The sequence below is a fragment of the Leuresthes tenuis genome, unplaced genomic scaffold, assembly GCF_036924035.1.
Source record: "Leuresthes tenuis unplaced genomic scaffold, fLeuTen1.0.hap1 SCAF_15, whole genome shotgun sequence".
Taxonomy (NCBI): Eukaryota; Metazoa; Chordata; class Actinopteri; order Atheriniformes; family Atherinopsidae; genus Leuresthes; species Leuresthes tenuis.
The window spans coordinates 20,369,736-20,473,187 of NW_027325369.1; the positions used below are offsets into that span (position 1 = coordinate 20,369,736).

General features: G+C 40.1%; 5 protein-coding genes across 11 annotated transcripts; 1 reads left to right on the plus strand and 4 right to left on the minus strand.

The window, feature by feature from the left end:
* Positions 1–3,400: 3,400 nt before the first annotated feature.
* LOC140269815 (ribosomal protein S6 kinase alpha-1-like) lies at positions 3,401–5,956 on the minus strand. The gene is made up of 4 exons (XM_072364798.1): positions 5,862–5,956; positions 5,651–5,768; positions 5,410–5,547; positions 3,401–3,619 (listed from the first exon to the last, which is right to left on the minus strand). The coding sequence occupies exons 1-4, from the start codon at positions 5,954–5,956 to the stop codon at positions 3,401–3,403; spliced, it is 570 nt and encodes a 189-aa protein (XP_072220899.1).
* Positions 5,957–6,628: 672 nt separating this feature from the next.
* On the minus strand, positions 6,629–49,904 carry LOC140269903 (ribosomal protein S6 kinase alpha-1). Of its 4 annotated transcripts, XM_072364924.1 has the most exons (22): positions 49,244–49,904; positions 41,290–41,334; positions 17,596–17,712; positions 17,339–17,420; positions 15,633–15,713; positions 15,419–15,498; positions 15,109–15,215; positions 14,766–14,803; positions 14,276–14,418; positions 14,043–14,113; positions 13,853–13,941; positions 13,676–13,740; positions 13,465–13,567; positions 13,173–13,303; positions 11,744–11,869; positions 11,477–11,566; positions 11,214–11,372; positions 10,298–10,459; positions 10,079–10,155; positions 9,868–9,985; positions 9,627–9,764; positions 6,629–8,495 (listed from the first exon to the last, which is right to left on the minus strand). In XM_072364924.1, the coding sequence occupies exons 1-22, from the start codon at positions 49,304–49,306 to the stop codon at positions 8,373–8,375; spliced, it is 2,208 nt and encodes a 735-aa protein (XP_072221025.1). In that variant the 5' UTR covers positions 49,307–49,904; the 3' UTR covers positions 6,629–8,372. The 4 variants fall into 4 exon arrangements, with proteins under 4 accessions (XP_072221025.1, XP_072221026.1, XP_072221024.1 ...); XM_072364925.1 differs by lacking the exons at positions 41,290–41,334; positions 49,244–49,904 and adding an exon at positions 20,334–20,415; XM_072364923.1 differs by lacking the exons at positions 41,290–41,334; positions 49,244–49,904 and adding an exon at positions 19,002–19,581 and having other exon boundaries at positions 11,744–11,866.
* A 4,978-nt stretch (positions 49,905–54,882) lies between these two features.
* On the plus strand, positions 54,883–78,793 carry cnksr1 (connector enhancer of kinase suppressor of Ras 1). Of its 3 annotated transcripts, XM_072364970.1 has the most exons (22): positions 54,883–55,073; positions 55,236–55,354; positions 56,377–56,534; positions 58,748–58,950; positions 59,217–59,301; positions 66,787–66,828; positions 66,957–67,076; positions 69,046–69,105; positions 70,069–70,137; positions 70,233–70,358; positions 71,148–71,263; positions 72,465–72,610; positions 73,519–73,646; positions 73,759–73,792; positions 74,303–74,478; positions 74,603–74,676; positions 74,971–75,042; positions 75,356–75,426; positions 75,798–75,887; positions 75,967–76,053; positions 76,305–76,486; positions 76,872–78,793. In XM_072364970.1, the coding sequence occupies exons 2-22, from the start codon at positions 55,303–55,305 to the stop codon at positions 77,307–77,309; spliced, it is 2,529 nt and encodes an 842-aa protein (XP_072221071.1). In that variant the 5' UTR covers positions 54,883–55,073; positions 55,236–55,302; the 3' UTR covers positions 77,310–78,793. The 3 variants fall into 3 exon arrangements, with proteins under 3 accessions (XP_072221071.1, XP_072221073.1, XP_072221072.1); XM_072364972.1 differs by lacking the exon at positions 54,883–55,073 and having other exon boundaries at positions 55,145–55,354; positions 75,798–75,859; positions 75,963–76,053; XM_072364971.1 differs by lacking the exon at positions 54,883–55,073 and having other exon boundaries at positions 55,145–55,354; positions 71,151–71,263.
* A 397-nt stretch (positions 78,794–79,190) lies between these two features.
* Positions 79,191–83,386, minus strand: cldn23l (claudin 23-like). 2 transcript variants are annotated; one of them, XM_072365406.1, is made up of 3 exons: positions 83,109–83,386; positions 81,111–81,234; positions 79,191–81,000 (listed from the first exon to the last, which is right to left on the minus strand). In XM_072365406.1, exon 3 carries the CDS (start codon positions 80,791–80,793, stop codon positions 80,041–80,043), a length of 753 nt encoding a protein of 250 aa, XP_072221507.1. In that variant the 5' UTR covers positions 80,794–81,000; positions 81,111–81,234; positions 83,109–83,386; the 3' UTR covers positions 79,191–80,040. The 2 variants fall into 2 exon arrangements, with proteins under 2 accessions (XP_072221507.1, XP_072221506.1); XM_072365405.1 differs by having other exon boundaries at positions 81,104–81,234.
* Positions 83,387–84,827: 1,441 nt separating this feature from the next.
* grhl3 (grainyhead-like transcription factor 3) lies at positions 84,828–93,172 on the minus strand. The gene is made up of 15 exons (XM_072364927.1): positions 93,029–93,172; positions 91,392–91,566; positions 91,219–91,283; positions 90,159–90,429; positions 89,828–90,067; positions 89,106–89,217; positions 88,856–88,950; positions 88,230–88,388; positions 88,063–88,138; positions 87,852–87,973; positions 86,987–87,012; positions 86,792–86,877; positions 86,601–86,686; positions 86,360–86,424; positions 84,828–85,112 (listed from the first exon to the last, which is right to left on the minus strand). Exons 1-15 carry the CDS (start codon positions 93,043–93,045, stop codon positions 84,995–84,997), a joined length of 1,713 nt encoding a protein of 570 aa, XP_072221028.1. The 5' UTR covers positions 93,046–93,172; the 3' UTR covers positions 84,828–84,994.
* Between the last annotated feature and the right edge of the window lie 10,280 nt (positions 93,173–103,452).

A 103,452-nucleotide genomic window follows, 5' to 3' on the forward strand; every position in this document is an offset into this window, starting at 1 on the left:
GTTTGAGCCATTAAATGAGAGATTCAAGCTTTCTAACTTAGAGCGCTCTATGGGATCAAATAAGGGTCAGAAAGATATTTAAGTTTTAAAATATTTTGTGTAATATGTATGTGTAAAACTTAAACCTGACAGACACACACATTTCCCACCTTCATGTACAGCCCTGAAGTTACAAGTTTACAAAACTAAAGTTACAAGTACGAATTCTGACCCATTTTCACTCCTGAGTAAGGTGACCAGACGTCCCGTTTTGGGTGACCTGTCCCCGGTCAAAGCTGTCCCCGAAAACGTCCCCGATTTTGACACTGAATGGGGGGAAATGCGCGCAGACTCAAAGTAACACCAGTTACTATGGTAGCCATTTAACACATCGCCAGAGAAGACGTCATATGAACAACAACAACAACAATCTAGATGCGACGAAAAGGAAAGAAAAGGAAACCAGCGGCCGCGATAAATGGTATGTTGTGTATTGACTTATTTATTTTTGACAGGGGTTTTTTTTGGCAGATTTTTCACCTCTGCATTGAAAATGTCCCCGATTTTCATTTCACAAATCTGGTCACCTTACTTTTATTTGATGTGTATATCACTGTACAACGCTGCACATTTACATGTAGATTAGCCTGCCTAGTAAGACAAGATGATTAGAGATTGATATAAAACACCTGTTTTAATAGTACATCAAAAGGCCTTCTTACCACAGTCTCCCATACCATACAACGGTGCACATTACATGTTACAGTATGCTTGTTAATGGCAGCAGTTATCTTGTAAGCAGTTATGAATTATCTCCGTTGTGTGTCAAGAGGTAGTGAAGAGTATTAGGCCAATACTCACCTCAATAATGTTACTTAGGCTATCATGTTTCTCATTTTTAGTTTTCTAGATTATACTGATCTATCTGCTTTTTTTCAGGCTATGTTTTCCCCTTACTGTGGACAAGATCTTGGAACAATTTACATGTTCTGTGGCTCATGTGGCTCTAATGTGCATTTTTTGGCAGAATATGCAGACAACAGTAAGTGGACTCATATCCAGTTTGTTAATAACATTGATGTACCGTAAATTCCGGACGACAAGCCGCTACTTTTTTTCCCAGGCTTTGAGCACCGTGGCTATTGTACGTTTTTTTCTCTTTTTTTTTCATGCCGCCAAAAACATTTTGCCTCATAACATTAGACCAATTAAAATGAACGAATAGTTCACAGTGGTCCAATGAAATTGTACGATAAATCAAACACACTTACACTACTAAATTATTGTAAATCGGTCATTTGTACTCACCCTCAACATGGAAAACAAACGAAGAAATGCATATGATGCAGTGGGTGACGAAGTTCTGAGGCTGTTCATTTCATTAACTGAAGAAGATGACTTTAGTGCGCAGGAGGAAGATGAAGAAGGCGATCAATGACTTTTCCTGGTAGGCTACTGTCTTTTTCTTATTCTTACCAACCATGTTACAGGCACTGTTTGAAAAAAAAAAAAAAGCATTTACGCCGTATTTGTGCGTTACCGATAGGTGTTAAAGTTGAAACCATCTGTGTTGCAGGCACTATTCGGGAAAAAAAGCATTTACGCCATATTTGTGCATTACTTATTGGTATTTAAGTTAAAACCATCGATGTTACAGGCACTGTTTGAAAAAAAAAAAAAGCATTTACGCCATATTTGTGTGTTACTGATCGGTGTTTAAGTTAAAACTATTGATGTTACAGGCACTGTTCAGAAAAAAAAGCATTTGCAGCATGTATTTGTTTATGTTACCATACGCATTAAACTAAAAGTTTAAAAATCCTCACATGTAACTTCTTTCTGTGTAAATATCTATTCAAATGTGGACACCCGCGGCTTATAATCCGGTGCGGTTTATACAAGCACGAAATGGATTTTCTTTTCAAAATGAGAGGGAGCGGCTTATATTCAGGTGCACGCTATTGTCCGGAATTTACGGTAGTTCACACCACACCTTTATGTAAAATGCATTATATTTGACTTTTAACAGCTTGTGTTGTGTAATAAAGTTACAGTGCAAGCTAACCAAATCTTGAGCTGTGTGTCGTTGAGGTGCATTGTGAGTTTCACTGCCATATGGGTAGAAAATTTGGCGTTTATGCAGGTTCTGATGTTAAAGGACTTCCACAGTCCATCAGAGGCAAAGTATGATAATTCTAATAAAATTCAATCTCTGCCTTTATCCCACTCAATGTTTGTCAGGATCCGCATCAGATGACATTCTCCATAGGCAAAGTGGTGTAACGCAGCCAATGACCTGGGAGACCTGTGTGGAACTTTATATGACATTGAAGAACATGGCTGATTTGTAACAGAACTGAAAATACAGGTAATAACTGTTGAACTTTAGACACTAAAGGTCAACCTAACAGTTTGTTATACAATAAAAAAATAAATGAGTACAGTCCAAAACCAGGTGAATTTTCTATTCCGAAGTCCATGTCCTTTGCAAACTCTTCATAAGTCATTGACAGTGGAATTTCCATTGTGTTTGCACAGGTTCTGCTGCATGGGAAGCGAGACTTCCTTTGAAACACCAATTTTGGTCTTGGGTTAATCCCAGATGGGGGCAGAGAACTGAGTCCTATGGCGAACATCAGGATGTCAGCCAGGGAAAGTCCTGTTTTTTTATCTGGAAAAAAAAACATTATAAAGTTAAAATGTGTTTTAGTAAATCTGTCATTCATAAAAGATGAGAGAAATGGGAACAATTGTATGACATGCTATTGTAATAAACCTTCTGTATCGAGGAGATAGTCTCTCCAGAATGCTAGTACTCTGGTTTCCTCTTGGCATCTTGTAGTGCCTTGTTTACTGAGATGAACCTCAAAAAGGTTATCCAGTGTTGTGGATGTCAGCTGTTCCACACTTGAGCACATAAATGCCTTGAATGTGGATGCATGCTGCTCCAAAATGACTCACATTAAGTGCTGAAAGCCCATCCTTGAACCTACAAAATATTCAGAGAGAAAAAATACTGTAAAATGGCAAGAAAAATATCAGTATCAGAGAAGACTGGTAACATTAAAGGGGTATTTCAACAGTTTCGTAAATTGGCCTCATGCTACAATCCCTATAGTCATATGAATAGGTGCATTACCTTCTATTATCAGTGCCTGTTATGGCAATAGGTCAATTTGCCAAAATGTTGAACAATCACTTTAAGCACACTAATTACTTAATACAATTAACTTTATGTAAAAGTCTTAAAAAATTTAATGAATTAATATGTGAAAATAAAGCACATTACCATTACCTGCGTCCCCTGCAGGTTTGGAACACGATCCAAAATGATTTTTCGTTTGACAATCGTGTCTTGGTTTGCAGATCGTTTCTCTATTTGCAGCACGTTTGATGGTGATGCATGTGTCTGTTTTTTTTTTCATTTGCACCACTTTGCTCGTTTTGTACCTCGTTTAGACTTGTGTTTGAGTTTGTGATTTTGCATCGTTTCTGTACTTGAAGCTGTTTTCTCGAGCTGAGACATATTGAGCAGTTGCCTTCCGTTTGACCCTTGTCGGCCACCGTAGTAGTAATCCACTATGGATCCTGATTCAAGTAGCAGTGCAGTAGAAGCGCTCTGATTGCTATGTGGAACCACCTGGACAAAGATGAATTAAAATCAACATGTGGTCAGCTGACATTCTTTTAAGAAATTAGTTTTTTTTTGTTATCAGAAGTACAGCCTGCAGTACAGTGACTTTCAAATAGATTAAACCTCTCTTACCATACCAGACATACAAATCGAACTTCGAAACATAGTACTTCACAAAAAAAAAGAAAAGAAAAGAAAGAAGCTATTTTCTAATTTGATCACATCCTTCGTCATAGCCTTGACGCTTCAACACCTGCAAGTCCGATATCATTACACATATTAGTTTAATGTTTAAGAAGTAATGTCTCAAATCGACAACAGCTGAGGTTTTTAGTTCAATTTGAGACAATCTCTACCCTCTCAATTGCAGTAACGCACGTTGGGATGTTCCCTCTCGGTGTTGAAATATAAATGTTTTCATTCCCATTCTAACTTGACATAGAACTTAAGTTGCTCAACAACTGAAATTTAAAAAAAAAAAAAAGTTTATTTAGCTGTCATCAGGCTTAGAATGAGAATCAGTTTTTATTTTATTCAGGTTTGTGCAGGATAGGAACCTATCCCAGTGCATTAAAAAAAACGCCATTTTCAACAATTGATAATTGCCTTTGTAATATTTTCAATTAAAAATGCTTTTAATGCAAAAGGAAATCATTTAGTTACAATCTGATAAGTTTACATTTTTACACATAATCCAACTTGTATTTGCAGTAGATTTGTATAATGTCTTCTGTGGAGCTTTCTGGTGATTAACACGGAGGATCAAATAAAAAGACGCTATTGCCTGCAGTAGGGAAAAAGAGGGATCCATTATTAATGTGAAAATACAGTATTTGAGCCTCTTCGGGATGAATTTTAAGCCCTTTGAAATGTGAGTTTCTTTGTGGAACTTGATTACCCCCATAGAAAGCATAACTTATGAAAAAAGAATGCAAACAGCTCATCATAGCAACTTAATTTTTAATATTGTAAGATATAAAAATCTTCTTCTTTATCATACAATAACATCTTACCATCATACCATTAATCAAAGAAGAGAGAGTTTTGCCAACAAACAAGAATTATAACTTTGATCCCTTTTGAGGTAAGACAGCTGGTTCACAGATTATTTAGCCACACAGGTCTTTCCTTCTAAAGATGCACAGAATCGTCTGGATTTCATGCGTTTCCCATGCAAGACATTCTGCCTCACCTGTAGGCCTAGGCACTGAGCTGAAAGCAGGACCTACCCCGTGAAGCAACTTACGATGAGACACATTTTGTCTTCTTTAGAAGATCTCAAATTCAGTGTCACTAAAGTGTAAACAAGTGAAGTTAACAGAACTAAAAATATCAATGGAAGTAAAAGATACTCCACGATGAGGGCAGATCTGTATGAGCTGGTATGAGGCATTTGTGCCGATATGGTGCGTTTCTTTTTTATGAAACGTGGTGCTGTGGATTATGACCAAATATCTCCAATTTAGTTTATATAAAACACATTTCAAAAAGGTGTCCCACACTCTGGCAGGTGTATGCATCCAAATTTATTGATCGCCATTTCGGCCTCAGGGGCTTCTTCAAAATAAATACTAACAGTTTATTATATCACGTGTTGTTCACTCATTCACATGACTGCGTATAATCATAATCTCAGTTTGATCTGGCAGCACTTCAAATCAGAACTCATCTTAGAACCAGTCATTTGAAGTGTTAAAATTTACATTGCCATTTAAAATAAATCTATATTCATTTAAGGCATAATCTATTCTGAGTTGATAAACACCATATCTAAAGAATGTACTTAGTTTTGTTACCTTGACCAGTTTGGGGTCCTGGTGTGGGAGCTGGCTGTTGGGTAGTTTGTCTCTCTGGACAATCCAGGGGTGTTTGAGAACCTGCTTAGCAGTTAGTCTCTGGTGGGGGTCTACATGAAGCATCTTTGACACAAGGTCCTAGAAGTAGTATGAAATGAAAGTAATTACTTACAAGAAAGACACCAAAACCCATCTATAAGGAATTTAAGCAAATGAGCCGTCAGACAGATCTGGAGCGTACTTTTGCAGCATCCGACACGGTGTCCCAGTTGCCTCCAGTTAGACTGAAGTGACCGCTTCCTATTCTGCTCAGGATCTCATTTGGAGTATCCTCAGGTCCGTTGGCAAACGGAGTAAAACTGGCGGGAGAAAAGTAGACAACAGAGTGAATACAGAGTGCAACAAGAAAGAAACTATATGTGCGTCAAAGACACTTAAGTGTTGCTATTCACCCAGCCAGCATGGTGTACAGCAAGACACCCAGACTCCAGATGTCACATCCTTCGTCATAGCCTTGACGCTTCAACACCTGCAAGTCCGATATCATTACACATATTAGTTTAATGTTTAAGAAGTAATGTCTCAAATCGACAACAGCTGAGGTTTTTAGTTCAATTTGAGACAATCTCTACCCTCTCAATTGCAGTAACGCACGTTGGGATGTTCCCTCTCGGTGTTGAAATATAAATGTTTTCATTCCCATTCTAACTTGACACAGAACTTAAGTTGCTCAACAACTGAAATTTAAAAAAAAATATATATATTTAGCTGTCATCAGGCTTAGAATGAGAATCCGTTTTTATTTTATTCAGGTTTGTGCAGGATAGGAACCTATCCCAGTGCATTAAAAAAAAACGTCATTTTCAACAATTGATAATTGCCTTTGTAATATTTTCAATTAAAAAATGCTTTTAATGCAAAAGGAAATCATTTAGTTACAATCTGATAAGTTTACATTTTTACACATAATCCAACTTGTATTTGCAGTAGATTTGTATAATGTCTTCTGTGGAGCTTTCTGGTGATTAACATGGAGGATCAAATAAAAAGACGCTATTGACTGCAGTAGGGAAAAAGAGGGATCCATTATTAATGTGAAAATACAGTATTTGAGCCTCTTCGGGATGAATTTTAAGCCCTTTGAAATGCGAGTTTCTTTGTGGAACTTGATTACCCCCATAGAAAGCATAACTTATGAAAAAAGAATGCAAACAGCTCATCATAGCAACTTAATTTTTAATATTGTAAGATATAAAAATCTTCTTCTTTATCATACAATAACATCTTACCATCATACCATTAATCAAAGAAGAGAGAGTTTTGCCAACAAACAAGAATTATAACTTTGATCCCTTTTGAGGTAAGACAGCTGGTTCACAGATTATTTAGCCACACAGGTCTTTCCTTCTAAAGATGCACAGAATCGTCTGGATTTCATGCGTTTCCCATGCAAGACATTCTGCCTCACCTGTAGGCCTAGGCACTGAGCTGAAAGCAGGACCTACCCCGTGAAGCAACTTACGATGAGACACATTTTGTCTTCTTTAGAAGATCTCAAATTCAGTGTCACTAAAGTGTAAACAAGTGAAGTTAACAGAACTAAAAATATCAATGGAAGTAAAGATACGCCACGATGAGGGCAGATCTGTATGAGATTACCAACCAGTGATTTGACAGAAGTTGCATTTGAAAGCTCAGATCATCTAAGACAGCAGTCAGCCCCTGCCATTCTTTTATACATCAGAAGAAGAGACGTGTACGGCAACAAGTCCATAGGCTATGATCTGCTCAGCATGTCTTTCACTATATTTAATTCACCACTTTCTTTGGACAAAAAGAAAAGAAAAGGAAAAAAATCTACAACAAAAGCAGCAAACACAAGAAACAGCTCTCAATATGCATTATCCAAGAAACACAATGGAAAAAAACTGAGAAAACACAAAAACAAAGCAAATCGCCAAATTTCAACATGCCACATCGTTCCTCGGGCAGGTTTTCTTTCACAGAAAGCCACCTATTTTACTAATTTTTGTAGTAATAAAAAATAATAGACATCTCCAATGTTTGCCAGCAGATTGACCAAGCAGAGAAAAAGGGAGCGCAGCAACACAAGGAAGCCACATGACATCATCACATCACCAAACAATGCACGACTCTGCAGCATCCCGCAAGACAGTACAGACACACACTGCAAGTCATGCAACTGACACACACACGCACACACACACATGCGCTCTCCATAAAACCAAATACAAGTTTAGATTGACATTAACCAAAACATCAGCATTTGACATTTCCCAGAGTCAACATATTCTGGTTGTACCAAAGCCAAAGAGGCATTTATGGCAGAAATGTTTAATATTTAGATCAATAATACTCTTTGAAAAACATTTAACAGCAGTTGGACAGTACTGTGGTTATGTGCTGTCAGCACAAGTTGATTTGGCAGCACAACCGGTAATATAAAGCTCATCAACTCTACAAAAAGAACAGGAAGACAGATGGCAAAACAGGCAGACGGACAGGCGTGCAGTGAGAACCAATTACAGCAATGATCAGGAGAGAAAACTTTCATTGTCACTATCAAAAACATGGCTGTTTCGACTCTGTTCCAGGTCATGCACACACACACACTCACACATCATACACCCACACAGTACTAATACGTCTGTCAAAAACCAAAACCCCTCGTTTCTTTTCTTTATGCCCTTATTGCTCCCATCCATCCTCATGATCTTTTGCTGGTCCAAGTAGACTGGCTAACAGCTGCTGATGATGAGCCACACAAGGAGAATGATAGCAAGAAAAAGATGTTAAAGGATGCTGGCAGGACCACAGTCAGTGTTCCTTGGCTGGTTTCTAGTGGGTGGACACTACATCCACGAGCAAGCTGACTGAGTGGTTTGGAGCCAGGAGGTGTGGTTTGATCAGACTCCAGAGAGCTGATTGGCTGTTCCGAGTCTCTACAGGGAGGTGGAGGGCAGCTTCTTCACACGCCTCTGAGCAAGGAAGGAACTCTCAATGGGCTTGAGCTCTGGAGTGGGTTGGGAGTTCTTCAGAGCAGAGTAGGTGGCTGCCATTGCACCCTGCATACAAACAGCAGTGTTAATGTAGCCCAAATACACAAAAACTGGGTATGAAATTTCAAAGACACCATGATCATTCTGAACCATTTTTGGAGCTATTCAAGTATTTTATCTATATTTTTTTTAATCCCAGAGTTTTTTTTTTGTTTGTTTGTTCATTTATTTATTTATTTTAATGGGATGAGGACTTCCCCAAAGTTCCCCCAACAGTTTTAAGAGAGGCTCTGAGAATAGAAGTGAAGCACAATTACAGCAAACTAAAATATTGCTCGAGAAAGATAAATTCTGTACGTACTTGATGTGGTCTGAACTGATGATAAACAGCTAAGATTTGACAAGTTTGGCTTCATAAAACTAGATAAATAAACACTAAATACACTGCATGATCAGCAATAACTTGAAGCAGTCCTTTTCTGAATACTATTATCCGACTCTCACGTTGTTGTATAGGCTTTTTAAAGGTCGCTTCTTTCAAACGTTGCTGCAGTTCATTGAGGTTTGCAGACATTTGTTTATGCATACGTGCATGTGTATAGCGTTAAAAGAATGTTGGTTTGGTTAAATAGCCCAGTTTGAAGTGCAGCTGCAGTGCATGTAACCATGCTGATTGACTGCAGGGTGCCCAGTTCTTGCGGCTGCAAAACAAGCCTAAATGATCACCCCTCCACCACAGTGCTGACAGCTGGTATGAGGCATTTGTGCCGATATGGTGCGTTTCTTTTTTATGAAACGTGGTGCTGTGGATTATGACCAAATATCTCCAATTTAGTTTATATAAAACACATTTCAAAAAGGTGTCCCACACTCTGGCAGGTGTATGCATCCAAATTTATTGATCGCCATTTCGGCCTCAGGGGCTTCTTCAAAATAAATACTAACAGTTTATTATATCACGTGTTGTTCACCCGTTCACATGACTGTGTATAATCATAATCTCCCAGAGTTGAAGGTGAACTAAGGGGGGGATTCAGTCAGTTTGATCTGGCAGCACTTCAAATCAGAACTCATCTTATTGTCATTTGAAGTGTTCAAATTTACATTGCCATTTAAAATAAATCTATATTCATTTAAGGCATAATCTATTCTGAGTTGATAAACACCATATCTAAAGAATGTACTTAGTTTTGTTACCTTGACCAGTTTGGGGTCCTGGTGTGGGAGCTGGCTGTTGGGTAGTTTGTCTCTCTGGACGATCCAGGGGTGTTTGAGAACCTGCTTAGCAGTTAGTCTCTGGTGGGGGTCTACATGAAGCATCTTTGACACAAGGTCCTAGAAGTAGTATGAAATGAAAGTAATTACTTACAAGAAAGACACCAAAACCCATCTATAAGGAATTTAAGCAAATGAGCCGTCAGACAGATCTGGAGCGTACTTTTGCAGCATCCGACACGGTGTCCCAGTTGCCTCCAGTTAGACTGAAGTGACCGCTTCCTATTCTGCTCAGGATCTCATTTGGAGTATCCTCAGGTCCGTTGGCAAACGGAGTAAAACTGGCGGGAGAAAAGTAGACAACAGAGTGAATACAGAGTGCAACAAGAAAGAAACTATATGTGCATCAAAGACACTTAAGTGTTGCTATTCACCCAGCCAGCATGGTGTACAGCAAGACACCCAGACTCCAGATGTCACATCCTTCGTCATAGCCTTGACGCTTCAACACCTGCAAGTCCGATATCATTACACATATTAGTTTAATGTTTAAGACGTAATGTTTCAAGTCGACAACAGCTGAGGTTTTTAGTTAAATTTGAGACAATCTCTACCCTCTCAAGTATGACTGTGACTCTATGTGAGCTGCTCACCTCAGGTGCTACAAAGTTGGCAGTATAACACGGGGTCATCAGCAGACCATTGTTGGCGCGCAACTGCTTTGCAAATCCAAAGTCACAGATCCTGATGGACTCGGGATTTCCTGACTCGTCAACATAGAGAATGTTGCTGGGCTTCAGGTCTCTGTGCACCACCTGATGAAAACAAGAGGATACAGGGAGGGGGGAATAAAACGAGAACAAAGCAAGAGGGGAGTGACTGTAGATGAAAGGAGATTAAATAAAAAAAAATCCACAATATTACAGAATATGAGCAAAAGAGCTTCAGATGATTTTTGCATATCCTTAAGGACGATTTTTCAAAAGATCTAATCAAGATTACATGAGATGTAATGATACTGGGACGCTAAATGCTTTGGTTTCTGTTATAGCTGAATCCGGCTGCAAAGTGCCTTCAAATTTACCATAAAGCACAGACAGCAGTGACATCTGTGATGTGACAGGGTTGATCTCACCTTGCCAACAGACCCGATGCGGCTTCAAAACAAAACATTTTTCTCCTGCACAGTTGTTGTTTTTTTTTTCCTCAGAGAATTTCTGAGAGTTTTTTAACAAATTTGTTAATTGAAAAAATTTCGACTCAAGAATATCTTTTGGCTTTTAAGCCGGAAGCTTTTTAGAGTCAGGAAAAAGGCATGAAAGCAGGAACGACATGCAGATAAGCTATATGGGCACCCAATGTGTGTCTTTCTTGTTGCAGATTTACAGCTTTATCAGTTTTACAAGTTATTGTTCATGTGAGAAAGTATCGTTGAAATTGGAAACTGCTTTTACAGAAAAATTGGGCATCCGAATGGGATGTGCAGAAAATGAATTATCATCTTCAACCTGAGTAATGAAGACAGGTATAAGTAGTGTAACAACAGGCTGTGTGCTAATTGCCCCTCACCCCTTGTGAGTGGAGGTACTCTGCAGTCTTTGTGATGGTGTGAAGCACGGCGCTGGCCTCTCGCTCCGAAAAGAACTTTTGCTTGAGGATCCGATCCAGCAGCTCTCCTCCGCGCATCAGTTCCGTCACCAGGAACACCTGCTTACCGTTGTCATACACCTGGGACAGAAACAAGGTTCCACCAACAGTGAGGCTTATTCTTTCTAATGCCCAAGGTAAAAAAACAAAAAAACAGCTTGATTTAAGTGTGCGTTTAGACTCACATCCTTCAGTGTTATGATGTTGGGGTGCTGTCCATATCTGAGTAGAATCTCAATCTCCTCGGAGGGGTCCGTGCTTGTTTTGTCAATCATCTGTCAGTCACAAAAAAACCCAACAGGACTCATTTTGCTCTTGCTTCACTCTAGACACAAACTCAACAATAAAAGTGGATTTAAAAAAATTCTAAAGATTATCAATCGGTTTTTGAGCTAATCAAACAAATTCAGCTTGATACTGTTCGAACTATAACCATTTCCCATGTGCCATACCTTGACAGCATATTCAGTGTTGGTGGCTTTGTGGATGCACCGTTTACAGACAGAGAAAGAGCCCATGCCAATGTCCTCCTTCAGTACGTAGCCGTCGCTAAACAGCAGGTTCTTTCCATGCAACTGCTGCAGAGAAAGAGAGGATAAGGGAAGAGTGACGGAGGTGTGACAGACTGACAGAACTGACAAGGTTGGAGGACGCTGACGGTTTTTGGGAAGAAGCTCAATCTATTTACGGGAACACTTTTTCTCTGTCGAACTGTCACTCTCAATCTGCCACACGCAGCTCATTGCTGCTCCTGTCAGGCACAAAACCCAATCTGAAGCCATGTAACCTTTACTGAACCATTTCATTCTCTAATGCTCCAGTCTGGCTTGCACTTTACAAACTGTGTGTGTCTTTCTTCCCTTCTTCTTCTTCTGTTACCATGGTTCCTACACACTTTCACAGACTCTAGCTTCTGGATTTTCTGTTAGATTTTGACAGCTGGCGAGATGGCTAATGTGAAAAATAAATTGCTTAAAATCCAGCTGTTAACAGACACCTTCCGCCTGTGTTCAGGATATCCACTCGTTCACTATACAGTCCACTGCAGAGAATATAATCGGCCATTTTGCAGTGCTTTTTCAAATCTAGATTTCATCCACCACAAATCATTAAGTGGTAGACTGAATGTAGTGTAAAGAGACTGCAGGCTCCGTCGATCAACACAAACCCTAATGTACGGTGTCATTAACAGCTTAGGTGCTAACGTCAGGAGCTAATTAATGTAATTTCATTTGATACATTTATTTATTTTGCTGAGCGTAATATTCCTCACCCCCGCAGTGCCTAACCTTCACTGCATGAACAGCCGGACTTTAAACATTATCCTTACAACACAAACTGAACCATTTTTGGTGTGCTGATATGACATTCAAAGCATTATTCTAGTGCATTTGTCTGCTTTGTTCTGTAAATAAGTTCAGTAAATACTCTGATAGCATAGTTGGTTTGCAGTTCCAGTTGTGCTTGAATAGGTTGATACAGTGTGCTGTAAATCAAGTTATGGGCGCACAGATGAGACAAAATCTTGTTTTCTCTCATTGTGATGGGGGGGATATGTCAGTGTTGATGTGTACTGCTCATTAGGGAAATGTTAAAGCTCTGGTGGAGAGGCTTCTGGTGTTTCAGGAGACAGACTCGGTTACAAATACACAGTTTATACTTGTGTAGCAGTTTATAAAAATTCAATAATTCAATTTTGAATAAATCTGAGTGTGCTGAAGCAAAAAGTTTGACCACAATGTCTGTCTGCTCAGAGCAGTGAAAAGTGCTTTGCTTGTATGATCAAATGTCTTGCGGAAATGTGCCTTTGTACAGGTTTTTTTTGCCTTTTTTGCTATAGCCCCTCATTCTGCATCTATAAAAAGATAACCAACAGCCCACCTGGACCACTGGGTGTGGTGGGGGCTTCACAGGCTCCACTGATCCTTCGTCCTCCAACATAGTTGATGCGACAAAACTGAAGCCTCTGAATAGCTGATGAGCTCCGGCACTGGGAGGCACACCCGGGGAGTCTGTAAGAAAACTCAACTATTAGAAACATGCTTACCAGAGTCCATGTTGAAAAAAGTTGGTGGAATAAACACTTTAAACCACATTCTTTTCAGCAGATAGGAAACACGTGAAGCCAGTTATCAGAACAGCATCAGGTGACCTTTCAGTTTTGATCTCTTACCTTTTGGTGTGCGAGAAGTGAATTCGGAGTCAAAGTAGAAGGTGTCGTCCGGACGCGCTACAGCTGGTTTGAAAGGGGGCTTTATTTCTTTTCGGAAGAGTTTCTGAAAAAAAAAGAGATTTATTCACTACATAAAGTTGATGTTTTGTACATCATCAGTTCTTTTTCAACCTATGCACAATTGAAATGTGCTCAACAGTCAGACACTCACATTCCAGTCTATAGTGGAGTAGAAACCTTGCCGCTTAATCTCCTCTGCACCGTCAGCACCTGATCCTATAAGCAAAACATCAACAGCCTATCAAGCGGAGCATTATTATCGCTCCCTCTGAAACTGTGACAGATATTCTGCCGTTGGTAAAAGTCGTGCTCTTGAGCTGAAACTAACCCAGTCTGTTGGCAGGGTTCCTCTTGAACAAAGCCCGGAGCAGAGACTGAGCCTCTGCACTAAGGAACTGAGGCATTCCTAGACGTGCCCTGCAGTGAGAGACAGACGGGATGCGACTTTGAATTATTGCACCCAAGGCACTTTTAATAGTGGCAGAATGTGACTGTTTTTGGAAACAGATGGTACTCACTTCAGAATGAGATTCATAGTTTCTTTGCGGTCCTTCCCTTGAAATGGCAGCGCCCCTGTCAACATCTCAAACTAGGAGGGAGAACAAACAGTCAACTCAGCTTGATACATGTACGCAGTTGGATAGTTATAGTTACAAGGCTCTGAATAAAAGAGGACCTGAAATAGTTGCAAATGAACATTTGTGACCCAGCATGAAAAAAAATCTATAGCCGTTTCTTCCCCCCTCCTTACCATTAGTACCCCATATGACCACCAGTCGGCACTGTGGGTGTGTCCCTGCCTGTTCACTACCTCCGGGGCCATGTACTCCACAGTACCGCAGAAGGAATAAGCTTTCTTCTCATGATCGATTGCTTCTTTACACAAACCAAAATCTGGAAAGCACACCACCGGACATGTAAAAACATTATTAATGTGCAGCACGAATCTGTTGTTTTCATCTTCAGCAGTTAATCTTTGTCTGCAGAAGCCTCATTGGTGAGTCTCTAAACCTCCTGAGGTCACCTTTGGTTCAATGGAGGCGGGACACAGGGATGTTGATAAGTATAATAATTAACTCAAGGAACATATACAGGTCCATATGCAGATATCTGGAGTGAGCAAGATAAGGCTGTCAAGGAGCAATGAAGGTCAGCAAGTTACGAGAGGAAAGCTATTGTGTCTGTGTGTATAGGTATTCGCCAGGTAGATTGGGATGTAAAGAAAGGAGCAGGAGACTCACCTGTGAGTTTGATATGTCCCTCTTCATCCAAGAGAATACTGAAAGGAAACAGTGCCCAAAGTCAAAATAAAAACATCAAATGCTGCAAGTGTAGAACAGACTTCACTTTATCGGACATTCCTTCGCTCTGCTGTAACCTGGGTTATCACTTGGAAAACATAATAATAACCTTTATAATAATAATAATAACCTATGCTTTAAAGGGCACCTCTACTGACTTTTTGATCAGCAGCTGCACTATAGAGTCATACTGCGTCTGTTGTGCTCTTCCTGTCTATGCCACAAGATCCGGGAGCTTATGACGGTAAAAATGTAATGTCATTGCATGTTAATTTGTGCTTACTTTTCAGGTTTGAGGTCCCTGTAAATGATGCCAAGGCTATGAAGGTGGTCCAGTCCTAACGCCAGCTCAGCTAGATAAAACTTCACGTCTTCCTCTGTGAACATCACCTAAGAGGCGTTGAGACATGCACAGAGAGGTAGTGAGACACAAGAAAAAAAGAGAATAAGAATAAATAATACCGCAAGAATTAAGCGGTGGAGGAAATTAAGACAAATATTTTCCAATTAGTAAAACAACTGACTTTACTTTGGACTAAGTACGATCTGATCTCAGCCCAGCAAAACACTGTAATTTAGAGAATTGCTCTCACCTCTTTAGACAGTCTAGTGAAGAGATCTCCCCCTCTGAGAAAGTCCAGGATCAAGTACAACTTCCCTTCAGTTTGGAACGCTAAAAAAAAAGCATTTCATTTAAATCAAATTCAGCAGTAAATCAGAAGATATGAGTGCAGTTTCTGAAATTTAAAGATCCAAAAGTATTGACAGCAAATAATGTCTAAGCTCGGGAGCATCAGGTTGACTCACCATAGTGCAGCTTGACAACAAACGGGTGGTTGACGTCTGCGAGGATGTCTCTCTCCATCTTGGTTCTCACACGATCTCTCACTGAAGGATGAACAAGATAAATGAGAGTTCAGACACCTTTAAGGCGTAATGTTCTACGAGTGATGAGCCCCCTCTAAAGCTTTCCATTGGAGACAAATTCAACCTTATAAAGGTAGTCTGACAAATACTTAATTTGTGTCTTCACTGAGTAATAAAACTGAACAGCCTCAAAAAACATAATGCAATGCACAGATGTGGTAATTAATGCAAGTAAAAGAAATGTATTGATAAGATGTGAATCCAAAAGTTTTCTTTGCAAATCCAAAGGTTTTACAGATGACTTTCTGCTACGTACAAAACCCTGACCCAGAATCAGGTCGCCTGCAAGGGATCCAGCACCAGGTTCTCCAACTAGATTATAACTGGCTTGAATTGGCCTGCATCTTTGAGGTGGCCTGTGATTTTTAGCACTATATAAATAAAACTACACTGAACTAATAGGCAGTATCTATGCTGAGAGATGCGTCTCTGCTGGTCTTTCTCAACAGGAATGAGTGCTTGGGAACATCCACAGTTAAACAAAAGAGGGAGTCTGTGGAGAAGACAGAACGGGAGTGGAGAGGACAGAAAATCAATACGCAGGTTGTGTCTAAACACGCCATCAGTACCATCTTAAACGTGGTTTGAATGTGAGGTTTGTTATGGTGCACGTAGATTTTACCTGTCCTAAATTTTCAGAGCAGATCCTGTCAACAAAATTCTGCTCAAACAGCATCTCAGATTTTCATGTGAACTATTGGTTCAACATAGAAACTTACAGATTTAAAAACAAACATTATTTTGAGTGCAGAATTTATAATTTTGCTTTGAAAATCAATTCCTGAGTGCAAATGTATTATTACTATAGTCAAGCACAAGTAAATTTAAGGGGCAAAAAAAAAAAAAAGAAAGAAAAATGAATAAAAAAAACTCCAAAAAACAGTTGCCTGGACAATAAATGATCAATTCAACATATACTGTTGATTTGCACATTCACAACAACACTTAGAGAGACCGTGAGAACAAATCGGATGTTTATCATGGCAATGAGATCACACCACCTGTGCACAAAGATGTGAAAAACCCACTGAAAGCCAGAGTGGTCTTTGCTCTCATATCTGTGTGTGTGTGTCGCTGGCAGGAAAGGAAACGCCCTCTTACTTGAAACCGAGGCTACAACTGTATCAAAAATACTGACATCAGAAAAAAGAAAAACAAATCTATTTGTTGTGCCACCCTCGAAGGAAAAGTAATAAGTCAATATTCTGGTCGACCCATTACCCATAACCCTAACATAAATATATATTTTCAGAGATCTTTAAAGATCAAAATAAGAAAAAAAACAACAAGCCTTAACATTTAAAGGTTAAATTCCAGCAAATATGTGAATAGCTTGAACAGGAGATCAATCGTTATGGCACCAAAGCAGAGACAATCTAATTCCTACAAACAAGAAGGAACTTCCGTCGTTTATTAACTTCTGTCACTGACTAAATGTGTTAGATCTGCTGCAGAGCAACTACCCTAAAACCGGCTTCTAAAACAGGCTTGTAGGGTGGAGAGCAGAAGGAATATTTGCACAGCAAGAGTCTGTGATACTGTCCCACCACAGTAGCATGATCCAAGCATGTTGCAGGTATCTGTACCTTTGAGAGTGGCCTTCTTGAGGACCTTCATGGCATAGAGCTGGTTAGCATCTGGAGGAGTCACCTTTCGCACGAGAAACACCTGCAAAAAAATACAGAAATAAATAAATTCAAGTGAAATCACAAGCACACACCAAAGGAGAGCCAATCAAAGTTCAAGAACACAGCTGCAGCTGAGTGACAGAATGAGGTAGCAAAGGAGGAAGAGAAAAAGAAATATGCATCGTCAGACAAAGACAGAGTGTATGCATTGTTACCTTGCCAAAGGATCCCTGTCCCAAAACCTTGAGCAGTTCAAACTGAGAGGCGTCAGCCTTCTCTGAGCCCTCTTTGACCACATGAGTGATGTTGATCTCCTTGATGTCTCCATCTTCCTAAAATAAATAATTAAATAAAATGCAAGAATATAATAAACCATTTGGCAATCATAAAACAGAATGATAAAAAAAAAGGCTGGAAAAGTGATGGAAGTGAGACTCAAACTGTCAGATGAGTTGTCGTGTAAATAGGGCAGCTTTGAGTGAGAGAGTCTCCTGCTGTAAATAGCGCTGTATCAAATTAAAACTCTTGAGAAAGAGGAAGCAAAGCGAAAGGAGAAATGTGTGTGCAAGTGTGATTACAACCAGTGGGTTCTCATCAATGCACTGTTGTATTTTTGTGTTTCTGAAAAGTATTACGATTGCAAAGTACAAAACTATAACGGTAAAACGCCTTCTCAAAAAAGGAGCCGTTGTGGTTAACCGTTCCCTTTTGTTGACACACTTGCTGTGTCTGTGGGACTTTTTAAAAACACAATCCTCACAGGGTGGAACCCTGCTGGTGCTGCCAGCTACAACACACAATCACCCACTGCTGACCTCCTGACACTCCTGACACAGCCTCACCCACAACTCATCAACAGAAAGTCATCAAAGCATCAACAACATGAAATGTCCTTTTTTTTCTTTCAGTTATTCCCCCCCACCATCATTTCCCTGGGCCACCATTTTCAATGTGGCAGCTTAGCTGGGGAGGAAGTACTTTTTGCACTTCTACCTGTGAGACTCAGAACTAGTTACAGGTTTTGACTTCCACACAAGACCTGATACGTTGTAAACTGTGACCATACACACAAAATACTGGACAAAACATTCAAAATAAGTGGTTGATTATCAGCAGAAGTGGCAATACAGGATCCTTTTAGGCCCTGAGGGGAAACTTGTGATGTATTTCATAAACCCAATAAGTGAATATGCAAGTCGTTAATGAATTAGTTTATCTACATATAGAAAACTCTTTTCTGAATAACCATTCAGATCGTTATTAATATTTCAATCGTCAAAAAATAGAAAAGGCATTTTCAACAACATTTTAGCTTAAAAAAAGCTTAAAAAAAGAAAGAACAGTGCAGAGAAGCCACAGACCACTACAGTCTGGAATGGAACTCTTTCTGACAACAGGAAACCAGAGTTGGTTGAGCATGCAAGCTTTTAGTTGCACCTCGTTTCTGAGATAAACTAAAGATAACAACACACATAAAGCCTCCCCTGCACTTATTAGAGACACTAAATCTCATCTCTTTGCTTGGCAATTTAAAAACTGCACCGACAACAACACAAACAGCTCTGCAGAGACTGTACGCTCAAGCTTATCAAGATGGCAACATGAGGAGGAATCACTTTACCGTCCACTGGTTCCCTGGTTCAGGTGAACAGCCATTGCCAGTGCTGTTGCCCGTCTCAGCTGTGGATATGCAGCCGTTACAGTGAGCAGGGCTGCCAGCCAGGGATTTGTTCTTTCTGAACAGGTAGAGGAACAGCATGCGGCTCAGGCTGAACTTTCTTTTGTCCTTCTCCATCTCAGAACTTCTCGAACCGTTTACTCATCCCACCCACATCCATAACAAGGCAAACACGGCACTAATCATGTCAAACTTCATCTCATCTCGGAACAAGTACACTTCAGACTTTTTTGTGCACTCGTGGTTTTTTTTTTTGTTTTGTTCTGCAGGCTGCAAGCAAGTTTGGAAAAAATATCTCAGTCTATTCCCTTTACTTTTCTTTAGCAGGGACCTCCTGCTGTAAATCTTAGTAACGCTTCTTTTTCTCTTCCATTATATCTCCTGGTCTTCTCCTCACTCCCTCTGTCTGGCTGTGTTGGTCTGATTAGAGCTGTGTCCTCACCAACTTGCTACAGATGAAGTGAGCTGGAACTAAAGCGAGTAGGAAGGAAGAGCCTGCTCATATTCTCACAGTCCTGCACTCAGCTTGTAGCACCTAAGCACATCTGTGACTAAGAGAGAGAGAGAGACAGATATCACCAGAAACAGTTTAAAAAAAACAAAAACAAGAATGAGGCTGATGGAAACAAAACAAGAAGAAAAGAGAGAAAGAGGTGCAAACAAGTCTCTATGTTAATATAAATTTAAAACCAAGCAAAATATAGTTTTATGAATGTTTTAAATGATTTCCCAGAGTGAAAACCAAACTCTTTGCCACTTCCCTTTACCCATACCTCAACAGAGAGGGGAGGGCAGACTGCTGGCATACCTGTAAAGATTCAGATGATTCGCTCGCTGCCTGGACAGTAGAGATTTTCCTGTTGACGATCAGACGCACTCCTCCCTTCCATCACATTAAAGTCCAGTCTCATCTGCTCTTTTAAAACATGTCCTGCCTGCCCTATTGCGGCCTCATGCGGCCCCTTTTTCTCTGTCCTACATCGCTCTCTTTATTTCTCCTACTACAATAAATACCCCGTTGACCGGAGAGAAAAAGCCATTGAGTCAACTTCTCTCTTGACCAAATGGCAGCAGAACTGAGCTATAATGGACCTGCATTGCAGTCTATGCTCTGAAAAGCTGAATGCTTCACATTTTTGTGATTGGTGGAGTCAATTTCCAGAGGGCAAAGAGACAAAAAATACACAAGTGTGTGTTCAGTCTGAAGTGGATGAAAAGTAGCAGTAATGTTGACGGATGACTAATAGAAAGCAACTGGGAAAGTTGAGAGCTTACCTGGTCTTTAATATTGGCAAATTCCCTCTCTATCCAGGTGATGCGAGAGTCGTTCTATAGGAGGTGATTGAATGGAGCAGTTAACAGAAGTTTCCGGGAACATTGATACTAAGGTTCCCTTTTTAATTTTAATTTTTTTTTATTTTTTATATAGCTGTATTAGACACAAATGCACAAAAATCCTTGCACAAACAAAGACACACACACAAAGACACACACACGCACATAAGGGGATACGAAGAGGGCAAGACGGTGAGGATTGCAACATTAGTGACAGGAAACTTCTCTTGCCTCCTAGTTTTCACTTCCTCTTTTCTTAAGCCCATCACACTTCCTTCCTGTTCGATAACTTCAACATGCTAGCAGCGGGGGAGCCGAATTTCCCAGAATTATGGCAGAGATCTCACAAAGAGACTTAGAAATTGAGCCAACATATCAGATTGTTCACACATTCAAGTGTTTTGAATATGCAGCAAATGTAAGTTATGTTAAATGTCTGTTAAGCTGAAATAGCTCCGATGGTGTTGCTCAGCAGTTTAATTCTCATTGTGTCGATAAGACTATTTCGCACAATGATGTATAGTATAGTCGAAAACAAAGTGTTTTTCCTGAATCATCACTATCTTGTATGGCGATTGCACTTTTCAGAGTTTCAGATGACTTTTTATGATAAAGAGGTGGAAGTTCTTTTAATTTTACAGCTGAGAAATTTGCAAACCTCATACTAAAAAACCCTCTCCTCTCTTCCTAAAATATCACACCAAACACACAGCTGCTTCAAGCTGCAGGCAAGCCCCCAGCAAACCCATCATTCTGGCACCACCCCCACACATTTACAGGCACACACTTCACCTCGAGTAAGAGGTTATTGACAAGCACATGTAAAAATATAAAGAAATCCATTTATGAAAAAAAATCTGCCACTTGCCATTGTTGTGCGGGCTTTGGTGCGAAATATGAGCCTCCACATGTCTGGGTCCAGTTATTTCCATGTCACTGATGCTGTTACAGTCTTACAAATACACAGTTTCTATGTCAGTTAGCTAACCCTTTCTGTGTGCAATACCACATGAGATACAATCTACATGTGTGCGCACGCACGCACGTCAAAATGAGAAGTCAAGAAAAACAAGCATGAGCAACAGACCGATTTGTTCGAAATTGCTGCGATGGGAAGAGGTTCCAAAGCAGCAGGAAGTGACCCTTAGGAAGCATTTTTTTATACAGGGAAAATGAAAGCAAAAGATGTGATAGAGTAGTTCAAACACACAAAGAGAAATGCCTTGCATATAGAGGAACTCTGCATTACAAGCCCACAAAGAAGATTAGGAAACTGACTTCAAGGTTGTCTGTGGAGATGACAAATCTGTCTGTTTGCGGTTTGCTTTGGCATCGCATCTGGGTAAGTTCCAACTAACCCTCAACAACAGACAAGGCTCTTAAAAAAAAAAAAAGAAAAAACTCTTCCTCTGTGAAATCAAAGCAAATTAACCAAGAATATCTGTGCCAAGCTGAAATTGCATTTGAGTCAACAGCTGCACCTTAATAATTCATTGTTCTTTCTTTGTCTGCTACAAAGCAGATGTATCATGTAACAAAGGCAGGGACGGTGTAATGCTCTTTGGTAAACACAAGGGGCCAGTGCAAGTCTACAGCCAGTCCGATGGCCGGTGCCTCAACGAAGAATTTTATAAGACGTGAGCTTTAGCCAAGTAAGGGCATGCTCACATTGCTAGCTGATGCCTCATATAAATCCTGGTATTGGCTCTGACATCAGTTACAGAGGGACATATAAAATGGTACAGAAAGAGTATGTGGGTTGTGATGCAGGATGGAGTTTAAGCCCTGCAGCGGCCATGTCTAGCTCAAGTTTTTCAAAAATGAAAAGGCAGAAACTGCTAGATTTGTTGACAAGGTTTAGAGGGGAGTTAGGAGAAAAAATAAAAACTGGATGTGGTTAACGTCAGCCGACAGAGGAAAGCACAGACTAGAGCATGACCCTGAGAGAAGTTCATTCAAGCTGTGAGTAACCGTATCTGAGAAGCACACGACAATTACAGTTAGTCTCTGTGCTTTTCTCTGGTGCTTCTCCTCCTTCCTGGAAAGTGGAGCAGGAGCACCTGCATTTTTTCAAATGCATGACAGCCCCGAATGCTGTAACAGAGAGGGACTGCTGGGAAAAAGAAGGTGGGCATGACAAGTGTATATGGATGGGGCAGAGCAGTCTAAACATTCATCCAGCCAACCGTGGTTCAGTCCCATTACTGTGAAAACAAGTGTCTGCAGGAGCACACACACACAGTAAATTACACAAGAAGCATAATCTACATAATTAAAACAGAGACTGAAAATACTGCAGGCTGCATAAATACAATTTGAAGAAACATTTTCCACTTAAAATAACAAAAATAGCACTTAAGCTTAGGCCTTAAGCTGGAGCTGCAAATTTATTACTGGTTTATCTCTTAGCAACACACTTGATTTAGTCTTCCACTGATGATACATTTTCTTTTTTAAAAATCAATTAATTAGTCTTTCTATATTTAAAACTTCTAAATAAATATAGAAAACTATCCATTAGGTCTTTAAATTGCATATTTTTTGACAAACAAAGGCTTTCAGTTTACGGAGTTGCAAAACAGAAAAAAAAAAGTGCAAACCATGCCAACAGAGGATGAAAGAAGTGACAAAAATTCATAAGAGTTTAAAGTAACGGGGATTCAATAATAATAAAATGACTTAAAAAAAAAAATGACCAAAGAACAAATCTTTGAATTTGAATGATCATCTTCCTCCTAAGTGAAAGCTATTAATCTTATTCAATTCTTTTGGGTTCCCCTTCCAGACATGTTTAAGGAAGTGATAATAATACTGGTTGTTAATTTAACTGTTAGAATGGGTCTCGGAGCACATCTGCTCCACTTCCCTCATAGATTAAGTTGGGATCCGGAGCGCTCCAACCACCACTGCTCCTTGTGCACTAACACGGAACCTGCTGTCCTCATCAAAGTCTTAATTGTTCCACTGAAACCATTAATTCATCTCGAGAGAAAGCAGTGGAGAAATTCAAACAGACACCAAGAGGAATTCTATCAGTAGTTTATTTCTTTACGTTTCATTGCTTGGTCATAACTGACCGTGGCTAGCCAGTTGTTGGTAGTACACCATCTTTCTTGCGTCTGCAGCTCAAAACCTGCAGAATTGTAGCTGGTTTAACTCAGTTTCTATGTAATAGGTTTAGTTCTTACTACATGGTCGACACTCTCCCAGAGACTTCTAGTGATAACACTGTAAGGTGACTGGTCCAGGCAGCATAAGCATACGCCAATACATAGAGTCTAGAAAATCCCTGTGAAAAAACACACTTTTTACATTAGCCTTATGAAGATGTAACACAGGGAAGGCTTTTTTCAACCACTATGACTTGTCCACAGGTTGCTGGCCTGCTATTATGTCTCTTTGGCATTCCTACTGGCAGTACAAATCCCCACACAAAGGAAGCCTTTGAACATACACAGATCACCATTTACCCTCAGGGAGTTTGTGCAAAAGTTTGGTGGAAAAGCTCTAAATTTCCCATTCTGCTGTGCCCTCCTCTATGACACTTTTGAATGATTCATAGTTTGAAATAAAAAAAAAAAAAAAAAAACTGGATTGTCTCATGCTGGGCTTTTATAAAACCGTCTAAAACAAATTGCGTTAGCTCCTCTCTGTTTGGCTGCATACTTGATCATGGTGCAGAGTTAACACAGTGCCTTACTAGACAAGAGTTATCAGATTTATTTTTTTTCAACGTTTACATTGTTCACGATGACATAATGAAGATAAATTAAGTCTAATTAAGCAATTACTTAGGAATTTCAAGACTTCCAAAAGAGGTTTGTGTTTTTGTGCATGGGTCTACACAGGAGAGTCCTGACAGGTGCCCATATCTGTCAGGTGGGACAAAGGAATGTCTCCCTCTGTTTGAATCAGCCTGAAAGTACCCCCCTACTAATATTTAAGGTGTGGAACCAAAGAGTGGCACAAAATTACAGAGGGCAGGATAAAGTTGTTAATTAAACCATTTTCACTCTCATTCACTGAGCTTTTTTATTTCTTTGATTAAAAGTCCTGCAACACACTTCCTTTCACTTCCCCCCAAATCTCTCCATCTGTTCTTTCATTTCGTCCTCTCCTCTGGCCATTTAGTTCTCTCTGGTTCTCTTATTGCCCTCGAGCAACACCTGCTGTGACAGAGAGAGGGGAAGCGAAGCTGGCAGAGGGAGTGTTGCAGATGGACATCCTCTTCCAATGAAATCATGCAGCTCAGTAGTGAGCAAGCGGTTTGAGAACAGATCTCAAAGAAGATACAAATGGAGAAAAATGAGGTTCAGGTTCAAGGTGGCAGACTTTCCCAAAGGCTTACAAAGAGCACACGAGTACCAGCCTATCAAATACTTACAGTCTTAATCCCCAACTGCTTAATGTGATTATCTCTGTCTTTGCCAGTGTGACTGCTGTTATTCAACAGAAAGATGGAAGACTAGAGTTTCAATCACTGCGTAGCATTCAGAAAAATAGGAATAGGAATAGTTTTCTAAAGAGGATTACAAAATGAAGGACACAATCGAGGGGGTTTGCAACTGTCAAAATGTTCTGACTTGTTGGAGGGCACCTCTGAAGTTTACATCCATTCTCTGGCAAACCATACCGTCAGTCCAATCTGCTCACACAGCATAACCCATACGCACTTCTATACATTTGCAGTCAAAATGTAATTTTGATACACTGAACAAAAGGGCATCACTGAGTGACAACAGCAAATGCTTGGCATCTCAACGGTCACAGGTGTAACTAACCACATCAACAAGAGGAGGGAGGATGTAACAGGAAGTGTTTCAGAAGTAACACAGGATTAGCACTGGAGCTACAGGAAATCCTGAGTTGGTATCTGTAATAATAATAGCAGCAGCAAGAATGGCAGTAAGATGATAGGCAGTTCAGCGCTGGGCCAGATGACATGAGGCCTAATGGCCTTGTGTAATGTCTATCTACAGTAGCAGCCATGGGGAATAAAAAGAGAGAAAAAAAAAGAGGAGAACAGAAATAGCAGGGAGGAGTAAGAGAGAACAAAAGAGGATAAATGGGAGAGATGGATGAGATAAATAGAAGAAAGAGAGGATGCTGGGAATATACACAATGAGGTCATCAGAGTTAAAGCTAAGCAGGCTGACTGCAGTGGAAATGTGCAGCACTCCACAGCCTGTGACAGCAGCATCCAGGAAAAGCGAGAGAAACACCTGCATTTACAGAGTTCAACCCCTACACACACACACATTATAAGATCACCTGAGCTGAACCCTGTCCACTCTCATAGCTCTAACTCTGCACAGCAGCCAAATCTCAGTCAGTATTTTCTCTTCCTCTGTCTCCCCTTACTTTATTGAAAAGCTTTTTAAAAAATCTGTTAACAGGTTTGTTTAATTAAAATGTGAGACACTCCAATTTTCCTTTCTCCGGGTGGTCTATTTAAGAACTGGACACAAGGTCAATATACTTTTTCCATTTCAAAATTCCAAAGCTTTCAAGACATTTTTCAGATATCTCAGTCCTTTCTCAGACATCAAGATCACCCTTTTATCACACAGTCATGAGGCTAATGACTAGCCTCCTTCTTTAGGAACCATGATAAACCACAGATTGTGGTTAAAAGATGGATTGCTTGTCTATTTTGTCAGAATGAACCCATCTAAACTAAAGAGAGCTCACTCTACTGCAGGTTAGGCACTGACTGCTCATAAGTCCTTCACACAGCCCCACTTCAAAAACACCAAAACATCCATTTTAATGGGAACTATTTAATTGTATGTTAAAATATACCTCTTACTATTAAAGAACTCTTCAAAACAGGTTATAGGACCTCATCCCACTCTAACTCAACAAATCCCTGAATAAAGTGCTTCAGGTTAATAAAAAGAGAGTTCTGTAGAAATAAAATCCAACTGGAAATGATCTGCACTATATTCAACTTTAACAGTCCCCAAGTACAGAGAGGGCGATGCCATTTGACGAGCTCAGAGGATGGCTCATTTGGATGAAAATGTGTTAGAAGCTAATGGTCTCCCTTACAAAACCTGCAAAGAGACGTCTTTTACCGTAAATAATATTTCACATATCAATTATTGATCTGCAAAAAATGTAATGTGCAAACATGTGCAGTGGTTAAGCACCTCAATGTAAGTGTTACAACTCAACAGTGGCATTAAAAACATTAGCAGATGAAAGAACGTACACGGTTGAAAACGATATTGAAATATGACGATTCTAGTTGGTTTCATCCTGCAGTGCTGAAAAAGGAGGGAAGCGTTTCGAACAAACGTGCAGAAAAATTGCAGCCAATTCAAATCGACACAGTGATGTAACAGTTATGTAACATATGTATGTGACGGGTCCACTGGTGTATCGACTGCCCCAGAACAAGCTGGAAACAAAATCATGATATCATTTTTTGCCTGGATTAAACTTTAGGAACCTTTAAAAATAGCAGTTTCCCTTAACGCCAGCTGAGTTAGATCAACAGCAGCTTGACCGATTGTGTGATGAAAATGTGACTGAAATAAATAATTGGATAGTTATTTGGATGCAAAAAGTGAATCATTTTATTTCTCGATTTTCATTTTTGCAAAGTTTCTGCTACTGCTAAACTGAGCGGGGAAATAAAGGAGTTCCCAAGAATGACTGAATAAAGATAATATTAACCAACAGTTTAAAGTTGATGATAAAGCGTTAGTGGTTCAATGAGGTGACACCAGATCAAAAGAAGTACAGTACCGGTATAGGAATGCTGCACGGCATCAGTTCGGATCTGTGGTTTTACTGACTTTACTGAAATATGTAGTTCTAAGCAAAACGCTGTATTTCCTGCATATGACACAGCTGTCATGGTAACGCAGGCTAAAGGTTACATGCTCTTGGGTGCAACACTTGAAAACTGCTGAGAATATGAAACGTAGCGAAAGGAAAATGAGGAATTCAAGGCCAACCAAAAACCAACAGAATTAGGGGGAAAAAAAAGTGCAGCCGAGGTTTTGTTAAAGCTGACAGAATAAACACCATAAGAATCCATATTAATGCAAACCATATAAAGGATGAGAGGGAAGCGTGAAACTATGGCAACTGTGTTTTCTGTCTCTCTGCCTCCCAGCCAAGAGGTGGTACAAGAGTCAAGGCCTTTTTTAAGATAATGCTTCCAGGTAACATTTGCCAACCTCCATCATCACAAATAGAGCACTTATGTAGCTTTGCACATTTGTGCAATATGATGCCAACCCTCTTCTTCACTTCGTCCATGCTGCATGACAAGGGATTTTCCAGTTTATTAAAGAAGTAACACATTATGATGCCCTTTAATGGTTGGCAATGTAGCTTGTGACTCTAATATGAGAGACTTTTCAGAGTACACAGACTTATCCATATTACAATGCGCTCACACAAGCATCCACTGGATGATTAATGGGTCTGACTCTCTGTCAAGGCTTCTCCTCTGTGTGCTCGTGCCGGTGTGTAACAGAGAGAAACGAGGTCTGTGATGTGCGAGTGTGTATGCGCTTTAATCCAGATAGATATATGAATGAAAATCCCCGCGATTTGACCCACGAGGATTTATGAGAATCCTCTGTTGGTACCGTCTGCTCTAATGTGTATATGCATTATGATAAACCTCTTTGCTCCTGGCAGCACAAGTTACAAAGGGAGCTTAGCGACGCTGAGGGCACAGTAGCCATGACAACTAGGCCAATAGCAAATAAGAATGAATAGGGGGGGGGGGATTAAGAGAATAGATGGATGGTTGTATCAAGCGTCTGTGGGACATCTGGGTCAAGTCCAGCAGGTTTTTAAAACATTTTTTTTATAAATCCATCATATCATTCACATGGATAGATGGGAGAAGTAACATGAGCAAACAGACGATAAACCTCCAGGTTAAGTTTACCTGTAGAGAGAACAAAGGCGAGTTTTATCCGAGTTTGTTTCTTTCAGAGGTTACAGACGGACACTCCAATCCAACTACTTCAGTTTGGGACCTGCAGTAGTATTCTGAAGTAACATTAACAAGGGTGACATTTACTACTGATAATAGAGGCTTAAAGGCTGAGAATCCCTGATTTAGTCAATCAGTTTAACTGTTGACTGTTATCTACCCGTCTGATTGTCTAACAACTTGTATTCTTACCTCATTAGTTACGTGATTAGAGGTGAACAGGTTCATTGATCTGGCCAATTAATTAGAGGCGTAGTCTGGGCTCGAAGCAGTGGTGGAGAGGGTCCATCATATATAAAAAGTAATTAAGGTTGTTTCCAAAATGTTTTTTTTTTTTTTAAATTTAAAAAAAAAAAAATTTCAGTAAGTTCTTTTTTGAAGGAAAAAAAAAAAACAGATTCGAAATGCATCTGGGAAGTCTAAAAGTTGTCTATCAAGGTGGAGACAGGATAACCAAACAAACATTCCTTATGTGCATGAATATGTATTGTTTCAATGTATTTTCATCCAATAGAGGATAGAGGAGTGGGGGGGGACTGAATCAAAGCACCGCAGGACGCCATCATTGTCTGGGAAACTGGGAAAAATACATTCATTACAAAAGTGCAACATTCGTCGACTATCTGCTGTGAATAGTGACTGGTGGTGGATGAGGAAAGGTTTTACTTGCAAGTGCGGAGCAAAGATAGAGATATAAGTTCTGAAACTCGTGTTACCGTATTTGAAGGTGCTAAATCAAGTGAAGATCAAACCTACCCGTCTGTAACAACAGATCAAATTTAAAAGCAAAAATCATTTTCAAGCGTAGTCTTCAAGTCTAGAAATGCAAATGAATTCTGAAAGTACAATGCTTTTGTCTCAGCTTTTACGCAGCCAACTAAAGCCAAACTAAGCCAACTCATATTTATCTAATTGTTAACCAATCACCATCTGACCCACAGCTGTAGAAGTAGGTTTCCACAGGGTTTGACCTCTCTCTATGATATTAGCAATGGACTTATATTTTCAGACTTGCAGAACTCATCTGTACTTAAAGATATGATCTGATCCGTATACATAGATTAAGTTTGTCCTTGTGTTCCTTTTCAGTCAATCACATATGGTGAAACAAGCTACAAAACATGTTTATATCTTAACTTGATGCAGTGGCAGTCTTAATTTCCAGTTCACTCCTTAACCGACAAATTACAATATTACAGCTTTCAGCAGACAGTTTGTAACCAGCCGTGAAGGACTAAGACAGCAGGTTAAAATGTCTATTAGTCACGCTACTTTTCAGCTACTAGTCCTTGACAAATATTTCCACATGTGCTGTTTGAAACGATGCGGCGTTTACTCCAAACAGAAAGCAGCTGAACAGATGCTGAGTTAACCTATGGATTTTTCCTGTAATCTTGGCTAATACATCTGCAATCAGCTTCGATTGCTGTGAGAAAGTTCTCTTCGTGTCTCTGTTTGCATTCATCAACTGTGCAGTTGCAGTTCACTTGGCTTTTTAAATTTTCCTCCACCTGCAGCACTATCCACCACATACTCCGTCTTCTCCAGTCCATCAGGACCATTTTATCTTCTATTAGTTAAGGCTCTACTTCCAGTTTCTACTACGATTTCTTTCAACCTATCAATTAATTACTCTTTGCTCCTTCTTATACCAACAAAACGTGAGCATTAGTTTCGTACATTGTATACTTTAGACAGTGTATATGAAATGAAGGGTCACTATTAAAGGGCTGTTTTATTTGTAAATGATGAGCTTGATAAGGCTGGTTGTAAGATAGTATCATCATTACACTGGGCGCCAGATAACTTCTGCTCTGCCTTAAGCCAAATTTCCAAATGAAGTCAAAGATTGTTTATTTGTGACAGCTGTAACCAGAGAGTAATTGCATTTTTTTTCTGCTCCAAGCTACAATTATCTATCAGCCTTAAAAAAAAAAAAAAAAAAAAAGAATAACCTGAACCTGTCTGCTCGTAGGCTACCTGTTACAGCTGATAGAAATTATAGCCAAGACTATGACTTCAGAAAACTTCTCCAAGCATGGATCTTTCACAACAACTTTTTGCTGCTAAATCAATTCTTTAAAATGATCCCAAAACCCTCCCCCCAAAAAAACCTTGTGATTGAGAGATAAAAATGTTTAACAACATCTCATGGAAGCAGAGTAGTGAGATCAGCTATATAGCTGATGGCCAAGAGGAGGGAGAAGTTATATTGCTTACAAATGGGCCCAAAGATTTAGAGCCCCTTCTTTCAAAGAGGCAGGCTGGATAATTGGACCATAAACCATATATCCAAGACTGTGTATGTTTGTGTGTGTGTGTGTGTGTGTGTGTGTGTGTGTGTGTGTACGCATGCATGTTTGTTTTTTTCAGCATCCCAAGCCACCTAAACTGCTGCTACCACTAGCATCAGTTTTGCTGACGACAAACTCCAATAGAAGGATACCTGCTTGACAGACACGCATGCTACTAGCTGGAGAGAAAGTGCATTAGATTGTCATACATGCACGGAGGTACACACACATACACATGCATTCATATAATAAAACCCCACGCACCCCTCCTGGGCCCACAGAGGCAATCTTAACAAGGTTCGTTAGCTACTGCAAAGAATAAGGGGCCATTTTAATTTGTGTTAAACCCTTCTGGAGAGCCTCAATTAACCCGCCGCATAAACACAACTCTGACTCACTCTGTCGATAAGACGGAAATGATGGTGTGTGTGTGTGTGTGTTTGCATTTTTTGTCTGTGTGAACCTGCAGGTGTGCAAGTCTCGGTAATAGATTTTTCTTATTGTAGCTGAAAGATTGCGCCTGAAGGTTTGTGTGCGTCAGTACGAAGTCCAACTTGCGTAAAGAAGCTGATTTGCCATTCAATGATTTTGTTACCTGACTAACTTGCCGTGTTGAAGAACAAATACAAAGAGTAGTTACATAACAAATAGACCAAACGGGGCTTCAACTATTCACCGAAAGGTATTGATTCTCCCCACGCCATTCAATCAGGCACCACAATGTCAAACATTCTTCTAGCAAGACTGAATAAAAGAGAACAAAAAAAAGAGAACAAGAAAAAAGTAAAGAACTAGTTTTACAGTGATAAAAATCTTCTAGGCCAAGCTGATTTTGAGGCTGGCACTGCTTTTCGAGTGAATAACTACAAAAAAGGAAGGAAAGTTTAGCTCAGAAACTTTGCAAGAACCAAAGCGATTAAAGCAGAAGAGTCAAGGACGCCTGCTTAACAAGTCGTTAAACAGCTGGGCTTTATCTGAACTATGAGACATAATGATGAATTAGACTTTAAGAAGAAGTGCTGTAGAGTAGTAATGGAAGATAGGGTGTGAGGAAGAAAGGACAGGGACGATGTACTGGAATGCTCAGAGTGAAATGATGAGGGGCAGTGAGAGGGGAGAGGATAAAAGAGGGCATCTTCAAGCCTCACTGCTTTTTCTCATTTAGGCTGAGTGTGTTTGTCCGTGTGCGTATGTGTGTGCGTCATCAGGGTTCCCTTCCTGTCATCCAGCCAAGTGGTGCCAGAACACCAGAGTCCCCTCACAAGGCAGTTACTGGGAGGTCTGGTTATTAATTATCAGCCTGCAGGTGAGATAATCAGATGAGCCAGACCTTGCTGCGTTTAAAACTGACGCGTTCAATCTCATTATCCTGTGTAATGGAAGAAGATGGAGACGGAAAGAGGAAGAGATTATCGCAAAAACAGACAGAGCAGAGAAAGAAAAGAGATAGAGAGGACACCCAAGGGCATACGAAGGTCAGGTCAAAATCTACATGAAAGATAACGATAGAGTGGTGAGATGGTGATCTCCAAAATAAAGGGAAAGAATAAATATTCTTTTAAACTTTTGAAGCAGTATTGCATTGTTTTTACTATTTTACAAAGAAGTACAGGAAAGGAGCACAACACGAAGGTTTGGGTACCACAGATCGGAGCCCACAGGTAACTTTTATCCAAGTCTCAGATCTTAATTGACATTTTAGGCTATGGCTTTTTCAGAATCATCACTAAGAAATACATACAGTTTAGTTTTTAATGCTTTATGAATACTTGACTATTCAAACCCAGTCCCAACAAATAACCATGGGCTTGTTATGCTGTTTTAACATCAAAAGTAGCATATTCAAACATGGGTACACATCCACTAGAGCAAGCCAATTACATACTTTCCATTGCTAGTAGAATCATGTTTACTCTTAGTGCTCTGTGGGGGATGTAGTGTGTTCACTGCAGTAACTACCACCATCTGCCAGGGGACAAGCCTGTAACAACATTAAGCAATGTCATTAAACTATCCTTCAGGCTGTGTTGGACAGGTTTCTGAAGTCCCTTTGAAGGTCAGTTTCTGAACACTTTGACATGTCATTCAAAAGCCAGATGTCTGCAGGTGTTCTGTCCTGTGTCAAATGGCGTCGGTGAGGACTGACCATGCAGAAATTGATTTGCTTTTTATGCAAGTTTAAAACTGTATAAAATCGAAACAAAATATTCTTAAGACAAAAGAAATATGGACCGTATTTTATTGCTGAACACAGCAACAGACATTTTGGTAATGGGGGCCCCACTTTCCCATGCCACTGTTCAGGATTAAGGTCATGTGCTGATAGGCCAGAACGGATGCTTCAAAATAGCAAGTCCTAAGATCAGATCAGATATTTATCACTGAAATGACAAAAGCTAAAACCTGATAGATGATGGATGAACAACGACAAGTGATTTTTCAAACAATATCATCAATTTGGGAGCTTTTCTTCTAAGTTAAGTGTCATCCGCTTCACCACAGAAACAGCAATAAGGAGCCGTCATCAACTTTTCAGAAAAATAAAACACTTCAGAAAAACAGCATGACCACATAAAACACACGAATCTGCGATGCGGAGACTGAAAATGAAAAGTCTGGCACATTTTGTCCGTTGTTGTTTCATGGACGAGCCGATATCAGATCCGCTGTGACCAACATGAGAGCATGAGTGCAGTACAGCTGCTGCTCCCTCTTTATGTACTGGCCCACACGGCTCAACTCTTAAAGAAAGACAACACCTGTTACAATCCTAAATACAGCATTTATAAGACAAGAAATAAACGAGGCCAAAGTATTCAAGCAAACACAGCACCAAGAAATATTTCACAAAGGTTTTCATTTCAATTGCACAAATCTATCTTATTCATTTTCTCTACTTTTCTCAACACATAGACAAACACCACCTAGTTTAGGTTTAGTATCATACAGCAAGATCAACTTTCAGGATGTGGTTTAGTATCAGCACTGCTGGCTCAGAAACAGGCAAACATCTTCAAAGATGTTCCATGAGTCGTCTGACTCTTCTCAACGCACAGTCGACTAGATTTAGTGGTATGAACAATTAATTGTTGTCTTTTACTGTCAATTTTAGGTTGAGACAATTCATTTTCCATCATCTGCATTTGATTTGTTCTTTGCGATTATGTTTAGAGGAGAGGCATTCATGGCAATAACGTTACAAAATCTTATTCATTACTTTTACAATCTCAGCTTAAAGATGTATTGACCTTTTTAGTTCATGTGATAAACTACGGCTCCAGTAATTGACATCAATTCAAAAGACAAACTTTATGACAGGCCCAGTCTTACTCTGAGATGCATCATCGTTGTTCTGACTAATAATGACTGGCATCCACTTGTGTGTCAGGATAAAATTAAATGTTACCATCACGGTCAATCTTAAATATTTCCTAAATTGTTCCCTTTATTGGATGCTGCTTTATCTTGATCTAAATTTGGCAGTTCGGATTTGTTACAAGCCACATGTAAAGAGAGATGATGGGTAAAAACGTATATTAGCAATGGAAAGAAAAGAGCTAAAATAACACAACAGGTCTTAATAGCTCTACAAAGAGCAAACAGTTCTATGAGGCCAGCACATAATCGAGCTCTAGAGGTTTAGCTGTCTGACTCATGTATGAATGGGAGAGAGTAGACTGCAACACATCAACGAGGAAAGAGAATGAGCAGTCCAAAAGAAACAAACAAAAAGAATGAAATATTCATGCTTCAGAGACCGACAAGCCCACACAGCACACCGTGTCTGTGCTATATCTGGGCCCAGTGCGCGTTTGTACACATGTGGCTGGAGGATATTTCCTACAGCTGTCCTGTCAAAAATTTTGGTTCAAACTACTCAAATGCTCTCATCTCACCAATTTAGTTAAAGGAAGGGCTGTCGCCAAGACAGTGCTATATAAAAACACAAAGCCATGAGCTCCCACTTCACGTATTTTTTTGGGCACATGCACGCGCCCGGGAGTACGATCTGTGATGGGTACAACCAGTGTCACCCCTGTGCATCAAGGTGGTGATTTTCTTTTCCTCTAATGCTGCAGTTGCAAATGTGTTGCATATGTTCACAAACACAACCTTGCAGTGAGCGCCACACAGCAGATCCACACTGCTCAGCAGCTAGAAATAAACAAATCCAAACTGTCCTGCATTTCAGGGTTTACTGAGCAACAAGAATAGCAAGCCCAGATTTTATTGAAAAGTTCCAAGTTCAGGACTGAGGATGTTACATTTAGCAAGAGACGCACTTTATGCCTGCCTGCATGCACAAAAGGGGACAATATACCATTAAGTGCTACATCCTGACATGATATAAGCAGTCACAGGCAGCTCTATTCCCTCCTTCCCTGGCATGTTTAGAACCCCTCCCTTTCACCCTGCAGTGGAATGTGAAGTGTTAAGCTCTGTGGAGCTCCAAGGCGTGTTCAAACCTTGTTAATACAGGCCTCTGCTCACAGAGGATCACGGACGAGCAGATGTCGGCACAATGTCTCGCTCCTCTGGCAAGGTTTCATGTTCTATTCCCTCTGTGCAAGATTGTGTTCTGGTTATCTAAGAAAATGTTTGACTACCTCTCGCTCTGAAAAAAGCTCAATGAGGCTGCGCAGGCCAGGAAGAAACAGCAGAACACAGGATGAAGCAGGAACTGTAGCTCAACAGCCATCATCATCACTGCTTCTGTAAAGTTTTATTGTATTTATTTAACGTTTATTGAGCTCAGGAGGGCCAGCAGAGCATGTATGGCCCTTTCCAGTAATATCCTATTGAACAGCCATCCAGTTATCCATTTTGAGACATCGGAGATGCCTTGAGAAAACATTAACTCATTCTTGATTCCAAACTAGACAGTCTGAGTGATTAGACGTAGAATCTTCTTTTAAAGGGAAGTGGAAGCTTTGGGTCAGGACAAAAGACCATAACAGAGTAAATCATGAAAATCCACTCATGCTAAGCAGCTGAAATTAAGATACTCTGAAGTAAACAAATATAAATCACAGCCTGTTGATAGCATTTGCAAATAATTCTTGGCATTTACTGGAACTTGGCACAAAGGAGGACAGGAACAGATGGTTGTGGACTATTATTAAAACAGTGTCAAGTTATTTAACAAACACAAGAAAACTGATATGCGGTCCACGTTGCAATCCTAAAACTATCTGGCACTTAAAAATGCAGCTCAACATTCTTGTGTGAACGTAAACTTCAGCGGGAGCAAGGGGGCAAAACCACACACCTACAGGAAAACTGTCGGGTGAACATGCCAGTTTCTTCACATAAATGCGAGTCGCCACAGCCCAACGGGGCCAAGGAAGTAGGGCAGCTTAAGATGGCAGGACGTATCTCGCTGAGCTGAGAAATACAAACTGCCCTTGTAGGGATGGAAGCCAAGAGAAAAAGAGACGTGTGAAGATGGAAAAGAGGAACAAACAACTAATGCGAGACTGCAGAAAAGAAATGACTTTGACAGTCTTTTCCCTCAGTCTTTGTGCTCTCTGGACTGCTGCAGAGAGTTCAGTGAATTTCCAAGACCGAATGCCCTCAAAGGAGCAATACTTGCAATTCACCTACAAAGGATAATACCTTGCATGACAGGCAGGCACAGAGAAAATGCAAGCAGACAAATCCTGTGCGAGGAGGCTCTGCTTGAGGAAACAGTTCAACATTGTGAAAAATATCCTTGTTCGTTTCCTGGCTCAGAGTTTGATAAGAGCAGCGTTTCCCAGTCCAGGTCCTGTGGACCCTCTTACCCTGCATGTTTATGATGTTTCCCTGCTTAAACACAAGTGATTAAAATGAATTAATCATTACCAGACTTCTGTAAAACTTGAGGGAAAGCTGACAAGTTAAGCCATGCATTTGACTTAGTCACTTAGCAACCACAACTATTCCACTTCCGATATAGCAAATGGGCAGGGAATTGCACATATTTTACTCTCATACAAAGCCAAACAAAGTCCGTACACCGAAAAGGAGAGCTAGAGAGGTTCTTGTGGCAGCTGCTGGCGACGATTAGCCAAGTCTGTACAGCTTCATAAGCTTCATCATGAAGTTATCTTAAACTAGGACTATCATTTGCAAACTGCCAAAATGATTGTGGGAAACAGAAAGAATGAGCGTTAACACACAGCACGGCACATATTGCAAAACTGTGCACTGCATCATCTGGACCAGCTTTCGCATAACACACTAGAGTTTTACGACTCTGCAAGACCTGGAAAGGAGGGCTTGAAGTGTCTTCCACTGCGGAATATTTATGTGTGCACGTGTGAGCGTCTGTATGCGAAGGGTGGGCAAAGCCGCATATATCAAGACAAAGGCCAGGTTTGTGAAAGAAAGGAGAGCAGTTGCCATGCCTACAACATGCGTGTGCAAAGAGAGTCTTTGAGTTACACAAACACAAACCATAAGGCTGCACGGCCTTCGCCATCCTGACTCATTGGCCTTGTAGGTCAAAAAGCCCATAATTTAAATTGCAATACCCTTCCTCTGTCAATATTCAATCATTTCAAAACATTTTAAATCATTACTTCAGTCAAATGGCGTAAAACTACATGGCTGCGTCTGTGTCCCCAACTGACTCCACACCTGCCTCTATAAACCATCCCTTTCCTCCCTCTCGACTCACACACTTGACGACTACCCTGCTGCTGCTGCTACTCTGCTGTGCCCTTTTGTCACTTGGCCACTAAAGCACAAATACCACTCGCTCAGCACCTAGCAGCAGTAAAAAGCAATTATCTTACATTAGGGACAACAAAAATGCCACTGACACCAATGGAAAAGGCATTACCTTGCTCTGCTTTTAGCCCTCAGGCCTGGTAAACGGGAGTTCAAACTGCAGTGTAAATCGTGCAGAAATAAGACAAAAGAACGCACAAAAGAGGCAATCTGCATACACTGCATTTCACAGGACAGGTACCAATACTTAAGTTTATCAAGCTTGCAATTAATGGCTCAGTTCTTCTGAATGACTTGTGCTTTCTCCTTTGTGTTTATAAGAAAACACATGCATTTATAGGAACACAGAAAATCACGTATTATCTAATTATTACCCTGCCTGCTTTTGCTGCACTGGATGTCAGTTGCCTTGATGAAACCATGACAACAAACTCTCCACGCACTGAAGCAATATTACAACTCCGGGAGGTGCGACAATCATCTAATGCTGCAGTCTGTTGTCATAAACTTGAAAGACTGAAAGACTTCTTTGATTGCAGGTCACCGATATCAAAATGTGTCACTGGTCATTTTCAAGGTAATTTCACTACCACTTTTAACGATCTAACTTTTACTTTTAAGCTCATTAACAGGGACCAGTGATAAATGCAGCAACAGTTTTTTTTTTTTTCAGAACAACATAGGCATTGTACTATATATAGCATTTGACAAATACACCATTATTAAATATCTATTGAGAGGTGTCTATATGTCTATATCCAGCTGGTCAGCTGATCTATTTTTTGCAGGACTGCAACACTGCTGTATGTAGCCCTGACCAGCTCAAGCACCCTCAGAACAGGGGTGATGGGTGCAGGGCTTCATCTGCACTCATCATATCCTGATGCACCCATTAAATCTGGAACAGAGTTAAACGAGACTCATTAAAACCACATGGCCATTTGTTGTTGCTCCATAGTCCAATCTTAATGCTCCCAAGCCAGTTGAATTTGGCTGATAGGCATAACTCAGTCCCCAACATTGCATATCAAATCCCCGTTCAATAAAGAAATTGCATAAATCACGCTGAACACGTTTTTTTCTCTCTAATTCTTAAACAACACTGTGTTATCATACTGAATGTCAACACATGGCTTGCTCCAGACCATCTTTTGCAATGTTTTGTTGTGCAAATCTCTTTACCACCAGCTTTAATTCAATCGTAATTATGTGGTAACATCAGAGAATATAATGCATAAACGGTTGCAGAGCATCTTTCATTTTCAATCTTTTTCAGACAATGGACAACAAACTCATTTCCTAGAGATCAAGGTGCTTCAAAAGTATTACTTTATTAGATTCAATTTAGAGAGACAGGAAAGTGAAAAGAAACCAATCTGCGCATCGAAAAGCAGAAACCAGAGCATAATAGTAAGCTTTCCTTGTAAAATGATTCATTACATAAACCAAATTGTCATTCTTTTCACTAACTGTTGCTTTAAAAAATGAGCATTTTGAAAATGTGTCTATGCCTGACCTTCCATTAGAACAAAAACTGTCACGACACACAGCATCTGATTTCCCAAAACGCTCTTCTGTCACCTCCCTTCTTTAAAGCTGAGATTTCACCCCCTTTATTTCAGCTTTTTGACTGAATGCTCTTCCGTGGCTTCATCACTGACGATAAGGCTGAAGTGATCTGTTGCTGTTGTCTGATCATCCCTTATTACATCTCACAGGAGGCTGTTATTAACTACTGTAGTGTCACACTTGAATCTAAGCTGTTAGTCCACATTTACTGTAAGTCCAGTGTAAAGTAGGAAAGAAGCACATGCAATAAAACAAGATTTTCTTTCTATTGTTTTCTGCAAAAAAAAAAAAAAAAGAACTCTAGCTCATATTTGTATTATTAACATGATACTGACACCTTTTTTCTTAACATCACAATTGTCAAATGGAAATTACTGAGACCCCAACCGACAAATACTATTACTATTGAAAATATGTTCAAACCAATTCACGATAGATTTCTTTCCACGCGTAAACATACAACTTCAGAAATTGTAATTTAAGCAATCAACTTGCCAAGTACGATGACAGCTACTGATTAAAAACAGTTAAAACCGATAATGACATGGGGAAGATCGACTGAATCATCGAAATACATAGAAAAACATATTTTCTACAGTCACTTGTAGTATATCTGCATCTCCCATCAAGAGCCCAAAAGTGCATGTAAGGGACAAAAGCTGCATTACAGCTAAGAAATATGCTCTTGTGTATTAGTTTTGACAACACAAAGAGAAAAACGATATCTCATTAGTGCTGTAGTTTTCTCAGTTGGGAATAAGGACTGACCGAACCTGCATGACCCCCCCCCCCCAAATACACACACACAATCAAACAATAATGTGGATGACCATTATAGTCCCTTTCAGATTTTGAAATTTAACCAAAAAAGGACATGTACTCTCCTCTGTCCTCACTTGTCCGAGGTTATAGCCTTTAACCTCTACCCCTGCCTCACCCTCTGCTCCTCCCATTAGGTCTGCTGGAGCCAGGTAGCTCCCATGGCTGCAGTAGATAACAGCAGCCATTATCAGATTCCCAGCATTTAAGCAGCTGCTTGCTATTGATCGCTGTAGCGCCTGGTTACAACTGCCCTGCCGGCATGGTGTCTGGGGATGATATCTACTAGCCACCCCACAACCTCAACAATGAACATCACATGTGATTTATACATACAGTATATTTTTCTAGCGGTTATTCAAAGACTGCAGACTTATTCTCATAATACATAAGTCAAGATGATACCATTTAAAATCACAGAGCCTCTCTGAGTATAAGGTACCACTTCTGTAGAATTACTGGCTGAAAACCTTATTCAGAGGAAATCCTAATTAAAAAGATGACATAAATTACCAGATTACTAGAGTACCCCACAGGCGATTAGCACAAAATGTAGATAATCACAGTGCTGCCCAAGCCCTAGTGAGAATTAAATATTATTGTCACTTAGCAGAATCATACGGGTATAATGTGAATAGAAATGTGACAATCTTATCTATATATCCTTTTGTATGCATTTGTAAATGCTGGAAACTATACTTTTCCACTGAACACCAAGCCAAAGTTTAATTTATTTTTTCCTGTCATGAAAAGTGAATGCCTTTGACCAGCTTGGCCCCTGTGACCACTTTGACTGAAACCTTTCTTTTCTCGTCGAGGGCACTCAGCACTCCCTCAGTCACAGCACATTGTTCTGAGCTGAAAGAAGAGATGGCGTGCTCTTTAGAGACTCTGCCCTTGACAGCAAAGCCAGAAAAAAAAAAATAAAAAAGAAGCTCTGCCAGAAGAACCATTTTCCTGTCCTCTGCTACATGACTGGAGAGCAACGGAGTTCAGGAGGAAACAGGATCAGGTTTCAGGCCACGACAAAGAAGTGCAGGGGCCAAGCGGGGGGGGGGGGGGGGGGGGGGGGGGGGGGGCAGGGCAGGCTGACTCAGAGATTGTCAGTGTGTTTTTGTATGACAACGTTTGTGTGCATTTCTCTCTGCATGACGTGTTGACATGTAACTGGGCCACACACTATTTGTAACACTATGGCCTTTTTGTATTGACGCAGACACATTCCTGTACAGAGTGGCCGCAGTGCCGCTCGATCAGCCTCACTCAGACAGTATTCAATACATTAAATTCCAGCCAGCAAATACTCTCGGAGGGCCGTCACTGTAATTGCTACATGAATAGAGCAAATCATCATTGATGAATACAAAAAAAATAAAAAATTTGCCCTTGGATGAAGTGGGCCTTCAGAGAACATTGTAAACAAAAGCCAAGAATTCAACCCAGTTTTCAAGTCTGATTGACCGGATGTTCGGCTGCACAAATATTGTGTCACATTTCGTTCGCCTGCGTGCGTCTTCGGTCCAGATATGTCACGTACCTTGACGGAAGTTGTGACTCCATCCTCAGCAGTGCTCTGCCCATTCTGTCAAGAAAGCAGATGAGAGAAACAGTCAGCGTGTATGACAGCACATGTATCACAAGCGTCAGTGAGCATATGGGGAAAAGAGGGAGAAAAAGGCAGAGAGAGATACTAGAGAATATTTGCAAGACTGTGTAGGCGGCAGCAGTCCACTTTGCTCCTCTCCAGACAAACCTAATAATCTGAGGCTGACACACAAATGCATGCCCTTTGTCCATTCCCCAGTAGGTAAGCCTTGTTGAAAAGGGTAATCACTGTTATTTGTCAAACAATGTCTTAAAAATGGCTATTGTGAAACATGCTCAGGCAGCAGAGGTGGGCAGCAGACTTTGATCATCTAATCTGACTCAAGTCTCAGCATATGTTCAGAGTGCGTCCCTCTCTGTCGCACGGAAAGGTAGGGACACGAGGAGGACCGAGGCGAATCTATCACATCACAAGTAGACTGGAATCTACCTACACACTGGGATGTGATTATTAAAAAAATTAAAATATAAATCAAATTAGGGATGCAACGGTACTCGGTAAAATATTGAATCTTTCGGTCCACTATGCACGGGATAATACACCCTTATGGACTGCAGGTTTCGGTTTTGCAATTCATTTTGCACTGATGCTTTACACTGTGTGTGCCTGTCCAGGCAGGTGAAAAGCCCTCCCTGCGAGTTGCGAGTTAATGTCCAATCACTGTTGTGTCTCCACCCACGCACCCCCTGTCAGTCACACTGGTGTAACTGGAGGCAGGTTCAAAGTGCAGCTCACACACGGAAGCAGAAAAAAGAAAACAAAGAGGCATGGCCAGCACTAGCGGAGGAGTTGAGAGCAATGGTGGACTAGCCATTGGGAGCACCAGGACATTTCCGGTGGTCTGGCCCCCGAACTGGCCCAGTCTGCGATTGCCGATGGTCGGTGGGCGTCTATTGGGGCTGGTCTCTGGTCTGGATGGCTGAGCTAACAAAGTCTAATAGTGGCGTAATGTTCCGTTAGTTAGACTAATTTACATGCAATTTACATTGCAGCGTGCATTGAGAGGGCGGCGTTTGTGTGCTGCAGCGTTTGTGTGCTGCAGCGTTTGTGTGCTGCAGCGTTTGTGTGCTGCAGCGTTTGTGTGCTGCAGCGTTTGTGTGCTGCAGCGTTTGTGTGCTGCAGCGTTTGTGTGCTGCAGCGTTTGTGTGCTGCAGCGTTTGTGTGCTGTGACTAATGGAGCATTCAAGTTGTATACGAATCTCGGAATTTCTGAGCTCCGAGTCAGAATTTTAATTTCATCATTTAGTAACTGTTAACTTGAAAGTGTTATTATTATTATTATTATTCAGTGTGTTATTATTATTATTATTATTATTCAGTACACCAGTGATACTAGTATGTTTACAGTTTTTGCTGACAAGCAAAATAAAGAGAGAATTTTGGGAGAAAAAAAATTGTTCTCTTTATGCACAAAACACGTACCCAAACTGAACCAAAACCATGGCCCAAAAACCGAGGTACAGACCGTACCTGTACCGTTGCGCCACTAGTCAATATGTAGGATTATACTTTTTAGTGAAGTAGTTCAGTGTGTGTGTGGTAGGGCTGCTAGACTTTGACAAAAATGTTCATTACTATTTTTATCCCCGATTAAGATTAGAATGATTTAACATGAAAACAACTATTTATTCCTTTTGAAAATACTATGAAAAAGCTAAGCTTTCCACATCCTGGTGACTCTCGAGTCTGTAGTTCTATAGAGGGCTCAAGAGATTTTAAAAGAAAGAGGGGCTTTGGTTTCATAACGCAAGACATGCACAAACTACTACAAATTCTCTTAAAAAGCCAAGTCAGACAAATTATTCTAAAAGAAATCCAGAGGGCCAGTTAAGCTTACTTTCAATGTCCAACAGGAGAATCATGCAAGCTGACAAAACCTGTGTCCCTCGTGGTCAGCATCATGTAATTAGAAGGGTTATGTTAACAGAGTCCAGGCATTATGACCTAATGGACATTATACAACAACTTGGCCTCTGGAAGCAATGGTCACCATTTTAGGACTTCCAGTGTAATCCAGATAATGAATACCAAAGATGTTCCATTATCTGGTCATTATCTAAATGCAGATAAATTGAAAAGCTATTAAGGAGCTAAATCATCGCCATGAGGCAATACATCCGGTCTTTTCTGCTCTCCTCATGGACGCTTTAACTGCATGGAGCCGAAGCTCACTCACCACTTGTTAAGTGTTGCAACTCAGAAAACAAACCATTACCACAGTCGTGTCCCTGTGTTTACAGGATCTGCATACTTATGTGTCAATGCCAATTTTATCCACGAAGCACATTTAAAACAATGCGAGGTTGAACCATAGTGCCAGTTCCTTCAAAAATCAACAAACAAACAGCAATTAAATAAAAGAATAAAGCACAAAAGGTGAATTTAATATAAATAAATTAAATGGACCCATACTAATAAAATCATCAGATTAAATCAAATCACCAAAGACTGTTTGAATCAAACACAAATTAAAATAATTAAGTCTCAACTGTCTGCTAAGTTTCTGTTCTGAGCTGAGCTTAATATGAAACAGTTGGTTCTTCCAGAGAAAGCAGAAGCCACTGCAGAAACATGAACATCTCTACTATTGTATCAGCTTCTTGGAACATTCAAGAGCATCTGCTTGGTCGACCTCAGTACTCTGGCAGCAGCATGAGGATGTTTAAGCTCTTCTGGATAGGATGTGGACAGCCCACAAAGGCCTGAAGAGTTCTTGGTATTAGCTAAAAACAAACCCTGCAGTGTGGATCCTATACTTTCCAAAATGCAACTGTCATCAGACTACCGTTTCGAGTTAAATGCCCTCAAATTAAACTCCTCCAGTTTTGTAATGGAGGGTTTTTTGTTACAAATGTGTAGCCATCACACCAGAGTGAAACTGTTGTCATGAGCAGCCAATTCTACCATCACATGACATCAATACAAAACGGCCTGACTGAGTAACTTTTTGTGAACAGTGTTGATACATGGAAAAATAAATACATGAACCTTTCCAGCGAACAAAGAAACGGTCCTGAGTCCACGGTCATGTCTAAGTGTAAGGACAACATAAATAACCTTCCTGTCCCTTTTCCCCTTTTTGTTTTTCCATTACAGAGGGGCGGCCCTGATGTTGTTCACATCCGCCGTGCCCTCTTCCTCTTCCCTTAGACTGCACTAAATAAGACAGGCAGTCAGCACAATGACAAGCAGAGGCCTTAACAATCGAACATTAAACAAAAAGGGCACAGAGTGTGTCGTCGAGATGTCGAGAGAGGCAGAGGCAGTGACAGCAAAGAAGCTTTGAAGAGTAAAAAGATAAAAATATATAAATCCTCCGAACAGAATGAGCACAGACAGGGGATCTACTTAACTGTCACTGTGACACCTCAAAATACATTCTCAGTGTGGCAAGACTTGTTGTGTTTGCCAACTGAATGTACATAAATATTTTCCCGATAGGGTTTCAAGCAAGAGCTACTAACTGGATACGTGCTTTAAATTCACAGATCAACATTTCATCTGATTGGACTTTAATCAGGATCTCAATGGAGGCTATTTGAATAAAAATTGCCAGCAAATACATGGATCCATAATGTCCCACGAAACAGAAGAATTTTGAGGCACTGCAGTAATTTAAAGCTTAAGTTCAGGTTAAAGTCAGACCGGAGTGATAACTCAAAGAATCCCCGACTGAAATGTAGTAATGATTGACCTAGAAAACAAATTTAATGAAAGTCTTTCTACCTTGCCTAACTTGCATTCCCACTCATCTTTTTGTATCCCATTTTGTTTGTGCCGACAGCTTTGTTGGGTACAATGCAACTGTCCATACATTTGTATTTGTAGTTAGCATCATCTCTTTCACATTTCATCCCCATTAGCTCTGCAAATAGCCCAGTTAAAGGCACTTTCCTTCCCAGTGCAAAGAGCCAAGGCATGCACATACACCAAAACAAAAACAGCCACATAACACAGTACACCAGTACCCCATTATATCAATCAAACCTGACCCAGACGGCAGCCCTTTAGAATCTATGTCAGGATCTCTACATGATCAGACAGACAAAGATCACAGTCTCAGAGGATGGACTCTTTATGTGTGTTTGATAGAGAAATCAATTTTATTTAAACAGCGCGATTAGAGCTGTGCTGCTTTGTAACTAGGCAACGCAGAAATACAACAAACCAAGTCTGCACCGCTTCTGACATTTATGATAGGACCACAAAAGATTGTTAGCCTTTCTGACAGATTAACCTTCAACTTCAAAAGGCAGGAGAACTGACTTTCTCAAGGCTCCTATCAAGTAGTGAGTTGTGTTATCACATGCCCACCCAGCCCTCCTCCACCCCTATGGCTCTGCTCAGGTGTTCCGCCATTGGTTCACACCCAGATTAGCTGCAGCGAAGTGTGAATACACTCCCACAGAGTGAGGCATATATGAGACCTGTGCACACACTCACATGCAGTACATGCACACTAAAAAAAAAAAACTCAAGTACCTGATTGTACTTTGCTGACCACGCCCGTGAAGCAAACATGGCACACATTCCATCTCTTAACCCTACTTTATCCCTCACTTATCTCCGTCTCCTTCATCTTCCACAGCAAGCTTGAGCAGTCCTGCTGTATAAAAACATACGCTTTTACTTTTCATCATAATCCATCTGATCCCAAAATCAATACAGCAGAATTCAGTGATTATACTGACTTAGAGGGACGTTCTCTGTATAAATCATACTCTGGGGACTATTTTCCAAATTAATCCATCTTCAACATTCAATCCAGACAAGAAACAAAATTTCAATAGTTTTCTAAGTGAAAATCGTTCCTGTGTGACAGTCTCACTTGTGATTGTTCAGACACTAGTAGGCACAAACGAAAAAGAGCAAATTTGGTGCTTACCAATTCAAAGAAAAGAAAGACGGACAGCGAGTTCCTCAGTAAATGTGTAAAGTCAAGCCGTGCTTCATATGGAAGAAAACAGCTAATGCCATGAAATGCAACCACCTCCATTTACAGAGGGAACAATAATATACATTGTAGCTGCAGCAATAATAATCAACTGTGGGCAAAGTCTCAGGTTCGGCATTGTAGGGGTTTCATTTGTTCATGTTCTATACCCACTTTATTCTGCTCAGTGTCGGGAGATGGAGCCTTTCCCAGCAGCCCTTTGGTGAGAGGTGGGGTACAACTTGAATAGGTTGCCAGACCATCTCAGACTCAGACTCATTCACACACACACACTCACACTCACACTCATCCCTACAATCAATTAAAAAAATCACCAATTAACCTAACATACGTGTTTCTGCTGGGGGGTTCCAAACAGTGCAGCCAAATTGGATATCTGCGATAACTAACAACATCAGCATGATTCTGAACTTTTGAAGGAGCTGCCTTAAACTAATAATGACAGTGGCTGATGGAGGTGGTAGTGACTCAACCGGGATAATTGTTAAAGTACCTTTATCAGAGATGATTCACTTAGAACAAGTTCATTCACAACAAATGTGGCTCGGTGATGAATAAAGGGCTCGAAGGCAAACATTTTTGAATAGCTCACTTTGCTCGATTCTACTGCTTGCTGTGCCGCAACATCAAGGACAAATGATAACTAAACTGATTTCCATTTGTTTTACGATACCTGTTTGGCTTTCTAACACAAGCACTCACATACTGAGTCATGTGACGCACACTTTTCATTTGTAGATGTATCACAACACATCATCGTGTTTAGCCGCATGCGTTTAAAACTTGTGTAGAGGAGGTGATGTTTTATTACTACATGATAGGCTTTTATCATCCATCTTCTGCTCTCCAAATCATCCAAAAGGGCGTCTCCGTCTGTCCCATCTGTCCATATGACTAGTTAGACTCTTCCATGGCTTGGCCTCCCTTTTCCCTCTCCCCAACATGTTCACTGGCATGGCCTCCAATCTCCCTCACTCTTACTGCACAATCATTCTGAGCCCTGAGCAGGGTCTGGCTGCCATCAGGAACCAAAGTGTGCAGCTGGCTGGTAGGCTGGTGACAGAGATAAATGGCAAAGATCCTATTCGGACTGGCAGTGATTTGCGTGATCAAATTAATAACAGAAACAGGTTTTTAGGGACCAATCCAATTACACCAGAACACCAACACCACATCCTCCATCAAGAAAACCACAAATACGAACCATAGAGTTCTAACTATTACACATACTAAATGTATGGCATTTTCACAGGATTAAACTTAGCGCTTTTCACAGGTTCTGCACCACCATCTGTTTTAGCTGTGACATGCTACTCGCCCAACTCACATGCTGCAGGATACTGTAAATAGTGGAGTCTGTGAACATTCTTTGTCACGGATGACACCGAATTTCAATTACCCAAAGTTTTGCCTTTTTCATTCATCAATCAAGAATTTCTGCATCCTTCAAATAATTAATACTCCTCATATCAATTACATGGCTTAATTTGTCAAGACTGCTTAAACTTGTTTTGGCTGAAGTTAAAATGAGCTCAATTTGGGCTCAAGAACTAACACCAAACTGATATCCCTTTGAGTTAAAGACCCACTCTAATTAAATCAGAGTGATGATCTGGCCCGACTGTTAGAAAAATTAGCTTCATTCATGAAACATTCTGATCCTCTGCAAAGCTGATTGAGGACGCTGTTTAAAGCTGTGCGCAGAGCTATTCATTAGTGAGATCAGACACACAGAAAACATGGGTATCACATAGTCCCTTCACCTGCTTAATTGGCACACAATTAATTCAAAGGAGCAAATTTGCTTGATAACCTCAAAGTATTAGTGAGCCACTGCTTGGTCCCAGTTCCAGATCTGCTCATCATAACCTTAATGGGTGGGTGCATATTCATGAGTAAGCAATCAGGCTGTTCAGGGAGCAACTGAAGTGTTCATGAATAATGATGCTACAGCGCAACAACAGGGGCCTGCACAACACTATGGCCTTAAATCTGTCTCTCATTCTTGCTTCAACTTCTGGAGTGCATTATGCAAAAATATATTCAGCACTGAGGAGAAATCAAGCTCAGTAGTGTCTTCAATCAACTGTGAAGTCATCAGTTTTAAAAAAAAAACAAAAAAAACAATAAGGTGAACTCTTGCGGATGTCAGCATGCTTAAACTATTTTAACTTCAAATGCTTGAAACTAATTCACTGGGATGAAAATAACTTATCCTACAATCTACATTACAAAGTCAAACTTAAGGTTGGGCAATACTCGGTTTTAAATTTAAAACGTTTTACCAAGATTGCATGACTTGTAAATTGCATGGTCTCAATAAGCAGAAGAGAGCTCATCCCTGCCCTTGTTTTTCCTGATTCCTCAGAGAACCTCCTAGAAACCATTTAACAGGTGAGAGCCGTGACAGATTGTGATCATGAGCCTGCGTATTAGATGACAGCCGGGACTTCTGAGGGCTGTTTTTAGCTCTGAAATTGAGTTGCTCGTTTGTTTCAGTATCTTAGAAAGCTTGAAATCAATGGCATAAAATTAAATATTATTATTCCAATTTCTCTGATGGTTTATCGTTCGAATCGTACCATACAAGCCGTCCTGACGTCAGTGTGTGGAAAAAAACACGTCCTATGGCAAGTGGAAATTTGTGACACTTTGAGTCACCCTTAGTAAAGCTCATGTACAGGTCACCCCAGCTAAGCTGCCAACAGGCGCGACTTCAATCATTTAAAGCAACTTTTCTCAAAAAAAGTGGATTTTCCTAAAAAATATAAATAAAAAAATTCCAAGGTGACTGCTGAACACTTTCTCTGTAGGGATGCAGCGTTCACACAAATCAAATGGTCTCTCACGACTGCAATTTACTTAAAGAAAGTTGGCCAAACAATTCGTGCATTCCTCCCCCCCAATATCAGCACATGCACCTTCCATTACCTCCGTTTCAAGCTGCACCAGTTCCATTGTGGGCCATGGCTCCGCGATTTGTGCGAGAGGCATTTTCGCTGGATTTTCAGTTTCCTGTCAGCTTGCTCAAGTGTGAATCTGGCCTCTCCAGATTTGTCGGTGCCGCTCTTGACAAGTGCAGCTCTTTGCTCAGGTCCCAAGTCCAGTCAGAGCAGATTTATCAGCACTTTGCTCCCTGCACGGAGCGGAAGACGCGCTCTCAGACGCCAGTAGCTTCACAAACAATTGTAACCACTTGAATGATTTTGGCGTCGATTGGTCACTTGAGTGTGTTTGCTTAAAGTAACTACAATCCAGTTGAGAGCCGTAAATACCGAACACCCGGCTCCTTGCAGATAAGCGCGTCCTCAGGTCAGGCTTTGGGTATGACAAGCGGGAGAGAAGAGCGCAGTGTCCAACACTAAGATCCAAGCTGCTTTAATTAATTATTAGCGCTGTGCAGGAGTCTACAACCATATTAAGGAATTAGCCGGTGTCCGCGATGCCTTGTCAATCGATGTCGAATCGTATATTTACGTCTTCCTTGCAATGAGCTTCTGATTTCTCCCGGTCAGAAAGGGAAGACTTCCCCTCTGTCTTCCAGCTTTCCAACAGTAAGCGCAAAGACCCCAGTGTGGATCTGTAGTACGAGCAGGCTCCAACCCGAGCTGTCATTGGCAGTCTCCAGTAGAATTTCAGCCAGCCCCCTTTCCTGCTTGTTCCGCCCAAGTCCGATCGCGCCATCATCCGGTGGAGGGATGGACTGCAAATACGTAATGCGTAAAAAGCGAGCTATTAATGAACGAACCCGCTCTCTTTGATGTTTGTTGGCGCAGCAGAGGGTGCGTCAGATCGCCAGTTTTCTTTAAAAAAACCGTCAATCTTCAGCAATAAAAATGAGAAAACAGAGGGAAGCTCGGGAGAAACGTGGATTTATGTCGTATCTTGTGTAAACTGATGCAGAGCTCAGCTGACTTTTCTTCTCTGGAGTGCTTCCCCCAAACTTTGATTTTGACTTTAAGTGGATTGAATTAGTGCGCGTTGCCTTCAAACCCACATAATACCCTCTCTGGCTCTAAAAACGTCACATTGTTACAAAAATTACATAATATCTTTGATTACACAATAACTATGATGTAAAAAATACAAGTTGAGAGAAAAGACTGTTTTAGGTCGTGACTGGTGCTGCTCTGTCCGGATATCACACTTATGCAGCGCTCTTTTCATTGACAATAGCTCTCATGAAGGTCCTTGTAATCTGCAGTAACATAATGCACCCCATCCACCCGCACCACTTCTCTGCTTCATTCACTGCCGAGTGGATTTTGCTCTTGGCCAGCTTTGGTTACTATTGGCAACTGGAGGGTATACAACCGCCTTTCTTTTGTGGATCTGTTGAATTTTGTATTCAAATTCAGATGAAGATGGCAGTTTACAGACACAAAAATGGAAAATGAATGGAATGGAGATATGGCTTATGATTTGGGGCCTGTTTTTTGATGGCTATATTGTAAATTCAAAATGAAGGACACTGACACATTCATCTCGCCAGGCTACCAATGCCTGTCCGAGATGATTGTAGGAGGTTACTCTCATATATCTGGACACTCTTTATGGTGAAAATGCATTATGTTCTGTGTTTTTTTTTCTTTTTTTACTTTAGATTCAAGCTGCACTTCAGCACCTTGTCTTTTTCAAGTGAAAGAAAACCTACCACTTTCATTCATGTCATGCCCACAGGGGACTGAGAAGGAAGCCTGTAAAAAAAAAAAAGACATGTTGATTTCTTTTTCCTTTCAGTCAATTTATCTTTTAACAGAGCCATGACAACCCTTCTTGCTTTAATCAAATGGTGAGACAGCATGCTAAAATTGTTTGTAATTTGCAAAACCAAAAGCAAGCCCAAAGATCTTATTAACCAATCGCTTTATCTCTATGATGGATAAGCAGCCACAGGCAGCTCTCATGGTACCTCATAATGTTTTGTTGGTGTTTATGATCTAGCTTCTAGCGCATCCACACAACAAACTGCTGACTCTCTTTTCATCATCTCTTCTGGGTTTTTTTTTTTGTCCAGTATATGCAGGGTAACAGCAAATCTCTCCTCTCTCATCCCCTCATCCACACCAAGGAGACCAGCAGACTGATGTTAAATGTTTATGGCTCCTCCTTTATGATCTGATGGATTTCAGTGTGAGTCAGCAGTGACAGTTTGTGGTGTAATAAAGGTGATTTATGGGAAGAAAGAACCGAGAAAATCATCGAGAAAGATGACAAATCGTGGAATTATGAAAAAAACTCTCATTGACATAGATTTAAGGAATCTCTTCTTCTGTTTGTGATGCTCCTGTGACATCACACTGACTCAGAGGTCTCCAACAACTCCAGGGATACCCTCACCCCATCTGAAAAATGATTCAGTCTAGCTTGACATACATGTGCAATGAAGCAAGACACACCAAGATGTGTTGGTTTAATCTCGCACGAATGAAATGTGTTTTTGTTGAGGAGCGGTCCTAAAATGGATGGCAGAAAGCTTTCTGGTCTGATAAATTGAGGCGAAGTCGACACTGCTTATTAACCTAATTTTTTGGTTAGAGTTGAAAAAAACAATGAGGGAAAAACAATGAATCATAATGTTTAATACCCGGTACAGCTGTAAACGGTGCGGTTCAAATGCAAATACAGTGCCCTCCTGGTGTGAAGTGGCTGTCAGTTTTAAAAAAAAACACATCCATTAATCTGTTTGATTTATTCTCTCTTGCTATTTCAATTGATTCAAACCTTTTACTTTTTATAAAGCTCAGTAATAAAGTATACTAGTTATCTATATGTTCATCTATAGAGCTGTGCTTCTTCATTTCTCTTCAGTATCTGGTGCTTATTGTGTCTTTTATATCTCTCTTCATTCCACAATAATATAATCTATTTCAAATGTGATATATATAAGAAATAGTAGCATTTTCTTGCTTAATGCAGTGTCTAAAATAAGTCAATGCAAGTTGATTTGCATATGGAAACTCCATGAACATGGTGGCCACCTTCATTATGAAGCTACTGTTGTAGCTACCAAACTTTATGCTTTTCTGGTAAAACAACACAGTAAAACTGTATGTGTCAATATGTAGGAACTACTTTATGTATACCTTCAAATGTAATCACTGTAATAGATTTTCAAAAGTGTTATTTATGACTTATGATTATACTGTTTCAAATCCACTTTTCCATCCAACATTATAAAAAGTGAGCAAACCTGTTTTGGGTGAAAAGATTAAAATTCTGATGATGTTTGAAGAGAAATATCTCGGTAATCCAAGGGATGAATTTGCTGATGCAACATATCGACTGATAATAGCCTAAAACCGGATCATCCTTGCATCAGAACAACAAGACAGAAATGGGAATGATAAATACAAACACCAATAGACATGGTATTCCCACCAACATCAGGTAAAATATTCAAATTTAGTATCCCTAATTTTAGCTTTAAACATTAGACCCATGTGTCAGATGTCAGGTGTCAGGAGAAGTGCTTTGGTAATAATTCCTTCTTAAATGAGACGAGTGAGAGAATGACTGCAGTGTAAGGAGAGTAGTGGAGAACAAATTAATTAGCTACTCAATAGTAAAGCAAGGGTAATTATCCAACCTCTGCTTACTGACTGTAGAAGGAGAAAATGGCAATGTCATTATTCACTCTGGCTCTGTGCCACAGAGAGATGATGCACAAATAGTGTGATTGTGTTTCAGCCATCAGTGGAGTAGTCATTTATCACAGAAATGGCTAACAGCACAGACTGGCTTCAGATGTCCTGTGGTGGTGATACTGATTAGTAATGACAATAGAAAAAGAAAGGGTGAGGGTGAGGAGACAAGCAGTAGTCTTACATGATAATCACAGGTTTCAGTTGGTGGTTGCTGTTTGTCTTAGTCATCAATAGTGTATAATCTGTGGTAACAGCAGCCAAACCAAAGCAACGTCTCCATTATCATATGGCTCCGAAAGCACAGTTGAGCAAAAACAGCATGTTGAGGCTTGAATTTTTTTCTATCTCAGGTATTTGGGCAGGGCAAAAAGGCAGGGCAGGCACGCTGTCTTTATAAGACAGCACTTCTGAAACCAAGCATAGCGCGAACAAACAACACAAACACATCCTGTGTCGCTGATGTTCACTGAGACATGGGCCAAAAAAAAAATTGTGAGTCAGGAAGATACATGCTGAAACAATATGACACAAAGCTGCTATCACTGGGCTGAAACAACTGCTGAGCTGGAGGGTGCAGGGAAGTGGTGGAGACTTAGAGCAAGAATTTTACAATTCACTGATTTTCCATTATCTGAGCTCAAGCCTTGAGTTGTCAGGTTAGTGGAGTGATGTCTCACACTGGTTCAGTTATTTTCCTCCCACGCTTTCAGCAGAGAACATCTTAATACAACTGAGGATCAATAGTAATTCAGTCAGCCTTGATAATGACATTTAGACAACTCCAATCTATAGATGCAGTCAAGGAGCTTCACAGCAAGCAGGCTGCAGCTTTTCAGTTTAATGTTTGGTCTTTAGTTTTATTTTAACCATAATCTGACTGCTATTTAAAATGGTTAGTTGCACGACCACATAGAGGAATTCTAACATGAAATTCATGTTGTTTTGCCTGCTGACATATGAATCTGGCTTCGCCCCCACCATCACTCTTTCTTTCTCTTCGCTCAAAAGGGATAAACAGCAGGGGGTGCCAAATATCAGAGAGCAGCTCTTTGATGAATATAGCGTTTTGATCAGGTGCTGCCCTTTACTGTTGGGAAACGTTCAACAGCAGCCAAAAAACGTTGCGAAACTTATATGAGATGTTCACAAGAGATTCATTCACAAATGGACTTATGGTAAATGGACTTGTACTTGTATAGCGCTCAAAGCGCTTCTAACACTACAGGGTGCCAGACCTGAAGTCTTGAGCATGAATGGAGAACACAGTTATTCTGAAACAGCATTTAGATTGAGTTCACTGTTTTGACTTTCTTCAAACCTCAAGTATAATATTGAAATATATGATGTAAGTGTAATTAACCTTTTAGGACACCCAACCCAGTAACTGACTGACTACCTCCTTGTTGAAAGCCCTATCAATGGGGGAATAAATAAACAAATACATAGATAACCACCCATTAAATGGGCCTCTGTTATGAAGGACGAGTGCAAAGCCAAGGCATTAAAAGAATCATTGTGTTTTCATGTTCGTCAAAAACTGTGCAGATAACTCATCCATGACACAATTCATCATGATACATTCTGCTCTGATAACTATTGATACTGCAAATAATTCAGCAAACAGCAATACTCTCATACTATGAAAAATACCGGGCAAAAGTTGATAATATTAGGGCAATGTTTTTTTTTCTCTTGGAGCACGAGAGCCAGCAGAGTTAAAAGAATAAATGCGGCGTAATTTATAGAAACATCCTTGGAGAGCAATCCTGGCACCAGCTGCAGGGTGAGTTAGAAAGCTACACAGTCCTGATAACTTAAGGGTACTGATTGCATAATGCATGAAAACGGCGGAACACAGGAAGGAAAGTAAGGCAGAGATAACCACAAGACTGAATCAAAATCCTTCTGGTAGTACGCAGCTTTATTATAGGGCTATTATTTTGTACAGGTGTTGTTGCTACTGCGTCCACCAGTCGTCTTCGTCTACATGCTGCGGTGCGTTTAAGCCCTGCGCGCTTATCACGCGGATTGCGCGTATCGAGCATGACAGGAGATATGAGGGAAGTTATGAAGCCTTAAAGCTGCAGCAATTTACAAGGACACGGTTCCTTCAGGTAAGGAAGGGGTGGGCGTTAAAGGAGGGAGGGGTCCTTGCTAGCCTGACAGTTCTGTACTATTGGCTGACAGCAGGGGGACTCTACCTGTACCTGCAAGAAGGAGTGCCATTCGTCATCGTCCGACTCCAAATCAGGATCAACTTTTTTTTCTTCTAGCAGCACTGAGAGGTAGAAGTCGGCCAGGACCGCTGGGAACTGAACGAGCGACTGCAACAGGACTCCGAACATGGAGCCTATAACGTCGTGGAGCGAGATGAGAGTCACCGAGTGGCTCCAAGGTGAGGAACGTGGTTCCGAGTTAGTTTTTTTTTTTTTCCTCCCACCCACGGTTTTATCCCCTCACAGGTACTTTAGCTCGGAAGGTTAGGTCAAAAATAGAAGCTCTACGCAAATCCTATTGGAAGTGAAAGGTGGAGGTGGAATGAGGAAGTGGCCTTTGCTGAGAGAGAAGCCGCAAGAGAATAGTTCTGATCAGTGTCAACAACAGCTGAAGTTGAAACCCGTGATTCTGTGAGCATGGCTTTCTGCTTCACTTCAGTTTGGGTTCACCTAGCAGACTCAATTATGCATTGTTTTGTCAAAAGGGACAAATTAAGTTTTTACTTTAAGATATGACATTACAGTGTTATAATGTTACTATCAGCGTATCCGCCCAATAATAAACATTTAGGGAAATACTTTAGTTCATAGGTTTGCTTCAATCCAGTACCTGGATTTTAAGCTACCTAATAAGAAATCTTGTACATGTACAGCTACAATTCCAAGGTTCAGATTCCGATTTGACTTATTTTACGAGTGTTTGATTCATTCAATTTGTTGAAATTAGTTCCACATAGGCTACACTGTCAAAGATAATTTATATCAGAATTACAAATGCTCTAAACGTTAATGTAAGATCTCATTTTAAATGCTGTTTTTACTTCAAGCACATGTCAATGTCAATCTTTTTTAAAAATATATACATACTGTTAAATTTATGCAACATGAACATATTCTTATAGAGCAGCATTCCTTATTTTGTTTATGTAAATAGTGTTATAACTGTCCTTGGTTTAAAGTAACACTCAGTAACACATTTGAAGCTTGAGTCTTAACGTGCACATTTAAATATAATATTCATCTTGTAAGTACAGAACACATACGTTTTAAACCTAACTGCTCAACATGCAGCTGAGCAGAAGATGTTTTTCATGCCTGTACATGCATGTGACTTTTTGACTGTGTGGGGCTATTTTATAATTGTACCCAGCGAGTGGTTGAAGCTTTATATGTGTGTGCTTTTGTGTCTTGTTGTGGCTAGGTCTGGATGCCCCCATTAATCAGTACCCGGTCTCAGATTGGCATTTATCGGGTCTGGAGCTCCTCCAGTTGACTTCCCTGGACTTGGAAAAGTGGGGAGTCCATAAAATTGGACACCAGGAGCTCATTTTGGAGGCTGTAGAGAAGCTCTGTTCTCTGGTGAGTGAGGATCCACGGTCGTATGTGTGTGCTTACAATGCATGCCCACAGCACCCTGTGTTTTCAATGATTTTAATTGAATTTGCTGAGGAAGTAATGTGTGAAGAGTGAGACATTAATTGAGCAGTCATCCTCACGTCTTGCTTAGGTGCTGTGTTTGTTTTTTTTTTATACTACAGCATCTATTTTTTCATTGCTGTCATGGTTTTAGACCCTGCTCTTGTTTGAACAGTGGGACCAGCAGCTGCTGGACAGCCTGTCAAAAATCCAGCCAAAATACACAGTATCAGTGTTTTTGCTGCCATACAAGTCCTGCCTCAGTTAAATACTAAGAGCCTTTACCAAGTCACAGCGAATCTCCGTTCTTTCCACTTTGTTTCCACTGCACAGTTGAAAAAAAAAAGGGATTTGAAAGCAAACCTCAAAGGACTTTTCATGCTTCAGCTGCAACCAAAGTAGATTTAGTATACAAATTTCTGCCCCTAATGCTTTCCATGCAAATGTCTGGGAATGTTATTTAGTCAAATAAGGAAACACATCTGCCCTCCCTTTGATTCTCTCTCCCACCCTTTGCTGCTGCATAATTAAATTAACTGTCTAACCAATGTTGAGAGGGGATTTTAGGGATTTAGCTAGCGTTTGTGTGTGGGGGCATTAGTGTGTTTCCAGAATGGTCTTTGTTTCAGTGTAAGGGCTGATTTAGCTGGACAGTACCAGGCAAAGCCCAATCTCTGGTGGCGTAACAGCCTGTAAACTTCAGGCTAAGACTGCTTAAACTGCTTGTTTTTGAGTTGTTGAAATGATTGTAATACAGATTGAATAACATTAAGATTTTAACTCCTAAATCTTTGTGAGTTAACGTGTAGTGGAAGCTTTTCCCTACAGCCCTATGTATGTGGGTGCATGTGTCTGCTGTTCTTTTCTCTGACTTGATGCTCCATGAAGCTCCAACACTGTGCTCATTCATAAAATGACCCATCAGATGCTCACATGGAGCAGACCACATCCAAGTACACAGCTGCATAATTAACAGTTACAGTGTTGAAAATGTCACAAAAGATTTATGACCACTTGTAGACAAGCGTGTTGTTCCGACTGGATGATGTGAACCAACAAATCCTGACCGGTCTAAAGTGCTTGACCAACAATGGGTGGGCCACGACAATGAAATGCTGCTTCTTCAACGGCTTTCATGAGGCACGTCCCATGCTTCTGAGCAGAAAATTGGCATGACACATATGAAAGAGGCAGGAGAAACTGTCCTGCTGAAGGACCTTTCAGGTGATCTCTGTGTCTTTTGCTGCACAATTGATTTGCAATCTGTGAGAGTATCAACTTTATTGTGGCTTTGTTTTATATTGAGTTATACTTTGGGGTTATGTATATTATTTTTTAGCAAATCGGAGGCAGTCCAAGGAAGGAGTGTTCACACTCGAAGCATTAGCAGAAAATGATGTTGTGATTTTATAAAAACATTGGGGAGCATCATTCTAGTGTATTTTCTAAGAAGTGGTAAAGTGTGTGTGTGTGAGAGAGAGTGACTCAGTGTGGCTTGTTGTCCACAAGCACTTTGAGTTGTCAACAACACTGGAAAAACACTATATAAGTACTGTCCATTTATGATTTGCCATATATTTGGTCTGTTACTTTGTGTGCGGCAGTTCCCACATCACACTATGGGAAACTAAGAATAGTACAAGGCTGACCAATCTAAACAGACTTGACCTTTTAGGAGGGATGCTTTAAAGAGACAGGAGCTAGAATGAAGCATTTCAGGCTGAAGGTGACAAGCTGTGGTGTAACAAAAATGTTTTGTTTTCTTCAAACATTTCTCCATGTAAACTATGATTTAGCTCAAAGGCGGTTTTTCCTTTCGCTTGTCGGCATCAGTAGTGAATGTCGGTGAAAGTCTGCATGTTTGATTTTTTTTTTTTAATTCCCTAGTTATGTTGTAATGACACGACGGGGAATGTTTTTAAAACTTTCTGTGGCTTTGAAAGTACACCGTGGAGAAGTGAAAATAAATCAGCGGAGAGTTGGAAATATTGATGCTCATCAGAGAACAGGACCTGGGCCAGAATCAAACCAGTAATGTCTTCAGTGTATAAAATGCATATTAAACTGCTTGGCCCCTCTTTTGGGTTAAGTGACAGCAGTGAGTGGAATATATCATTTATCAAACACGTGTTTATTTTGGTGTGTGTTCTCTCTAGACTTATGGCATTGGAGGAGAGAGCCTACAAGGTCTGACAGAGAATCTGCGCACTGTTGCCCACACCCTGCAGATGGGCATTCAGAACCGCTGGTGCCTCAACAGCTATGATGGACGTAGCACCACCAAGCTGCCAGCTGGCATTCTTCAGATTGTAGTTGAACTCATCACATCTGCCAAAGGCCTTTTCTCATTGCTCAACAGGTTTGTAGGCTAGGATTTATATGCGGTTTTACTTTTATAGAGTGCTATTACTTTAGAAACACTTTTGGAAACTGATGCTTGTGGATTTCAGAAAAATGCTTTGGTATATGCATTACTCCCTGCCTTATCCCTGTTCGCTGTCTTTCATTTTAGAAACCACTACAAGATCTCTTATTAGTCTTTGTTCACTTTAATTGCCTTGTGGTGAAGTCTTTTCCTTCCTTCTACATCTGCATTCATTTCAGGTGTAATCTGTGTCTTTCCAGATATCAGTTTTCACAGCTCAGTGGATGCACTGCTACCAAGAACATATTCAGTTACTGCAGAGTGCTGGGAGACATTGTACACAAGGTACGCCAGTTCATTTTAATTAAGTGCATAAAAGATCAGCTGCCGTCTTGTCGTGTGACTCCCATTTATCAAGTTATATTCTGCCGTGTGCAAATCTTTCCATCCGTTGTGGGATGTTTTTCTATTTTAGTCAAATGTCAGAATCTGTCTGCAAAATGTTGAGTTAGAAAATCCACAGAATGCGTTTGAGCTTGGTGCACTTAACACACGTTTGTAAAAGCGTAAAATGTTTTATCTCATGAGGAACCACCTACGAGTAAACCATGTCTCTAGTTGTAATGTCATGCACGTTAAAGTTCCAAAGCAGAACTACAACCTGTTCTTTGAATGCCCACTTCTTTTAAAATCAGCCACTAAAATTGAACAAGACAAACTGAAGCACATAAACCTCCCCTTTCCCTCAGCTCAGTTTGAGTAATGCATTTTTATCTTTACATTCCTGGCATATTTGGAGGCGGTTGTGCCTTGTAGAAGCTTTGGTTGAAAGGACTGCCAAAGTTGCAGGCTGGGTTTTGTTTGTGTTTACCCCATTACGGCGCTGTGTAATGTTTGAAAGACAGGGGAGGAGAGAGAATATTCATAACAACGAGCATGTGAAGTGGGTGAAAAGTGTACATAGGTACTCTCTAGCACCGAGGACAGGCCTAGATATGTTGTGCTGCCTGAGGGAGGGAGGGAGGAAAGGGCAGAGTGGGAAGCAAAAAGGAAGGCAGAGAAAGAGGGAGGAGACTGAGAGAAGGATTGCACTGCCACTATTAAATGACTTTTGTCTCCTGGGGGAGTGAACACACTGCAGAGAGCAACAACAGGCAAAGAGAAGCTATTAACTCTGAAACAGTTGTGACATTAGAGATAAATAACCTGACAGAAGTTTAGATTAGAAGAAATCAAAACGAAATAGAAGTGAAAAGACAGTAAGCAACACAGAGAATCTGAGTAGAGGAGACTAAGTTTGTTGAGGAGTTTATGTATAGCCAGCATTGGACGCCTTCCCAGCACAACAGGTACCGTTCTCACCTCTTTGATTGGATAATTCTCCACAAGGTGATCCTTCTTTTGCTGCTATTGGATTTTGCTTGAGTTCTTAGAATAGCTCGGGCCACTTAAATAACATCGCGAGTGTATTCTCTGTCTTGCTAATCTGAAACTCATCTAGTGCTGATTTCTGCGAAAGGGTATTTTCTTACAGATTAAAAACTAACTACTGGTCATATGGGGGCAACTTCAAGTGGGGCCATCAGTTTGCAGAGTCCCTGGGTCTTGTACATGAGAAGTAAAATTTATAGATTAAATATGACTTTATTCTTATGGCCCTGGAAGAACAGAGATCAAGGAAGGAAGTGTGGATTTCAGGGTGTTGTAGCTTGTTCACTGGGATAGGATGTTTTTGCTCCTATGCAGTGAATCAGAGTTGGTCCTTTTGTTGTTTTCATTCATTTTTGGCTCAGATATATGTGGAGGCAGAGCGCTGAATGAGCGATTAGCAAGTTAAAATCTTTCCGCTTTTGTTGCTCAGAGGTTGAGCATTATGTTATTGATGTACTATTGTTCTATCATTTCCTGTTTTTCTTTAATTTTGTGCATGCATGCCGGTGCTTTAAAGCTGAGAATTATTGTCTCTAATGAGAAAGAGTTGCTATGACAGATCATCTCCTTCTCAGATTTCAGCCACAGAGTTTCGACACATTGAATGATCAAATAGTAACTAAATCCATTGATAAAAACAGTGGAAATGGATACTGTAGTTTCATATCTCTGAAACCTGCATATTGCATGTTTTGACAGGCGTATGTATTGCTTTAAAAATTCTTGGCAGGTGAACTAAAAGGTCAGTTTTGGGTAGCTGAACAGGTGTCACATATAGTTAACTGAAAAGAGTAAATGGAAAATCCTCTTATATATGGGTTCAGGCCTCATCTCTCTTTATGTCATCATAGTAATATATACCTGCAGGCACAGTTCATGCAGTCAAATACATTGATTCATACCTACTCGTAGTGTGAACAGTACAGCTGAGTTATATTACATAAACACGTGTGTTCCTCTATACAACACAGACAAGCATGGTCACATCTGCTTAAACCTCGCTTGTGGCTAATTGAGGTTGGCGTCCTTTCCGAGGAAGAGCTTCCATAGAAGCCGCACCACATCCTATACACAAAATAAAGGACCCTTATTTCCAGTTTCTCTGTGAGTGTTTGAGCGTTTGTGTGTTTTTTCTCCCACCCTGAGGGCGATCTGGGCTTGTTGTCAGCTGGTGCTGTTTGGATCCCACACTGAAGTTGTCTGAGTTTTGTCTGAGTTTCACAGTAGCACAGGCTCAGTTTGCTTTGAAGCAGCCAAGCAACAGAGGCAAAGTCCAAGAGAGTGAGGGCAGAGAGAAAAAGGTGGGGAGCTCTGTGAGCTATTGGGAAACATTCCTTTAAGGTATGTCAGTTTAACGGTGACTCTGAAAGAAAAAGTTAAGGACATTTCTTCAAATGAAACTTTTATTTGTGCTTTTGACATGAAAAAACCTAAAGGTGAATATGTAACTCCAAAAAATTTCAATGTCTGACATTTATTGTAAGAGCTGAATGCTTCTGAAACAAAAAAGGATGGTTCCTTAGTTTCAAATGTGCAGTTATGTATATATAATTAATTTTTTTACTGCAAATATATGGTAATAAACAGCAAAATATGGAAAAATAACAACTGTGTAGTAGCTGTTGTTGACTTAGCTGTGATTAGCATGTTCGCTGAGTTTTTGTTACTACTGGATGACTTATTAAAAAGTCAGAGAGGAGTAAATCATAACAGGTTTAAAGACAGACAAATTGTGAAAAGAGGATGATAAACCATATGTGGTATAAGCCTGTAACTTCTGTAACTTCTATAAAAATGCATTGTTTTGTGCAAAAGTCACGGAAAAGACCAGTGTGAGGACTGGAAAGTCGCTCGATCAAGTGTAGAGACGCAAGTGTAAAAGTAAACTCGTATAGTTATATCTCCCAGTCTTTTTATAGCAAGTCTGACCTGATAACTGGGGATGTCCAAGTATGTAAACATGCAGGCAGAGGTAGACAGAACATGAGGAGTCCTGGAGAAGAGAACACCATGTTTTCTATTTGCATGTATCATGCGACATGTCATATTGAGTTGCAGATATCAGAAAGAGAAGAAAAAGTACATTTCTTTAATCATAACTAAAATTAAGTTTAAGTTTAAACATACACATATATGTCCTTTCTGGGTTGTTTCTTATTGTTGTGTCTAAGTTTCGTCTTTTTTTGCATGTGTGTCCATGCATGACAGTGCACAATCTTCTTGTCTCCTTTTCAGAGTGTTACACCCACATAATAGCATACCTTTGTTTCCTAGACAACTATTGAGTGAACAGCTCACAGGCAACGTTAGCTACAAAGTTAGCTACCTGGTTGAACCGAACACCATACCCCACAGCACAAACCAGCTGAGGAAGGCTGCTTACCTTTCACCTTTTTGACAATGTTACGGATCACTGGTGTCATTCGTCGGTGGTTGAAAAGGAGATATTTCATTCGAACAAATCTATCTTTGGATCATCCTGTTTGAAAATGGTCCACAGTTTATTGACATCTACATTAGACCTGAGCCTGACCCGAGAGGATCAAGTTGCAGTGATATTCAAGGTGATGTCAGTATATGTACCGGTTTTACAGGCTTGTGACTGCCCAGACATCTGTAAAATACTGCTTACCATGAATCTGGTTTTGAATTAATTCTTGTGGCTCTAAAAGACCAGACATGAATCAGTTGGAGTGTTTCAAGTTTGTAGACCCCTCCTTCTGTATTTGTTCAACTGGAGAGAAACCGCACTATTTTTAAAATCCTGTGCTTCAAGTGTGGGTTCCTTTAAAAACTGTGGCTTTTGTTCTCAAGTGAGGTATTTTTCTTTGAAATTTATAGAGTTCCAAAGCAGAATGAACAGAAAGTCTTGCAAGTGGAGCATCGATATGCTGGAGGCTGTTGAGGACTAAACGCTTCTGTGCCCCAACCATCTTCCTCGTGTCTCTGCCACAGACATGAAACACTGTGAACTTATCATTGGGCCTCACATCTTTCATAAGAATTTTGTGTGTCATACCTTTGTGCATATGCAAATAACTTTTTGTAGGTATGAACTTATACAACTGCGGTAACAGAGACCGTGTGGGTAACATTTTGTTTCACTAAAACTTCTTTGGACACAAAGAGTAACTTAGAAAGTGAACAGGTGTCCATACACGTGTGTTTGTAAGCATACAAATGCAATGGTTCTGCTTTCATTCTGTTGAAATGAATTTGAAACCAGCAATGAGAAGCATTCACTTGTGCTTTCTGTTTCCCGCCACACCTTCCTGACATTACACCAGTTTCTGCACATAGCGCCTCTTGCCCACCTCATATAGATAGTGTCATTTCCCGTTCTACCAGAGTTTGAATGAAATGCAGAACTGGTTGTATTGTTCTGGTGAATGATTGCAGCATGACTGAAAACAACAAAAAGCAAAGGAATGCAATGCGGGAAAGAAGGTGGCGTTGCTAAGTGAAGGCAGAAGGGATAAGACGTAGGCAAGAAGGAGGTGGCACCAACTCTTAGCCTCAGCTTCTTCTGTCACTTATGAGAGTTGCTGTTGTTGGTTTTAAGCCTTGCTGTAGAATGATAAGTTAAGAACAGAATGTGGACGGCAGCTAACATCCCGGACCGAATCGGTTTTGTAATGATCAGAAACTGAAACTGAATCAAACAGAGTTATCTGCGGTAGACGCCCCTACACCACATTTAATTGAACTCATCAATACGGTTAGATCTGGCTTTTTTGTAAAGACCATAACACACCAGCAGAGCACACCTGTGGTGTTATGGTCTGCTGGTGTTCGATGATTCATCGAACGCCACTACTAGTGCCAGTAGGAAGCATTGCAATGCGGCTGATCTGACCACAAAGATTGTAGATTAAGGTGAAGTTCCCTTTTGTGCTCGACAGTTTTTAAATACTAAGTTGAAAAAATATATAGTTGTATTGTTTTATACAAAATCGTACAAAAAATGATTACCATAGAAAATATTCTTAGCCACATTGAGACTTTAGTTTAAAATTCAGTGTGGATATACTGTATACTACTACTTAAACTAGTCCCTTTGACACGTGTAGCTGAATTTAATGCTGGGTCTGTTGCATCACTTTGCCAGTGTAGCTTGCGATGGAAAGTTGAGCACAGTCAGTCTTTTTCAGGCAGCAGTGGAGGCTGCAACCAATCAAATCACCTAACCAAGTGTGCGTCTGATTCGTCAGGTTTGAGGTCTTCCCACCTTAGAGCACTAAAGCATTACATCTGTGTGAATCTTGCCTTGTGCCAGGCTGCATATCATAGAGTGCCAACCGGGAAACGTGTGTTCTGGTCTTTAGACAGCATTCTACCCTAAGATGGCTGTGTTTACAACACCTTGAGCTATTGGAAAGTATGTGTAATTCAGTATTTTATATAATTGTCCTAGGTTTTGTTCAGACATTCACACTGTACTCAGGATATTATTAAATTGTTAAAAGTCTTATATACATTTAGCTTTGACCGATACTTATCTTTATGATGAAGCCTTTTAAACGTTGAGTCTCAGCATTTACTATTACAGTATAATCCACTCAGTTTCAATACAATTTACTCTTTGTTTGGTGCTAATTATTAAATGTTAGCATGCTGACATGAACTAAAGATCATAGTGAACTCTTAGAAAATCCCACATCTCTGTTAACATATAAAGGATTTTTTGTATGGTATTGTGCTGCATTAAAGACTCTTAAATGGGTACAAATTAGCTTTAAGCTACACTTTAGAGCATGCTTTGCACTAATGATATGTTTAGGTGTGCATGTGACACCCAGAAGCTGCATATTACATGTATTATGTTTTTTTCCAAACCAGGTTAGTTGATTTCTTTACTCTTCAAGTGTCATTATGCTGGGAGTCAGGTGTGGCTACCTACTCAGCTAACTTTGCCTTTGTCAGTGTAGCACACAACCAGTGCGACCATAACAAGATTACTGTAGTGCTTGAGTAGAGATCAAGATAAAGATCTGAACATCCCCATTGGTGTTTTTGCATAACCACTTATAGTATGTTTTGGAGTAAATCGGTATATCACAGATTCTGTTAAGCATCCACACTCAAACAAATATCAGGAATACCAACACACAAAAGCAACACAAACACAAGCAGGCAATTTGACCTACCCAGTAATCATGTCGCCTTATAGACTTGTGCCATGGCCTTTAAGCAGCCCAATCCATTTGTGTTCACTGCTAATCCCTTGCTAGATTTCACAGGGATTACCTTCTCCTTATAGTGCTTTATGTAACTCATCACATCATCAGCTATTGCAAATTAGCTAAGGGCAGTATTGCTATGTGCCCTTGGTCTGTTAGACTGTATAAGCACCTATCCTCTTCTCTTTGAGCTTCTTCTCCTCCTCCTCCCTAATTTGAAGCCCCCCTCTTCATCTCTTCTGAGCTCATGACAATAAAGCCTGTAAGAGCATTATAAACATTTACTTTCCGGAAACCAGAGACAAGATTGATATTTAGTTCCACCGAACTGATTCTCGTAACTGCCTACTGACACCTTTGAATGTCTGCGCATGTATATGTGGAAGAGCATAGTTTACTGTAGAAATACGGTGTGTGTGTGTGTGTGCAGGTGGGGATTAGTGGAGATCCTTGGATTTTGCAGTGGATTATACACACTGTTCTGCAGTATGTGCAGTGACGGAACCCTTCCTAGGTGTTCTGAATTTCTACATGGATTGGTCATAAAGCTTGATTAAGTATTGTTTCAAATGACAATATTGTGCAGTCTTATCTGTTTAACCAGCTACATGCAATGTATTGTCCATCTTACGTATATAAAGCTAACTGAGTTACTAACTGAGGCCCCAATCAAGAAAACAATACGGTTTAAATCATAGCTATTGACATTTATGAAATATTTTCAATTTTCTCTTTTCGACTTTATTTTTACAAGTAATCATACCAGTAAGAAAGAGGTGATAAAAAACTCCTTTCATACCTGCAGTTTGCAGAACATGACTCTGAAATCCTTTGGACTGATTGAACTAAGGTCAAAGAGTAAACAGCATAAAAAAAGGTCATAAAAGGCATTGAAACCTGACTCCAAATGTGAAATGCAATGAAGAAACTTTCCTTTCAGGATTTATCGCAGGTCCTATTAATCATGTGCTGTCTACGTTTTATTGAAGTTGCTATAAAATCCTGAAAAACATTGATTAATATCTGGAATAACACTCCTTTTGCCCCTGGAGACCCGTGGCCTTTCCCTTCCTGACTCATGTAGCAGAGAGGAAATAGGACACGGGTCTTTGAGTCAGATTGTCCTATTTCCACAAATCAATAGAATTTACATATGGGTTGATGTGGTGTCATTTTGTTACTCTTCTGCTCATGCCATGTTGTTTGACTGATCCAACAGGATACCACGGTCTATGAAAAGGAAAAGGACATCATCTCTGTTGTGAGTTTGCTGGTTATTTGCATGTTTGCCTACTTTCTATGAGTAATTTTGGTCGAATTTGCTTAATTTTAATATGAATGTAATGAGGTATTCAAACCAAGCAAATCAAGTTGTTTTTCATCTTGCAGTGCCGGCAGTTGGTGGAAGTTTGCGATGAGATCCTAAGCTCCAGCCCCAAAGCACTTCTCACCCATACAGCTCACCTGGAGAGTGTCGACCTGGTGCCTGTGTCACCAGCTGATGAGCTGGTAGGGCCTTTTTTGTTTTTAAACTCTAACCCTTTTATCAATGTGGTTTTCATCTCTGTGAAAAGTCATCTAGTTTAACATGAAATGCAGATTCTGTTTCGTCGATATATGTCCCATCAAAAGGTTTCATTTTGTTTTAATAAGCATTTAATGGGCTAATAAGACCAACACAAAACTAAAGAAAAAATACGCACAGATTCAACTTTATCTCCATGCACATGCAAAATTTTTTAATGTATTTAATGTAAAAGCTTCATTTAATGATTGAGTGTTCATTCAGTTGAGGTCTGTTAAGCCAATTCTAGCTTCTCTTCTTCACTTTTCTCTTCACCTTTCTCATCTCTGCATCTTATCGTGTCACTTTCACTGTCATTTTTTCCTTTATTTTATCACTGAAGCACTTATTTGTTTCAGTTCAAGTCTCATTGTCGGTGTCTTCTGTTCTGTCACAATTTCAGTCATTTTCAGTGTTTCTTTTCTCCCTTCTTCACTGCACAGGTGTGCTCATCAGAATTTGGTTCCATTCTGCGCATCTTTCCTCTAACTCAAGGTTCTCTGTGTATCCAGTACTATTACTCTCTCTAAAACCTTGCCTTATGTTTAGTTGTTCACAAACAATGCTTTTTTATTCTATTCCTCCTCTTCTTGCTTTGAAGTGAGCACATTCAGTTCTATAATTACAGCTCCAGTCTTTGTTTGTTATCAACATAATCTAGCTTCCCTTTCATATTCATATCTAAAGAGCCATTTTCTTCAAAGCTTTTTCCCGGTATCCTTCCTCTTTGTGGTAATCAGCCCATTACCTAAAGATCTCTCATGTTAGCAGTTTGGCTTCCTTTCTTAATTTGTCCTCCTCATCATATCAGCTGTGTTATCTTTTCAGCATAGATATGTGCAGTATATGTCCTCTTATGGCAGGCATATATGCTTTGTTTTGTCTTTTGATGAATAGCTGTGTGTGGCTGCCGTTGTGTGTGGGAAGTGTATTTAAACTGAACTGTCTGTCAGGGTAATTTTTCACACATTTCCTACAGTAGAACAGGATAATTTTTACAAATGTACTGAACAAGAGGCGACTAATCGTGATTATCCTCGACTGACAGTAGGTAATTGATTAAAGCCCATCACCAATAATGAGATCTGCACTCTTACAGATTGAGAGTAAAGGAAACTACAGACAGAGAAACAGACGTGAGAGGCAAGAAAAATGAGGATTTAGTCATTTGGAGATTGCGAACTTAATCCAAACTTAAAAGGTTTTGCTTTCTCTTAAATTTGTTTTACTTTAATCAAAAGACTTTGACTCAAAATTATACACTAGATACATTTGTGACGATTCAGATGTGGATCGTTGCATAGAAATTTCTAGAATGTCTACATGCAGTGTCATATTTGATATAGTTGATGAAAAAAATACTGTAATATGAGGTTTGTTGCAGGGCCAAAACCCCTTCAGAAGATTTATACTATGGCAACACTTTACTTAAACCCCCTATGCGCTTAATAAGTTGCTTATTGTACATAGAATATTTTTAGTGATTACAGCATTTGTTAATCGTTATATTTTCTCTTAATGGAAGGGCTTTTTCCATTATAACTGCTGTGTTTTTGAATATCGTCATTCCTTATCATAGTAATTATATTCCAGCTTTCGCATCACTAGACAAATGTAGTTTGCGTAAACCATCTGCAATGTATATTGATTTATTTTCCATACTGTACATAAAGGATCACAATCACAATGATTACGAATGATCATGAAGCTGTTAGGTTCAGCTTTCTGGAAGAAAGGGTTATTTAGGTGTCTCTTTCTATGCTCATTATGACAGCCTTGGCAAGCTGATTTTTATTACAGAACAGATAGCATTAATAAGATTATCATGTTGTGCAATTTTGACTCAGTGATGTGCACAAGCACTTTTATCATTCTGAAATGTATACAACATCTTTCATTTTCCCTTTTTTCCAGGGGATTGAGATAACGTCCACCAGTTCCAGTAACCACTACGTGACCGGAACAGCTGCTGAGGTCAGAATCTCAAATTTGCTTTCCTTCTTTCACTGCTGATTCAGCCAACAAACAGAGTTAACCATCAGTGCCATTTCAGTGCTCTTAAGATATCCTCTGTGGAGCAGCATGACTTGGACTGCTTGTCTTGAGCTCTTTTCACAGGAGCTCCATGCCAAAAGCTGTGAGACTTCTAAGTGTTTAATTACTTGAACTGTGACCTATGAATTGGGGACTTGATGTGATACTCAGATTCATTCATACTCATTATTCATTAAAGAGTACCTGTTGTTGCTGACTCTGTGGAACTGGGAAATCTTGTATGTATGTTTTTTTAGGTGGAGCAGCTTCTCTGAGAAAGCCAAAGACCACTTTAATCAGGCGGCTTGTGAAATATACAGAGAGCAGTGAAAGACGGAGGAGTGTAGGGCTTATAAAGTCAGTGCAAGTCAGTAGCTCTCCCATGGGACACAAAGATGAAGATGTTATTTTTCCATGATGTCAACAGCAGGGTACCCGAGCCTCCCCTGCTACTGCACCAACATAACTGTGGCTGACTAATGAGAGATGAAATCAGTGTCCACAGGCACATACAAACTACACGAATGTGAGAAGAATCCTTAATTTGCAAAGAAAGAAATGGTGCACATCTGGTTCACTGGATTATCTAGAATGACAACATTCTCACCTAGCTGCCAAAAGATAACAAAAGCAAGCTTATCAATGCAATGACTTCTAAGTGCTGGACAGAAATATCTCTGTTGTCATCTGAGAAAATAAAGTCTGCACAATATTAATGCAATCATGGGTTTCTTTTATACACTACAATCCTGCACACTCACAAATATAGTTATAAAAACATACATATAGCATGTCACTTACATGGATAGAGGATGCCAATCCTATCACCTATCTGCTAGGTTATATAGTAAGGGTTGTTATGTGCTATTTTTGGTTAAGTATTGTTTGTCTCTTCTAATGCAGCCTTCCACTGAATCTTATTTGAGGATCTTGGCTGGAGATGAAGTGGTTCAAGTCAATGACCAGATAGTGGTGAGTGATGCAGTGTTTACAAGCTTGAATTCTGTTGACAGTCTGTCCCTGGAGCAATAACCTTCATACTGAAAAGTTCTGTGTCACTGCATCAGGTGGGCTGGAGCAGAAAAAACCTTATCAGGAAGCTGCAGGAGAATCCCAGAGGAGTGACCCTGGTCTTGAAGAAGATTCCTGGATCAGTACGACGCAAAGACTCCGTCCAGCTCTCTTTCACACAGGTCAGATATAATTAAAGTCCACCTCCATGCACACAGTTACTTCACAAACTAATTATTATTGTAAAGTTTTAGTATATTTAACTCTTTGAATAGAAAGTGTTTATTTTTTCTATACAAGCCACATAACTCGTGGCTCAATATTTCTTTTTGCTGTGTTGTTCATACTTTGCCTCAGAGTTAGCGAAAACAGCTTAGAGTAATTACATCCTGAGATGAAAGTCCAGCATCAAATCCTCCTCAGTAACCGAGCTGTTTGCTTGTTTATGTCAAGGGAACCTGAGCCGTTCTTTCCCATTGAACATAACTTGGGATCGGTTTTCATAAACTCTTGCAAGTTGTCACTGAGCCGACTGTTGTTTGAACTACAAACTGAAATACGTGCTGCATCTGAGACAAGCTCACAGATACGCACTGTGCATTTCACACCCCCTTGTGACCAGTACCATGTTAATCTCAGATCTAGCTGGCGGCTTGTGGTGAGAGAACACTTCAGAGGATGTGAATCAGCTGCGTGTATCGTCTCCATATTGCCCTCAGAGGATGCCCTGATTTTTAGATTCACAGACTTTGTGTGTGTTTATGGCAATGTGTTGCTGTCTTGTCTGCTAAGCCGCAGTGTGCAGATGGAGACCTGAAGAGAGGGCTGCCATCACAGCCCACATGACATCCGCTTCCTTACCTCTGTGCTAAACCAAAAATACACAAACATACACACAAACACACACACACAGAAACAACCTCTAAGAGCATTCTCACATGTTTGAGTTTTCTTTCATTTGTTCTTACAAGGAGGACGAGGAGAGAGAAGAAAGATCAGAGGAGGAAGAAGAGAAGGACGAGGAAGAGAATCCAAGGAACTCCATATTTGATAGGGTCGCAGCTTCCGTCAGGTCCCTGTCTTTTAGGTGAGCATAGTAATTCACATTCCCCCTGTTAGTCAGTCCTTATTAGAACCTGAGGTATTTGATTCAGATGAATAGCCAACATTTTTAAGCCAAATTATTTGATCAAAACTTGATTATTTTAATTCAAAATTAAAAGAACTCCCCCATGTTTGTAATACCCCTTGAATAAGAGGACTTCAAAAAGATCCGACAGTGGGATTGCTGTTGAATTGCATCGTGAACTAGCATAGCATAAACCCATGAAACAATTTGTTTTATCTCAAATAAAACTCTATAAAGTATTACATGTGGAATTGTCAGATGATTCATGGAAAGTAAACTATGATGTCACTAAAGCACAGAATGCTCAAACACATTTTGTTTTCATTTTGAAACTTAGGCCTTTTAATCTCCTAAATACCTCTAAAAAAAGTAAATTGCTGTGGAAGTCTGTTATTTAGCGTGATTCTGTGTCGGCATGCAGACAAAGTAGTGACATAAATGTGGTTCACTGAAATGTGAAGGATTAACTCAGTAGAACAGAACCTCCCGCAAACTTTCCTGACCTTTTTAATATGTCCGATCCCGATAGGTTTACAATGACGTCACAGGGCAAATGCCATGAATTCCACTGTGCACACCCACCAGCCACAGCTGACTGGAAGCGAGAAGAAAGGAATAAATGGAGAAACAGCTATATAGCCGAGGGAGTTTGGGAAAGATTAAGAAAAGGAGAAGATGGTGAAAGAGTGAGGAGGAGAAGAGACGCAAAGGGTGTTGATGGAGAGCAGGCAGACAAATGGAGGGAGTGTTCGAAGATGGTGCATCATGGTTGTAAATAATTCTGTCATGTTCTGATACACTACAGATCCAGCCTCAGAAAAAAGGGAATGTTTATGAAACAGGCATATCAAATCATATCTTTTTAGGAGACCCAACTGTAGTTTTTAAGTATTTAATGGTCTCTGTTAAACTTTGTGGTCACAGGTGTCACTACATATCAGTATTAAATGACACCTGTTACTTTAAAGATTTTTTTTTTTAGGGAAGCCATCATCGTAATGTGATTGGAAACAGGGATCCCTTTTGTTAAATATTATTTTAATTTCTCTGTCAGTTGGAAAGAATTTAGATTACAAATCCCAGGTGTTGCCTTGCAGAGGCGCCCTGCAACACAACGGTGAGTTTCTCAGGTTAATATTTCTTTTGTACTTTGCAACAGAAAAGCTGTTCGGGGGCCAGAGGTACAGCAGGAGCCTATGGGACAGGAGGAATCTGAGCTGTTCTTTGACAGGGAGCTGGAGGGGAGTCTGGATCCAACCTCATACCGAAACAAACAGGAGAGGCTGTCACCTCTGTCGGCCTCAGGTAAGGAACTTTTCTTTGAAGTCTCCAGTGAGTGGAGGCCAATTTTAGTAGCCTTTTTTTAGTTCTGAGAGCAGGCTAGAACATTATTGGCTTTGCAAAGACAGGTAGGTTTTGTTCAGGAGCGGCATCTACGTAGCCTGCTGTCACCAGAGAATTTCACGAATGCAGATTAGTCCGAGACATCCGAGTCCGTTCATTTTCTGTTTTCTGGGGGCGCTATTAAAACACCATCAGATTAACCCACAACCAAAAAAGAGCAGTGAAATTTAGCACTGAGTGATGTGTCTCGGTGGAGCTCTTCTGTACAGTCTCATCATTTCAAAGCAGCCACGCATTTGATAAATGTTTGGCAGGCCCTGGCATGGCAGGGTGGAAATCTGTATGAATGGGAGACCATAAACATTCTGCCAAAGCAAAAGAAACATGAGCTTCCCGGTCCTCAAAATACAATAATCAGAAAAGCATGTTAAATGTTATGAATGTCAATTAATATGAAGAATAGAATTCTTCTTTAGCTGGAAGTGAAACACTATAATTACATTTGCTTCAATAAGACAAACTGAAATAGACCCGAGATCTTTCTGTAATCGCTACAGGCTTTGGTTGACACAAGTGGGTGTATTGTAAATACACACTTTAGCTTCAGGATGTTTGCCTCTCCTCTTCTTTAATAAAATGTTTCCCTTATTTAAAATCTGATATTTGAGGATGATGCACACTGAAGACATTTCTAACCCAGATAAAGTGGTGGTTGTATAAATAAGTCATTAATGTAGGTCACTGACATACAAATGTCGTAACGATATGTTATATTGTAGATCATTTTTATCTAAATGTAAAATGGACACATGGTGCTGCTCACAGCTGCAGGTTTATTTATGGTCTTCACCTTCGTGTGTGTTTCTAAGTGGAGCGTCACAGTTCGGAAAGTGCGAGGCTCTCCCCAAACTTCAGGGGAGACCGATCACCCTCACCTTACAGAATCCACCAGGAAAGAGCGAGCGTCAGTTCCTGCCCTGAAATGGTCGGGCACACGGTGAGAGGAAAAGAACAGCATTTACAATCAGATGTTTCAGTGTGAAATCAATCGTATTTGAATATAACTGCTTTTGCAACACTAAATGATCTCTGTCTGTTTATCTTTACAGCCGAATAAGGAAACCAAGAAGAGCTGTACGAAAGGTACGGTTTTTCAGATCTTGAAATAATTAATTGCATTAACTGAACTAAAATCTGATCATGTACAAATTACAAAGCATATTGCATTGTGACAAACTGTGTTAACACACTATATTAATGTATGTTGTTATGTTCATTGATAAATGGGTTTTACAAAAATGCATTCATACTAATTACTAATGGATGCTTATAAGTGTTTGGGCCATCATGTGCTACACAAACTCCCCTGCACAGACTTCTGCCAGCAGACTGACTCCTAGAATAAAATGATAAAATGAAAGTCAGTCATCAAACGACCAAAGTCAAGGCCGATCCAAATCTCTACAGGTCCTGCAGTTTTGAACTTTTGAACTTATAATTTTCAATTTCCAGTGGAGTTTCCAGGTTCTGGTGGATGCTGCTGTGTTAGTGCAATATATTGGTCTCATGACCAAACTATTAACTGCTCAACAGTTGAGTTCATTCATAGTGCTCCTCTTTCCTCTTTGTATACGTTTTTTTTTTTTTTTTCAGGAATGACGACGGTTCTGAGCCGGCGCCGCGTGTCCTGTCGTGAATTGTCTCATCCCGACTGCGATGGGTGGCTCTGGAAGAAGCGAAAGGAGAGCAGTGTCTTCATCGCACAGAAATGGCAGCGCTTCTGGTTTGTCCTCAAGGGGCCTAATCTTTACTGGTACACAAGCCAACAGGTGAGCAAGGAATATGGACTTAAAAAATGCTGTTGTTTGAATGTTTTACTGCTTCAGCTGTATCTACCTCGTTCAGTCTGAGTGTCTGATGTTCATGTCTTATGTTGTGTCTGTTTTTCTTCAGGATGAAAAGGCGGAGGGTCTGCTCAACATAAGTAGCTACAGCATAGAGAGTGCTGGAGAGCACAAGAGAAAATAGTAAGAATGAATTATGATTCAGTGATGGATCTTCCAACATCTCGTTTAGGAAAATCAGGGATTTTGTAGTTTGCAAGTATTTGTAAAGATATAGTACTGGTGTGAGAAGTGAATGCAGTTGTTTTTACTTTGATAGCTGATATAATATTGTAAGGCAGCAGTTTCTAATCAAACACGGTAATATAGGGGAGAATGTTATTGTGTCCTTGTGTGTGTATGCTTGATTTGGGTTTTAATGTCTTCATGACTCATTTGCTGACCCTCTCCTCCCCAACTTTATTCTCTCTCCACCAGTGTTTTCCAAATGTGCCACCGGAAATTTCAGAACTTCTTTTTTGCTGCTGATAATGTCACCGACATGAGCAAGTAAGCTGGAAAAATAGATCTTGAGTTACCTAATCTAAACTTGATAATGTGTAACGATAGACTGATGTCTACATAATGATCTGGCTTGGTTTTGATACCCCAGATCCAGTATAATGCTGTCATTCATTATGAATGTCTGCACTGCCCTCTGGAGTTTAGTTTTCTCAATAATCTTTTAATGCTTTGGGATATGTTGATCTCTTCTTTTGAAATAAAATTATGCAGTTTCCCAAATTTAGACATTTCTGGAGCTGATCTTATATATGTTGATAGTTAACTGTTGACACAGTTTGTCATATTTTCTTCTCTCGAGGTGGATTAACTGCCTGATTTCAGCCATACAAAAGCACAAGAAGTTCCTCAAAGGTCCAGATAGTGAAGAAGGTGAGGAGAGAGTTTTCTTACGCCTGGGATTTGGACTCTCTGACTATCATGTACTTGAAATTCAGATTCTTTCATCCGTTTTTTTTGTTCCTGCTCTTTTGTGCTCACATTTTCTATGATTTTAGTTTTTATTCATGCTGAGGTTGTGGTGTCAACACCCATGGGAAAAAAAAAATGATCGTCCTCTGTTTTGTGAAAATTGTTGTCTCATAATTATGTTTATAATCATTTCACCAGATGAGTTTCTGTCATCAGAGAATGGAGTATATATGTTGCTATGGTTACCTGTCAGCCTGTTGAAAATGATGAAAAATGATGACATCTTTTAAGGTAAAATCATTAATTCAACACCTTTGTTCATGTTTTCACAGAATGTTACAGTGAGACCGAGTCAGAGAGTGAAGCATCTCCTTCTCCACGCAGGAGAAACAAGGTCAGAGCAGTTAAAGACTCTCATATATGTCGATACCTAACACACACGGTGTGTAATTCAGATGACCAGTGATATTATAGGCTTTTTTTTCTCTGTATCTCAGAAAGTGCTGTCCAACACTCTGCCTCGACCAAAGGGGAAAACGAACAAGGTGCCACTATCAAGTTCTTCAACAGAGGGCAGCAAAGGAACAAGTATGGCTCATATGACGTGTCTTTCAACCCATGTCTCAATTTCTCTTCTGTTTTTTTTTCTATGTTGATAAATGTGAATAATTTCTTTAATCGGCGAAGATTGTAGCCTTCCGGTTAATGTTTCCATCATTTCATCAAAGGCCCACTTCCCTGTTAATATAGAGTCCAATCTCTTTCAATCATGTGCCTCTAATTTTATTTGCTCTCTCTCTCTCTCTGTCTCTCTCTGTTTTTTTATTCCTTGCGAGAAGGCGGCCCGGTGGATGAGATGGGCATGATGTTAAACAACTTAAAAGAAGGAGGAGTTTCTCTGATAGGTCACGAGCAGCCGTTCACGCATGACCACTTCAGGAAATCCTTTATTCGACGCAACAAGAACCCCATAATCAATGAGAAGGCGCACACGCTTCGAGCCCTGCAAAGTACTCTGAAGGTGAGGTGGGGGGGGGGGTCTTACCCACTTTGTTTGGCTGAGTCTAACACATGCCTCGGGTTACCTTTCCCTGTCTTAGGGCAAAGCATGTGATGAAATATTGACTCAGGTGAGCTAATTTCAGCTGACAACATTGCTGACTTTAGCAATTCATAGACTGGCTTTTGAGTCAGTTGAATTTCTCCATGTCTTTGTTTTCGACAAAATTTTCCTCGTTTCACGAAGCTCTTTGAGGCAAAGTTCAGGAACGGTTCAGTTCTGTTTTCGTGTGTGCAGTTTTTTTGGGAGTTTTTTTTGTTTTCTTTTACAAAAGGTGTTTTTTTTATAGTCCGACAGATTCACTTGAGCTCAGCAGCTCAGTAATTGAAGTTGCTTTGCTTGGCAGGCCAAAGAAGCGGAGCTGCTGCAGATCAACAAGATCCTTGACGACTCTGATCTGACAGCTTCAAAGTACCGTCGGTGGAAGGAACAAAACGAGGAACTAGTTCAGGAAATCGAGAGACAGGCCTCCAAAGCAGAGGACATCGTGGCGGTGCAGGACACACCTGCTGAGGAGGTTTCCTTGGAAACTGTTGCTAAGGAAACAGCCACTGCTGAGACAGAAGGCGCACACAGACTGAGTCTTCTGAGCCTCAGCGATGGTGAGCAGCTAGTTGATGCGGAGCCGTCTGATGTTCTTCTGGAGATCCCACCAGGCTCTCCGAGCCCAGAGATGAGCCCAGAGTTAGAACTCTCTCTGGGATCGCTGCAGGAGTCCATAAACAAACAGCTGAGTGAAATGGCAGAAAGTGGAGAAGCTGCAGAGCATTACTTTTACATTTAAGATAACGCTGGAGCAGAAACACCACTTCAAAGTTGCTCTGTTTATTTAAGTCAGACAAAAAAAAAAGAGGGTTGCCATACAGCACTCTGATCTGGGTGCATTTCACCGTGTTTTCTGCAGACAATCACCTTAGAGGATCAGATCAAATCGCCTCTCAGTTAGTGCTCTAATCAAGTATATCAGAGAAAAACATCTGTACAGACTTATACTGCATGTATTTATGAAATTTTGCGGTTCTCTTGTTCTTATGATGAAAATATCAAGTAGGACTTGGAATTCAGTGTCAGTTCCGATGTAAGATGTAAGAAGAGTGCATTTTTTTAAATGTGATATGTACATATAGTTTAACCACAGATACAGTTTGTATTTGTTTACTGACCTTGCCTTAATAAAGGTACATAAGAACAATGTTGCACCGAATCGTTCCCTTCAGAAATGCTGCTATTGCTCCTGTTTTTCAAGGCTATTTTACTTTATGACACATGTTCACTTGTTTATAAACCATGTGCCATAGTTTAGTGTTTCTTATTGTCTATATTTGCCATGAAGGCAGCAAGGCAAGTGAAGACAGTACAAAAGCTGAGTCATCTGATATGGCTCTGTTTCATTTCAATATAAGCTTCCCTGACTGGATAAGAATAAAGAGTGTTGATTAGTTTTATTTTTTGGGGTTGGGTTTAAGATTTAGATTAATGGGACTATTGTAACAAAGTAACAACTGATAAACACTGATAAAGTAGTGTGTATGTATTTATCCTCATTGCTCCTGACCTTTTGCATTTTGCTGTGAGTGTAAGCTCTTTCAAATCTGTGCACTGAAGGTCAGCTGACTGGACAGATCATTTTTTTTAGTTTTTTTTTTAGTCAGCTCTTTCTTTTTGTCCAGGTCATTGTCAGCTCACCAGATCTTGCCTTGAATCTCGATCTGTTTTTTTTTACCCTGCTTGAAATAATGTGTATCATGTGAATACATTTGACACATCTCTTCTTTTTTCAATGCAGTACTTCCACCTGTTCTCACGTTTGCTGTCCTTTGTTTTCCCAACCATGACTCATTCATTCCACGGGTTTGTGCCTGGTTGGCAATAGCTCCTGGTCTCGATATGTCATTCACTGTTAGTCACTTGCCGAATGTCTTTGTTTGAAACGTAATTGTTCATTTAGTCATCTTTTGACTTTAAGTAGCCTGCCATTACATCTGACATCTAGTTACATTACAAGGTCATTTCTGATAAACCACTTAGGTTGACTGCAGTGAGCTTGTCAGTGTCAGAGTGTTGGCTGAGTATTTACTCTCTGGCTCTCAGCATTGTGTCAAGGCAATGAGTCTGAATTATTTTTCAGCTCACTTAATCGACTCAGAATGTACAACAGTAGCACGGATGCATGCACACAGTGGTTGTAATGTGTCAATTACATTGAGTGCAAGAACAATATCAGCTTGTAAAGTGTTTATTAAAAGTTTGCTGAGGTCATGCAACAAACTTACTCAGACCATGTTTTTTTGGAAATCGAGCCTGCAATGACTTTCATTCAGTTAATGATGTTTCTTTTTGATCCAGGGTATCATATGATGTGAAACCTATGTGACAAAATAATTCACTTCCATACAAACAGTCACAGACCTCGGTTTCTGACAAAGTATGTCATGTCAGGCTGAGTTGGTTTAGGCTTAGCTTTGTGAATTAAATAATGACACCATGTAATATGTCATGTTGTTTTTCATCTGAGGTTGAGTGTACAGGATTTTAGTACATGGAAAGGATAGGATTTCAGTTTTCAGAACTTTTTTTCACTGAAACATTTTTTAAAATGCTTTTCACTGTTGATGTCTTAAAAAGGACAGATACTAAGAATAATGCGGCGCACGGTGATCCGCTGTATCATGGGAATGCTTTATTGAATGCACAATGACCCAACAAGTAGAAATGCTTTAAAATAACAACAACAAATCATTTTCAAGACTTAAACTGATGTACAACCAACTAGAGGACTCTAACCTCTCACTGTTCACATGATTGTGGAAAAAATACCACATTCACCAAATATAGTCCCCTTGATCAAGGCATCACACAAAAGTTTTAACTACCTGGTGCAAAAATTATTATTCTCACAATTCGGACGTCAAAAATATTCAAAGTAGATTGAATAATGTTTTGAGGTTTTCATTTAAGATTTTTGAGCACTTTTCCAAACCCACAAAGAATGTTCTACCTATTAGTCAAATTTTCCCTAAACATGTTACATAATACCAAAAAGTACATACATAGATACATCTCTATATATGTAAAAGTATTTTTTTTCTGTGATAATCTGTAATAGGATCTAAAACCACTCTTAACACTCTAAAATCATCTAAGAAACATACTCTCTTGTTGTATTTCACAGTCTTGTTCAGATACACATGTCATGTTTTTGCTGACAGTACAAAGTCAAAAGGCATCAAAATGTAATACTTGAACCATATTTCACTACATTTTGCAGTTAGAGGCAGTTAAAGTATTTCAATTTTTTTTTTCTTGTAACATTCATCACTTTCTATTTACATTCTAAATCATTCAAAAGCGAGTTACATCCATGATGGTCATACCTTTGTTCGAGTTCATTTATCTGTTATAAGCACTCTTCTTCGTAAGTGGATTCAACTTATCTTACATCAGCTGGCAGATTTATGAGCAGATAAGAGGGTTTAAGAATGGTTTCCACATTTTTGTGAGACTGGGTTCATGATCTAACAGCTGACTTCATATACATCCATGTCTGTTTTGCTTGTCATTTCTGGACATGAGTGACAAGCAGGGCAGACAGTTTGCTCTGGGCGGGATGGGCATGTAGGGCATCTTGGTCGTTTGAAGCTGAACAGCAATGCGCTGCCTCCCACCAACTGTAAACATGAACCCAGCCATCCAAAGTAGAGCGAGCCAGCTGGATACAAGCTCAGCTGGGGGGACCTAGGGTTACTGATCTCTTGATTTGGATCTATCCCAAGCCTTTTAAGGTTGTGGGTGTACACTCCTAATGCAATCAGGCTCAGCAGCCCAGCAATCACCACTAGGAGTCCTCCTGAAGCTGCCACCCCTCTTAAAGGTAGATCTGTCCAGCACCGGACCCCAATGCAAGCCAAAACAATGCCAGTCCCGCACAGAAACAAGGAGGTAAGCACCAAGCCCTGTGCCAGACGAACCCGTGGGTCTCTCTGATATGGACCAGCTACCGGCCAGCACTGCTTCAGCTCAGAGTGCTCCACCTGCAGACAGCTCTCCCACAGGCCATCGGAGCGCAGTAAGAGCAGTGTCTCCGCTGACCCAGATCTGGCACCTGTCCCTGAACCTTTCGCTCCTGCTCGAAGAAGAGACCCTGGCCCTGCCATGCTCAGACGTGCTTGACCCTCTCTCCACTGGGGGGTGATAGCAGCAGTGAAGACAAGTACCAATCCCAAAGGGGCAAACACGATTCCCATCACCATGGAGGCTGGAGTGTGCATAGTTTCTACTGAAAACTTGATTTTCTCTGAAAAATTTTCAAGACTTAGAGCTAATTAGTCTTTTGAAAATAAAACTGTAACAACACTGAATGTGCAGTGAGAATTCTCCAAAACACAAACAGGAGAGACTGTTTCTCCAGGTGGGGAGGCTGATTGTTGGTCAGATAATTAGTGTGGCGTCAATCTGCTGAATCACATGGATCTACCCTTAAAAAATGAAGAAAGAAAGAAAGACATAAACAAGACATCACAGTCGTAGCAAAAGTAATCAGGGTAAAAGTAATCAATGATCATAATAATAAAGGCTCACCCCACACCTCTTCATCTCTTCATCCACTCCTCTTATTTAGTTGCAGAGTCTTCATTCTGAATGTCTGAGTAAGTAGCTTCAAGACGACCAGGTGGAGAAGCAAAGGTAGGGCTGACTTCACTGCTCCTGAGCTGGACAGGAAAAAGAACCAACAGTTGATGTCTGTCTCTGTTGCTAGGATACAATAACCTGGCCAGTCTCAAAGTGGAAGTGTGTGTATGCGTAGCTGTATTAATGAGAAGACCTTGTTACACCTCTCTCTATGTGATGCTGTTTGCAAACATTAGAATCGTTGTGTTCGGCTGGGTGTGTTTCACAGGAGGGAGCTGTTATCTAAATGTCTGACGACAGATGGTCAGATATGACCTTGGTGGAATCTTGTTGGGCTAGAAACAACGCCAGGCCTGATTACAGAGTGAGTTCATCTCCAGTTTCTCAACCCAGAGACGGGAGGAAAGAGTGTCCTCGGTAAAGGGGGCAAGTCAACCTGCAGACGCGTTGTACGAATCATGCAGACACAATCAATATGTCTGTGTCAAACAAACACCCAGAACAGAGACGACGTCTCTGCAGGAAGGGGCACATTTGAAGACAAGAAAAGACTCCTAAAGCCACATGTTATACACTTTATTTTAAGATATTTTTAGTTATAAGGACAGTGCAGCAGCAGCCCAGTTTTCAGTACAAAATCATCTTATTTTCTGAGCCAACAACAAATATGATGATGAAATTTGAGATGTAAAATATGAAGTTTGTGAATTGTCCAGAATTTCTGGTTGAGATTTAAAGATTAAATAAAATTCAAAGCTGAAATTGAGAGCTGACCTTGCATCTCTAAAGTATTTTATGCTAAATGATTATAATTTTGTGCTCATATCATCTTACACACAGAGACGTTTACAAACTAATGAAATTATGTGATTCTCTCAAACCAAGGGGTCATGAGATTTCCATGTGAACTTTGTTGACATAGTTAATATTATACCAGCCAGATCTGCAGGTCTGTGCAAACAATTTTTAGCACCTTAATTATTTCTGTTTATCTTTCATGCACCATGCAGGAAAGGAGCTGAAATGTAGATGAATAGAATCACAGCAAAGAATTTACAGTGGAAATTTTCATGCCTGTTGACATGATAGAAAAATGTAATATTGGGCCAATGCTGATCTGTTTATCTGTATATCTAGGACATAATTAATGGGAAAACAGTTACCCTGAAAATGTCACAGGAGAGCAGATGCCATTTAGCTTGAGAAGACAGAACAAACTTGTTTATATCCTTAATTCAATATAGAAATAAATTTTTGAAGAGGACACAGACAAAGAATAGGTACAGGGTTAGGGTTATCCGAGAATATGCACGAATGTACCAGAAAAAGAGTTAAATCAAGAATATTGAAGAAAATAATGCTTGAATAGACTTAAGAGTAGAAATTTCCATAATAATGCACGTTTGCATGTTGATGAGATTGAAATGAGTGGAGCGTAACTCCGTAAACACAACAGCTACGGGAGCTGTTGATGGGATTTTTGATGCTTTGCTACTAGAAGCTTTTTCAGCGTACTGATGGGAGAAAGAGTACGTGACAGACGAGAGGATCTGACACAGATGTCAGTCGTCATTGAGTGTGTTGTATGAATGTACACATTTTTTTAAACTTGTAGATATATCTTGTATTTTACTGTGGCTAAAACAGTATTTTTTTTATCTTTATTAATCTTCTTTTAAGGTTTGATCATAGCCTATAAAAAATAAAGAAATTAATCTCTCAGAGCTGCCAAGTTCACTGATGCCCTTGTACAGATTAAATGCTGTGACTTACCATGGTGCTTAAGTTGTTCCAGTTCACAAATGACAAAAGGAAAAGTACTGAAACATCTGCAGAGAAACTGGTAACGATCTACCATGAATAGGCTAAACACTTTCTCTTGAACGGGCACGATCAGAGCAAAATGCAAATACAAGCATGCACACGGATATGGTCCATGAAGTCAGTTACTTACCATTCAGGAGGGCTTCTGTGTATCTCACTGCAGACTGTTGGCTGCCTCGCTGCTCTCGCCTGAACGGCGAATATTTTTCTCTCTTTGGTAGCAGATGGTGCAACCACCTCCTCATTATTCTTGCTCCCTTTATCTTCTCGTCTATCCTTGCCGCCACAGTTTCCACGAGTGTGTCTGCCTCCTAAATTTCTCATTCCTCATGTTTCTGTCCTTGTGTCTGCCCCCCTCTTGTTCCCTCCTGCTTCCCTGTCTGTCTGCTCCTCTGCCTCTCTCTTTCCCTCTGCATGCATTGCTATCTCTGACTTGCTGAAGGATGTCTTTGTAATATCTGGAACAGAGTGTTTTTCATGTCAGTGTCACTAATAGGGATAGTGAGCTCTCTATTGAACATGAACATGCTGATTACTTTGGAGCACAAGGAGCTTGAAAAAAAAGATGTGATTGTGTTTTTTTTTTAATGTGCATATGATATCTTACACCATTTGGAAGATTTCTGGTTCTTACCTTGGTTTATCTACAGTAGTCCACATGTCCAAGTGGTCTTACCGAAGTGTCCTTGGAAAGAACACTTAGCCCTATGTTGACCCTGATGTTTTCATATCAACTTCATTACTCTAAGAGATATGATTTCAGTCCTCTCACCTTGAAACAGATCATTACTTTACATAAGTGATATAATCACAAAAGCAGAATGTCGATAATACCTGGGCCACTCATATTAACACTACATATTATACAGATTCACTGACAATAAGACTGAACCTCTCTCATGCTGAAGATTTTCAGGCTTTTGTTTGAGCCGATTGTGCAATCAGTTGTTTCCAATATGCACTTCACCTCTAAAATCCTATTGAAACTGTGCACATCTGCAGAACAAGCATCTCACATTGTAATTGTTTCTGTTTGTTCTTGCAGTAATATATCCTGGACAAGATGTGAAATGACAGTTTTCAAATTAGTGTGAAATGACTAAGACCAACACAAAAACTTATTATGCATTTTCTTTATTTTCGTACAAAAGGGGAAATATATGACTAATATGACCGATATAGCCATGGTATAATAATGAAATAATACAGGGATACATGTTTTGAAATGATGCGTTATGTTAAAGGAAGCAAAATCCTGCAAGTTTCTCCACACACATACACATGAATGTTATGAAAGGTGCATGGTGATTTGAACTGCTTCCAGAAAAACTCTGTGGTTATACCGTACAGTTAGGAAATGTCCAGAGCTTGGGGCTAAACAATGGCCTGACCAAAAGCAATTTGTGTGTGGTTTTATGGGTGGAAATGTATCACGTCAGTTTCTGAATGCAACCTGGCATTGGGCAGCTTTACTTGTGAAACTAACTAACAGGAAGATTTTTGGCCTTGGACAACACTAATCTCAAGGTTGTGGGTAAGAAAAACGCACCAATGGATTTGTAAAAGAAATGATGAGTACACTGAAAGCAGCAAGAGTTACATACTTTAAAGACGCTGAAAAAGCTCTGAAAAAAATTTGAAATTCATAGCAACTTGAGGAAAATGGATGACGACATGCGCACGGCTAGTTTATAAAAAAAAAATATATATCATATTACAATCTATTTACATATATGTACAGCCTGGTCATGATAATTGCTCTTACATTACAAAATTAAATTTAAACAACAAACAATTTGAACTGGGCTGAGCAGGAATCCCAAAATAAAATAAAAAAAAAAACAGTAAAAAAACAAAAACATGAAAATCTTTTCATATCTGACAATCAGAAGAGGTCCACTCTAGCTCCTTCCCTAGCTTTTGGCAGTCCACAGCTTTCATTGTCTCTGATGGGGCAGTGCATTTAGATTGTTTGGACTATCACCCGTGTTTGTTCATCCTTCAAAAGACTTGTTTTCATACTTCAACGAGAGTGACTTGGAACTGACCGGTGGCCACATCAGATATTTCAATGAGGAAGGCTGACTGGTTGGTGTAGTGTTCAATGATGTTATCGTCCATGTTGACGAAGATCCTGCCGGCAAGACATGTAAAAGCAAAGTGTTACTTCAATTCCTACTTTTAGTGAACAGAGACAGTAAAACGCATTAACAAGATTAAAGGAATACACGGCCATAAATTCAATTATGTAAACTGAACTAAAAGTGTTGTGCTCTTCTTTCCATCCAAGACAGTTTGGAGGAAGCTTCTTTGGTGATAATCAGGTGGGCGGTACATCTCCTACATTGTAATAAATCGGGTCACTGTCTGTTTTCTAACCTTTAAGTCTTTAATGCTTGAACTAACCAGCGACTCACGCACTCAGCCCGCAGGGACAGGGTTGATTGAAGACGAGAGCAAAAGAGGAGGGAGGGAACTGCAGGGGGAATGTAATCCAACCTGTTAGCTTAGCTGCTCCCCCTACAGCGATAGCTGCCTGTAAGTGGCAGGAAAATCACCCAAAGCTGCTGCTAAAGAGGTTACAAGAAAGGTCCTCTGATCTGTCCTGGTGTCATACAGGAAGAATTCTTGGCCATCATGTGTCAAAAAACTTCAGCCCTGGCAGAAGTTTTGTGTTTTTTTCAAATTTTTTTATTTAAAACAAATGCAAAATAGCCTTGTGGAAATTCTGCTGAAGAGACATGCCTTTTTCAAATCCTGCTCGCTGTGAAAGCTGCCTAACAGCAATGACAGCTGTTTTCCAAGCAGATCTTTATAAACTTTCTTCACCATCAGACAACCTCATTTTCCCTTTTATTGAAACAGAAAATAAAAGAGGGGGCCTCCTATCCAACTGAAAACATCCAAATCCGACACAAAAGATGAACATCTCTTAAAAACTCATATGAACTTTGTGTGATGTATGGCTGTTCCAAACTTGATGGACAACCTTAAGCTGGTGATTGAAGGTATCTGAGGCCTTTATCAAAAGACACTTCTATTTGAAAGGGACTTCCTGATACTCAAAGGAGATACAGTTAAAAAGAAATGTTGAAAAAATAAATAAGGTAAACAATCCCGAATGACTCATCAGCAGGACTTATGAAATCTTTTCATCCTCCTTCTTTAGAGGAGCTACAATTAACGCATTCCAGAAGGCCAAGTCAACTAACCTACCAACCCGGTCTGTCAACTTGAGCTTGCATAGAGAAGGATGAGATTAAAGCTACAAATGAAACTCAGAGTTTGTGCAAATCATCTGCCTCAGGTGCGCTCCTTTAATTTGTGTGTCAAGCGAGTAGTAGTGTTTAAGACATACCAAAGAAACAATAGAATACTCACCCTCTTTTGCACTTTTTGTAGATTTTCCCAATGGTGTTCTTTTGCAAACAATACTTTTCTGAAATCTGAGAAAGGAAAAGTATATGACATGACAGTTAGCATGATCTCCTGCAGAAAGAAAGAAAATAAGCTTTCTGGAATGTACTAAAGACATTGACGGTGCTGTCTCTTCTTAGACACCAGATCAGCTCAAACAGGAATGCATTTGGGAGCATTTTTGTCACGACCATGTAATACTCACAGCTTCTCGTAGGCCCGACACCGTTGGTGAGCTCAGCATGAGTGCATCAAAAACTTCCTCTGTGCTGGTCCTCACGTATAGCAGAACTATTGGAGAGTGAGAAAGAAATAAACATTTAGCCTTGAAGGAGATAAAAACTTATTGGCTTATTGTTGTTGCCTTTTTAATCAGACTTGTGGTTTCCTATCTACCTCGTTGTGGGTCTTCTTGGCGGGCTTGTTTGTTGAGTGGAGAGGTGCTCTGGTCTCTGTCTGGATACATCCTCTTCATACAACTCCTGACAGCACAAAAACAACACCCATATTAGTCAAAAGCAGGCCCCACATGCCAGTTTGAAAATGACAGAGAATGACGACCCAATGTTATTTTGCTTTGACAGTGCTTACCTCTCAGTTTCGTCCTTGGGAGTGGCCTAGTGAGATGGAAAAACAGACAGGAGACCAGAAATCTGATTAGACACAACTCCACTGATAAAGACATTGCTTAATAACCCCCTTCCCACCATTGCTTGTGTGTGATACCTTATAAAAAGGAATGTTATCATCACTTTAAGCATGCATTTACCCATGACCTCTAACACAGCCACATAAGCGTGGACACCGATAGAGAGACATAGATAGTACCAAATTACGGTTAATCACACTGTCCAATCAGAGATGTGTTCTGCCTCAGCCTTTCAAAGCTGAGTGTGTTCTATTAACACCATTTTCAGTGACTGCAAATCAAGCCTTGTTGCATGTAAAATAAATCTAAATGTAAGTGTATTGTCCAGTATTTTTCATTCACCGCTGCATACACTCACAGATGTATCTCTTAAGACTCCACTTTGCAGGAAAGCTGACCTGTCTGAACAGCACTCTCACCACACTGTTTTGCAAGTGTGCGAGTGAAATACATTAGAAAAATGAGGGTGGCGTGCTATTTATCAGGTGTGAGATGTTACATCAGGTGAGTGTATGTTTTCACACAAGACATAATAGCTTAATCTCAATGCCAGCAGCTGGAGCAGCTTGGACTAGTTCCTCATTCGACTTCAATTAGCTCATTTGATCTGAAGTCTGTACTTAGCTTTACTTTCGCTGGCATTAACAACACACCCACTCGCCCTACTTCCATCCTACTTTTCCCACCGCATAGTTTTCCACGGTTTTTTTCTGCTCCGCTCGTGCCTGTCCCATCCCCTGCAGGTGTGAACAAGTGAAGAGAGGAGGAAAGAGGAGCAAACAACAGTGTGGTTGAAGAGAGACCTACCATGCGCTGTAAGCTGGAGAGGTGTGTTTCTGGAATGAAGAGAACAGGCTGGGTGATGTGGTCATCCAGGGTCTTGAAAAAGGTGTACTCAGTACCGATGGAGCTACTCACAAAAGACTTAGCTGGAAGTAAAGCAGAGAGATGAGCAACATTAGATTTAAGAGTCTTTGATAGCAAAATGATGGTAGTACAGTTGATTTGCAATACTCACTGTTTGAATCATTTGTATTCTTTCCCCTCCTCTTGGATCTCTTCCTATCCTCATCTCGCATCTTTCTCTCTGCTCCCTGAAGACACCAACATGGTTAGCTATGGTTAGACTTCACAAATGGCATTTTTTAAACTTTATTTGTAGGTGAATGAAGTAAAGTGAGGTACCTTATCGCAGAAAATCTTGACCTGGCAGGCAGCTCTGTGTATGAGTTGGTTAGCTCCTGAGCTGAAGTCGTAAGTGTCGATCTGTAGGTTTAGAGGCAGACCTTTCACTCCTTTTTGAGAGGAGAAGTCTGTGCTCAGGGAATTGATCCCAATGTACACCTAGAATAAGAAAATTATGATTTAATCATATTATGTATTCATTTTGAATGTGTCCACCGTGACGAGACATAAGTTTTACTTATATAGTCAAAATGAATTAACAATATGGTGGTATGTTTCCAAAGCAAGCCCCAGTTTGAGGTGAAAGGAAGAACACTCATCTGCAGCTGGATAGGTGACCCTACTCAAATACTTTTGGGCCACAAATAAGCTTGCATAAGCTGTCGTGGCTTTCGCCTAATGTGGTGACAAAGGCCTTAGGGGCAAACACATTTCTTGGATTCCTCTCCTCCCTCCTCTGCCACTCCTACCCTCCCCACCTCCCTTTACCACCATCCCTCTGTGTTCCTGTAAAGTTCCACCTGTTCTGTCACTTCTCCATTCCATGACTTCGCCTGGTAGAGCTGTGTAAAAACATTGGTGTATATATAAGTGTGAACGGCGATGTGTGTGCACACTTCTCCTACCTTGGCCTCCTCATTTGGGTTCCACACAAAAGAGAGAGCATTGAAGGCCACCTCCTCTACGTTGCTGATGCCACTGAACACTTCTTTGTAGTCCGCTATTTAAAAAGATATAAGCGAAAATATTCTGGTCACATTACCTAATGATGATTATATTACATACCATGTAAAAAAAAAATCACTTTTATGAATTTGTTTTTTTGCAAATATACAGTGACAATACAAGTATATTTTCACATGTCGAAGAACATACCGATGTCAATGACCCTCTGCTTAATGGTTGGTTGGCGCGCATGCCAGTGGTTCCAGAAGCGGAGCTGCATTTCTGCGCTTTTGTCATTCTCAAATACAGCCATTACAACAGTCTGAAAAACAAAATACAACAGAAAAAGTCAATATTAGGCTAATTTGTCTGGCTGTATGTAATTCTCTACAGCTGCTGACATTTCCTGACTGACCAACTCTCCTTTAAAGACCAATGGTTCATTCATCACTCCAAATCCCTCTTTTCTCCCTAACTGTCATCATTTATTTGCAGTGAGCTTGCACTCATTTGTGTATACTCTTATTCTCTGATTCAACCGACAAAGAAAGAGGCTGTAATGTTCACCACACCTTCCTCTCTTCTGTTTTTTTTTTACCTTGAAGACTAATGCAATTGAGCTGAGCTGTGCTGCACTCTTGCCTCATTTAACTGCCATAAGAATAAATTATAGGGGGAAGACACTGCCATTTTCATGGCGCAAGCCCAGTGCACAATGTGTCAGCAGGGAATTAGTCATAGAAATAGCTGACTCCAAGGGAGGGACAGATATTTGGGAAGGGTTCATTTGGTGGCACGCAAATAATTTATGTACAATATGATCCAGAAATCTTTTTAAAAGCCTTTAAATAAAGATACAACAATGGGCTAAAGTTCTCTAACGTAACAGTCAATAAAACACTTTGGAGATACATTTTCACACCATGAATTACCTTGACTTTTGTGGCAGTGAAGCAGGCACTACTGTCCACTCCATGGAGAGTGATGGGGTAGAACTGGCCCTTGTTCAGGTATACCATGGGTAGCTCGCTAGACTTGTGTGAGGAAGCTGCAGGAGCTCCAAGAGAAAACTGGAGCTCATTCCTGAATCTTTCTGGTGGGGAGCTGGTGTAGGAGCCTGAATAGACTGGGCTGGAATGGTTTTCAGGGAATGGATCGCTGTAGGGAAGATTCTGATATCCACACATATGTATTAGTGAATTAGATATAGGTTAGCGGCACAGGACGCAGAGTTCAACTTTCAAATAATGACATTAAGCTTACCTCAGCGCTGTGGTCTTGGAAAACATTGCTCTCTGGCCACTTCTGCAGCAAGGTGTCAAAGATAATGTTGAGCTCCTGCTTCTCATATGTGTCTGCTACAACACTGGTCAGGGTGGTGTATGTGTCTGAGGTGGTGGGAACAGAAATGGGCAGAGAGGTGATCTGTTTCGAAACCTCATGGGGATGGGACGAGGGAACACTTTCGGAGAGAATCTTCATGACATTGTTGGATGCCTCCAGTGAAACAAGCTCATTGGTGTTGGTCAGACTCCTGCCAAGTTGGAAAGTGGAGAAGAGTTTAAACACAGCAGGGAATTCAGCGTTGTGAGGTCATCACAAGTGAGATGTCAACAGAGTATGAAAACGTGACCGACTGCTGGCATGCCTTTAACATTACAGAAGCCTAAGTCGACCTGTACAAACGTACAGCAGTGACTAAAAGCACTAATTGTGTGGTGGCACACAAAGCTACTGCAGAAAGCTGCTTGTAGAAAGGTAGGGTTTGAGTCTGGGTGGGAACTATTTGTTTCCTAATCCAGCCTTTTTTTCTTCGCTATGTTTGACTTTCTTCACTGAAAATGTTTGTGGGGACAACACTGCGCCCTAACAATGGCCCTTTCTCACCAATCCAACAACAGGGAGGAATAAGGAGGAAAGAAGGAGGAACAACAAACTGTCCTCCTGTTGTGAAACTCTGTTAGAGAGGAAGACGATGATAGAGAAAGGAGAGATGAAGTGGAGTGGTGGACATTAATCCCTCTCACTCTGTTTGACTAAAGGATTACCCACTCTTGAGTTTATGACCTCGTAGAGTGAGTCCCTTTCTCTTTCTTAATCATTACTCTCACAAGTTTCATTGAATTAAAAAGGTAAAATAAACAAATGGATTGACTCAAATGTATGATTCAGACTGGCATGGAAATAAGGAATTGCCAATGATGTGAGGTTCATATGAGGTTTACTTTATATATTTTCAAATATGTCCACGATTGATACTATGAGACAATCATGTTGCAACTGCAACTTTCTGTCCTGCAGATGCAGATGTTGGAAGACTCACCTGTCTGTTGGATTGCAGATATTGGGAATGCGGTTGCAGACAATGGATTTTTGCTCTTTTTGGTTCTGGAAAAATATCAGAAAGAATGAAATGTTATCAAAGTCGTGAATCATACTTAGGGTTAAAGTTCAGCCGGCTTGCTTTCCCAGAAGTTCAAACTAAACAGTATTTACCCTGCACTGCTCTTGAAGCATTGTTAAAGCTGCAATATTGTCTCCTGGGTGGAGTCTGGGTTTGGAGTTGTTCTGCTCAGGGACAGGGCTGTCCAAGTAGGACCAGGAGTCCATCATGTAGTTTGTGTAATGGTTACAGCTGAAGTTCTCACTCTGAAAGACCAGTCCCAGAGTCCTACAGATAGGATGAAAAAAAATGTGTGATTTATCAGATTGACAGTACAATTGACAAATCAAAATACACCATAAAAGAGTAAAACAAATGATATCAAAGGATTATTAGCAGCAATCCAAGAGGCGAATACACTTTTTTTCAGAAGCGTTAATGCCTCTTCGATTGACAGGGTTTGACAGAGCAGAAATAAACTGGAGTTTAAGTATAACAGTGCCGGAGCCTCAGAGCACTGCACATACTTGCCCTTTAGCTTGAAAGGTTTCGATTGCAAAACCTCAGAGCTGAGTAACATCCCTCAGGAGCAGTGTTGTCAAAAAAGGTTTTAGAATGCAGAAATGAGAACATACATGCAGGTGTGTGTGTGTGCGTGTGTGTGATGTAGTGTTTTTAAGCATTGTGAAAGGAGAGGGGACTACATTCCGAATCCTGTATAAACTCTCTTATTTGCATTGGAGATGACAAGATTTCTTCACTTCGTAAACAGAAACCCACAACTGTCACTGAGGTAAGCTCTGGTTTTCCATTTCAGTTGTAATAAACAAAAAAGACACCCTGGGATCTGATTTGTTTGGAAAGACTCACTGCGACATAGGATTGTAAACATTAAGCATGCCAGGATAAGCCCTCTTTGGAGTTAGTCAGAAGTGGCTGAGGAACAAATAGCTGCTGTGTAGCCTGGATAAACAGTTAATCAAATGTGCTGACAGGAAGGCAAGACGACGGATATTTACAATCAAGGCAGAGCCAAAGCTTAGAGGGGGCTAAATGTTTTAACCCAAAGAAATATTTAAGAATGGAAACCGCATTTCAATTTGTTTAGACATCAAAATATAATATTAAACTCCGTACATAGATTATAGGCTCTGAGGCAAAACTCGAACAGCTGGTTCTTGGTGCACCTGTCTGTCACTCGCAACATGCTTTTTATGCAATAAAATGTGTAGGTTATTTTGCATTTCATTCCTAATACCAGCTGAGAGCATTTTTTTTTACACAGACAGAGCAAAGTGTACTGTAAAGTTTCACCGTTGTGTAATTTAATGCATTGCATGCTGTCATTACCCTGTGTCTCTGTCTAACACCTCAAGAAGAGATTATTATTTCCCGGTCTCCTTTTGTACCCGTTGGCCCCCAGGTTAGTGACAAAACAAGCTGAAACAGACCCATTCCAACCACAACTCCATCTGTGTGTGTGTGTCTACTTGTATCAATTTCCATGTAAAACATCCCCTTTTAAAAAACAGGGATTTTTTATATGTGGGTCCCGTGGCAAAAAAAAAAGCTTAGGAATGGGGTTCTTTACCTGAAACTGCCATATTTCACAAACTATTTACTGTATTAAACAGTGTCCACACTAAAACACTGACAAAAAGCCCAGTATGCAAGACACAACATATTTATATAGTGCATATTTCAAGCCAAACCAGCGTAGAAAACAAAATAAAATCCTGAAAGAACTTACTCAGTCTCTTTGGTCATGTCTCCAGTACAAATCAGTCTGAACAGGTTCCTTTTAGTTCAACTCTTTGTGTTTTGTACGCAGTTTTCTCTCTATGTCAGTCCAACAGGGAAGAGTAGTGACACACAGAAATGAGTCAAGTGGAGTGATTCCTTCGTAAGAGGGCCCAGATTTATTTCATGTCAGCACAGAGATTTCCTCTCTCCTCTGATTGGCTGAGAGCTGTGCAACAGGTGTCTGATAGGACAGGTGGGGGGAAACTTGCCTGCAAGTGTATGAGAGTTTGCAGCCAGATCCATTTGCATGACAATCCAAGGCAGGAGCATTCTGAATCTCATTATGATATCGGATAAAAGAGTGAGATTGGGGATCCCCGAGGTGTGAAATGTTTGGTAATGATTCTGTGAAAGACAATTAAGGGAAGGGACACAGATTTAACATGTTAAAAGTTTTCCAGTATCATTTTTCCCTCTCACCTTTTGCTTGTATGTCATGAAAAGGTTTTGGTTTCTTTACTTTCTGGGAATCATAGAACCAAGAATTAACTTATTCGGGAAACTTATTTTATATCTTATTTCAAACACGTTTTTGAGCCAAATGGTAATGTTGTGAGACACATGAATGTTCATATCATATATTTGTATCCTCAATTCTTGAACATATCTGCTGTTTTCTTTTCCTCTTTATAATTTGCCATCTTTGAATTTACACAGCAAAGTATGATCAATATAGAGGTTTTTTAATTTAAGTAATCCTCAATGAATGAATGGATGATGAAGAAAATCGAAACAATGATACAAAAAACAATAAATACAAATTATTTAAAAAATATATATATATTTATTTTGATCGGCAGACCATTTACCAAGTTTTGCATCCAAAATTAGGTAAAAGTACAGAGGAGCTATCAGCTATCTGATACTGAAGTATCAGAAGTATTCATTTTACAGAATGGTCCCTTTCACAGCTGTTAATGATGCCCTGATGCACAGTAAAATGTGTTTTATGGTTGTTATTCAAAGCAGCTGGGGAAATTTTGAATACTGAGTAAAATGTTATGAATTTTACCTTGAAATGATGTTTCTTGCAATTAAATAGGCGATTATACCTTTGAAACAACTAAGTTAGATTATGATTTCAATATCTCCCTCTGAAATGTAGTGGTATGGAATAAAAAGCATATAATGAAAATAAACGAGTAACGAGCACTGCTATTGTTACAGGAAGCCTCTCACCAGAGTACAGTGGCAATGAGGGGAGGACAGTTTTGTAGATCATGACAAGAAGATGTGCTTTCTTACATAACATGGCTTAACATTAAAACAGAAACACTTCCTAGCCAGGAAAGCCTCAATTTATGGCTCTGGCTACCAGGAAGTCAAGAAGAGGGAGGTTTTATCACATATCGTCCACATGCTCAGTATCCAGTCAAACTGAACAAGCATATGATTTCATGTTGCTCTTTATCTGTTGGTTTGTGTATATGCAAGCTGACCCCTGAGGGAATCTGGCGTGGTAACACACTAGGGTGCGTGCTGTGCGGCTTGCCTACACACTCATGCACACCCTTAAAAAATATTAAACACGCAAACACAAAGAGGCCCTGAGGGGGAATTGGCTTTGAATGAAAAGAAGATTTTTTTGGGGAGGTCTGACATGCCTTCATTTCTCTGCAGTAAATAGGTCCTGAAAAGAAAATGTAGCCAATCAAGCTAATGTTCATTACCCATTCAGACAAAACATATACCTGTAAGCCATAGCATCATGATGTCTAAAATGCTACAGACAGGCCATGTTTAGGTTAATGTGGATGATCATCTTCAGTTATTAAGGGTGTGAGCTTTTTCTCTTTTATTTTATTCATTTATTTCTGTCTTGACCCAGCCTTTCTTATATTTTCTACACCTATCCTCCATTGAAACTGTGAAATAAGCACATCTACATGTTTAGCTCTTTTATCCTGGCTTTTAACCTTGCCCCTTTACCAGCGCTGTTTGTGTCTCTTCTCTTTAACTACACAAAAAATCCTTTAACATTCTGATTTATTCACCTTACATCAAACCTTGAGATATCCCTGGATGCTTGCTATAAATCAAAATCAGAGGGGAAATTTACTGCAATTGTGCAATACACAGGTACATACTTTTTGTATTGGCAGCAAGTTATTAATGAAGCGGCATTAAAAACTGTTAGAAAGTGAGTTTAGAGTGAGAAAATATCACAAAGTCATTTTTACAAAGCAAATATGTTAAAGGATATTCTTTATGGGCTTGGTCTTGTATTCACTTATCTTTTGAGGTCTCTCCATACCATGCCAATGGCGTTACATTTGCTTTTAGAATTTGCTGATAGCTAATTCCTCCTTCTACCTCCTAAGTGTTCAATGTGCTGCTAGCTGGGACACAATCCCAAAGCGTGAGCGATGTTTAACAGTTGAGGACATTTCTGTAAGAAGCTCTAGCTTCGTCTGTCCAGGAGACTTGTTTCTCAGTATCCATCTGACTCCAGCAGGAATTCTGATTCAATTTGATCTCGCAGACCTCAACTTCAACACCAGAAAAAAGAAAGAAAGAAGGATTAACATTTAGCTTTAATTCCTATGGAGACACAAGATTAATTATCTTTATTTTCATGCAACTACTCACGGTCACACATATGTTGATCCACTTTCCATGCCACTGCTTAAGTTAAAAGAAACTGAAAAATCAGTTCAACTGCAAGTGAGAAATTTTGTTTTAGTTCAGAAAGCAGGGAATCACCATGAAACCAATCATTTCCAAAGAATAACTTTTATATTTATAGAATAAATTTTCCAAACAGATTCATGTAAGGAGGAAATACAATTTCTCACTATTCAAGAGTGAGTTTCAAGTAGTACGTTGAATCAGTGCTAAATGATAAGTCATAAAATATATGGCTAGTTCAACAAAAATGGTAGAAAATGCACAAGCCAGCTGCAAAAGGCAATAGAAATGTGAGATGAAATGAGATATGAAATAGTAGAATAATATTTGACTGATTTTGTTGCATAATTACATAGTTTCTTCAAGAAATTGTCAAAGAAAATGATGGGATGGGGATTCTAAGCTGCCAGTAAATGTCCGGGAAGCAGACACCTTTCCACTGTTAAGATTAGGCTTAAAACTTTCCTTTTTGATAAAGCTTATAGTTAGGGATGGCTCAGGTAATCCTGAAACATCCCATAGTTAAGCTGCTATAGGCTTAGACTGCTGGGGGACCTCATCTGTCACACCTTTCCTCACTTTGCTCTCTTTTCCCCCCTGTTTAATTTCACAATTGATTTTATGTACATGTGACATTATTGTGGTTATTAACTTGCGTTTCCCTGTTCCAACAGGTATCCTTTGAATGGCGTTATGGTGTTTTTCCCCCCTCTTTTCCCTCTTTTCTGCCTTCTCAAACCCCAGCTGGTCGAGGCGGATGGCCACCCTTCCTGAGTCTGGTTCTGCCAGAGGTTTCTTCCTGTTAAAAGGGAGTCGTTCCTTTCCACAGTCGCCACAGGCTCGCTCAGGACGGGAAATTGGACTGAAGACAAGTTTCGGTGCAATCTGTTGGTTTCCTTAGCTAGGATATTCATTTTTGAATTGGCTCTATATGAATTAATTGGATTATGATTACAATGAATTGAATTCCAATTGGCTTGAATTGGACTATATTACTTAAGTGCCTTGAGATGACAATTGTTGTAATCTGGCGCTATATAAATAAAATTGAATTGAATTGAATTAAGTTTTTCTTATTCACTGTCATGAAAAATCAAATGACCTTAACGATGTTGATGTCTTCATACAAACTTTGATCCTAGCATTAATGTTCAGTCAAGCTTCCTTAAAGTTATCTCTTTAGTGAGGTACTCTCATGTCAAACCTAACAAATGTGTCAACAGCCACACAGAGACCTCAGGACTGATATGACAAGTTGGGAACGACAAGAACGCTCAAGATGGATGAATGTCATAAGATGTTCGAAAAACTGCCTTGAAACTCTTCCGTTGAGTGAAAGGCGAGTTTCAAGCACTGGGGTACTTCTGTCTGTTGGGTGACTGTTTGTGTGCATGTGAATGAGAGCATGCAGCCATGCATGGTAGCATGCAAACAAACGTCAGCACTGGCTCTATACGCACGACTGCTGCTGAGAAGGGAGAACTCTCAACACCTCTGTCCTTCAACTATATGTCTCTCCTCATCCTTTCACCTCCTTTTCTTCCTCCTACTTTCCCTTAAGACCATTTGGCTAATAAGTCTTATCTGCTCCTACCGCTTCAGGACAATTTCAATGTGACCCAAACCATAAACACATTCACTTTTGGATTCTTACACCGGTGTCATGCAAGATGAAGAAACGTGTGGAAATGGAAGTGATTTCTTTTGTTCTCTGGCTGATCCCTCTCATCCACTCCTACACACCATGCCTATCTCAAAAATCTTTCTCTCTGTTGTTATCTCTCTGCATCAGTGTTACCCGGTTCATCGTGGAGTCATGCATGCTGAAGGTTGAGAGAGATACAAGAAGCCCAGGGCATGCTGCTGTCTTTTGGCTTCTCACACCGGGAAACTTGGCTGCCTGGAAACAGAATGCACCTGTTATCATTAGAAGATACGTGTTTAAAAAGACGTTTCTGACATCAAAGATTCCAAGATTCTTTCCTAAATTTAAATATGTTTTCTACTTTCCTAACAATTACTTTTCAGAAGTAGTCATAAGCCGTGTCTGCTTGGAGCCAGACATCACTACTAAGATCAATTCAAGTGTCATGATAAGCATCAGCAGGACTGTGAGACTTTCATTGTGAAATAGCATTTACACAATGACATATGATAAATGTTGGGTTGTACTCAAAATCTGTTTGCGCACTCTTTTGGTGAATCATAGTTTTAAAGAGTTATAAAGAGTAATTCTTCTTCCTTTACTCAGAGCTAATTTCACCTCATGATTTTCCCTTGCAACTGTATATTAACAATTTTATTAGAGTTTTCAATCATTTTCATTGCTTCAGTGCTGTTTGTTAGCATTTTGGTTTTTCGCAGCCGCTGATCCTCGGGCCTGTGTCCATACGGTACCAGGCTTTAGGTGCGATAGAACTCCAAGAGAAGTTTATGATTAGTATAGTTAATACAATTAGTATATAACAAGTGTATAATTCTACTTGGTGGAAATAAAAGTGGTTATGAGTATCTGAAACTCTGATGTCTGTGCTAAAAGCTTACTAAGCTGTGTGTTCACATGATCCGCTGACCTCAGACAGGTGTTTTTACTTCTTCTAACCTGCAATACTGAGGAGGATGAGGAGATCTCTTTAGCAGAACTCTTCTGTCACTTTGTTTGATCTGGACTAGTGAGGCTCCAAGAGTCTGGAGAGATTCTTGGACAAACCCCCCCCCCAAATCTGCACCACTTCTGTGTTCTGTTCCAACCACCAAGGCAACAGCAGCCACTCCCAGAAACTCCACATTGCCCCAAGTGAGGGATCATGGTTGGGGGTAGTAGGTAAGGGGGTTGAAGGGTGTTAGGTGTTAAATTGAGGGATGTGGGAGTGACAATGAGAATATGAAACAAGATTATGGAGCAACAGCATGTGGGAGAATCAGAAAAAACATGGAACAGTCAGGAATGTGCAGCAGAATTTTAAGAATCCTACAGCCATAAACATTTCAGTGCTTTGGCATGTATGCGTTGACTGACTGAGGGTAGGATAACACACGCCTGGGGCAGGGGGAAGCTGCAGAGTTGACTGGTGGTGGCATTGCTCAATGCTCATGCATTTCTCAGAGCTCTGCTTCGGGGAAACTCTGAAGAGAATAAGAAGCCTGTTTCCTGCTATTTCATTTAATGACAATACAAAATGCAGAAAGCTAAATGCACGAACAATTTGAAAAAAAGAGGTTTTCCATCCTTCAAAAATTGTCTTGCTTCAGACTGAACTTTGTTAGACCTGAGAGTAAGCACATCTGAATGACATGTTGTTATCAACATTTCTCTCAAACTTTAACATTTGTGATCTTGCACTTGAAATACCTCTGAGTTGGAAGATATTTTTCATTCTGAAAGGAATCATTTAATACTTAGCAGTCAAGGATGTTGCAAAGTTTGACAGTATAAAGCAGATCCAGTCCGGATTAAAGCAAAAATCACATCACATCTTTTGAAGATGTCCACTTTTGATAATTTACAAGCTGTGTGTTACTTCTGCATCAATACAAACAGTTTTTCTTAAATATAATGTTTACCCTACAGTAGAACAGTCAGGTAGGTCTAAAAATACAGAGAGGAGCTATTTGTTTAAGAGAAGGAAAAGACTGTAGGTATTTGCACTCTTTGTTGTATTAGTTTACTGTCATACCTTGTCAACCTCTGTCACAGACAACCCTTCTGTTTATGGAGCACTGGTATGAACACAACTGAAAGACTCGATAGCGGAATGATGCATATGCACACATCTATAGCTGATCATTTTTGAAAACTTGCTTTCTTTCTTTAAAAAAAAGACTCGAAACATAAGCACATGCACAGCAAAAGACACACGCACACAATCAAAATCAAAAGTTGGCAAATGCAGTAAAGTGATCATTATGTCAGTCACACAAGCCATCGTATCTCAGTGGTCTCCTTGTGGTCATATCAGCTAACGGACAAATCAGTGAAGCAATGCTAATGAGAGAGAATTAAACAAAAGTTAAGCATCGAGTGTCAAGATTCAAGGAAACACAATCTCCGAGGGAGTATTGATACGGTAATTGAGAGTGCCACTATACAATATTGGGAAGTACAGTAACATTTTAGAATTGTGTTACTTTAAAAAAAATAAAATAAAAATTAAATCTGCAGCAGTTTGACATTACATGTTTGGCCATCCTTTTCCTCCAGATCAAGTACTTAGATATCAAGAGGTAAGCCATTACAATCACAAACCCACTGCACATATATGAACAGCACGTCAGAAGAATGAAAATAAGATGTCAGGTTTAAAATACTATGTTAAAAGAGGGGGCTGTAAAATGTCCAGAGCCAACTCATGGTTTGAGTTGTCAATTGTCTCTCTCTCTCACAGAGAGCAGTTGTTGGGCTCATCTCCATATCAGGTTTCGTTCTGGAACCCTCAGGCCACATAGATGCAAACTCTCTCAAAGTTAGCCTTTGAGGACTCTTATCTGCGGCAACTAGCAACTCTTAAAACATAATTGAGCTCTGATGTGAAGTGCTGAAACATTCCTTGGTCTGTGGAGGTAACAGCCCACATTTAGGTTATTAACTTTATTGTAAATTCCACAATCGAACATTTAAACTGTTTTCTAGATTAAGGCTTTTAATGAGGGATTTAAAAGGCAAAAAGAAAAGTTTTGTAAGATATGAAAAATATTTCTCAAAACTGGCATTTCTAAATACTCTCAGTTTCTAAATGATTAATGGGGACAAAGGCAAACACGCCCTAACAACCCTCACGACATAAAAATGCTGCAATGTTAGCCAATCCAACAGGCTGCTATTCGTGACAAAATGAAAGTGCTCGTCTTCACCTTTACCTTTACATGTGTCTGGCGTGTTCGAGAGGTCTATTTCTGATATCTGCTGCGAGGTGAAGAAGGAAGAGAATAAAGAGAATACAGGTTTTCACATTGTGGTAACATTAGATTAGTTTGGACTGCTTGCTCTAGATGTAAGCACCCCTGTCTTTAGCCTGGCGCTTGTAGACCTTGTATGGCTCTTTTGACCCAGAGAATTCACCCCATATTGCTGCCATTTTATCCATGCCATAGCTGCTTGGTTTAAGATAGAACTATCTCCAAACCCTACTGATCCTATGTGACGGTAAAATACGGCAAAAATACATAAATTTTCTTCAATACACCCACTTTTGGGAGAAAACACTTTTGTTAATTGAGATAATGTGTGAATATATTACTGATTTTATTTCTACATAAAGCTGAGCGCAAATTAGAAAAAGTTAGACTTTATTTGTGTGAGGCGCTATTTCTTAATTTGGCACATTAATCACTAAGGTGAACAGGCACAGTGTGTAGAACCGAGTGTGAATGCATTAAACAATCTTGTCCTTCCTTAAATAAGTCCATCTCACCAAAACAAGTATTTGTTGGTTGTGATTTTAGCAGCTTGCGCAATAGTAAGGATATCGTGTCCCTACTAGCTAGTAAATTGTGAACAAAATGGTCCCCTGAGCATCGAATCATTTGTCATTCTAATGAAAAATTTCAATTTGCTGGTAGGTTTGTTGTGGCCGTATAGCCTTGGGCCCTCAATACCCTTAGGAATCCTGAGTCTGACATTTTGGCTAAAATCTCCTGCAGGCAGTAATATTACACGCTTTAGTATGTTTTCACAGCAGATACAATACAGCTCACATTCTTCAGAATAAGGCATGACACAGTTGGCTGACAATACAACAATCCTGTGCTAATTAAAAGTTTTCTTGTGTCTTTTTCTCACACGTCAGTTGTTTGTCGAGCTCAAAAAGAGATGAGTGACTTTTTGGGTCTGTGTGTTATATGTCAGCATGCAGTATTAGAAGTTGTACAAAAGTGGACTTTCATTTGCAGGTTAAATTCAATGGAAACTGAAGAAGATTGGGGCCAAAGTGGGAAAATGTTTTTAAGAAATTACACCCCCGTGTGCAGGTTAAAGCAGGAAACACGTGTCTACACCTGCTTTCCTTTCCTTGAAGATAAATATCTCTCTTCCACCTTCCCACCATCTCGTTCTTTCCCTCCCTCCTCCTCTTCCTCATCCACCCATCAACCCTCTCTGTCCCTCTTTTTGTATGGATGACTGCTGATATTCCCGTGGGATAGTGGAGGAGGAGAGCTTTCCAGGGCTTGTTGCTGCATCATCCTAAATAAAACAGGGAACATGTTCAGACCACCTTGCCGAGGGTTCACAAATGAAACTCTCAGACAGAAACTGCTTTTTTTTTCTGCTTGTATGTCCTTCTTGTATGCACAATCCCTATTGATGCTATGAACAGTATTAATAATGCTGTCATTCTCCACTAACTCTCTCCTCGAATGATTTGTTTGTCTTTTTATGTTGCTTTTATTTGTTTAGTGTCTTTCTGGTTATTTTGCATCAAATATGAATCAAAATATTTATCTATGAATCAAATATTTTATTTCATAAATGAGGCATCAGTGCAGTAATTTTTAATTAAATCAGTTCTGTAACGTTTCTTCTGTATATTTTATAATCCAAAACAAAAAATAAATCAAAATAGAAACATGTAATTAAAAATGTCACCTCTGACAAGTTTGAATTGATTTTCAGCAAAGGAAGAGTTTTTTTCTCCATGTTCACCTGTGATACTTCCCCATAATCTATTTCTCTCTCTCCCCCTCCCTTTTCCTTTCTTCATCTTGCGCCCAGTTTCAGTCTACATGTCTCAGCTCGTCGAAGGATTGGAGTAACCACACACTCCTTTTCTCCTCTGTCAACAATCACGGTGCCCTGCTCAAGGGCCGCAGCAGGGAGCGCCACGTTGCAGACAGGGAACAAGGAAGATTGACGTACTTGCAGTCCCTGTGACCTCTAGGCTTGGTCCACAGCCAAAGTCTGTTCCCATGGAGATAGTTTAGTGTTTTTTTTCCTGTAAAAAGCTGCAGCGCCCAGTTGCAATTACTCAATCCGATGGAGGCTTATTTGTTTTTTTTCTTTTGCCTTTGAATCTGCTTTTCTGAAAGATCTTTTGAGAAATGTTCATAATGATATATTGAAATAGATGTGGTTGTTAGATGTCGTGTGGTTATCTAGTTTACTGCTGTAAGAGTTCAAATATGATGATACTAGTGGCCATTAGCAGTCAGTGTCTTGTTGCTCATGGTCGCACTCCTTGGGATAAGCAACTATCCTTGGGATCAGAATGAACAGTCAAACCACATAAACACACAAACTCAATGATATAGATTAGCAACATGATAAAGTAACTGAAGGCATATTCAATGATAGAATATATTTGAATTTCCAGCATAGGGTAAGATTTAATACCCAAAACCAAACAAAGGTCGTTTGTTAGTCTGATGGCCTGCTGAGTTGAATTTAGTTTCCTTATGATGGTCTGATGGGCCCCACTGGATTGTTATTCTATCAGTTTCTTTTCTCATCATTTCTTTTCTTACTTTTTGCAAAGGTGTCACGTTGGGTGGTGGAGTGCGAGGTGAAGGTAGGACCCGTATGCAGATACTTCCAAAGTAAAACTTGATTTATTTCAAAATAAACAAAACAAAAGCACAGCTAGGCCAGAACACAAAAACACCCTAAACTGTGGAAAAAAAACTGGGCAAAACAAAACCTGACTGTGACTATGAGAAACATGGGAACAAACTTGACATAGGCAAATCTGACTTGACCTGAGTCAGTGACGGCAAGGATCTGGCAAAGTGCATGAGGAAACCTGGAGACTA

Excerpts from the sequence above, each read along its gene's own strand:
- LOC140269815 (XM_072364798.1), bottom strand. The coding sequence starts at position 5,956 with ATGATATCGGACTTGCAGGTGTTGAAGCGTCAAGGCTATGACGAAGGA. Across the intron at positions 5,769-5,861 it reads CTGTACACCATGCTGGCTGG|TTTTACTCCGTTTGCCAACG; the intron begins GTGAATAGCAAC and ends TTCTCCCGCCAG. Across the intron at positions 3,620-5,409 it reads AGGACCCCAAACTGGTCAAG|GTGGTTCCACATAGCAATCA; the intron begins GTAACAAAACTA and ends ATCTTTGTCCAG.
- LOC140269903 (XM_072364922.1), bottom strand. The coding sequence starts at position 19,175 with ATGGAGAAGGACAAAAGAAAGTTCAGCCTGAGCCGCATGCTGTTCCTC. Across the intron at positions 17,713-19,001 it reads AACCAGGGAACCAGTGGACG|GAAGATGGAGACATCAAGGA; the intron begins GTAAAGTGATTC and ends TATTTATTTTAG. Across the intron at positions 13,304-13,464 it reads CACTTCTCGCACACCAAAAG|ACTCCCCGGGTGTGCCTCCC; the intron begins GTAAGAGATCAA and ends GTTTTCTTACAG.
- cnksr1 (XM_072364970.1), top strand. The coding sequence starts at position 55,303 with ATGGAGCCTATAACGTCGTGGAGCGAGATGAGAGTCACCGAGTGGCTC. Across the intron at positions 73,647-73,758 it reads CTGAAATGGTCGGGCACACG|CCGAATAAGGAAACCAAGAA; the intron begins GTGAGAGGAAAA and ends TTATCTTTACAG. Across the intron at positions 74,479-74,602 it reads ACTGGTACACAAGCCAACAG|GATGAAAAGGCGGAGGGTCT; the intron begins GTGAGCAAGGAA and ends GTTTTTCTTCAG.
- cldn23l (XM_072365406.1), bottom strand. The coding sequence starts at position 80,793 with ATGCACACTCCAGCCTCCATGGTGATGGGAATCGTGTTTGCCCCTTTG.
- grhl3 (XM_072364927.1), bottom strand. Across the intron at positions 89,218-89,827 it reads TCACTGCCACAAAAGTCAAG|ACTGTTGTAATGGCTGTATT; the intron begins GTAATTCATGGT and ends TTTGTTTTTCAG. Across the intron at positions 87,974-88,062 it reads GAATACAAATGATTCAAACA|CTAAGTCTTTTGTGAGTAGC; the intron begins GTGAGTATTGCA and ends CTTTACTTCCAG.